General features: G+C 35.7%; 1 protein-coding gene across 1 annotated transcript; it reads left to right on the top strand.

The window, feature by feature from the left end:
* The first annotated feature begins 41959 nt into the window (after window positions 1-41959).
* LOC139039867 (tigger transposable element-derived protein 1-like) lies at window positions 41960-42601 on the top strand. The gene has a single exon (XM_070480958.1). It carries the CDS (start codon window positions 41960-41962, stop codon window positions 42599-42601), a length of 642 nt encoding a protein of 213 aa, XP_070337059.1.
* The last annotated feature ends 101578 nt before the right edge of the window (window positions 42602-144179 follow it).

Raw genomic sequence — 144179 nt, 5'->3', positions numbered from 1 at the left:
TAAATGGAAAAGAAGTAAAAAGACAAAATCTTCAAAACAATCACTTTGTAAAATCTTTTCTATTCTAGATTTTGCAGAGTGTCTGGTAATTTTACTGGTTTTTGTTGAAGGTTCCCCAGAGACACATATATTACCTATTAGTTAACATAAGACAAAGCGTGGCAGGTTCCCATATATCCTCATAGCGATCATGCTTTGCTGGGTCAGCCAAGGTGAGTCTCTTCTCATCCATCACACGCTTCACAAATCTAGGTCATAGTCACTCCACTGCACGCTTGGTGTTCTCTCTTAACTGGTGATCACATATTTCACAATTAATTGGAGGGATATTATCAGCTTAAGTGAAATTTTAGAATTTCTGGTCTGGTGCAACGTCCCAGGAGAATAGAAAGCATGTCATATTGTACAGATAACTTCGTAATTATTTCGATTTACCATGGCACAATCTTTACAGCATGTAGCAATTACTGAGCATGACGACAAAATGATGTCCTCTTTTCCCACTGTTCCTCCAGCATAAATCAGACTAGAAAGCCTAGAGTTATCAAGCTTAGTGTATAAATTAAATAAAGTCTTGTATCAAATTTCCATAAAATTACACAGTATGCATAATATTTTGTATATTCAAAAAACTTTCCAAACCAAGGTCAATCTTCAGGGATTTTTGCTCTTTTCTTTTTAGTACACAACCTGCTTATCATGAAAGAGCAAAAATCACACAGCTCAGCGGCTAATTTAGATTTTACGTCCCAAGAGAAAATACGCCATTGATTTTTTTTACATCTACGAAAACACTGTTTATTTTTCTAATTAGATATTCTGAATGTTTTATTGAAATTTGACTTCTGAGCAAGAAGAAAAAAGAAAGTGACATTGCTAAGCATGAGAAGGATAATTGTGGAAACCTTTGGAAAATATAACCAAATCCCCTTATTATTGGACTTACTTTTACTGAACTGGGAAAAAAATCATTGTAGGTGATTCTGTAAAGGGTCATCATATCTTACCAGCAAAGCAAAGCTGAGAGAGGGAGACAGACCCAATTCTAAAAGACAAGGTTGGTTTTCTGACTTTCAACTTGGACAGCTGATTTGGTTATATCTACAAAGGAAAGTCCTCCTATTAGCCAAAGTTAGAATTATCTACACTGTAGGGAGAGACCACTGTGTGTGCATCAAGCATAGTGCTCTCCCTTATTTCCTCAAAATGTCAGCTACCTGAAAGAAGAATAAAAGTTTGTGGAGCTTCCATCAGCTACTGCGTAGAGACAAAAACGTGCCAGTGAGGCAAAGAAACACCTCAAATGCTACAAATTTGTGTAGGCTAGTTGGCAAACTATTAGATTTGTAATTAATCCAGATCCAGATTCTTTCAATAGCCAAATGTGCTAGCTTAAGCAAATGACTCAACATACAAGGTGAGGCTCAAACGACCGCCTCATTGTTTGTGGTACAGACTAGACGCAATGATGTGTAGAATGTGCTTGCTCATTAGAGGATGGTCAATTTAATGTTGCCCTCCTGTCTACTTCGTTATGGTGGTATTTCTGTCACCGCAGGAAGGAGAGAAACCAGAACATCAAAATCTGGTTTTATTCCACAACATTTATTGAGTACTCTATGTGTCAAGATCCGCACTAAACTCTGAAGACAAAAAAAGATGGGAAGGATAATATTAATGTAGAACATCATTTTTGAAATATACTGAAATGTCACACTCAAGGTAAATTTGGTCTAACACATTTATGATTCTGGCCTTTCTCAATTTGATGGATAAAGCCTTGGTGCCCCTCTAGTTTGGTCTATGTGTTTGTGACCTTTCACCAATCGTATTACATTTTCACTAAGGCATGTGTTTCTTTCATGTGCCAGTCTGTGATTCTAAGTCCAAGGATTCTGGAGTCAGACTGACCTTAAATAAAATGCCATCTCTTAGCTACTGAGGACCTTGGACAATTTAAGCTTTCTCAGCCTCAGTTTCTGCCCCTATAAATGTGGAGTATTTATGTACTCTTTTGTATTAATTGAGATAATGTCCACAAAGTCTTCAGAGCAGTGTGAATGCTTAGTAAGTGCTCAATAAATATTGACTACCATTATTATCATTATTACTGTTCCGACAAGGACATGAAAAAGAGCAGAAAAATGCAAATTTTTTTTGCTAGGATAATCTCTACAGAAGATTTTCAAAATAAGCTTCATTTACTTTTTGCAAGAATTAAAATAAAGATTCTTAGAATTTGCCCCATATACCATTGCATTATTTGTGTGTGGGGGGATCTATTGCAGCAGAAACACAAGGATAATTCTTTGTAAGTATCTCTTCCCCAAAAAAATACGCCCATGGTATTAACAGAATTCCATAAGAGTAGTGCCTACCCAACTAATGAAAGGTATATATCATAGAAAGAGAGGACTAAAAAGAAAATTGTATCCTTCTCAATATGATAGTAGTAACAAAATTCCCTCAAGTTTTTTTTAAATAAGCAGTAATGTTTTACACATTAATGTTCATTTTTATAACCAATAAAATACATTAGATTTGACTGTAGAAGAAAGGCAAAAAATAATAAGTTATTGAATAGTGGAAATTTGTTTCCTTTCCACTTGGAAGAATGCTTGCTAATAGTAATTAAATTTCCATATTTTGTTGTTATTGAAAAGGACTTTCATGACCTGGGCTGGTTTTCACAATATTATGATAAAAATCAAGTTATTGGAAATTGTGTCGCTTAACACAAACAGCTGGGAAATGGTGGAGCTGACGCACAAACTTAAGGCTTCTAGTAATCATTCCATTGTTTTTCCTGTTAATGCTTCCTGCCTGATGCATTTCCTATCTTAGGAAAATCAGATGTAGAATAAAAGTAGATTTTTATGTTTCCTGTTCTAATAACTCTATCTTGAATACACCTTGATATTTCAGATATTATATAAATTTTTAAAATTAATATATAGGTGATTTTCTGCAGAATTTAAGGGAATTTAAAGGAATAGAAGTGAACGATAGGCAGTTTAAATTCATTCATTATATATTAAAATAATTCTATATGTTAGAATAAAAAACGTATATCCTGTTTCAGTGGCAGGCTAATTTAGTGGCAGGGGTAAGTAAGATGAACTTTTTTGATTCTTAATATATAGAAATATTGGTAGTCTGGTTTCTCTAATCTGGTCATGTAGTATTTGCCCTCAGAACACAGTGCAAAATGTGATATTTCTTCCAGAAATTTGTGTGAGTTTCAAAACATGCCAGAATTGTCCCTGATATTCTTTGATTAATAGAGCTTAAACATTCACCCAAAAAGCCCTCTTATCTCTATTTTATCCAGACCAGTGTAAACTCTACTGTTAGAGGACAACAAAGCCCTCTGTGACTGAGCTGTGGGTGAGGTCCTCAGTTTTGCCCTGAGGCCTGGATGATGAGCCTGCTGAACTATTATGGGCCCAACCTTCTCCAGCTATAACCTGTTCTGCCTACACGTAGAGAGAGTTTCCCGCACCGCTAATTGTACCTTATCTCCAAATATATTCTTTTGGAATATTCCACACAGCTGGAAGCAAGATGTAATGTCACAATGTCAGAAAAGTCATAACAGGGCTTAGTCTAAAGTGTATGCCATGTCAGGATTAACGTTAAAGAGACAGGGAGTTTGAAATGGTCTTAATGGAGTGCCATCCCTTTTCAGCTATGTTATTCGCTGTCAGCTTTTCTCATGCAGAAAGAAAAACTGAGCTGTGCTTTACTCACGTTTCAATAATACTGCTTATCTTCGGAATCATATCATTACGTGTATGGAGGAAACACCATTGTTTTCATGGTACTTTGTCTCCCAATTATCCAAGCTCTTTTGCCACATGTGGTTATCTAGGTTTTTAATTTTTTTCTGTTGACTTTTTGGGCTACTTTACATGTCAAAGAGCAAAATCAAAGACTAAGAAATTTATAATATATTTTTTCTTCCAGAGCGTGACAAAAAAGGGCTGATAGATGAGAAGACTGGAACTCTTGGCTGAATAAGGTTGTGTGGTGACCTGTGTTACAAGTTTTCCGGGACTGTAGAGTCCCCTTATGATCAGAGGAACAGAACTTTCCTTCATATAACTAAGGGTCATTTCTATACTAGATATCTGAAAAGTGAAATCTTCCCGCTCTCATGCTTACCGGGGAAGATAATTAAATTTAAATTAGCTTCGTCTTGGGCCATATGCAAGGATGTTTCATTACAGAAATATAAAATATTCTTATTTGGTCATGTTTAAGGCAGAATTATAACATTTAATTTCCTCTTATCTACTTTTAATGTTTAAAAATTGAACACTGAGTTTAAGAGAGTAAGATTAGGTAATAATAAGGTGATGAGATAGCAAGATCATTCATATACAGCCTCGAGGAATCATAACTGAACTAAATTATGTATCTGAATTTCCACCTGCAACAGCAAGCCTCATATTCCATCTGTAAGTCTCTCAGACATTTCAACTCAGCAAACCAGAAATACTCATTCCTGATGATTCTCCTCTTCCTGTATTCTCCATTTCAAACAACAGCACCCTTATCCTTCCTAAAATCCAAACTAGAAGCATGAAACCAGGCTTCGCTCTCCTCTCTCTTATTTTCCACATTTGATTGTTGACTAACCCTGATGAATATACCAAAATTTCTTCAAAAAGTCAATCCATTGTCTCATCCCTTATTGCGTTAACTCCCTGTTTTTCCACTCATCAACTTACCTGCTCTCTCTGCTTGAAATTCTATTCCCCTCAAATAATTTTTCCATGCAGTCCAGACATCCGTCCAAAATATGAGTCTAATCAGTCATTCTCCCTCAAACAGTGCTTAAAGACTACTTATTGCCTAAAAGCAGATTCTTAGTGTCCGTATGCTAGTGCCTCTATAGGATGTCTCCTTCTAGACTCAGACCTCACGATGTATCCTCTGCATAAACCATGCTCTGCATGGAGGGCCTTTTTATTGACAGCCTAGCCACCACTTCTTCTTGATTGCAAACTACTATAGAAATAAAGCTAAACTGCTGGAGCAGATTTAGAGAGACCTACAGTGGTGGATAACGGATGAAGCTAAAAGAGAATGTTGAGGGTTGTCTTTATCCATTTGGGACACTATCACAAAATACTACAGACTGGGTAGCTCATAAACAACAAATATTTATTGCTGACCGTTCTGGAGACTTGAAGTCCAAGATCAGGGTCCTAGAACAGTTAGGTTCTCGCGAGGGCTCTCTTCCTAGTGGCAAAATTCTCTCTGAGTCCTTATGTGACTGATGCAGTGAGGGAGCTCCCTGGAGCCTCCTTTATAAGAGCACTAATCTCATTCATGGGGACTCTACCCTCATGAGCTAATCGCCTCCCAAAGACCCCAACTACTAATAGCAGCACGTTTCAGGGTTAGGATTTCAACATATGAATTTTGGAGGAACAGAAACATTCAGATTTCTGCAGGAATCTATGGGAAAAAAAGTTAGAAGAAGTTAGGGGAAAAAAATACATTAATTTCCCGCCAATGTGGTAAACTAGGAAAAGCTGCCATCTCCCTCCCTAAAACGAATCATAGGGAAACTGTTGAGAAAAGATAGACATGGATATGAAGAGATAATAAAACACTGTGAGGAAATCTATGAAGGGTTATTTGAAATGTTGTTGGGTGAATGAACAAAGCCTAGAAGAGAGGGTGGTAGAGAGAAATGGGTAGATTAGAAAAGGTGATTTTAGTTTGTTACGCATTTCCCTTTACTGCGTTGAGATAAACATTAATTTCTTCTTTATCAAAGAAATTACCTTCCCTAAAGAACTGCTTTTGTTCTGCATTGCTTTAAACAACTTTTACTTATGTACTTTTTACAAAATAAATTAGATATATGTAATATCCTAAATCTGAAGTGCTGGTGAGGGGCCAGCCTGGTGACACAGCGGTTAAGTTCACACACTCTGCTTCAGCAGCCCGGGGTTCACCCCGGTTCGGATCCCAGGTGCAGACATGGCACCACTTGACAAGCCATGCTGTGGTAGGCATCCCATTTATAAAGTAGAGGAATATGGGCACGGATGTTAGCTCAGGGCCAGTCTTCCTCAGCAAAAAGAGGAGGATTGGCAGCAGATGCTAGCTCAGGGCTAATCTTCCTCCAAAAAAAATAAAGATAAAAAAGTAAAAAAAATAAAATGCTGGTGGGGGGAAAGGCAATATCAGATCAGCACAAATTTTTTTTTTTATTAAGATTATGATAGTTTACAACCTTGTGAAATTTCAGTTGTACATTATTGTTAGTCATGTTGTGGGTACACCACTTCACCTTTGTTCCCTCCCCCCACCTCCCCCTTTTCCCTGGTAACCACCAATCAGTTCTCCTTGTCTATATGTTAACTTCCACCTATGAGTGGAGTCATATAGAGTTCATCTTTCTCTGTCTGGCTTATTTCGCTTAGCATAATACCCTCAAGGTCCATCCATGTTGTTGCAAATGGGACGATTTTGTCCTTTTTTACGGCTGAGTAGTATTCCATTGTGTATATATACCATATCTTCTTTATCCAATCATCAGTTGCTGGGCACTTAGGTTGGTTCCATGTCTTGGCTATTGTGAATAATGCTGCAATGAACATCGGGGTGCATGGGACTCCTGGATTGCTGATTTCAGGTTCTTAGGATAGATGCCCAGTAGTGGGATGGCTGGGCCATAAGGTATTTGTATTTTTAACTTTTTGAGAAATCTCCATACTGTCTTCCATAGTGGCTGCACCAGCTTGCATTCCCACCAATAGTGTATGAGGGTTCCTTTTTCTCCACAACCTCTCTAACATTTGTCACTCTTGGTTTTGGATATTTTTGCCAATCTAACAGGTGTAAGGTGATATCTTAGTGTAGTTTTGATTTGCATTTCCCTGATGATTAACGAGGATGAACATCTTTTCATGTGTCTATTGGTCATATTCATATCTTCTTTTGGGAAATGTCTGTTCATGTCCCCTGCCCATTTTTTGATCGAGTTGTTTGATTTTTTGTTGTTGAGCTGTGTGAGTTCTTTATATATTATGGAGATTAACCCTTTGTCAGATAAGTAGCTTGTAAATATTTTTTCCCAATTAGAGGGTTGTTTTTTTGTTTCAATCCTGTTTTCCCTTGCCTTGAAGAGGCTCTTTAGTCTGATGAAATGCCACTTGTTTATTCTTTCTATTGTTTCCCTCATCTGAGGAGTTAACGGTGTCTGAAAAGATTCTTTTGAAACTGATGTCAAAGAGTGTACTGCCTGTATTCTCTTCTAGAAGACTTATTGTTTCAGGCCTAATCTTTAGGTCTTTGATCCATTTTGAGTTTATTTTTGTGAATGCTGAAAAAGAATGGTCAATTTTCAATCTTTTACATGTGACTGTCCAGTTTTCCCAGCACCATTTGTTAAAGAGACTTTCTTTTCTCCACTGTAGGCCCTCAGCTCCCTTGTCGAAGATTAGCTGTCCATAGATGTGTGGTTTTATTTCTGGGCTTTCAGTTCTGTTCCATTGATCTGTGCACCTGTTTTTGTACCAGTACCATGCTGTTTTGATTACTGTATCAGCAAAAAATTTTATTAGCACAAGAAATTCATGAATACAGGTGAGACTTGATTAGTTGCTTCTGAAATTTACCTCTCTACTCATTTCTCTTAAAACCCTCAGTTAAATTTCCATAAATGATTACCTACTAGATGAATTGTTCTCCCACTATAAACATATAAAAAACAAAATATATAATACAATGGCTTTTAGACATTGGGTAACAAGGATCAGGCTAACCCAGGAATTACTTAACTGCATATCAGACCAAAATTTAATGTTCTTTAACAAAGAACATTATCTAGTGCCCAAAAATATAAAATGCACAATTTTTGGCACCTAATTTAAATATTACCAGGCATGCAGAGAAGCAGATAATTAGTACTTATCCAGGAGTAAAACTATTCATATAAAAATATCCAGAAATGTGAAGGATATTGGATTTAGTAGATAAGGATCTTAAACAGGATATTAGGATATATATCTATCTATAAATAGTATGGTCAAGGGTATAAAATACTACTCTTCACCAAAGAACTTGGCTGTATATAATATCTTAGTTGTAAAGTGCTGTTGGGATTAGAGAGGCAATATCCAAGTTGCATATTTACTAAAGGGGGGAGCAAAGATGAGGAAAATACTGGGAGAAATAAAAAAATATCTTAATGGAACTTGTAGAGATAACATAAAAAATATACTAGGTGAGATTAACAGCAGATTAGACTCTGCAGAAGAAAATATTACTGAATTTAAAGGCATTGTAATAAAAGCTATTCAAAATGAAGTACAAAGACTAAAAAAGACAGTAAATATGAACAGAAACTTAGATAAGGGACAATAAGAAGCGATATAACGTATGTGTAATTGGAGTGTCAGAAGGAGGGAGTTGCAGAAAAACACTTTTAGTAATAATGACTAAAAATTTCCCAGTTTAATGAAAAGTCTAAACTCATAGATCCCAGAAATTCAACAAACCAAAGCAGAGAAAACGTAAGACTATAGTACCAAGGCACATCATAATAAAATTGCTTTAAACCAGTGGTAAAGAGAAAAATCTTCAAAGCAGCCAGAAGAAATCAAAAGACTTTATATACAAAGGAACAAATATAAAAATTACGGTATACCTCTTGGTAGAGTTTATGCAAATGGAAGGCAATGGAACAAGATCTTGTAAGTACTGATACTAATAAAAAACATCTATCAAGCTTGAATTCTATATGAGGAGAAAAGGTCTTTTGTGAATGAAGAGGAAAACTCTCAGAGCTCATTGCGTTTTCCAAATGCTGCTTCTTCCAATGTTTGATCGGTGAAATATTGACTGAAGGAGGTGCCTAGGTTGGCAATAAAGAAGCATGATTGGCAGTAGTTTCGTGGTGCTCAAGACTCTCTATCCTGGATTCATGCCACTTCCTTTTCTCAAACCCCTGGGACTAATGGAGACCAGGACCTCACCATGCAACTTTCCACAAGACACATTACTGGGCAGAGTAGATGACAATCCCAGGAGAAACTGAATTTACAGACAAAATAAATTGATATTCAAAGAGTAAAACTACCTCAAAGAGTTGTTCAAAACACAAAAAGAAAATAAACACAATGGAGAACATATATCAAGTGAACCAAAATTAGTGGAAACGACAGACCTAGAATTAGACGTAAATGTCATAAAAATGTCAGGAAATAGAGGGATATGTTATCAATATCAAACAAAAATAAGAAATAAGTTTTTAAAAGGATTGAGATAAAATGATATGGAAAGTTATTTAAAATAACGCACCACAAAGATGAGCTAAATAGTATGTATATATATATAGTAGATCAGTGAGGTAGATGATTAGATTGAGGAATTCAAGAAGGAGGTAGAAAGGGATGAAAAGGTACAACATATATTAAAACAAGAGAGGATATAAAATAGAAATGTCAATTTCTTCGACAAAGATTTCCTAGAAGAAGAAGAGAGAGAAAGGGTGGTTGTGGTGAAGGAGGGGATTTTATTTTCTTCAAAAAGATGTCAAATTCCCAGAATTAACTCTCCCCCCAAAATTTTTTAACGTAACACTAGTCACCCTAAGGAATTGCATGTTTACTTCCTCAATCAGATGGTTAAACTAAGAGATTACATGAGTCATCAAAGAATACGAAAAGACATTATTTTATCTGAAATTTCAAGGACTGTAATAATGTTCTAACAAATATATTATGAATTATCAGTAGACCATACTATTTAAAAGAGTACTCTGCTCTTCTCATATGTTTTTCAAGGTACACTGGTGCATCCAAGTGAGTATATAGGTATTTATTATTTTCTGCCTCGATGAGAGAACTCAAATATTCTGAAGCAGACAGACATTAATTGTAACTCTTAAGAAAACTGGAAACCTGCCTGTCACTTCTAGTGACTTACACTATATTTTTAAGAAAGTAGACAGTTAAATATGTTTGTTCTTATGTAAAATTATAAATCTATTTTTCATATGCCAGAATAGTTATACAAATATTTATAAAATAAATGAACTAAATAGCCAGTGCTCCAAATCATTGCTTATTGAATGTCTGCAGAATAGTCACCAAAATATTGAACACTTATACTAATGGGTTTGGGATTATATTCTAATTATGTCAAAAGCCATAACAGATTGTATTAGTCATTGGGGTTTACTTACAGCCAGCTCTACAATGTATTGTCTCTGATTCAGGACGATATAATATAAAAGCTCATATTCTAGTCCTGTATTTTCAAAACATAGTGTTATTTTTCCATATTCCCTAATTATTAACTTATTTCTCACTGAATATTATAACCTTTTATAGAAAGCCTACAAAATTCATTCGTCCTTTCCTAGAATATAATTCATCCTTGTGGCTCCAGGTATTAATCACATCACAAGATTCTGGAAGATACATCCTTTCTCTTTCTTGCCTTCTCTTCCTTTTCTTCCGTATTATACTAATATTTGTCATACTATGTTAAACTTTATTTTAAAATTATTCTATCACAATTCAAGGGAGATGTATAACTGTTATATGCAGACAGGTGGGAAATAGTGACCTGAGAAGAATTTGTGGAGAACTAGGTGAAAAGACAAGCTTCACTAATGCAAGTAGCCAGTTAGAGTAGCAAATCCAGAAGAATCTGCAGGTCACTCAAAACTGGAGAACAGGACGAAAGAGAAGTTGAGGTGAGAGAGAAAAGACAAGGAGAGAAAATCTTCAGCATTGGGAGATGGGTTACATTCTTTTCCCAGGACAGTGAAGTTATGTAATGGTACAGGGGGATGGGACCAGGTAGGGTTGAATTTTAACTCTATCAAGTGACAGTGGACACGCTCCACTTCTAGTGGTCCAGGTAGAAGGATACAGTCTTATTTTATAGTAATGTCTATAATGAGAAAACCACGTGAAGTTAAATAAACAACAATGAGAGAGCTCCACAGTGGGAGAAGATGTGAGAAAGAATTGAAAACATTAGTGTGCAATGCGGAGAGAGGATGAGATCATGGTGGGGAAACATGTCTCTGAATAAATTTTTAGAAAATGATCTTGTATCTACATGCTTCAGAAAAGAAAGCAGAAAGCTTCAGAGTCCTGATGACCTGCTTCTTACAACACTGACTCTCTTTAGAGTCAACGTTAAGCAGTACACCCTACAATAACAAATAGCTTATTGCATTATCTGCTCCACAGTATGGCTGCTTGAAATGGAATTCAGGCAGTCAGGGAGCAGGAAGGACAGGCAGATGTCCTTATTTGTGGACTCCAGGTAGGAGGGTCAGAGCCATAAATAAACCTGCTCTTTGCCGCTGTCATCTTGGATTTGGCTGCTCCCAGAGATGACGAGAAGAAAAGGATTCAACATATGGCGTATTGGTAGTTAGTGTATATAGTATTCAGAGTTTCTTTATAAAACCTGTTTCTAAAACAATAAAAGAAACTAAAACTATAGATGAGCAAATAAAATATATTATGTTTGCTTGCTTTCTCCCAAAAACATCCCATAAATTCATTAATTTTTACCGATAAAAATAATCTAATTTCCAATAAGGGAACTTTTCCAAACCTCAGGTAAAGAAAAGAAAGTCCTTTATTTTTAAATGATATAATTTGGAGCATGATAGGAAGTGAGAGAATTGGGGATAATCTACTTAACTAAATTATTTTCTTTCAACGAAGGTAAGATTTTATGAGCTGAATCCCAAATGCATCAATCATGAGTAAAAATTCAGTTACAAATGAGGAGCTTATCATATTTTCAACTTATAAACTTAAGGAGCAAAGTAGTTATTGAGGCAATTTAACAGATTTCACTCGGTGAAAGAAGGTAAGCAGTAAGTTTGTATTTTCAGTGTGCACAGCAAATATTATAAAAATGCTTTTTGACATAAGTAGGTGGCGTGGGGAGAAACAAGCGCTCAGTCTTTTGTTTACTAGCTTTCAGTCAGCTCATGTTAGGTAATATCCATTTCAGCTTTGCTTACCGTTTATTAGGAGTCAACGACTAACCTGTGTGTGAAAAATGCTCTCCCATCAAATGAAACCTGAACATTACTTCCATTCTCTGTGAAAAGGTGAATCAATTTTTTAAAAACATATACACGTTTCATTTGGAGAAACTTGACAAATAAAATATTTGTCTTCAGTCAAATATGAGGAATTAACAGAAAACTTTTAACAGTTCCAATACTGTCGTGTATGTTCGTTTTTTGAAAAAAAAGTTTCCCTAAATTGAAGGTGAGATGTGCATGTATGAAATTTCATGAAATTCTAATATTTTATGTCACGAAATCCAAGATCCTTATAAAGTCACTATAAATTATGTTTAAAAATTCTCAGTGAAAACACACACACACAAATACACACATATTTTTAGAATAGATTACTTTTGCATACATTTCCCCTTAGTAACAAGTATATACACTCTTTATAACCTTACTCTGTTGTCCATGGGGAAGTGAGGAGTGGGTTTAGGGAATTCATGAACTTAGAATTTTGAGCTTTAACCTTTGTAAATCCAATTCAATTAAATAACCATTTTCATATGTTACTACTTTCTTCCTCTCACCTCTTAGCTTGTAACATCTTCCAATCTCTCCCAAGTAAAATCTGACGTCATTCTAGTCTATGCACTCTTCAAAATCGACTTACCAACCACTTTGGCTTTACTTCCAAATTTACTGAAATGATATATGTTCATTCTTTCTATTTCTTCATCTTTCAATTGCTTCAGTATCAATATAGTCCTTGCCTCTTTATTGAAACATCACCTTTAATAGTCTGACATACTGTCCTATTTCCTGAATCCAATGGTCCTTTCTTGTTTCCACCCTCCTTAACCGTTAAGCAGCACGTGACAATTCCTTCTGGATCAACAATTCTTTTGCCTCAAAGCCAACACTGTCCTTTCTACTTTTCCTCTCACTTTGCAGAAGATTTAATATCCTTTACTGGTTTATTTTTGGTTGTTCATTTCAAATAATCTAGTTCCTTTTCTGACATACTTTACTCTAAACCACAGGATACTCTGGCCTCATGTTTTATTAATAGATCTCTGAGTACTGCTTTCTGGTGTGGGGAGACACAGGCTTCCACATTTCCACTACCGTCTAAAATCCCCACACCTCTTCTCTCTGCTAGGTCTCAAACAGAACCCAAGGCTTCTTGGCTCAGGAAAGGTTTATAGAGTAGAATTGAGAGAGGAGGAGAAAGGCCTACAGTCTACTCACCATATTCCCAGAATCTCCTTGCTTTACTCCGTGTGAGAGTTCTCCAGCTCACGCACGTCTCTCTTTTACACTAGTCTCCTTAACTCATTTACAGCCTTCACCTGGCTGCCGGGAATCTACTACTTAAAAAGAAGAAGAAGGAATAGGAGGAAGGGGAGGAGAAAAGGATCTTAAAAAACTGCCACCTTCTGTTCCTCATCTCAAAGTCCTGATCAGTTCCTACTGATAAGAAAACAAGAAAAACAAATGGCCATGAAGGTTCAAAGTAGGGAACCTCTCTCTTGAATTCTTGGCAATCTTATAGATATATTTACCCCCTTCTCCCCCAAGTCTTCTCATTCCTTATGCCCCTCCAGTTGCTTCATTACTCTTCTGCCTTTTCCGAGCTATCCCTTTGTCTACTCAACCTGGTCAGTCTCTCATAAACACCCGGCTTGTCTTTTGCTCTCCTCATCCCTGCAAGAAAGCATTAGCCAGAGGTTCCTATGTGCTCTCTGAGAATTCCCTTTTACGCACGTATGCAGCACGTGCTTAGTGAATGAATAAATAAATGAAAGTAAACTTAAAGCAAATGGAAACGATACTTTGAATGGGAAAGTAGTTTGATATAGAAGGGGATTGCCATTATATTTTCTAAGTGGGATATAAACAAAGCTTTTCCAATTCCATTTAACGGTAGTCACCAAACATGACTCACATATAATTCAAATAGGTGTCAAAGTGAAGCACTATTTTAGTTTTATCTTTGACAGGTCAGGTTCTATGAGGTGCTAGGAATTTGACAAGATATTTAAGCACATATGCTCAACTTTCAAACAATTTGTGTGTAGTGTTAGCCAAAATTTGAAATAATCATTCATCCTTATAATAATATAGTACGAACCAGTATTTTGAATAACTGATCTACTTGTAAAATAAAGTAAGAATTTCTCATAGGTATGTAATATTGCGGGTGACGGAAATTTTTCGTCAATATCAAAACGTTGTAAGTAGATTCTAAAACCTTTTAAAAAATGTTGGAGTTATACACAGAAAAATAAGTATATCTGAGTAGAAATCGCAATAAAGGAAGAACCCTCCTCCACTTTCACATGCTGGTAACTTAGGAAAACATTCTGCTATTCTTTCTCTTGACAAGAGATTAGGAAAGACTTCATTAAATATTGGATTTCAGCCTTAGGAGATATCAACAATGAACGATATTTTTGCTGAGTCATCAAAATACACACTGCTAAAAACATTAATTTCCCCTTAAAAGTATTCTTGAAAGCTGTGCTGTTTCAGAAACAGAGCAAAGTCAGGGGAAAACATACAATCAAATGCACCTTTCAGTGGAAATACATTTTTAAAAAAATCAATTTTGAGTAAAGTGTTATTTATTAAAGGACACAATTTAATCCAACCAGGTTTTTGTTAAGGAAATTTAATAGATCGCTTGATCCTAGATGCCTTTCATATTGAAATGTTATCCTATTTCTACTGTTTCAACTGTTGGACCTGAGCCTTTGTCTCAGAGAGTTTAACTAATGTATTACAAAGCCCTGACTTGCAATATGTCATAAGAAATAACTTTAAAAGGACAAGGCAGTCAAACCTGAAGAAGTTGCTCCTTGCTACAAATTTGAAAGCTCTCTTTGCTTGATGTACAAGATAATCAAAACCTGATTTGTACTGGTTGGAATGAATCCCTTCTCATGGATAAATTACAAGACAACCCTTCCCATGTGTTGCAAATTCAAAGGAATTAAGATCAATAATACTTCTTGTCATTCTTGATTTTTTTTTAATTTCAATATCCTTAACAATCCAAACCTAATTAATTTTCATGGCATTCCTCAAAGACTGGCATGTTAAATTGTATAATGGCAACAAGAAGGGGCAAGTTTGAATAAGTTGCTCAGCATCTAAAGGAAACACTAAATCGTTGACATAGGCTCGCAACCACAACCAAAGTCATCAAGGTCATTCCCATGGGCCTTGACGCTAAATGTCTCATTAATATGAAATAACATATACTGATTTCTGAAAATTCAATGTCCATCTTTTCCTGATGATACTCTTGAGAGATTACAGGTAGAGTTTTCCAGGCAAGCCTTTGGTCTGAAGGAGTCACTTCAAACCTGGGAAATCAATATACATATAAGCCTCTACATAAAATATTTTAAGTAAACCTTTTGCCATTTCTCTGCTTTGACCATGGTTACAAAGGTGATTACATGAGTTTTAATACCGACGTGTAATATTTGGTATTTGATGATTTGACTAATATAGGTGAAAGGAGGTATATTTTCAATCTGGTAAAAGGTCTATAGTTTAGAATTTATTTCTACATGCAGCTAAACTGCCTCCCCCCAGCTTTTTTTAAAACAAAGCTAAATATTCCAGAGCTATCTTCCTTTTTGTTAAATGAAGTAAAACCTATCATACTAAAAATATCGAAGGATTTCATTGAAGCTTAAATAACAGATGAGAGCAGTACAAACATTTCAGATAAGGCCTTTACTTGACTTATTTCATGCTCAAGCCCTTTAGTATTTTGAGATATTCTACACTGTACATATTTGTATTAAAAAATAGGTAACTTGTTCCATAAAAAATGCATTCCACAAATGAAAAATAGGACTTTTGAAATATACCTTACCTAACGATTTGGAAAGACATCAAAGAGAAATCACTCTTTTCATTTCCAAAAAATCAAAAAGCTTAGGACTATTGAGGTCTCAAAATTATTTTACATTTTATTTCATAGTTTTCTAATCTGGTTAGAGTTATTAAATTACATTTCATGATAGCCTTTTAATCTCTTGTAAATACTATCAGTGAGAATAAAGAGTCTGAAAATAAAAATATATAAAATTATATTTAACTTTATATAACTGGAAAATATAATTTGGTTAATTCATTTAATCCTTGGAAATTTCTTCAGAGTTGGTGATCAGTATTCTGACTCTAACCAAAACAGATCATTTTATTATTCCTGGCTGCTTGTATAAAGCTACTTTTCTTTGTAGATGTGGTTTTAGCCATGTTATTCTGTAATTACAATTGTGAATAATATTGAATAATGTGTACACATTAGATGTACACTTTTTAAAATTTATTTGTATAAACAAAGTGTACTTGTAATATTGTATTTCAATGTATGTAAATATACTGAAACTATAATGAACACCTCATTCACCCAACAAGTATTTGTAAAGCACGTTCTGTGTGCTCAGAGCTGTGCTTGGCAGCACAGATTTCACGGCATCAGAATGTGGCTTTCAGTCTTGGCTGTGCTTATTTTTCAGGTGGTGAAATTACTACAGTTCCACCTTCAGGCTCCCCCTTCTGGTGTCACCCTCTTCTCTAATTCCTTCAGGTTCTTTGAAACTCTAGCTGTATCATCTCTCCAGAAACACCATACATGTGTTTAGAGTCTGTCTTTATTTTATTACTTGCTTCGAATTTTAAACTTCCCAAGTCCCACTGGCTTCTGCAAAGAATTGTGCACATTGAGATAGCATACAATTTTACTTAATATCCTTTAACATCTTATGAACATATAAACTAAATTAGATCTTAGCTTTGTCTTCACTAAAATTTTCCCTAACTTAATTCGCCTAAAATTATTTTAAATTTCAGAAAATCTGGCGTACATAAATTGAGATTTATGACCTACTTGTATGTCATATTTTATTAACATTAATAATCACTAGATAACAGAACAAGTCATCCTCAGGAAAAGGTAAGATTTACCCTGCAGAATGCATAAGATGTAGTTGCATTTCAAATTCTTACTTCTTCCCGCCCTAATATATCATAATGACTTTTCCTATTCTTCTACATTCTATCAGTGGTTTTCTTTTTTACTTTATTTTCGCAGTTATTTCTTCCAGTGCTGCCTGTTTTTAAGAACATGTGGCCATTGAAGAAACAAATATGTATTAAAAGCTTAGTGGCATTTTGATGGCCACATTATACAGTTCAAACAAGAGAGATTGAGTTAAATAATGACAATAGGCAGGAATTAGAAACAACTAGATCTATTTATTTTCCAACCAGTTATTGCACTGAAATTATAGTGCCCTACTTTGAGAATGACCTCCCTTAATCCTCTTTATAAAATCCAGAGCATTCCTCCGAATAAACAAGTTCAGACACACATACAATAGACCCAGTTGTACAATGAAGGCTCAATTATCTCAAAAACATTTAAAAATATTAGTTTCTTAAAGAAATGACATTAAAAATGTTTAACAGCCAGTATGACACTGGCTTAGCTGGTCATCTATTTAAGGAAACATTTACTGCATCCTTGCATACCAATGTAAAAAATGAAAAGATAATGTATGTCTACTTATAAGAATTTTATTTTCCTTTTTGTAATAAAATTAAATACTTTTTCTGCGATATTTGTCTTAAATCATTACACACCCTTCTGCCTGTGAAACAGCCTCTGGCCAGTACGTTTCATGGTCAAGGTAACTATGAAAATGCTGACAGAAGGGGAAGGAAATGGTAGAACCATTGGTTTATATTCATTGCTTGTTAATAGTGTGTACCCGGATGGTAATTCTATGTTACTGTTCTTTTCAGTTCCTGAGTTAGAGAGAAACACTGGAGTTAAGAGGCTAAAGATGGTTCGTTTGCAGGATTCTACAGCTTCTCCCTCACTTATGCCATGGTATTTTCTAAAGATGGAAGCACGCACATGGATCTTATGCTAATATGATCACACAGAAAATATGCTACAAGTAAGAGTTTTATTTTATCTTATTTAAATATAACTGTTTTGTAAAAAAATTAACTAGTAAATATTCAACCCATATTTATAAGTTTATGTGTGTAGAATACATAAATATATATGTACGTATATATATTTGTGAAATCCAAACAATTAATTACATCATTACAATTATATACCAAACTTCAAATAAAATAAATTTAATAATTATGCATAAAATTAGTAGAAAGCAACTTCAAGAAGAAAATATCTCTGGAATGTTTTGTTTCATTTTATGCAGAAATATTACATATGGACAAGCATTGTTTTTAATTTCAGGAGTATCTGCTACATTTCATTTCTAGTACATGAGTTTCTAGTATTAAAATGATGCAATTTTAATGATAATTAGGCACATATATTAATAAGGATAATTAATTGTGACAGTTACTTTTTTGGGTGCTTTGTCTTAACGTACTGTAAGAAATCTCTTCCTTTTATTCAATCATTGGTCGAATGTTTATTGAAAGTCTACTATGTACAAGATAGTATTCTGTGTACTTGGGACACATCACTGAATAAAGGATCCAGTTGTGGTGGAGTTCACTAGCTGAACAAACAAAGGAGAAAGATAAAGCAAAAGCTGACCACACAATCAGACCATGTGTGGTCAGAGGGTATTGTCTGGACTAAGATGGTTCATTCATTTCATTAAAGATGGTGACTTTTTGCTTTTAACTTTTAATTAGTCTTTGTGGATCTTTGGGAAAGAGCATCTCCACTTCTCTATGACCAGAATTTTATAAACTACTTTTGCTAACAAAAGTAAAAAGTATCCTCACTTAGGTATCAATCAATAGCAACTGTTACATTTCTAATCATTGACATTAACAAATTGAAAATATTTATAAAAAGTAAACACATTTTCTGGATTTTAATTTTTAAAAGCCCATCTTCAATAGTAAACCAGATGGATTCTTTTGATTTAATTAATTTTGCACAATTTTCTGATTTGTACAGAAAACACACTTCGTCAGTATAATTTTTACAGTGTTGGATTTTGTATTCACATATTTATCACATATTTATATTCATATATTCACATATCCAGCCTGAAGTGGAATGCATTATCATGTAGTGAATAGGTCTACATTTGTCTCCAAAATAAACTTTTGTTTCTCATATAGAGATTTTATCCTTCATGGGCAAATGGAACATGCACCTGGCTGGGAGGTGGTGACAGTTTTTACTTCACCTTACAAAGGGCAAAGTACAATCCAAAAAAATTGTCAGTTCCTCCTTTGACTGGCTTATAGAACATGAATAATAAACATAGGAAATACCGCCTAGTGTTGCTGCTGATGAAAAAATGAATGGGGATCTCATATTTCTCTGCATGCTAGCTATCAGTGTTCAGAAAATTTGAAAAGAGACAGAGATAAAGATGAAAGAAATGTAAAATAAGAAAATATCAATTTTATATGAATGACTTTGTTCAACACTTTATCTTTTAATTTCCACTCTTGTAATTAACTTAATATTTTTGGTTTAGGAAATAGATGTTTTTTAAATACAGAAAAGCTTAGTGGACAATTTTTTCTCTCTGATGCCCATGTGTAATAATTTCTCCAAGGTAAACACCTAGAAACAGATTGCTAATCTTTTTTTTATTAACATGTTTAAGACTACTCACTATGCTCTGCTTTTCATGTTTTCAAAAGTTGGTATTAGCATTTAAATAATTTCAAATGTGGCACTGAGAAATGGAAGCTCATCTTTTTTGCATTTCTGATTACTAAAAGTTTGGAATGCCTTTTCATGTCTATCGGTCATGTATTAATTGGATTTTCTATGATAGGCTGTGATAAGAAACCACCCCAAAATCTCAGTGGCTTATAATGATAAAGATTTTTTCTCACTGATGTCAGCTCTTATTTGGCCTGACTCTGTTCCAGGCTGTGACTCCGCCCCAGAATGTGGCTCTGTTCTGTGCTATAAGTTGCCTGAGTTCTGCTCCACATATCTTCTGTATTCCAGGATCTAAGATGAAGGAGCAGCCCATAATTGGAACACACTCTTCTTATGAAAGAGGAAAAATGTAAGAGAACTGGCATAGACACTCAACTCTTAAGCCATCTGCTTGTAAGTGGCATAGGTCATGTCCAGTCACACGTCAATGGCCAATGCAAGTTAAATGGCCAAACCCAAAGCTACTGGCACAGGAATGTATGTCCCATCAGTTCACTTGTGCATGAACTTGGGCATACAATACTATTTCAAAGAAGGGAAAAGTACAAATACTTGGTAACAATGATATAATCAATGACCGCCCATGTATATTCTCTTTTTTGAGAAATGACAGTTCCTAACTTTTGCTTATACACCAGTGGCCTTTTCACTTTTTCTTGTTTTTGCATATTCTGGATACTGATCTTTTGTTGTTGTCTTTTTGTATTGATATGTCTTTTCACATTATTGACAATTTATTTTGATGGACAGAAATTCTTAACATGAGATGATGACATTTCATAATAATTTACTTTACCATTTATATGTCATGTTTTGCTTAATAATCCATTTCCTAATTTTAGTTCATAAATATATGTTCTTATACATTCTTCAAGAAATTATAGATTCATATTTTAAATTAAAGTTTATATACTTGGGATTGAGTTTTGTGTATGTGTAAGGTAAAGATCAAATGCCTCTTTTTTTCATATGCATAATAATTATCTTAGTATCGTTTATTGATAAAGCAATCTTTTCCTCTCTGTCCTGAAAGGAAAAAACTTCCAACCAAGCATACTTTACTCTACAAAGCTGTCTTTCAAAAATGAAGGAGAGATGGACTTTCCCAGATAAATGAAAGCTGAGGGTGTTCACAGGAATGCTGAAGGGAGCTTGCTATTTAAAGTAAAAGGATGCTAATTAGTAACATGAAAACATGTGAAAATATAAAACTCATTGTAAGTATATAGTCAAATTTAGAATACTCTAATACTGTGATGATGATGGGTAAATCATTTTTAATTTTAGTATAGAAGTTAAGACAAATGCATTAAATAAACATAACTATAATAAGTTAATAGATTTACAATATAAGAAATGTAAATTGTGAAATCAATAACACAAAATGTCAGAGGAGAACAGTAAAAGTGTACAGTTTTTAGATGGGATCAAAGTTAAGTTTTTATCAGCTTAAAATAGACTGCAATAATTATAACATGAGTTATGTAAGCTTGATGGTAATCACACAGAATAAATTTGTAGTATATAAAAATCTCTATTATCTGCAGTAGATACACTATATAAAGAGAAAGGAATCAAAATATACCACTGCAAAAAATCATCAAATCACATGGGAAGACAGCAAGAGAGGAAAAATGGAACAAGGAGCTGTAAAACAGTCAGAAAACGTTTGACAAAATGGCAATAGTAGGTTTCTGCCTATCAATAATTGCTTTAAATGTAAATGGGTTAAATTCTCCAATCAAAGACATAGAGTGGCTTAACTGTTATTAAAAAAAAGCCAACTATATGCTGCCTGCCTACCTAAAGAAACTCACTTTAGTTTTAAGGACATGGAGAGGCTGAGAGTGAAGGATTGAAAAAGATATTCCATGTAAAAGGCAACCAAAAGAGAGTAGGCATGGTTATATTTATATCAAACAAAATAGACTTTATCAAACCTATTACAAGGGACAAAGGAGTCAAGAGGATTTCATCAAGAATATATAACAATTGTAATATATATTCACCCCAAATATGAGGACCTAAATATGTAAAAAAAATATTAACAGGACTAAGTGGAGCAGTAGATAATTTTAAGGGACTTTAATACCCCACTTTTAACAATGAATAGATCCTCCGGAGAAAAAAATCAATGAGGAAACTTACAATCAATGAGGAAGACTTAACAACACATAAATTAAATGGAACCGGGCCATGTTGAGGTGGCATCACACACAGCAGAGGCAAAGGACATGCAACTAGGATATACAACTATGTATGGGGAGGATTTGGAGAAAAGAAGAAAAAAAAGAAGATCAGCAACAAATGTTAGCTCAGGTGCCAATCTTTAAAAAAAGAAAAAAATTAAATGGAACTAACAGACATATACAGTACATTCTATCCAACAGCAGTAGAATACACACTGTTCTTAAGTACAAATGAAACATTCTCCATGACAGATCACATGTTAGGCCATAAAACAAATGTTAGAAAATTCAAGAAATTTGAAATCATCTTCCCACCACACTGGTATAACCTAGAAATCAATATGAGAAAAAAATGAAAATTTTACAAATATGTGGAAAATAAAAAACACATGCCTGAATGACCAATGGATCAAAAGAGAAATCAAAATGGAAATTAAAAAATATCTTAAAACAAAAGAAAACGGAAACACAACGTACCAAAACTTACGCAATGCAGCAAAAACAATTCTAAGAAGGAAGTTTTTAGCAATGAAAGCCTACATTAAGAAAAAAGAAAGATCTCAAGTAAACTAAAAAAAGAAGAACAAACTAAGCCCAAAGTTAGCAGAAGGAAGGAAATAAATATTAGAGTAGAAATAAGTGAAATAGAGACTAGAAAGACAATAGAAAAGATCAATGAAACTAAGAGTTGGTTTTTTAAAAAGATAAACAACATTGACCAACCTTTAAATAGACTAAGAGAAACGAGAACTCAAATAAATACAATTATAAATGGAAAAGGAGACAATACAACTGATAACCACCAAAATACAAAGGATCATAAGAGACTTCAATGATGAATTAGATACCAAAAAATTGGATAACTTAGAAGAACTGGATAAATTCCTAGAAATGTGTAAGACTGAATCACAAAGAAATAGAGAATCTGAAAAGAAGAGTAATGGGTAAGGAGATTGATTCAGTAATGAAAAATCTCCCAACAAATAAAATCTCAGGACCAGATGGCTTCACTGGTAAACTCTACCAAATATGTAAAGAAGAAATGAAGCCAATCCTTCTCAGACTTTTCCAAAATATTGGAGAAGAAGGAATAATTCCAAACTCCTTTTACAAAGCTCATACTACCCTAATAACCAAAGCCAGACAAAGATACTACAGGAAAAGAAAATTACAGGCCAATATCACTAATAAACATAGATGCAAATATCTTCAACAAAATCTAGCAAAACAAATTCAACAGCACATTTAAACGAGTATACACCAGGATCAACTGGGATTTATCCCTGGGATGGAAGTTTGGTTCAACATACACAAATTAATAACTGTGATACACTGCATTAACTGAATAAGGATAAAAACAAAATGATCATCTCAATAGATGCAGAAAAAGCATTAGAAAAAATTCAACACCCTTTCAGGATTAAAACTCTCAATAAATGGGTTATAAAAGGAAAGTACCTCAACCTAATAAAGATCACGTGTGTCAAGTTCATAGCTAACATGATACTTAACAGTGAAAAGCTGAAGGCATTTCTTTTAAGATCAGGAACAAGAAAAGAATGCCTACTCTTGCCACTTCTATTCAACAAAATACTGGAAGTCCTAGCTAGAGTAATTAGGCAAGAAAAAGAATAAAAGCATCAAAATTGGAAAGGAAAAAGTAAATTGTCTTTATTTGCAGATGACATGATCCTTTATAGAGAAAACCTCAAGACTCCACCAATGAACTGTTAGAACTAATAAACAAATTCAGAAATATTTCAGGATAAAAATCCAATATACAAAAATCAGTTGCATTTCTATACACTAGTAATGAACTGTTAGAAAAGAAATTAAGACAACAATCCCATTTACTATGGAACCAAAAATAATAAAATACTTAGGAATAAATACCACCAAGGACGTATGGTTGAAACTATAAAAAACTGAAAAAATAAACGGAAGAAGACAAATAAATAAATGGAAAGATGTTCATGAATTGGAAGACTTAATATTTTTATATGTCCATACCGAAGTGATTTACATTTACAGATGCACTGAAATCCCTATCAAAATCCGGTGGCAATTTTCATAATAATTGAAAACACAATAAAAAAAATTCTTATAGAACCACGAAAGACACTGAATAGCCAGAGCAATCTGTAGGAAGAAGAAGAAAAGCTGGCGGCATCCCACTTCCTGATTTCAAATTCTGTTACAAACCAAAACAGTTTAGTACTGGCATAGAAACAGACACAGACAAATGGAATAGAAGAGAGTCTAGAAGTAATCCCATACATATATGTCAACTAATCTTTCAATAAGAACACCAAGAACACGGAACTAAGGAATGATCATCTCTTTAACAAATGATGTTGTGAAAACTGGATACCTACGTGAAAAAGCATGAAATTGGACCCTTATTTCACACCATACAAATAATCAACTCAAAACTGACTAAAGATAAATGCTAAGACCTAAAACTGCAAAACTCCTGGAAGAAAGCATAGGGGAAAAGCTCCTTGTCATTGGTCTTGGCAATACTTTTTAGATATGACACCAAAAGCATAGACAACAAAAGCAAAAATATACAAGTGGGATTACATCAAACTACAAAACTTCTACACAGTAAAGAAAATAATCAACAAAATGAAAAGGAAAGCTATTATATGGGAGAAAATATTTGCAACCCACATATCTGATAACAGATTGATCTGCAAAATATGTAAGAAAATCATGCAACTCAAAACCAAAAGAACAACCCAATTAAAAAGTAGTCAAAGGACCTGAAATAAACATTTCTCCAAAGAAGAAGCCATGTGAAATGCTTTAACACCATTAATCATGAAAGAATTCCAATTAAAAACCACAGTGAAATAACACCTCCCACCTGTTAGGATAGCTATTGTTAAAAAAACAAAAAAAGTGTTGTGTTGCCAGGGATGTGGAGAAAAAGGAATTCTGGTACCCTGTTGGTGGGAATGTAAATGGGTACAGCCATTGTAGAAAAGAGTATGGATGTTCCTTAAAAAATCAAAAATAGAATTACCATATGATCCAACAATGCCACTTCTGGATATTGATTCAAAAGTGCTGAAATCAGGATCTCGAAGAGATGCCTGCACTTCCACGTTCTTCGCCACATTATTCACAATAGCTTAAGATTTGGAAACAACCTAAATATCCATCAATGAATGAATAAAGAGAATGTGGTATATGTATATGCAATGGGCTATTATTCATTCAGTCTTAAAAAAGAAGGAAACCTTGCCATATGTGACAACATGGATGGACCTGGAGGACATCATCCTAAGTGAAATAAGTCAGATACGGAAAGATAAATATTGTGTGATCTCACTTAAATATGGAATCTAAAAAGTCAAACTCATAGAAGCAGAGACTAGAATGGTGGTTGCCAAGGGCAGTGGGAGGGGCATACAGGGAGGTGATAGTCAGAGGGTGCAAATCTTTACTTACACAAGATAAATACCTTCTGGAGATCCACTACACTATATAGTGCTTATAGCTAACAATACTGTATTGTATACTTAAAATTTGCTAAGAGAGTTTAACTTATGTTAACTGTACTTATCACACACACAGAAAAACCAAAATCATAAAAGTGATGGGGAGCAAACTTTGGGAGGTGATAAAAGACTTGGTGGTGGTGGTTTCATGGGTGTATACTTATGCCCAAACTTGTTGAGTCATATCCATTAAAAATGTACTGCTTTTTAGATGTTAATTACACCTCCAAGAGACTTAAAATTTTTCAATATTATATATCACATCAAATAAAAATAAAGAAATAACATGTAATTATCTGAATAGATGCAAAGAAAAGCATTTGACAAAATCCAACACTTACTTATTATTTCTTTTGAAAAAGATATCACAGCAAAACAGAACTGGAAAGGAAATTTCTCAGTATGATGAAGGGCATCTGGAAAAATCTCAGAGCTAATAGTATATACTGGGGTGAATCTAAATACGTCCCCCCATGTCTGAGGAGATATCTGAGTCCCTAATTCTACTCAGCATTGTAATGGAGGTCCATAAAAGTGGGAAAAGGCAACACAGAGCAGAAAATTTTATAAAAATTGGAACCAAATGAGTATCTTTATACAGATATGTTCCACTTGACATTGCTGTCAATGACAGACTAGAAATTCAATGAAAGTCGCATAGATTAGTACCATATAGACTAGGTGTGTAGTAGGCTAAACCATCTAGGTTTACGTCCCCTCTATGATGTTCACACAAGGAAACAATGCCCTACTGACACATTTCTCAGAATGTATCCCGGTAGTTAAGTGATGCATGACTGTACACATCAACATAATTATTACACAGAAAGCCTTTATGAATCAATAAAAAATTAGAATTAGTGAATCAATACAGCAAAGTCCCAGAATAAGAGGTCAGTGAACAAAAGTCACTTGTATATACTAGCAGCAATACTTACAACAAAATTTTTTAAAATATCCTTTAAAACAGTTTCTGAAATTATATACACTTACAGTAAATTTAATGTGAACAACGCAGAGAGAAACTATAAGAATCTTAATACGAGAGAGGAATAACATAGTTTGCATTGGAAGATGCAATATTGTTAAATGAAACCCCTCCAGAAATTAAAATACAGCTTCATAATCAAAATACAATACCGATAAATTTTTTTCATTTTTTGTAGAACTTGACAAAAGTATATGCTAAGTTGAACAGGGAAATGCAAAGAAAAGTCAAAATCATTTTGAAAACAAGAAGACATATGGAGAACACACGATACCTGATTTCAGAAATTACCATATAGCTATGGGAATCAAGAAAAAGGGTCTTGTCAAGAGCATCGGAAATCAATGGAAAGAAACGCAGCATCCAGAAAAATGTTATATATATATATATTTACACACACACCCCCCATATACATCATATATAGAAAGTATATACATATATTCACATATCTACATATATTCAACTGATATGTATGTGTATATGATATATATAATACATGATATATATTATATGTGCATATAAGCATATATATATATACATTCAACTGATTTTCGACAAAGTTATACAAGGTATTCAATGAGAAAAAAAGGTAAAATGTGCTACAACAACTGGATAAACTTATAGAAAAATTGAAGATTTATTCCACATAGCATATGCAGATGTTATCTCAAATGGATCATAGATTGAAAATTAAAGGCTAAACATAAATCTTTTAAAAAATAAATATAGATTATGAAAATGTCATTAGCTTAGGATAGGCGAAAATTTCTTTGAGATGGCATATAAAACAGAGACCATTAAAAAAAAAAAAGATAAATTGTCTTTCTCAAATTTTTTAAAAAGAGAAAAGACAGTAAATCTAAAGAACCATCAATGTAATAAAAAGACAAGCCACAAACTGGAAGAAAAATATTCCCAATGCAAGGATCTGACAGAGGACTTCTATCCAAAGTGTATAAGAACTCTTACAACTCGATCTGAAGATAAATGGGGAGTAGGGGTGGGAACTGGCAAATATCTTGACACTTACCAAAGAAAGAAATGATGCTTCCCAAAAAGTAATATGAAAATGGCAAATAAACACAATAAAAGATTTTCAAAATCTCTGATATAATCACAACTAAAATTGAAACCAAAATGAGTTACCACTTTACATAGACCTGAATGGTAAAAATTTAAAAAGATGGATAGGAAAAACTGATGAGGATTTGGAGCAACTGCATACTCTTGCATATCAATGATACAAATGTTTGGAAAAGTTTGCCAGTTTCTTGTAAAGTTAAACAGGTACCTAATCTCTCGCTCTCTACCATCTCCCTCACTCCCTCTTTCCCTCACTCCTTTTCTCTCTCTCTCAGTTTTGATTCTGTTACTTTAATTCACTAGAGAGCATTTACTACACCTCATCTCTGTTTGGTATATATTCCACCTAGGAAATTTGACTTGAAAGGAATATTACCTTTATTCCTAAAATAGGGCAATGAACTTAGGATCGAATTTGGGACAACCGAGTTCTCCATTTGGATTTTAAAGTACAAAAGAGTTATGCCCTTATCTCATATGTCAGTGATAGTATAGTAAAGATTGGTTGCCATTATCTTAAAAGTTTAAACTAAGCCCGATATTTTTGAGAGCTTTGAATCACTGGAATTGCAAAAAAAAAAAAAAAAAAAAAGACAAATGAAATTAATTACAATTTGAGTGACTGGCTTTTGAAAGCACCTTTTTCATTATAGATTATTGACTCCTTAAATAAGTAGACTCTATTAAACAAGTCTAGACATTTAGGAATTTCAACTATATTCCCAATAGGTTATGTTATGCCATGTCAATATTATAAATAACCTATATTTGAGTTCAATGACCTATGTTTGAGTTCAATATTAATTTACACGTATTTATTCTGTGCTCATTCATATTCTTTACTATTACTTTCAGCAGAGAAGTTTTTGCATCTCAAATAGAAAAAAAATCCATATTCCAAAATTTTTAGTAAAGGAATTTTTAAATTAACTCTTTAAGCAGAAAAAATTGGTGCTTCTAAGTTTCAGGATACAATTTAGATTCCAGTGTACAAATTTACTTTGAAGGTAAAATGAAAATAGCTGTTTTAAGGTTTTTTAAATTTTATTTAACTTACGGAAATAACATATTCTTAAATGACTCATCATGTATCAGATGGTCTGTGCTATGTTTCACTTTATGCTTTAATTATCAAACATTAAAAATGTATTTCCTGATTTCACAAGAAAATAGAACATTTATTATGAAATCAGTCAGCAAGACTTTTAGAATTAAATAAATACAGTTTAAAGAATTAGTGTGAATAATTTGGCTAGGCTATAACAGAGCTCTTATTTAGAGTTAAGACAAATCTGGATAGAAATCCTAGCTTTTTCATTCGAAAACTTGGAGATGTTATTTTCCCTAAGTCTTAGGGCACTCATTTGTAAAATGAGGATACAGCATCATTCTTTAAGTTTGCTTTCAGGTCCATTTTCTTATTTGAAGAAAATAAATGCAAAGTGCCTGGCACCGTTTCTGACATGGCACAGGAGCTGGACAATTAAGAAACATGAGGAGTAGTACACTTGTAATACTAAAGTCATACTATTAATGGTTTAAAAAAACACACTATATTGCTTTGTCTAAGTTTGTAAACATGCAACTAAAGAAAGTACAAAAGTCTTCAATCATACTTAATATTTGTGTTATTATTAATGGTGTTTTTTGAAATTCTTGAAACCTCTTCTCCAATCCCTCCAATATTTCTGTCGTAAAACTTCTGCTCTTCAGTAGAAATCTCAACTTCACCGTAAAACATTTCTCAGTTCAGGCTAAACATTTCCTTTTTCTAAACGTCTACCTCATATTGTTTATAGGTACTTGCATACATGCCTGCCTCACTTGTAAGATTATAAACATTCTCATCAGAATTTAATGTTGAACCCAAACATAAGCCATTGGAATTTTATAATATTGACACAACACATTACAAACTGTTGTAATATAATTGAACTTTCTAAATGTTTAGATTTGTTTGATAGAGTCTGCATATTCAAGGGGTCAATAATTTATATTGAAAAAGGTGTTTTCAAAAGCCAATCATTCAAAACTGTAATTAACTCTTTTGCGTTAATTTTCTTGCAATTCCAAGGATTCAAAGCCCTCAAAAATATCAGGCTTCAGTTGAACCTTCAAGATAATGGCAACCAATCTTTAATATACTGTCACTGACATGAAATAAGGGCATAAGTCTTCTTTCCAGTAGAATCTAATTTGGTCCAGACACTGTCTCTCCTCTTGTAACTGAGAGAAAAGAGATGTCATTGCAGCTTCAGAAAGAGATGCTAATTAGTTTTAGCCAATAAGTCTATGGCATTGCCAGGTGAGTGAGAAGCTCAAAATGGGGAAATGTGACATAAATAGGTCCAGATTAAAGGGAAGATTTATATCATCAGTTTGGGCAAAATGTCTTTCTCTTTCTCTCCTGTCTCTCCTTGTTTGCTGAGAAAAAGGAAGAATTCAGCCCCAACTGCCACTGGTAGCTGTCTTACAATCATGATGAGGGCAAGGTTAGAAACACTCTCTCTGACATGAGGACTGTAGAGCTGGGAGACTTAGTAAATGTGACCCTACTCACATCAACAGGCCGCTGGCCACACAAGGCCAAGATCTAGGTTTACCTTTGGATTTCCAATTTCGTAAAATAAGGAATTCCTTGCTTAGATAAGAAATTTTGTGCATGATTTTGCTATTTAAGCCAAAAGCATTGTTCCAGAGATAGGCCACAATTAATGATAAATTAATAATATCATTTACCAGAAGAGAATAGACTCCTCCTTGTCTTAAATGACATAGAACTGTATTTCTTTTCTCCTTACAAAAATCTGTGGGTAGGCAGTTTAGGGCCTCTCTATGGTAGCTTAAGTGGTCTACTTCTGTCTGTTGGATGCTCCATCTCTGTGTGATTTCTGTCTTCAAGATCGCATGATGATCTGAGCTAGGTGCAGGAACTCTATAGCAAGCACATACACATTCCCGTCCACAGAATAGGGGAAGAAAGTTAGGAAACATGGACACAGCTCATAGTTGAATTAGCTCTCTAGACAGAACTTCCTGAGATCTACTAAAATATGTACTTTATTGGCCAGTAGTTGGTAACCTTGTTATAACTAGCTGTAAAGGATGATAGAAAAAGTGGTCTTTATTCTGGGCATTATTGTCTCAACTGAACAATGTAGTCCTTTCACTAAAGAAGAAAAGGAAAATGGGTATTGGGAGACAATTAATCATTCTGCATGGAGATAAAGGTAACGTAATTTTAGGACAATGGTTCCTGACATTTTGCTTTTGATCAGCAGGAACACTTTTTAATATCAAATAGTTTAATAACCCTCAACATGGCATAAATGGCTACTGACCATGTGGGTAAATTTATTTGTGAATACTTTGGAGTAAATGCTCAATGCCTCAAGCATTTGAAATCAACAGGGTAGTCATTCAATCCACTAAAAAGAAGGTACCAATACTCCACTGTATTGATAATATTAAAAAATAGACAACGTTTTAATTAATGGTGATTAAGCTAAAGAATAATGGAATCAACAAGGAAAGAAAAAACACTTTTTTGATGGTAGGATACCCTTTGTAATAAGGTCACATCATCACACAACTTTGTAGAAAGGCATTCAGGAGTGCAGACTTTGAAGTTCCAATGCTTTAAATTATCTTTATTGGAAAGAATAAAAAAGCATTAAAAAGAAAGTTGGTATCTGGAAATATTTTTAATATGCCTGAGTTATAATCTTCCTAATGCAAGTTCTAAACACTATCAACATTTTCATGAGGCTGTAGCCTTGCTAATATGATTTTAATAATAGCTTGCCTCAGGACTGGTATTGAAAATAAATTCTGATTATGTTACAACTATAACATTTGTTCAGATAGCATTGATTTACATATCTCAAGAATGAAAAGTACTGTATTTCCAGTTTTTACTGCCACTGAATTTTCTAAAGAAATTTATTTCACACTGCTACAGAAATTCAGGCTGCTATTTCATTAGCCAGAATTTAAATGTTATTAAATGAACTGATAATTTAACAATTGTAAAAAGAAAAATGTTTCTTTGAGTAAAGGAAAAGCTGGTAGTCCTGACTACTGTTAGCATTATAAGAAAATTTTTTTGACCACATGGAAAAGATGCTGAAAGTGAGTATTTTCTTTCCCATTTTAGAGATGAAGTTCATGAACTCTGAATGCTCCCCTCAACTGATTCAATGCATTATTTTCTGCTGTAATTTGAGTTACCCCATCCACCTGGAATCTAAAATCAAGATGCCAGTCACAATACATTTCTCTTAAAGCAGTTACAGTAAGACGGGATTTGGAATTTTCAAGTATAGTAGATGCAGGAATATATATTTAAGGATCTTAAGCCTTTTGCTAGATAAGAAAATTATTTTTAAATTTATTTTCTGGGTAAATCAAGAACAATACAATTAAGTTGCATCTCCCAGAACCCATAGTATGTCTGATAATTAGAGAACCACTTTCAGGGTCTGAAACAAAGTCTGTTGTAAAGAAAACAACTTACCAATTTAGTACTTGTCTAGCTATCAAAAAATAGATTCAGCTGACCTTGTTAAGGCCTCTCAAAACCCAACCATGTTTCTGTATCTTCCTGAAAAATACACCAGTTAATGTTACAGTCAACTTTTGCTGGATTTCTGCAGTAACCCTGATCTTGATTTACCTACAGTGCACTTCCTACTTAAAACCCATTCCTGATCTATAACAGAATGAACAGCATAAAGAGTGAACCTGAGCATGCTTTTCTCCTGCATAAAACTTCAATGGTTTCACTGTCCAGAATGAAGTCCAAACTCACGAATGTGTCACCAGATTGTTCCCGACAACACCTTCGATCTCATCCCTACGTTTCACTCTTGCAATATGAAAACATTTTTCATACCTGGACTGCACTGCACTCTCTCAAAATTCTTGGGATTTGCATATGTTGCTTCCTTTGCCTTAGATCCATCACAGTGCTTCTTGAACTAACTTACACGGATTGGGGCCTATAAGGCTATTTGGTATATGAATGAAAGAATGACGTTCTTAATTTGTAATCTTGATTTAAACGGAGGAAACTCTCTCTGGAGGTCAAGATGGCAGCATTGGTGGCCTCTAAACTCACCTCCTTCCATGGACATAATCAATTTATAACTATTCTTCAAATAATTATCCCTGAAAGAGAACTGAAAACTGGATAAAAAGAATCCCTGCAACAAGGGGCAGTCCTGACTGAGATGGTAAAGGCAGAAATTCCTTTCTGGAGAGAAAAAAAGTCACCTTAGTGAGAGACAGAGCTTCACAGATAGCCAGGAGAAAGCTTAAGGCACACAGCCTTCCCTTGAGGAGTGGGGGACCTGAGCAGGGGAAAGTTACTGCTATAAGCATGCTTCAGACTCAGCACAACTGAGACAAGTCTCGTAATACCTGGTTTTCCTGCTTTTAACTACAATGGGGATTACCCCTAGAAAAGCTATCAAACATAAGGAAGAAAAAAGCTGGCATTTAACAGGCCAATGGACAAATTCACCCATTTCAGAAAGCAACCTAAATAACCAGAGAGAAAGGTGCACAGATCTTTGGTGAAGAGAGACTTACTTGATAGACTCTGGGCACATCTCAGTGAGAGGTGAGACCTCTCCAGGGACTGAGACATTGGTGGCAGCCATTGTTGTGACCTAGTACAGGTGAGCTGATACAGATGCTGGCATACACCATTGGAGTTCTTCCCCTGGCCTGTTAGCCCAGAGTCTGCCCCACCCACTAGAATGCAGATTTAATCCAGTTCAGCCAGGGTAGGCAGCCTGCCATATGGAATGGCCCCACCCAACAGCAAGCCCTTGGCAAACTTGTGAGCTTGTATAGTCCAGGTGCCTGGATCCTCTGCAGGCAAACAAGTGTTTCCACCTCTGTGGGGCAGGGCACGAGCAAGGAATGGGTGGAGTGTGTGGGGCATTGGTGGCATGTGTAGGGGCTTCTGCAGTGTGGTGACTGAGTCCACTTCATGGGGTTGGGATGTGTGCACAGGCCAGGATTGTGTTGACCATGAGTGTGGACCTGTGGGCCATAAGGATTATTAGCTGAAGCAGACTTGTGTTTCTCAGACAGCCACATAGAGGATCAGCTCCACCTTCCAAAACCTGAAACAATTGAGTACTCCTGTGCCTGGGGCCAGCCCCACTCAGCTGAAATCATGAGAGGGCTGATAACAGACTCACAGGTTGGAGGCCTGCAGTACCTATAAACCCCTGAGACTAGCAGCCGGTCACACTGGGGGCCTACTCACTTAACAGAAAAACTTCAACAGGAGTGTGCTATCAGACCTTGCAGCCAACTGTGCTGGGATGCCCCACACCTGATAAAGTGAATGAAGGGTCTATAGCAGCCACACAGAGCTGAGCATTACAACCAGCTGGCCACGGGGACAGCCTAGCCTCCTCATGCACCTGTAGCAAGAACAACCCTGCCACAACAGAAGGACACATGTAGCCCACACAGGGGTCACTCCTGGAACATTTGGAACTGTGATGAGAGGGAAGCACACTGCTGGGCCTCATAATGCATGTCTTACATAAGGCCACCTTCCAAGATCAGAAGACATAGCTGACCCACCTAATACATAGATATAAGCACAGAGAAAAGGAAAATGTTGAGGCAAAGGAATACGTTCCAAGCAAGGGAGCAGGATAAAACACCAGAAAAAGAACTAAATGAAACAGAGATAAACAACCTACATGACAGAGAGTTCAAAAAGAAAGTCATAAGGCTGCTCACTGATTTTGGGAGAAGAATGAATGAACTCAGTCAGAAAATCAACAAAGAATTGGAAAATATAAAAAGGAACCAATCAGAAATGAAGAATACAATACTGGAAATGAAAAACTCACTAGAGGGACTCAATAGCAGAGTAGATGATACAGAACAACGGATCAGTATGCTGGATGAAAGACTAGAGGAAATCACCCAAGCTGAGCAGATAAAAGAAAAAAGAATTAAAAAGAACAAGAACAGTCTAAGGAAACTCTGGGACAACATCAAGCACACTAACATTCATGTTATAGGTGTCCCAGAAGGAGAAGAGAAGGACAAAGGGGCAGAAAATCTATTTGAAGAAATGATAGCTGAAAATTTCCCAACCTAAGCAAGGAAACAGATATCCAGGTACAGGAAACACAGAGATCCCCAAACAAGATAAACCCAAAAAGGCACACAAAGACATAATTAAAATGTCCAAAATTAAAGATAAACAGATAATCCTAAAAGCTGCAAGAGAAAGGCAACAAGTGACATACAAAGGAAACCCCTTAAGGTTATCAGCTGGCTTCTCAGCAGAAACCTTGTGGGCTTGAAGGGAGTGGCAGGATATCTTTAAAGTGCTGAAAGGAAAAAACCTACAGCCAAAAATACTCTACTTGGCAAGGTTATCATTCAGAATGGGAGGAGAGATAAAGAGTCTCCCAGAGAAGCCAAAATTAAAGGAGTTTATCACCAAGAAACCAGTTTTACAAGAGATGCTTAAGGGACTTATTTAAGCGGTAAAGAGAAGACCACAAATAGGAATAAAAAATAACCAATAAAATCACTGGTAAAGGCAAAAATACACTAAACTTGGCAGATCAACAACCTATGAATATGAAGCTCAAAGACAAAAGTACTAAAATTACCTATCTCAATGATAAGAGGATAATGAATACACACATACACAAGGAGGTTAGATATAATATCAAAAACATAAACTGTGGGAGGAGGGGAGTAAGAGAGTAGAGCGTTTAGAAAGAGGTCAAACTAAAGAGACCATCAATTGATATAGATTGCTATATATGTAGGTTATTATATACAATCCTCACAGTAATCACAAACCAGAAACCTATAATAAATACACAAATAATTAAGAGAAAGTAACCCAAACATATTACTTAAAAAAGCCATCAAACCACAAGGGAAGAGAGCAAGAAAAGAAAGGAGGAGAGAAGAACTACTAAAACACCCAGAAAAAAAGGAAGCAAATGGCAATAATTATGTTCTTATCAATCTACTTTAAAATTCAATGAACTAAGTGCTCCAATCAAAAGGCATAGAGTGGTCAATTGGGTAGAAAAACAAGATCCATATTTATGCTGCATACAAGGGACACACTTCAGAACTAAATACCCTCACAAACTGAAATGAAGGGATGGAAAAAGATGCCCCATGCAAATGGAAGAGAAAAAGAAGCTGGGGTAGCAACAGTTATATTGGATAAAACAGACTTTAAAACAAAAACTGTTAACGAGAGACAAAGAAGGGCATGACATAATGATAAAGGGAACAATTCAACAAGAGGATATAACATTTGTAAATATCTATGCACCCAAGATAGGAGCACCTAAATACATAAAGCAATTATTAACAGACATAAAAGGATAAATAGACAGTAACACAATAATAGTAGAGAACTTTAAATTCAACTTATATCAATGGATATATCATCCAAACAGAAGAGCAATAAGGAATTATTAGCCTTAAAAGACACATTAGACCAGACAGACTTAGTAGATATATATAGAACATTCCATCCCAAAACTGAAGAATACAAATTCTCTTCAAATGCACATGCAACATTCTCCCCAATTGATCACATATTAGTCCTCAAAATAAGTCACAATAAATTTAAGGAGACTGAAAGAATACCATCTTTCTCACTACAAAGGTATGAAACTAGAAATTATCTACAGGAAGAAAATCAGAAAAGCCACAAATATGCAGAGATTGAAAAAAATTCTACTGAACAATAATTGGGTCAATGAAGAAATCAAAGAAGAAATAAAAAAACACCTGGAGACAAGTGAAAATGAAAATACAACATGCCAAAATCTATGGCATACAGCAAAAACAGTTCTAAAAGAGAAGTTTATGGCAATTCAGGCCTACCTCAACAAACAAGAAAAATCCCAAATAAAGAATCTAACAATGCATCTAAAGGAACTGGAAAAAGAACAAACAAAGCCCCAAGTCAGTAGAAGGAAGGAAATAATAAAAATCAGAGCAGAAATAAATGAAATAGTAAAATACAATAGAAAAAAATCAATGAAAGCAAGAGCTGGTTCTTTGAAAAGATAAAGGAAATTGACAAACCCTTAGCTAGTCTCACCAAGAAAAAAGGAGAGAAGGCTCAAATAAATAAAGTCAGAAATGAAAGAGGAGAAATTACAATGGACACCTGAGAAACACAAAAGATAATAAGAGAATACTATGAAAAGTAATATGCCAACAAAGTGGATAATCTTGAAGAAATGGATAAATTCTTAGAATCATACAGCATACCAAAATTAAATCCAGAAGAAATAGGGATCTGAATAGACCCATCACCAGTAAGGAGATCAAAACAGTAATCAAAAATCTCCCCAAAAATAAAAGTCCAGGGCCAGATGGATTCCCTGTTGAATTCTACCAAACATTCCAAGAAGACTTAGTACCTTTCCTTTTCAAACTCTTCCAAAAAATTGAAGAGGAGGAGAAGCTTCCTAACTCATTCTATGAAGCCAACATTATCCTGATACCAAAACAAGAGAAGGACAACACAAAAAAAAAAAATTACAGGCCAATGTCACTAATGAATATCTATGCAAAAATCCTCAACAAAATAATATCAAATAGAATACAACAACACATTAAAAAGATGTGTGTGATCAAGTGGGATTTATTCCAGGGATGCAGGGATGGTTCAGTATCTTCAAATCAATCAACATGACATACCACACTAACAAAATGAAGAATAAAAATCACCTGATCATCTCAATAAATACAGAGAAAGAATTTGACAAGACACAGCATCCATTTGTGATAAAAACTCTGAATAAAGTGGTTACAGAAGGAAAGTACCTCAACATAATAAAGGCTATGTGTGAAAAACTCACAGTTAATATCATTCTCAATGGAGAAAAACTGAAAGATATCGCTCTAAGAACAGGTACCCGACAAGTATGCCCACTTTCACCACTCTGATATAACATAGTTTTGGAAGTCCTAGCCAGAGAAATCAGACAAGAAAAAGAAATAAAAGAGATCCAAACTGGAAACGAAGAAGTGAAACTTTTGCTATTTGCAGATGACATGATTCTCTATATAGAAAACCCTAGAGAATCCACCAAAAAACTTTTAAAAATAACAAATGAATACAGTCAAGTTGCAGGATACAAAATCAACATATAAAAGTCAGGTGCATTTCTGTACACTAATAATGAAGTAGCAGAAAGAGAAATTAAAAATACAATCCCATTTAAAACTGCAATAAAAAGAATAAAATACCTAGGAATAAACTTAACCAAAGAGGTGAAAGACCTGTGTGCTGAAAACTATAAAACATTTTTGAAAGAAATTGAAAAAAACACAAAGAAATAGGAAGATATTCCATGCTTTTGGATTGGAAGAATTAACATGGGATAAAAGTTTGTACTTCTTAAAGAAATATACAGATTCCATGCAATCCTTATCAAAATTCCAACAACACTTTTGACAGAAATAGAACAAAGAATCCTAAAATTTGTATGGAACAACAAAAGAACCTGAATATCCAAAGGAGTTCTGAGAACAAAGAACAAACCTGGAGGCATCACACTCCCTGATTTCAAAATATACTACAAAGCCATAGTAACCAAAACAGCATGGTACTGGCACAAAAAAAGACACACAGATGAATGGAACAGAGTTGAGAGCCCAGAAATAAACCCACACATCTGTGGACAGTTAGTTTTCAACATGGGTGCCAAGAACATAGAATGGAGAAAGGAAAGTCTCTTCAATAAATGTTGTCGGGAAAACTGGACAGCCACACGCAAAAGAATGAAAGTAGACCATTATCTTACATGATACACAAAATTTACTCAAAATGGATTAAAGACTCGAATGTAAGAGCTGGCACCATTAAACTTCTAGAAGAAAACATAAGCAGTACACTCTCTGACATTGGTCTTATCAGCATATTTTCAAGTACCACGTCTGATTAGGCAAAGGAAACAAAAGAAAAAATGAACAAATGGGACTACATCAAACTAAAAAGCTTCTGCAGAGAAAAGGAAACCATCAACAAAACAAAAGACAACCTAATAATTGGGAGAAGATATTTGCACACTGTATATCTGATAAGGGGTTGATATTCAAAATATGTAAAGAACTCATACATGTCAACAACACAAAAACTACCAACCCAATCAGAACATGGGCGAAAGATCTGAACACACATTTCTCCAAAAAAGATATACAGATGACCAACAGGCACCTGAAAAGATTTGCAACATCATTAACTAACAGGGAAATGCAAATCCAAACTGCAATGAGATATCACCTTAGTCCCATCAGAATGGAATAATTAACAAGATAGGAAAGGATAAGTGTTGGGGAGCATGTGGAGAGAAGGGAACCCTCGTACAGTGCTGATGCGAGTGTAAACTGATGCGGCCACTATGGAAAACAGTATGGGGATTCCTCAAAATAGAATAGAACTACCATATGATCCAGGTATTCCACTGCTCGGTATTTATAGAAAGAACGTGAAAACATGAATGCATAAAGATGCATGCACCCCTATGTTCATAATAGAATAAGAATAGAACTACCATATGATCCAGGTATTCCACTGCTCGGTATTTATAGAAAGAACATGAAAACATGAATGCATAAAGATGCATGCACCCCTATGTTCATTGCAGCATTATTCACAATAGCCAAGACTTGGAAGCAACCTAGGTGCCCATCAAGGGACGAATGGATAAAGAAGATGTGGTATATATACACAATGGAATTCTACTCAGCCATAAGAAATGATGAAATCCGGCCATTTGTGACAACATGGATGGACCTTGAGGGTTTTATGCTAAGTGAAATATGCCAGAAGAAGAAATCAAATACCATATGATCTCACTCATAAGTAGAAGATAAAAACAACAACAAACAAACACAGAGAAACAGAGATCGGATTGGTGGTTACTAGAGGGGAAGGAGGGAGGGAGAATGGCAAAAGGGGTGATTAGGCACATGTGTGTGCTGATGGATTGTAATTAGTCTTTGGGTGGTGAACATGATGTAATCTAAACAGAAATCAAAGTATAATGGTGTATACCTGAAATTTATATAATGTTATAAACCAACGTGAGCGAAATAAAAAAAAAAAGAAAAAAGAAAAGGAGGAAACATCTGTAAATTTGCATCCATAGTCTATTTGAGAGGCTAGGCCTTGAGATACCCTCTTTTTCTCCCTGTATATTTCAAGAATAATCCAAAAGTGAAAACCTCAAAGCACAAAAGGATTAAAATAGTTACAAGTATTTAATTACCTAAAGTTGTCTGCTACATTTAGCCTAAGCCTTAGATATTCTGTGTTGAAAGGAAAATCCGCTTATTCCACTAGTGAGTTAGGTTTAATTGACTTCATCTGCTGCCAATAGTATCTCAGTTTTTTTTGTGTGACCATGACGTCCTAGTGACCTAGAGAATGGGAGTCAGCAGGTCAGAAACCCGGGAGACGTATGACATTAGTGGATTTGCTCCCAGCTTTACAGAAATGCTGTTCTCACAGAAGCCATATTGAAGGTTACCAGCATCTTAGCAGTGACCCCGTTTTGGAGCTTGAATTTGATGATCACATGTAAAACTGTGGTCCTTTAGACGGAAGCCTCAGCTCCAGGGGGCCCACACAGTAACCAAAGGAAGAGAGTTGCCATTTGTAGTAAATGACCATTCTTGGAAATGTTACCAATAATACAAGCCTTTTTAGTGTCTCCTCTGTTCTCCATTCAGTTCTGGCTTGAAGTCAGGGGAATTCATGGCCATCGTGCATCTTTCCACAGAATGTCAGTAGCAGGTTTTCGTTTACTTACTTACACACTCACACACACATACACACTTTTTTTCTCTTTCTTACATAATTTGAAAACCTTAATTTCCCCCAAATATTTTACTGCAGAACAATGATGTCTTCCTTAGATTTCAGATTTTGGAAATTACCAACTAGACTAATGTTGACAGCAAAGCAAGACAAAACACACTGAAACACAAAAGCAAAAACTTAGACAATTCACTTTGTATAGCACTTTTTTCCTCAAGTAATGTTATGTTTAAATTGCATATAGCCCCGTTATCTCACATTCATTTGCCAGCTAAAGTTTGAATTGAGTGTACAATATATATGGACAAGGATATTGATTGAGATATTATACAAATTATTTTAAAAATTTAAACAATCTCCATGTGCATTAATATATGTACCATTCTATGCATATAAATATACTAATATAGTAATATTAATATTTATGTTGAGTGCATGGAAAGGAACGAGGCATAGTTTTGGAAGATTTTAGAGGTTATTGTTAGGAAAAAACAAGTCATAGAAGAGTATGTATAACACTTTGTATTTCCTTTAATAAAGGGAATAAATATCATGCATAGGAGAACACGTGCATTTAGATATGTGTAGAAAAAGAACTAGAGAGAGACTCATACACCCTAGACAGGTGACAAATGCTGTGATATTGAAAGGGAGAGTAAAATATGACGTTTATATTTCATTCTTTATAGTTCTTTATTATGGTAATTTTAGCCATGGCAATGTATTTATAGTTTACTTGGGCAATTAGAAAAAAAATATGTTAGTGTACATCACCATACATCATATTTCCCAAACTAAAGTTCCAAATAAAGCTGCTTTCAAATTACACTTAAGCTTGAACTTTGAGAAGTATCACGTAAGAGTTCTGGGTAGGGGGCTGGCCTGGTGTTGCAGTGGTTAAGTGCCCACGTTCCGCTTTGGTGGCCCGGGGTTCACCGGTTCAGATCCCCACTGCAAACATGGCACCGCTTGGCAAGCCATGCTGTGGTAGGCGTCCCACGTATAAAGTAGAGGAAGATGGGCACGATGTTAGCTCAGGGCCAGTCTTCCTCAGCAAAAAGAGGAGGATTGGCAGCAGTTAGCTCAGGGCTAATCTTCCTCAAAAAAACATAAAAAAGTGTTCTGGGTAGGTTATGCAAGTTCCGCAGCAGGACTTCTCATTTGCATTTTGTCTTTAATGAAAGAAAGACAGAGATTTAGCCTCAGGAGAGTAAAGGCATAACTCATTTTGTTGCACTGCGCAGACAATTGTGTTTTTTACAGATTGAAGTTTGTGTCATCCCTGCATTGAGCAAGTCTGTTGGCGCCATTTTTCCAATAGCATTTGCTCACTTCATGTCTCTGTGTCACATTTTGGTCACATAGTATTTCAAGTGTTTTCATTATTATCATATGTGTTATGTTGATCTGTGATCAGTGACCTTTGATGTTACTATTGTAATTGTTTTGGGGCACCACAAATCCTGCCTTTATAAAATGACAAACTTAATCCATAAATGTTGTGTATGTTCTGACTGCTCCACCAACTGGCCGTTCCCCCATGTCTCTCTCTCCTCGGGCCTCTCTTTTCCCTGAGACACAACAATATTGAAATTGGGCCAGTTCATAACCCTACAATGGCCTCTAAGTGTTCAAGTGAAAGGAAGAGTCGCACGTCTCTCACTTTAAATCAAAAGCTGGAAATGCTTAAGCTTAGTGAGGAAGGCGTGTCAAAAGCCGAGATAGGACGAAAACTAGGCCTCTTGTACCAAACAGTCAGCCAAGTTGTGAATGAAAAGGGAGAGTTTTTGAAGGAAATTAAAAATGCTACTCCAGTGAACACACAAATGATAAGGAAGAAAAACGGCCTTAATGCTGATATGAAGAAAGTTCTAGTGGTCCTTACAGAAGGTCAAACCAGCCACCACATTCCCTTCAGCTACAGCCTCATCCAAAGCAAGATCTTAACTCTCTCCAATTCTCTGAAGGCTGAGAGAGGTGAGGAAGCTGCAGAAGAAAAGTTTGAAGCTAGCAGTGGTTGGTTTATGAGGTTTAAGGAAAGAAGCCATCTCTATAATATAAAAGTGCAAGGGGAAGCAGCAAGTACGAATTTAGAAGCTGCGGCAAGTTATCCGGAAGATCTAGCTAAGATCATTAATGAAGATGGCCACACGAAACAACAGATTTTCAATGTAGACAAAACAGCCTTCTATTGGAAGAAGATGCCGTCTAGGACTTTCATAGGTAGAGAGGTCAATGCCTGGCTACAAAGCTTCTAATGAAGGCCTTAAAAATGTAGCTTTGGACAGCAAATCCCCGGTTCAATTATGCAAGATGAATGAGTTCTAGAGACCTGTTGCACTGTATTGTACACTTAAAAATTTGTTAAGAGGGTAGATCTCAGGTGTATTCTTACCATAATAAAAAAAGCTTTTTATTTTTTCAAGCAGGTCTCCATTGTTTAGGTTATGTTAAATAAATATATATTTTTTTTAAGGAAGATTGTCCCTGAGCTAACATCTGTGCCAATCTTCCTCCATTTTGCATGTGGGATGTTGCCACAGCATGGCTTGATGAGCGGTGTGCAGGTCAGCTTCCGGAATCCAAACCCATGAAGCCTGGGTCACCAAAGCAGAGCACACAAACTTAACCACTACACAACCAGGCCAAACCCTAATTTAGTTTTTAAGAAAGTATAAATAAAAGAGTAGCTTTAGAAAGGACTCACAATGGAGTAAAGAATGAAGAAAGAGACACCACATAGTCTCTTTCTCTGGCGATCTACCTGTTATTATTGATATCATCTTTATATGCATTGGGATTTGAATCATAACATTGAGAATTGAGGTTCCACGTCTTTGGTAATTAAGACAAGGCACCTCACTGTCTCTAGTATGGGACTGATAATGCAAACCAGAACTTTGAGATATGAGTGTCTTGTAAATTTTAAAGCATTTGCCTCTGTAACTTTACATTACTTTAATCATGGAAAGAGTATCGATATTGATCTATGTAAACAATGCCTTTTAAGGAAAGACATGACAAGTGTACACTGTATCAAATGGCCCATTTTATTCACAGGAAAGTTAAAATAAAATGATGTTTATATGAATGATTTTTACCTTTTCAACATATTGTTCTCTACTGAAGACTCAGTCTGCTGATCCTGTGAATAGTCCAGAATGGATTGGACTTTGGGGGGATTGTTAATCAGCACTTAGAACAGAACCTATCTCATCATAAGCGGTCCATACAAGTTTGCTGACATTTCAATTAGCATGATACGCTCAAGGTCCATCCAGGTTGTTGCAAATGACAGGATGAGTTCCTTCTCATGTCTGAATAATATTCCATGGTATAAATATACCACATCTTCTGTATCCATTCTTCTGTTGATGGGCACTTAGATTGTTTCCATATTTCAGCTATTTTGAGTAATGCTGCTATTTTTGACAACATTGATGGACTTGACTATCGTATGCTAATGAGGTAAGTCAGACAGAGAAAGACAAGGACTGTATGATCTTATATTTGGAATCTAAAAAAGCCAAACTCCTGAAACCAGAAAGTAAAATGGTGGTTGCCAGGGGTTGGGGGGTAGGAGGAGATAGGACTGATGTTGCTTAAGTGTGAAAAGTTGCAACAAGGGGCTCGCCCCGTAGTCGAGTGGTTAAGTTTGCGCGCTCCGCTTCAGCGGCCCAGGGTTTTGCAGGTTTGTATCCTGGGCGTGGACATGACACCACTCGTCAGGCCATGCTGAGGTGACATCCCACATGCCACAATTAGAAGGACCTACAAATAACATATGCAACTATGTACTGGGGGGACTTGGTAAGAAAAAGCAGAAGAAAAAAAAAGATTGGCAACAGTTGTTAGCTCAGGTGCCAATCTTTTAAAAAAAAAAAACAATTGCAACAAGTAGTAAATAAGCCCTAGAGATCTAATGCACAATATAGTGAATATAGACAACAACGTTGTATTCTAATCATCAAACTTGCTAAGAGCCTATAATTTAATGATTACCATAATTAAAAAGAAAAGGTCATTATGTAACCTGATAAAGGTGCTAATTATTGCTACAATGCCACTCATGTTACAATATATAAATGTATCAAATTAGCCCACTGTACATCTTAAATTTGCAAGATGTTACATGTCAAACATATTTCAATGAAAAAAACAAAAATAAATTAAAAAGAATTTGTTGAATGAATGACAGGTGACAGCAAATCTCAATGATGACAGATGAGTAAAACAAATTACCAAAATACAGTTTTTCTAGTATGAGAAATCTTGTTGAAGCAGAATCAGAACATAGAGAAAGCTTAACAATTTGAATAACTAAGAACACCAAGATGTAACAGCTAGATGTTTCTCTCTTTCTCTCATACTCTCTCCCTTTCTCTCTCTCTCTCCATCTATGTGTGTGTGTGTGTGTATATATATTTTGTTCATATATCAAAGATCAGATTTGCTGTATCATAGGATATAAGTATGTTACTTGATACTGCCAATTTAAATTCCCAATGGTGGTTATAATTGCTCAATACCCTTGTTAATTTTCTCATTTTAATTTTAGCCATTTTTGTGACTGTGTGGTGGTATTTCTGTAGGGATGTGGCGTGTATTTTCCTGAGTGACTAATGATGTTGACAACATGTTCATGGTTTATTGGAAATCTTGATATCTTATTTTTAAGTTTTTCCTCCTAATTGCTTACACTTTTTAAAAATTAATTTAACACATCTTTCTATATTCAAAATATAATTCATTTCTCAGACAGATATGAGTTTGATTTTTCATCTCTTACTGGTATTGTTAGTGAAGTTCTTAAATCTAATGTTATCTAATTTATCATATTTTTTTCTTTAAAGTTAGTGCTTCTTGTATCCTTATTATGACACCTTTGCTATTTCAAAGCTTATAATCTTTTTTAGCTAATTTGTTGTTTCACTTTTCACATTTAGAGCTACAATATATCTGGAATTGATTAATTTTTATATGTAAAAACACCCTTATTTTTAAAATTGGGGTAAAATTTTCATCAGTGAGATGCGTAGTGAAGCATACAATTACACGAGTTTTGAAAATATTGTATAACAAATAGCTTATCAAGCTTTGGAACATTTCCATCACTCCAGAGCGTTTACTGATTTCCCCTGTCCAATCCTTCTCTCCAGGAGCGAACACCGCTCCGATTTACAGATGCATGGACTAATTTTTTCTGTGCTTGAACTTCATATAAATGGACTCTTACCGTATCTACTCCTTGACATCTGAGTTTTCTTGCTCAACATAGGGTTTTTGAAATTCATTCATGTAATTATATGTTTCAGCAGTTCTTTTTATTGCTGAATAGTATTTTACTGTATGGGTGTACCAAAATTTTCTTCATTCTCCTATTCATGAACAAATGGATTGTTTCTAGTTTTTAATTATTATGTAAAACCTACCATGAGCATCCGTGTTCAAGTATTTCTATGGAAATATGGTTCCATTTCATCGGATTAATACCTAGTTTTGCATTTGGTAGGTCGTAGGGTAGGTGCGGGTTCACTTTATCAGAAACTTCTGAATAGTTTCCAAAATGGCTGCACAATTTTACTCTGTCGTGAGCAATATGTGAAAGTTCCAGCCACCAAGACATACTATTTAATTTTTATAAAAGCCATTCTTGTGGGTCTGAAGCCTCATCGTGATGGTACTTTACATTTCCCTTATGTCTAAAAATTTTGAACATCTTTCAATGCGTTTTTTGGCAGTTTGTGTATCTCCTTTTGGGAAGCGTGTGTTCAAGTCTTCTGTGTGTTTTCACTTGTGTTGTTTTCCTCTTATTATTAGTTTGTTAAAGTTCTTTATCATTCTGAATACATAATAGATCTGATCAGTGTATTTCAATTAATTTCTCCCAATCTACGACTGAACTTTTGTTTAATAGCGTATTTTGATGAACAAAAATTTTTATTTCTGATAAATCTTATTTTTCATTTTCTCCTTTATGATTAGGAACAATTGTGTCATCTCTAAGAAACATTCGCCTGCCCAAGGCAATGAAGATCCTCTTCTATTTCTTGTAGATATTCTACATGTTTAATTTTTACTTTTAGGTTTATGATACAATTCCAATTGTTTTGTGCATGATATGAAGTAATAGCCGATCTAAATTAGACTAACTTTGTGTTAGCTTGACATGGGGATCTATATTCACTATTTTCCACATGGATAAATAATTAGCTTAACATCATTTATTGAAATACTTATTTTTCTCCTTAATTACCTTGGTACAATATTTAAATGAATTAATTATACAATTATGTGTATTTCTTGACTCATTTTTTTGTTCAATTCCTTTATAAATTTATCTTTAGGACACTGCCACATTGTCGGCTTTTTAGCAAATATTGGAATTAAGTGGTTTTAGTTCTCCAATTTGTTTTTCCAATACCTTTTGGCAATTCTCAATGCATGTATGCAGGCTGGCCCAGTGACATAGTGGTTAAGTTTGCACGCTCTGCTTCCACCACTAGGGGTTCACAGGTTTGGATTCCAGGCACAGACCTACACCTCGCTCATCAAGCCACACTGTGGAGGCATTCCATATACAAAAAATAGACCAAGATTGCCACAGATGTTAGCTCAGCAACAATCTTCCTCAAGGAAAAAGAGGAAGACTGGCAACAGATGTTAGCTCAGGACCAATCTTCCTCAACAAAATAAATAAATTAATTAATAAATGCATATACAAATTTTAGAAAAAGCTTGTCAATTTGTACCAAAAAATTTGTTACAGTATTGATTGAAATGCATTGAATACATAGATCAATTTGAAAAGGTTTGGTGTCCTAATAATATCAATTATTTCAATCTGAAAACCTAAAATAGCCCTCCATTTATTGATTACTTCTCCAGTTTCTATCAGCAATATTTTATAGTTTTCAAAGTAGAGGTTTTGCATATCTTGTGCTGCATTTGTTTATAATTATTTTTGTTCTGTTCCTATTTTAAATGAAATATATTTTGCTTTTAATTTTCCTATTATTGGGATATACAATTGATTTTTGAACACTGACCTTGCAGTTCTTTTTCAAATCCAGATGTTTATTCTTAGAGAGTTTCACAGATTCCTCAGTATTTTGTATTTAAATGTGGAATTAATGTATCTGTCTGTTGTTAAAGGGATCAAGATACACTTTTTTGTATGTCCCTGTATGGATATGCAATTGACCCAGCATCATTTGTTGAAATGTTTGTCCTTTTCTCCCTGCGTGGCAGTTTCAATTCTTCATAAATTATGTGACTATCTTTGCATAGCTCTGTTTGTAAACTCTCTGTTCTGTTTCATGTATATAACTACATATCTTTGCATCTATACTACTGTCTAATTTAGTATAAATTTAAAAGGGATACTGAAACACCATACATCCTTCTTTTTTGTTTCATTCAAAATTGTTTTGGTGAATCTTGGACTTTTGCATTTTATAAACCAATTTTCGACTCGACTTGTGAATTTCCACACTAAAACAGCTGTGATTTTGGCTGAAATTGCACTGAATCTACTTGCAGATAACTGCCATCATTATAATAATGGTTTTCCCATTCCATCAATATGGTTTATTACTTCCTTAATTTAGATAACCTTTATTGTTTCAGTAATGGTCATAGTTCACCAGGTAGAGAATTTGCATAAGTTTTGTTAGATTTTTTAAGATAGTGATTGTTATGCTCTTTAAAATGGCACTATTTTAAAATTCATCTTTCTATTTATTGCTGTCCATAGAAATGTGACATATTTCTGGAAATCAACCTTTTTTTTTCATCGTTTGCTAAATTTCCTTATAAACTATAAGTTTTTCTATAGATTACTTTGGTACATAGTTGCATTACCTAAAAGTAATGTTTTATTATTTTTTCTATGTTTCTGCATTTATTGACTTCTTGCATGACCTAAAACCTCAAATGAAATGTTAAAAAAAATGATAGCAGACACCCTTATCTCTTTGTGATCTAATTGAGAAAGCTTTCACTGTTTCCCCATGGAGATTAATGCTGGTTCCGTTTTTTAAAAACATGTTCCATTGTACATGTGTGCATTCTAACTGAAAATACTTTTTCTCATCATTTCCTTTCCTTTCCTTTGGGTCTGATTTGTTGTTCTTTCCTTATCGCATCTTCATTGATTCTTCACCTTTCCTTTTTTATTTTGATAATATTAACTCAAGAGCTTTACTGCATCCCACAGGTTTTGATAATCCACATATTTATTATCATTTAGGTAAAATATTTTATTAATTTCTTTGTGATTTTTTTAAAAATCGTGGGTTATTCAGAAGTGTGTTGCTTAATTTCCAAATTGTTCAGAAATTTCTAATTATTTGTTTTTATTGTTATCTAAATTAATCCCACTCTGGTAAGACCTATACTTTGAATGATTTAAATTGCTTATAGCTCAGCTTATGATCACATTTGGAAATGTTTCCTGCGTAATTGAAAACAATATAATTTTATTTATTTGGTAATTGTGGATTGCATAGTTCTTCTGATATATCAGATAGGCAAATTTTGTTAATTGGGTTGTTCTGTTCTATTATAAACGCTGATTTTTGTTGATTTGTTCTATTAACTTTTGACAACTATGCACTAAGGGCTCCCTGACTTTGGGTTTATCTTTTTTTTTTCAGTCATGCCAATTTTTCCTTTGCATATTTTAAATAATTTTATTTTTGGTATCATACAAGTCTAGAATTATATCTCCATGGTTTATTGACACTTTAACATTAGAAAATAACCCATTTATCTCTAGCAATTCCTTTTGCTTTAAAGTCTACTTAAAAGCTGCACTGTTTTCTTTTGTTTAACGTTTGTATTAACTTTTTCCATTGTTTCTTTGAACCTTTCTATAGCCTTATATATTTAAGCTGTGTAATAAGATTTAACAGAGATAGATTTAATAACAATCTAAAGAAACTAACTATGTTATAATATCTCATACTAGCCACTCGATATGGATTAGATGATTAAATTCCATTAAAAATCAATAAAAAGTTACATAAAAATTTTTCAAAATTATACGTATTGAAGTCTGACAAAAGTTGATGTTCTTAGAAAGTAGGATTACAGGTAATACTTCATTTTTGTTTTACTTTCTCATATTCATTAAAAGTCCCTAAAAAAATACTGATTAAATAGCTGATATCAGTGGTTGAGAAGTCATGTCATGTGTCAACTAAATATAATGCTAAACACAAGTCTGTTTCTCATAACATAAAGTGTTTTCTCATTTCCTAGGAACAAGCCATCCTTTTCCAAGCTTTTCGATTTTTTGCTCATCTCTCATTTTTTTATTAGTGACATTTGTTTTGCGTTCCTTCAGGCCTCCGCTGCTGCTCTAGCATCACCACCTTATACCTCTACAAACCACCAAAACTGTCGCCTCCAGGCCACCCTATATATGAAGTACCCCACTGGTTTTTTACCTATGCTTACTTTTTTTAATCTCTTTCTTCTGCTGCATACAATTTTCTCCCTTACCACTATCCCCTTCATCCCGCCCCCTCCACCTTCTTCACCTAATCCTTATAGTATCCTTGAGCAATTTCATTCACTTTCATTTCAGTGATGCCTCTCTCTGTCTTGTTCTGAGCTCATCTGCAACATCCTTTAACCAGGAGGCTATGATGTATCGCTTCATGTGTAAAGTTTGCCCTGAATCTTATTAGAACTGATATACACTCTTTTGTATCCAATCTCCATCCTTTCTATATCTCTATTTAAAATCCATCACAGAGTATTTATAATTCTTTGTTTCTTTGAGACATTGGATGTTGTCCATGTGTCTCTCTAAATTGGCTCTTCAACCTCCTCCACTCTGTTCTACACCCAGGGGAGCTCTCCTCTGTAAGCTGCATTACTAGAGCTCCCTTGTTCTCTGTCTTCTGATTTGGTTCAGCTAATGGAGGTACATGGGAAATCAGAGATTTGAAAGGGAGACATATTATGATATTTTCCCCCAGGCTCCTTACCTAGTGGTTAACAATTTGCAGTTTCTATGTTTCTCTGCTGAGGGGCATGCTTCTATCCAACAGTTAGAGTTCTCTCTAGATTTCAGTAACTGTTCAGTCCATTTAACCCTCCAGAGCTAGGATTGGCAGACGCCCCACTATTGCATTTCATTCATTCTTGCTTTCCTTTAAACCTGCACACATCTTTTTGAAGAAAAGATTCATTAGTCTTTCCTCCATTACCCTGTTTGAATGGTGCTATCCTTTTTCCTCCTGACACCATAACTGACACACTCAACTGTGTGATCTGTGTGATTATAAAAATCTTTCAGTCAAGTACCATGATTTTGGTCCTTGTATCCCAGAACTAATCAGAGTTTGGTGAAATAGTATGAGTTCAATCAATGTTTATTCCATTATCTAATTCCTAATCAATGGTTCCATGATAGAGAGATAGATACATACATAGATACATAGATAATCTTACTTAAATATTAAGAGGAAAAAGGCCTATAGAACTTTGTTTATGCTTGTCATTTAAAATTATGCTTCTTGACCTACAAATATATCCCCAAAATTTGGGATCCTTTAAGGAGCTATGTGAGAAAGTTAGATTAAAAAAGTAAATCTGGAGGCCAGCCCTGTGGTATAGTGGTTAAGTTCAGCACATTCTGCTTCAGCAGCCCAGGTTCACAGGTTTGGATTCTGGGTGCAAACCTACACCACTCGTCAGCCATGCTATGGCACTGACCCGCATGTAAAGTGGAAGAAGATTGGCACAGATGTTAGCCCAGGGCTAATCTTCCCCAGCAAGAAAAAAAGTCTGTAAGAATAGAACATGGGAGGCAGGAGAAGACATAAGGAATTAATAATCAAAATTGGGTTGGCTATTATTTTTCTAAGGCCATGTACCCTACGCTATACCTATTTTTTATTTTCAAGTCAGGTAAACCAAAGCACAGAAACAATATAATGAAAGAATTTACAAAAAACCCTAGTGATCATTTACTCTAACTTCTCAGTTTCAAGTAGCACTTACCTGTTCTGGTACAGACTTTGACACTGTTCTTAGAACTAGTCAAAACGTCATTCAGAGAGCTAACAATTAAATTATCCCATGGGTTCTACTGGAATCCGATTTTCAGTAAGACCTAAAGGGAGAATATATATATATATATATACACATACATAGGTTACATTTTACAAGGCTTTTTCCCCGCTAGTTAAACTCAAAGTCTGTCCTTTAAGTTCTATATAGTTAGAACTTTTGGTACTGATTTTGACTACTGTACAATATGAATATAAATTAGTATGAGTGAAACTTAATATATCAGTGCTATTTTGTGTAGTTCATCTTTTAATGTTATGGAATTTAATTGTTTCCAGTTATTTTCAGTATTTCCATAAGTGTTCGCTGAATTCTTTAAGTAAAATATATCTTCAAATAATTTTTGTAAAATATTTACCTTTTGAATATATTCCCGGGTCTATGTTTAGTCCTATTTAGCTTGATCAGCTCCACGAAATAAGTGTAGGTGATTTTAATAATATTTATTGTAATATATACATAATACATACACATGCATATAAATTCATATGTGTGAGTATATATAGATTTAGATTTTTAACACTCACAAAGTACTTTTACATACATTATTCCAAGTCATATTCATTATTCCAAGTAATGAGTCTGTGAGATAGGTCGTCTCCCTTTTGCAGATTAGAAAAAAAATCACCTAAGCCTTGAAGGAATTATGCAAAGTTCATACCCCCAGGAAGTCAAAGACTCAATAATTAAACTCAAATTTTCAGACATTAAATCTTAGAAGCGAAATATGATTCCCAGCTATCCAAGTCTTCATGTCCTCACATGATCCTTTGAATCCCAAGCTCCATAGCTGGAGGCTTAACAGAAGAAGCTGGAAATAATCTTTTTCTAATATTGCTGCAAAGATGCTGTCAGGTATCTCCACAGAGTGGAGAGATCACAGGACGTTAGCCTAGCCATTCATTGCAGCCACTGGAGGGAGAGACACTGAGGTGCCGCTGAAGCCTGTAGGATTCAGGGCCCAGCAGAAATGACTTTGAAGCTTTCACCTCTCACTTTGCACTGATCCCTCAGGAAAGGCAATCAACCTGTCTGAGCCTCTTGGTTTTATCAAGACAGGAAGATGATGGCATTCAAGATGCCTTGCATCTTGCAAGATACCTTGCAAGATGATTGCAAGGATTCTAGTGAATAGACATACATTCAGAAATCGGATGAGGCTCAAACCCCTGTTTCCTGTAACTCTCTTGATCTCAGACTTCCATTGTCACCAATGGCAGGAATGTTTGTTCTTTCCGATTAAGTATATTGGTGGTTTAAAACAAAGTCTTCTTTGGGGGCTGCCTCGTTTCTCGAGGACTGCCCTGCTCCTCTTTCTTTGATGGTGATGCATGGGAAAAGCTTTAGTTTCCACTTGGGTATTGGCTGAGTGGTATTGGTTCTCCCTGAGCTCTGGTTAAAGTGTTTAATTCTGCTTGGCTTACATTCTTTGACCTTTGTATTTTGTTTGTTTTGCTGATAGAGCTTGGCCCAGAGCATCATTGGGGATCCTGCACTTTACATGCTGTTTTGTGCCAGGTCCTACCAAGTCGTTTATATTTGGGGCCAGACACTGTTGCTAATTACTGTGGACCTGTCTTTGACTCCATTTGGGAGATGCCCATACTCTGCCACCAGCTTCTTCCGAATCTAAGGATCTTCTGATAGACTATTACTCTTCCCTTGAGATCCCTGGGACAACGTTCTGTTGCATTCTCCACACTGAGAATGTGTAACCCACTAAGGTTTTACCCAGGCCCATCTACTTAGTACCTTCCATAGCCATTGAAACTCTTTCTTAAGCAGGCCATGTTAAATTTAGGACAAAACTGCCTATGAGCATTTTCTGGAAATCTTGAGAGCTTTCAAGGCATTGAAATTCACTACCTAACTCCACAGATCTATCTGGATATTTCTACTATTACCCTTAACCTTTAACCTGAGGAGTGGCAAAACCCATGAGTGTAACTTCTTGTTATTCTGTTTCTTATTCCCTTAGATTTTTGTGCCAGAACTGTTCCATTGAGGTAGAAATGTCATTTGGATCATATTTTTTTAGCTCTTTTATGTTATGGCTTACACACTGATCCTTCTTTTATCTTCTGGTTTACGATATTTAAAATTTGAATTTGAAGAATTCCAAGAAAACGTTATTCTCTCTCTTTCTTAATCTCTCTCTCTACCTCTGAAATTTCAAGACTATTATTTTACTAATGTAAAAAAAAAAATTATATGTCAAAACCAAAACTAAAGAAAGACATTTTAATTCCAAATATCATTTCTCTTTCCAGTTCCCATGAGAACAAGCCTCAGCCTGATGACCTTTTTTCACCAACAAAAGGTACTGAAATGGAGGAAAACATTACCCAGAGTGAAAAATAATTTAGATGCTATTTAAAAATACTTCCTTGCTATACTTTCAAAGCCCACAGCATGTCTGGCGTGTTGTACATGCCTAATAAATTCAGGTTAAAATTATTATTAGCTATAATTATGATATATACATACACACACATACATACATACATATACACCATACACGCTTGACTCATACACAATTTCACATCAATATAGTTTGTATATAATGGTTTTTGTTGTCTTCACCAAAAATAGTCATTACTATCTTTGTTAATACTATAGATTTTGTTCTTCTGAAAAAGCAGAGTTCATTTTCAAGGTTTCCCTTTATCAAAACTAAGAACATATAATGCACATTGGACTGGCATTCATACGTGTGAGACAATAGAGAAATAATGACCCTTCACTCTGCAACAGGAACAAACCAGAGGCAAATGCTGACCCTTGGACTTAACAAGATTTCATCTTGGGTCTAAGGATAGACAAATTCAGATACAACAAATAATTACTATTACTCTATCAACAGTCGACTTTATTTTTTAAGATCATTTTTAAAACAATTTATTAAACTGCTATATCTTGTTGTTATAGAGGTTCTAGGATATTTCACAAGAGACTAAAAGAGTGTTATACACTTTCCTTCAAATATATATATATATTCATTCATATATATATATATATATATACATTCACAATTAAGTAGACTAAAAAATTATTTCAATGTAACAAATTTTTGAAATGAGATTTTCACAATTCTTTATTGTAGGTACTTGACCCCACATGCAAAACTAGTGTGACTCCTTCTATGAGTAACATGTATGTGTTCTCTAATACTCCTCTGGAATTTCAGTCATTTCAATACCACATTATACGCCATCAGAGATTTTCTTCTCTGAATTATTTATTCTCTAAAATGTTACTTGACTGTTTATTACCAGGAAACTTTCTAGACATAGAAAAGTGGATGAAATATTTTTCTTTCTTTAAAGGACAACCTAATGGGGGCCAGTAAACATTTTTTTAAAGACTAGAGCAAATATAAACACTCTAACAGACTATATGTGTGGTACGACAAGAGTATACAAAATAGGAGATGGGCTAGTGAGGAATGCTACATAAAAGAAGTAATTTTTAAAATAAAAACACCATTATTGAGGAATATTTACATAAAATTAAATTCATCAATTCTAAGTTAACGAGTTTATGACTTTTGACAAATGTACACAGTCATGTAAGCACTAATGCAATCATGATACAGAAGATTCATATCATCCTACAAAAAAGGGATTGACTTTTCCCTTCACCCCTCACAAATGCTAATCTGCTTTTTGTGTTAATTTCTCCCCTTCTAGAATTTCACATAAACGGCATCATACAGTATCCCATCTTTTGTGGTTGGCTTCTTTTACATACTACAATGTTTTTGAGATTCGTCTATGTTGTTACATGTACAAGTTCGAGTATTTTACTCCTGAGTTGTATTTCATTCTATGGATATGTTACAATATGTTTATACTTTCAAAAGCTGATAGGCATTCAGGTTATTTCCAATTTGAGGCTATTATGGAAGAAACTTTTAGTCATTGATATTATTCTGATTAGTATTGATAGTACGATCGCTGAATTACTTTTGTTCACAATTGTCTAATGAATTTTATCTATATTTTAACCTTTCTTCTTTCATTACATGTAAGTTATACAACACTTTCTGGAACAGTTAATCACTGAAGAAATCCTTACAAAATTATGTTAAATTGAGAAGACAGGTTATAAATACTAGATATTCATACATATGTATATAAAATATTTGTAGTTTTGAATATTTTATTATTTAAATGTGTCTGTGGGTGTTATTTTGAGTGTGTATAATGACAAGAACAAAAAAGTTTATTGGCTTCTTCTGAGTAGTATGATATGGAAGCATTTCTTACAAGTAATACTTTTCCATATTTTTACAACATATGAACTTGGTGCATAAAAATATAAGTAAAATTAGGGAGCATTTAAAATTAGAAATAACAGCCTTATATTTATCACACTGCACTCAAAATTCTATCATTTCTTCAATTCATTCACACAACAAAATTCAGTGAGATGTCTTTTGCCAAATAAATTTTATGATACATTGAATGCTTTTTAATTTTTTGGTATTTGCGATGTAAATTAGCATATTAAATATTCTGAGGACTTCTATAGGGTTGGAAGCCAGCCTCTCAAAACTTATTTTACAAGTGAGCCCTCTTCCGATCACATCTAACTACACGACCGGGAGACCATGCTTTGTACCGTGGGATGCATGTATCAGTAAAATATATAAAGTAGGAGAAAGGGCTCTTGCGCTTATAATCAGAGAATGAAAATTATCTGAAAAGTGAACTTGAAAAACGAATATATTAATAATGACTACAGTGATAATAAATTTCTATTGAGAATTATCACTTGGGGGTCAGGCCCCATTGCTGAGTGGTTAAGTTTGCGTGCTCCACTTGTCCGGCCCAAGGTTTCACCAGCTCGGATCCTGGGTGCGGACATGGCACCACTCATCAGGCCAAGTTGAGGCGGCATCCCACGTGCCACAACTAGAAGGATCTACAACTAGAATATACAACTATGTACTGGAGGGATTTAGGGAGAAAAAGCAGAAAAAAAAGGAATTTATTACTTGGGTTTTCAGTTATTTCAACATTATCAGAAGAGGAAGGTTTATCTCCATAATATTCTTTTCCTTTCACCTTCCTTTGTGATGTAACAGTAAACTTCCAGGGTTTGAAATATATTCACCAATGTAATTTGATGTATGTGTTCCTACAATTCAGGAAAAAGGAAATAAAAATAGACTAATATATCAAATGCTAAGTCTAGACTTCGAAGTGTAGATCTGCAAAGCCATTTCTTGAAAGCAGTAAGCGCGGAGAAATTAAATTTTAATAGAGTAATAAAGATAATTAAACGGGAAGACAAAGTGTGTCTATAATATGCTGTTTATCTTCTAATCAATTCTAATTTGCCTCAACATTTATCAGATGGAATTGGACACTTCTCATACTTGTTTTGATGCAAACTCTATCAATCCATTCTATGAGTCCCTCAGCGAGAAGAGGATTTACTTTGGTTTATCAAAACTCTCAGATATGTTGCTCATTGATCTAATCAGTTGTTTATGACTCAACAATTTTTAAGATGGATTAAACTATATTTTAGGAGTGAAATATTCACTGAATAAAATGCAAAATGGCCCTTACTGCACTCTGTGGTTTGACCCAGCATCATCCTTCAAATTATAAGTGCAATTTCAGCAAATTCCTGTCTACTCAGATGCTTTTAAAGACTGAATAAAACATCCCTAAATTGTCGTTAGCGCCATTCATCACCATTACCAACCACATATCACTGATGAGGAAACTTACCTATTGATTTAAGATCTGAGTAGGGGCATGAGGAAACAACTGGTCCTTGCAGCAAATGAATGTCATTCAGTTCAATGATTAAGCAGAAGGAGTCTATGCACACAGACTCCTAGATATATGGACTTCACACTGTAATGTTCCTCCTATTCCCTTACCATTAGTGTGGTTCATTACTCAAAAAGAAGATATTTTAGATGTATACAAACATATATAAAAAGATGTTTTATAAAACTTCAAAAACTAAAATGACAATAAAAGTGTTTTGTTATTGTATTAAAAATAATAAGTTTATGAGAGTTTGCCATGGTGTGCTTTTTTTAATAAGTGGAAGAAGGTGGGGAGAAATTAAAAGAGGAATATACAGATATTGATAATGACAAAAACAATAGAGCAATATATTGTCTATTTTAATCCAGTAGGAGAAGCTTGATAATGACAGCAAGGGGGGAAATGTCTGCTACATGTTTAATACTTTTTAGGTTCGACTGCATCAAAAATAGATTTTCTCAAGAGCTTGAGATCCATGTCAAATGTCAAATATCTACTTATTGAGTTGCCTTTGTTTTATTCTGGATGGAAGTGTGAGGAAGAGTGAGACTGGAGATGGCTAACTACTACCCACCGCAGACACTCATGTAATGGTACCCATGCCTTTATTTCATTCCTTTAAGTGAAGAATTTGAAGTATGCGCACTAGAAAAATATCAGCACTGCGTCTTGTGCAAAAACATACATTTCCTATTCTTCACCTATAAAAGAGAAACTTAGAAAGGACATCACTAAAATTCTTAGTGAATGGGGGCCAGCCCCGTGGGGTAGTGGATAAGTTCAGCATGCTCCACTTCAGTGGCCTAGCTCAGATCCCAGGCACGGACCTACACCACTCATCAGCCATGCTGAGGCAGTGATCCACATATAAAGTGGAGGAAGATTGGCACAGATGTTAGCTCAGGGCTAATCCTCTTCAAGCAAAAAAACGGGAAGATTTGCAACAGATGTTAATTCAGGGCTAATCTTCTTCAAGCAAAAAAAAGGGGAAGATTTGCAAGAGATGTTAGCTCAGGGTTAATCTTCCTCAGCAAAAAAAAATCAATAAATAAATAAATAAAGTCAATGATATGAATTGATAATTTACAGACATGAAAAATTATTTTAGTCATGAAAATTGCCAACAATACATAATATTCTAACGCTTAGGCTCATTAATTTACTCTGCTTTGCCTCAGCTCCAGCCTGAAGTCTTACCTCATCCATCTGTTTTTCAAAACCTTACTGCATACCCTCTTTAAAACCATTTTTACCAATTTTTTTTGGTTTGAATAATTTTTTAAATAAAAAAAAAACACTGCATGACTTCCAAGTTGCATAATTACATACTGTTTTAATTTGCAAAATACATTTTATCAAATATCCTGATATTTCTTCTTTTTTGCTTTAGAGTGACTATTTAAATATGTTACTGTAGCAACAAAACCATCCCATTTTTTAATTCTCTACTACAAATTTTGAACTTAGTTTGCATCAAGTAAATGGTAAATCTTAGAGTACAAGATATAGGAATATTTGTTTTAATAAACCCAATAATATAAATTTGATTTATAAAATTTTGTTTGATTATAAATTTGAACTGGTAATCGTTTCACCATTTTAGCCTGTGGCTTTCTTTCTCTCGTTTGCATGTTTTTGCTTTTACTTCTATGCCACACTGGCTTGCTGTGCAGCAACTGCACGTGCAGTGTTACAATAAAGACTGAGAAAATGTTTGCTGGTGTAATGTCTATTATGGTGTGCGATAGTATTTCTCTCTAGTTCTTAATGATTTAAATGTGACAGAGTCTTTTGGACTTTGTAAGAAAAAGTGGCTTTTCCAGGTGATTATTTTGGTTGGTGTCAAAATAAGAATTTATAGTGTATTATTGTTGATTCTCTTTTAATTAAAATATATATATTACAGAAAAAAAGACATATTGCATAATCTGAGGCTTGGATTGTGTTGCTCTTATAAAAACCCTTTATATAATGTAGAGATGGAGGGCATTATTCTCAAATTGAGGGAATCTGTATCTCTTGGAGTACTAGTACTTTATCTCTATCCGTAACTATTTTTCTCAGAATCAGCTACATGTAGTAATACGCCTGGTTCCCTCCTCCCAATTTCTCACAGCTCAGTCCACTTCCCTCTTCCTGTTGACTCAGCCCATCAGAAGTTTGTGAAATCAATACAGGCTTTTTGTAAAAGTGTCCGACAGAGCTCTAGTTCTGAATTCGCATGACTCAGCAGTCAATCAAACTTACCGCTCAGACCTAGATTTTCTACATCCTTTCTGTACATAAACTGCTGCATTATATTTTGTGACTTATATTTGTGTCCTCTCTCTATGGGACCCTACTTTGTGTTTGCTATTCCCTTCAAAACTGAGCTGCAGTTTCATGGATGCATCTCCACACTTTGCTTCAAACCTCCTTGATGCCACTTCTTATTAAATTGAAAGAATATATACTGAGAATATACTATGTGCCAGATCCTATGCTAGGTAACGGGAACAGCATTGCCCTAATCATCAGCTACAGTTAGTTGAAAGATTAACGTGTCCACCAATATTGCCAGTAATAAAATAGACAGAAAATACAAGTTAGAGCAAAAGTGAAAATAAGGAAGTGGTTAAAAACATTTACAGAAGGAAAGGAAGATTTCACACAGAAAAGATCATTCTTCAGAGTGAGTAAAACTTCAAGAAAGTGGCATAGGAATGAGATTAAAAAGCAAGTTGGGATGCAAAGAATGCTTTTACAAATTTCTATTTTTCCTTCTGAATGAAGTGATTCAAGCAGCCTCAGGAAACAAGTGGCTTAGCCTCTCTCAAGAGGTTGTAGTCATGATGTCATGCAGGACTGCGGAGTCATCTGAAAGCCTGACTGGGGCTGGAAAATCCACTTCCAACCTTACCTGCAAGGCTGTTGACAGGAAGCTTCAGTTCCTCATGACTCTCTTCATTGGGCTACTCACATCATGGCAGCTGGCTACCCTCAGTATAAGTAGAGAGAGAGAAAGATTGACAGAGAGAGTGGAGGGAGAGGAGGGAAAAGAGGGCTGGGGAGATGAGATGAGGGAAAAGAAGAAAGACAGGAGAGAGTGAAGAGGAGAGAGGAAAAAGAATGACCAAGATTAAAGCTGAAGTATCTTTCATAATCTAATCTCAAAAATGATAGCACATCATATCTGCCCTATTCTATTTATCACACAAACCAACATGGTACAATGTGAAAGGGAACTAAGTGTCTTATTATACTTTTAATACTTGCTGGCATTTTTATTAATATTTTCTTTAGAATTTTGACTTAACAGTGATAAGTAAAATCGGCCTCTAGATTTCTTTTTGCACTTATACATTTGGGGATGAAAGTGAAACCAGCTTCAATATAATTGAAAGAACATTCCATACTTTGTTATTATGTGGCATAATATACATGATATTTGCAAGTTTCTTTTTTAAAGATTAGACACAATTTATGTATAAAATTTCTAATCCTATGGTCTTATTTAGTGATAGCTCTTTTACTTTTCAACTCTTCTATAGCAATTTGTCTTTCTCAAGTTTCTGTATTCTTCTAGGGTCGATTTACATGATGCATATTTTGCTAAAATTTATCCATTGTATTCAGGTTTAAAAATTAATTTCCATAAATTTACATGGAGTAATTTTCTTACAATTTTTTAATATTTTTGTATCTATGGTTTGATTTCCTTTCTTAATCCTAAACTTACATTCTTTTACCCTGGGTAAGGTCTATAAAGGAAGTTTGTATTAGTAGTCTTTTCAAAGAACCAGTTTTTGGATACATTAACTGGTAGTATACATTCTATTATCATTCATTCAATTTTATTAATTTATTTTTATTATTTATTTACATGTTTATATTTAGTTTTATTCTGTCATTTTTCTCCCTAAATTTATGTGAATTAATAGCCTCTCATCTAATTAAAAAAAATTCATCTCTCTTCTTTAAAAATGAAGGCATTTAAAGTCATACATTTTTACAATTTTTAATGTTTTGATATGAAGTGTTCTTTTATTTGTTAATGTAACTTATGTTTCTTTATGATCAAGTATTATCTAAGATTGCATTCTCAATTTCTAAGTCATTAAAACAAGATTTTTATCTTATTAATCCTCTTGCTGTTTCTTGTTTTATAGTTAAAATATATATATAAGCTATTCCTGAATTTTGTTTTCAAGTTGCTTTACCAGTTTTTGCTTTGCCATTTGCTGGCTGCCTTTAGCTTGTTTTTCAGTCTGCTTGTTTTTTCACAAACCTTTTCTGTAACTCATTTCTTCAGGAAAGACCACAGACGCAATTACTTCTTCAATTCAGGGGATTTTTGTTCCATTGTGTTTTTGATTAATTCTTTCACATTCTTCTCTTCCATTTTCTTCTATCTTCAAGGCTGGCTGGCTTTTTATACTATGTCTCTTGAAATTTTCTTCCAAGTCTATTATAATTCTCTTAGGATTGTCAATTACATAAGTTCCAAATAGTTTCTGCTGTATAACAGTTTCTTGTATAAAATAAAAGGTATTTCTCTCTCACATAAAAGAAGATAGAGGGGAGGCAGCTCAGTTCAGAAGCAGAGACTCTGAGTTCTTCCGGAACCCAGGGTCCTTCTCTGCCATGCTAATGCCAGTCTCCATCATTACTGGTCAGAGTGTCTTCCGAGGCTCCGGTCATCGTGTTTCTAGCCCAGCCATCATCCCACAAAACAATTCTGCCTGCATTCCACTGGTCTGCTTTGAATCACACGGCCACACCTAACTGCATGGATGGCTGGGGAACATAGTCTTTAACTTGGATATTTTATCACTTTAAATAAAATGAGATTTCCATTACGAAGGAGAAAGGAAATACTGGATATTTGGTGGCAACAAGCACATATGTTAAACCATGTCTTTGCATTTCTTTTAGTGCTTTGAGATATGAGTTCCATTGGATGTTCCAAGGATTTAAAATCAAATATTGATAGTGTGACCATCTCCTTCAGTTAATCTTCTGATTTTTAAATCTAGAGTAGGCGCTGGCCCAGTGGTGTAGCAGTTAAGGTTGTGCACTCCGCTTCGGCCTGGGGTTTGCTGGTTCAGATATCTGGGGGCAGACCTATGCACTGCTTATCAAGCCATGCTGTGGCAGGCATCCCACATATAAAATAGAGGAAGATGAGCATAGATGTTAGCTCAGGGCCAGTCTTCCTCAGCAAAAAGAGGAGAATTGGCAGCAGATGTTAGCTCAGGGCTAATCTTCCTCAAAATTTAGTTGCAGACAATATTTTTGTGCTAGACTTGCATGTCTGTTGATGTGCTAGCTATTTTTTCTCCTGGACTTTATCTGCTCTGGTCATTAGTGACATTTTCCAAGTACTCCACTTGGTCTTTCCTGACCATTTACATACACTACTTCTCTTTGGGGTTTGGGTAGAGTAGCTCTAGTACCTAGAGTTTCAAAAGTCTTGCAAATAGTTTGAGGTACAGTGATCTCTCCATCAATGGCTTAATCCTTAGATTAACAGTCAACCTTTAATCAAGTCCCCAGATGCCAAGAGGAACATCTAACATCTCTTCCCTCAGGCTCCATTCCTCAATAGCAAGGGCACTTTCAGGCTGTCAGTTTGGCTTCTTCTCAGCTTCTTGTGAGCCAGGGACCAAGTTCCCTCAAGAGGGAAAATCTCACTCTTCTCCAGTGAAGTCCAGGGGCTTCTGAACCAAGCTCTTCTCAGAAGACCTTCATTCAGATACTCATTCTGTGTCCTTACTCTGGCTCCCAAGTCCTCATACAATCCAGGGATGAGAAGCACTTGCAAAAAATCTCCTAGTCAGGACCTCACTGAGCCAATGACCCATTGTGACACTGCAAGGCCTAATTGCCTTGAGATAACTGGAAGTTCCTTTGCTCAAGAGAGGACTATAGTTGGAGTTGAGAGTAGATTCAAGTCAGGAGACATTCCACTCACTATCTTCCAAGAATTTGGAAGGCGACTTCAAGCTATTTAACTTTTTTTATTAGTAGATTTTTTTCATCAGTTTTATCTTAAATGGAATTCTACACCACTACACAACTTAAATGGAACTTCACAACAAAGGAAAGAGCAAGACTTGAAACACAACCCACCCACTTTGCCCTCATGCTAATCACATGTTGCACCAACGCTGTCCCTAACTTCCACCTTAGCTACCCACGAACATAGTTTTAAAAAGAGTGATCTAGTGCCTATTTGACACCCACTGAAAAAGATTCAGAACTCCTATTTTAAGTAAATCTTTGTATTCAGTGGGTATTTATTCTACTCTTCCTGTTCATATATGGAATTCCATCTATTGTAGAATAAATGTTGGGTTTTATTTACAAGATGAAGCAAAAAATTCCTTCATCTATGATAAATGTTAAAGAAAAGGAGTCTGTCTTTAGTATAATACACAGAAAGAAAACATTGAGACCCCTTTTCAGTAATAGTGGACAGTGTTAGTGGGACCAACACTCGTACTGAAAATAATTTATAAATTTGCGTAAACATATTTAAAAATTATCAAGCTAAAAATAATTGAAGAATTGACAAAATGTTCAACTACTGACCCAAATCCATCTTTCAAGATAATAGTAACCAAGAGTTTTTGGATTTTCACTATTATCAAAACTGTAGTTGTAAGAACAAAATAACGTGTTTTATAATTACAGTCTTATTTCCCTTTGGCAATCTTTGATGCCAGATGCCTGATTTTATATCCCAACTGATAGCGTGCTATCTGGGCGATATTGGGCAAACTGCGTACATTCTCTAGATCTTAGTTTTTAGATCTGTAAAGTGTTCCTAATAAAATCACTTGCCTCATAGAGTTTTGGGACAATTAAATGAATTAATTCACATAAAGAAGGATGCCTAGAATTTGGTAACTACTCCATAATTTTTTTAGCTATTAAACAGTTTTGGGATGATGCCTATAACATGCAATATTTGAAGTGACTTCAAATTGCTTTGGAATGAGACCGAGTACAGATACATTCCAATATCCATGTCTGCATGCACAGTCACGAAAATGAAATCTTTTTTCTGAAAAGTTACAACATGTCTGCAATTCTACAGGGTCCCGCCTGGGCCCCCCTCACCTGCAAAGTCTGTTGTCTAGAATTCGTCTTCTTGGAAAGAACTCAGTGTCCCAAGTCCCAGTGCCACTCTGTGTGTGTAACTTTGTCCCAGGCTTGAATCTCTGCCAGTCAAGACACACTACCTTTAACCTAGGAAAAGGCACTTGTTTCTATGCTACCACTGCCAAACACTTCATAGTTCATCAAAATCAGTGACCATCATATAACAGAAACAATAAATAGAGAAACATTTGATGTACCATTTTTCAGTTGAAAAGCAAAAAGAACAAGAAATTCAAGTAATCATAAAAAACCTGATAAAATTATTTAAAAAACACCTCTGGTTTATAGAGCTATCTTGTTGCAGCCACACAGCTGTGTGTTCGGTGGTTTTTGAAACATATTTGGAGTATATGATAAACTAGAATAAGAAAATAATATCATAAATTTCTATCCGCTCTTTGATTTGATACAAATGTTGCAGCACCAGTTGACATCATTTCTAGAATAAGAAACACATGAAAGCAAGACAGCTCTGCATTTCAACTGGCTGGCTTTGATTTAGTGTTACATTACTATCTTGTTTTATGAGTTTTGTAATATCAGCCTATTTGGTTCATAATGAATAAATGATGAATAATTCATAACATATAAAAATTAATCAGGGAAATCTGATTTTAGAGACCCTTTTCTGGAAAATGACAAAGCCTCCATATATATCATGAGGCACATTTTTAAAATAACATCAAAATCTTTGTTAATATTATGTCAAAATACAATATATTCTATAAGATGAAAAGCAACCTCTTTAAGTAAAAACATTTATCTGAATGGGCACGTTATAAAGATGTGCAGATTTATGCACAAAATTCAATATAATCATGGACAGGCAAACAATCTTGTCCTGCTTTTTTTTCCATCTAATTTTAAATCACACTGAATAACAAATCAGTTGAATTGATGAATTGTATAAGGTACTGAGTTCTTTGGAGAAATAACACTACTTCTTGTAAATTCTGTAATGTTGGAAATATGCAATTGTGATTTGTAATGTGGGTAAGTATTTATGAATATATTGTGACAGTACTCAAAACCCCCTAATCTTAAGGATAGAGGAAAGCACCTTCCTCAAGGGTTATCTAAATGTCACAAGCTTACCAAAATTTTATCCACACAAATAACCCAACTAGACATGTGGAAATCTAGCATTTTTTTCTGTTCTCTCTTTCCTCTTACACTATTTCATTCTACCCTTCTGGCCTTGAGAGGCCCAGGTCCTTTAATTTGATGTGAAAGAGGCTGAATTAGTGTACTTTCAGCAGAGATGGGTCCCATTCATGCGGAATTTGTAAATCTTTCAGATTGAGGTGATAATCGTCAAAGCTTTTCATTTATTACTGGAAATGTCCCCTTAGAACAGGATATAAACAGAATTCACTGACTGTGTCAGTCCTCCATCTATCTTGGGTGGGATAAAAAAAGGAAAATGAAGTGGCAAAGAGCTGGAGATGTCTACCTGGTAACTGACCCTGAATAGGGGCACGGCATGTGATGGAGCTGGAGAGAGAGAAGAATCCCCAGGAAACTGTGCAGGAACATGACAGATCCCTTGGCTCTGATGATGAAAATTTTTATAGACTGTCCCTTGTGCCTTTTTGTTCACTAATAGTGCTTTCCACAATTCCATATCTAGAGCTTTTGAATCAGAATTATTCTTGTTTTCTAAATAGCATGTGAAAAGACTAAAATTCAGTACATTCCAAATAAATGATGTAGGAAACATCACTCAGCCCCCAGATTCAGTTGTGTAACAAAGGTGGCATTTCTTAACTGTGTTTAAATAATTTATGTCAAGTCAGAGACCGTGTTATGCTGAACTGACAGGGAAATCCAGCTCAGGCACTAATAGATCCTGTTTGTGCTCTCTAGGGACCCATAAACATCTAGGAGGGTTGCATCTCTGCTGGAAAATGGAGGAAGGGTCTCTAATGTCTGATGTAACATAGTCATTGGGAATCTTCTTCTTGTCTAAGTTCCCCTGGTCTCTTATCCTGTGGTTTCTGTCTGCTTCTGCACCACCAATGGAAAACGGAAATTACTGCCAAGAATGGAACTCTGAAGCTTGAAGTCTAGCCTCCCTAGCACCACAATGCAGCCACATCCTTGCAGTCTACCTCATCCAGCCATTCCCAGAGCACTGCCCAAGAATGAGAATGTTCAATGAAAGCGCAGTCATGAATCCACTTCGCATGTTGGGAGATGAACCTCCTCTGTCACCTTTCTGCCCTTAAATATCAAACTCAAGCACTATCATTATTTTAACAGTCACAAACATTAGTTGTCAAGCAATGGACAATTAGAATCACCACTGGTTGCAACAAGTAGATGGAGTTATCGGTAAACTGACTATCGTCAACCATCAGTCAACCAGTAAAAGTCATATCTATTCACCCCAAGAGACAGACTCAAACACAGCACAAATCTTAAGGGTAATCAATGGCAAATGATTACACTTTGTATTATCTAGCATTAATAACTATGGTGGTGACAGCTAAATTATAATAATCTGTCCTCTGACCATGCTATCTAGAGGTTAAACCACACATCTCAGGATAACACCAAGCAAAACTAGACTAAAGGTGTTATTTTAATGTGATTCATCCAGTGGAAAAATGTCTCCTCACCTCTAATCTATTGGCCAAAGGACACACAAAGGTCAGAGTGACGGGTAAAGCCAGGTCATTCAAAAAAAAGTCTCATGAGTTACTGCATAAGGCAGGTTTTTTAAAATTACTCTGTTCCTATGCTATTTGCTCTTTTTGGACCAGACATCAATTCCCTACACATTACTGAAAAGTCATTTAAGACATGTAACCAGAACCAGCACTCTGGAATAAATCTTTAAGTCATTTCTTTCCCTCATACTACTATATAAATTTATTCCCAAATTCAAGGATCTTCTATGATGTACATCATTTATATGAAGCACATTGGCATTTAACTATTTTAGGCCATATGAATGTCATTTAGAAGAATAAAATGGTTCCTTGCCCTTCAATAGCTTTTGGGTCCGCAGGTTAACAATCATTTTTAGTACATTAGAAAAACATCCAGATTGTGGCAACTTTAAACAATCTTCTATGGTGATTTTGCTTTCAGTGAAACAGGCCACCAACTTCCTAGTGACATCTGCCTTTTGTTTGTGTGTGGGTTTCTCTTAACCATCCCTGAGAAGTTTTGAGGCAGCCTGACTTTAAACACCAAAAGATCCATTAACAATTGACAGAAAGGAGCATCCCACTGAGAAGAGCTCTGGGGTCAAAATTGGCTTCTACTGTTTTCTTAGTTCATTAAATACTATATTGAAAATCAGGAAAGTCACATTAAGGATTTCAATTTTACTATTTACTTGTAGTAAATAATAATAATAGCTTAAGTGAAAAATGAAGTATTGAAATTATAAAAGATTTTTTTTTTTGAGGAAGATTAGCCCTGAGCTAACTACTGCCAGTCTTCCTCTTTTTTATGCTGAGGAAGCCTGGCCCTGAGCTAACATCCGTGCCCATCTTCCCCTACTTTATATGTGGGACACTTACTACAGCATGGCTTGACAAGCATGCCATGTTCAAACCCGGGATCCGAACCCGCGAACCCCAGGCCGCCAAGAAGCAGAACTTGCACCACCGGGCTGGCCCTAAAAGAATTTTTACTCTCTTAAAATGAAACATGAAATAATAGGTCCCATGCATCTAATTTCAGAACACAATTTATTAAGACTGTTTATATTTCATGTGGAAGATGAGCTACCATCATCCTTTAGAAGAGGTCTATTGAGATAAACTTTAATAAATATGTCTTATTGAAGGAAAGATGACACGATTTCTCTGAAACATACCAGACCTATTAAACTATAAACCATTAGAGTTCTTTGAAGGGGAAATGTATTAGGAACAAGAAGGAGAAAAATGTAGAAAGGAAAGGTGAATTTGAATATGTTTGTAACTAAAAAACAAAAGTCACCATATTCTACACTAAAGATTATAAAAACAATGAATGGAACTGTGAAGCATGGTTTTATCATGGGTAGGGACAAGGTTTAAAGACAAGGATCAAGGAGGAATAAATGGATAATTAATTTCATTTCCTAAAGAAGCACAGCTTAACTAGCAAGGGAGGATGTGAGCAAGTCAAAATCACTCAGGCTGTAAAATAAGAGCTAAGATTTATTAGAGCACTTCATAGATATATGAATATAAACACAGACACACTCACACATCTATGCTTTTATAAAGACATTAGGGAATGTGTTCAAATATTAGTGTTTGAGGTTTAAATGGCATTTTGAGTTCTTTGTTGCACCATCTATTAATATTCCACTCAATTCCATGTGGAGATACAGATCATGACAAAAACCCATATTACAAGCAATAGCTAAGGCTGGTAGACTACCCAAAAGAAGCATCGCTTCAAAACTTTTCAATTAACTCTAAGTTATATGAAGCTAGACTCATAAAACCTTGCCATGGCTTCAACCTAAGGAAGAGAGACCATTTTGAAAATATGCAAGGAAGATAAAATTGTTTTGTGCACTTGATAACATTCATCTAAATATATAAAGGAGAACTTAAATATCTAAGAAAATATAAGCATCACAAAACAGCAGAAGAGAATATTAAGATATTTTTCAGTACTTGGCAGAAAAACAATGCTTGAATATCAATCATATAAATATTATAATTATTAAATATTACTATAAATAAATGCAGAATTGAATAGTTTAGCGTAAATTTTCAAATGATTATAATTCTAATAAATAAAGTTAATGAAATTGAATTCAGCAATTTATTTAGATGGCAGGAAAATAATATAATTATGAAATACAATATGTAATAATTTTAAACAACTATCAATTCAAATTCTTGCAAAGCTAATCAAGAAAACAAGGTAAAATAAAATAAATGGCATGTGAGATGAGAATGCAACAAATCAATGAACTAACAAGAGTGACTTAAAGTGAGAGGAAATACGCAAGTCTAAATAATGTGGCAGCTTGGATTGTTGTTTGCCACTCTTCATTTGCTCCTTATAACACAATCATACATCCATTCCTTTTGCCATTTTACTCAGCAGTACTTACTGCTACAGAAGTTTGGGTTTATATTTCTCCATCCCAGTGATGTTGAGCTTAGGTATGTCACTTGCTTTGGTTGAAGAAGTATTAGCTGAAACACAATGAACACATACAATAAATATTCTTGCATGACTTGACTAGGTCCCTTGCACTTGTGAATTCACCACAAGAAGAACAGGTCCCAAGTAGTCACTGGTTCCCAAAAAAAATGAGAAAGCTTGTGGAGCAGAACCGACGCCACAGCTGGAGCTAAACTCAGCTAATTCCAGAGTAGCCGAGCAGAGTGAAAGTCTACTCACAAAAAAGACCCAATAAGAAAAACATGCTTTTTCTTGTAAGCCACTAGGTTTGGAGCTAGTTTATAGCACAATATTGTTGCAGATATAACTATATATCTAATAATTTAGGAAAATATGCATTGGATAACTGATTGTCAATGATTTTTCAAAGTTACAAATCATGGCTTATTGGACGGATCACTGGGAAGAACTCTTGGTGACCCAGGAGAGCCAAGATCAGAGCAACACGTTCTCTCTCTTATTACTGGTCTTCAAATCTCAAGTTCTGTTTGATCCTTAATTTACCGTCAATTTTATCCTTTAAATAATAAAAGTATATATCCATATCTATCTATATCTATAGACATAGATAAATAAGGATATATAAAGAAGAATGAATTTTAGAGTGAATCATCATAACACAGCCCCTACAGTGAAGACCATTATCGTCTTTTACATCTTTTATTTTCTGCTGAATTCTTTTTTATATTTGATAGCAAACGTGTGATATAATGATATCTGTCCCTAAATAGTCCTATAATTTTTACAAAATGGTTACATTTTGATTTGTAAAGTGATTTGTATAAACAATGATGACATTGTTTTTAGAAAAAGAATTCCTTTACGTTATCTAACACCTATTTATATTAAAATGTATGGTTGACCTCAAAACGGCTTTTTGATAAATTGTTTATTTCAGGAAATTTTTAGTTATCGAAATTCACTCAAAAAGCAAATGAATGCCATAACATGTATGAAGTAAGGAAACAAATTTTTTCAAGTTATTGCCGCCACAGAAAGTATTGCATCTAGACATTTTAAGAGGTGAGTCCTTGCAAAATTTATTGAACATCATCACCATGGTATTCATACATTTTCAGAATGCAGAAAATATATAACTTATTTCTTGATGCTAGCTATATTTTAGTATTAAAGTCTGACAACACATATCTTACCTTCCATACACACATTAACATAACTCATAGATAATTCCAATTATGGAGATTCTTGAAAAGTGATAAATAAAATATGAAGACACTTTACGAAGGAATATAGACCACCACCTGTAAATGTTTATTCTAAGACTCCAATAATAAATGAATATGAGGCAATCTAGCAAATCTGTTAGGATGTATCATAAGTGAATAAATAAAATTAAGAAAGTCCTATAGGCTTTTATTAGGATACGCATTTAGCTTATTGTAAAAGATGCTCCCCCCAAAACAGTCAAAAATGTATTTCTCTCTCAAGTAACAGTCAAGATGCAAGCATCTCAGGGCTGTAGTCATAGCTCTGTTCAAAAGGAGTTTCATTGCTATGCGCTGCTCTGCCATTCTAAGATGGGACTGCTGGTGAAGATGGGGACCTATTATTTCCTGATTCCATGCAGTTAGAGGAAAGACTGGGGAAATATCTTTCACCTCCTATTTCTATGACTTACGCTTAGTCATATGGTCACACACGCTCAGAGCAGTGCTAAAATATATAATTCTTATTGTGAAAGCTACGTCCTCAAAGAATCAAGGATCTTATTACTGCGAGGGAGAAATGATATTAGGGTCAACTGTAGTCTCTGAAAAGCTACTTTATAAAAGCCAATAGTTGTTTCCAATAAAACATCTTCAATACTGAGAACTGGAGCATACTTCCATAAAATGATGGTCAATGTCATCTTAAACTAACCACTACTGGGAAACTTAAAAAAAGAAACACTAGAGGCAATCATGCTAAAGCTAGAAATAGAACAAGTGTTATGCCACTAAAAATATTATGAAACATTATACTGAAAATGTAAATAAATACAGTTATAAAAGACACAAAGATGAATAATGAAGAGGCAGAGACAAAAATATCATCATTTTCTTGGGGCATGTTAGCCTACTCTGAAAATTCAAAATATTCAACACAACGAGATGTCAATTCAGCAATTTAATTATAATACACATATATATATATTATTTAATTACATATATATTAAATTACAACCATAAATGTAAATATATAATTAAATCAACACAACGAGATGTCAATTCAGCAATTTAATTATAATACACATATATATATATTATTTAATTACATATATATTAAATTACAACCATAAATGTAAATATATAATTAAATATATATGTAATTACATATATATGTATATATATACATCCAATTTCAGTGTAATAACAGAAGCACTTGAAAAATAGCAACAAAAATAAAAATGACCTAAAACTGAAATTCTCAAGAAACATATGTAAGGATACATATGTAAAGAAAGCATATTACTGAAAGATATTTTAAAGATTTAAATATCTTACAAAAATAGTATATTCCTGGATAGAAAGACTTACTAATATAAGTATGTCAAACTTTCCCTTTTTAAGCACCTGAATTTCAGATATAAACAGAGATTATATGAAATGTTTTAGAATAGGATAATATGCTTCTAAAATATCTGGAAAAGTAAAAGATCCAAATAACAACAAAAAGAAAACTAAGTAAAAATAATCTATACATTTTATGAATTAGATTTTAGAATTCACTTTTCAACTATTGTAATTAAAACATATTGATAAAGATAAATGATTGTGAAAACAAATTAGACTGGCGAGCCAGAAACCTGAGAAACTGAAATTTAGGAATAAATTTAAGAATATCTTGTTTTGCAAATAATAGGATATTTGAAATGTCATGCTGCAGTAGAAGGATGATTATATTACAATTTTTATAGTATTATTTGGTAATTTGCATCAAATGCCCTAAAATTATTGACTAGTTTTGATTTGGTAAAGCCACTACTAAAAAATTAAAGAAATAAACAGAAATATTCAGGACTATTATATAAATATTAAAAACATCATTAAATAATAATGAATATTGCAGTCATTTGACCAGCCACCAATAAAGAATGTATTACATAAATTGTGACACATTTGTGCAAAGATGTTCTATTGGGTCATTAAAAATCATGCTACAAATCAATGTACAATGTCTTGCTTGCAATATATTTTTAAATTATGTTTTCAAAGAAGTGTATAAATATGATCCCAATTTTCAGATTAAGTACTATATATGAGTAGATAATTTAGATAACATTTTAAATTATGATGGTTAATCTCTAGATGTTGGGATTCTAAGAAATTTTCTTTGCTCTTTTTTTAAAATAAACAAATACCTTTTATATATAGGACAATTATTTAAAATAATTTAAGTGTTTTAAAAGTTTAACTAGGCATGTAATAATTATAAGGGATAAAATATCACATGACAAAAATCTTTGAAATAGGAGGACCCATTAAACAGTATTAATTTCTGTAACCACTAGGTTAAAAAACAGCATTTAATATACCGAAGAAACTGGAGTGTTGGATTCAAAAACCTCAGGAATTTCCTGGGTGAAATCTGAAACTGGGCTCTGTACCTGGAGGACAAAGAGAGACTGAAGAAAACCATGTACCACTCCAGATTGGTGAGTGGCGGTTTTAATAAGCAAGGAAACGTACACAATGAGGCTTGTTTTGGGCAGCCGCAAGCCTAGTAGATTTTTGTCCCTGCCCACCAGAATCTTCAAAGTTTATACAGAGGCCTTAACTGGGTTCAGCCACACATGAGACTGACTTAGCATGAGAGACTCCATGTCTAAACCCTCCCTCCCCATCTTATTCTCACAGTGTACTTTGGAGAAACACTTAGAACTGTACATAGGCAAATTAATTAGTAACCAGTCAGTAATCAGTAGAGAGAACAACTTGTTAACAGAAGATTTAAGTCCTCTGCCCAATCTGCTCCTTCTCTCCCTAAATATAACTAATGTGATCTTAGGTTCTCCAGGAATGTCACATGCAGCAGATCTGAAACTTTTGTCTATGAAGAGACATCCAATGGTCTGTGGTCATCCTGTACCTGACACTCCTGAGCCCCTTCCCAACCCCATTTGCCTTATATAAGTCATTCCCAAATCAGCTCCCATTTTAATATAGTTTTTTTAGGACGATAGTCTACCATCTTCTGATTAGCTAGCTCATTGCTTAATAAAATTTCTCGCTCTCCACCACCTTGCTTTTGTCTCGTGGTGAGTGGATTGAGCCCCCACTCCGTATCAGGTATATCAACAAGATGATCTCAACTACATATTTCCTCAAGGCTGCATCCTTGAGTATGGCTCCCACCATAGGAATGATGGGCAGCATGTACATTCCAAGGACAGGGGAGGAGGGTTGGAGCCTCAGATTGCCCAGGTCCAGCTCATGGATCAACTGGAGATCCTGTCCTCTCAATGAGCTCCTCCAACACTCCACCCGCTGTGACCGGCTCTTACAGTCTTATACACCGCTTATTCTTCCACAATGTGCCCTGAATAGTCAGCAAGGGGTTTCATCAGCATGGAGGTAGCTGGTTTGGTGGCTATCTGGCTGCACTGGAAGCAGATACTGTGGTTACAATATAGGTACGTGTAAGAGAAAACACCAATTAAGATAATGATTCCCAGAATAAGTAGCAATTTTTTTCCACCAAGTGCCCTATGATCCAAAACACTGATTTATTTGGTCCCCTAGGCTGGGGGTCAGATCACTGAAGGCATTCACTTGGGTCCGTATGTGATTTAATAAGGATGATACATTAGCAGACCCATCAGGATGAACCCAAAACATCTGTTTGGATAATGGCACAGTTGCCTCCTTGCAAGGCAGTAATAACACCCAAGGCCATCCTATTTTGGGAGACACTGTTCTCAGTAGAGACTTTTCAGTGTTCAATAAAGACAGGCTTTGTTGGCTATCACTGAAGACTTGCTGGGTGAATTTAGTCAGGGCTTCTATGTGTGCGATGCTGTCCTCCAGGCCAGTGGAGGGAACAAAGATGGTAGCCAAATGATTGTACTAGTGAAAAAAAGAACATCCCCAGCTGGCCTTGAGGCTACGGAGGTTCGCAGCTTTCAGAACATGATCTGGTTGTGTACACCATATGTGTTGGCCAGGGAGGCAGCACTTGCAGGCATGAGGAGATGGACTGGTAGCAGGATATGCCAGACCACAACCCTCACCTTCTCCCCTCTTTCAATGGTGCATGTTCCATTCCAGATATAGTGCATTTCCACAGGTACAGCTTGCAACAAGACAACAGGATCCCAGTAGAGACTGAGTGGTTCCCTCTCACTCAGGGATGTGAAGCAACTCACCCATCCCGGTAGCACCTTCCATCACAAATTCCTGTAGATAACACCTTTCCCAGGCATGATGGGAGTTGGTGTTCTCAGCAGCATAGCACATTCATCCACAGTGAGAGTCAGGGCAATGGCTGTCTCCCCTGATTTCCATGGTGTCTGGACAGCAGTTCCCAGTCTGGCATATGGGATAACAGGTCCTACTGGTTGATCATTCAAATGTATTAAAGCTGGGACAGTTCTTCAGCCCACTTGACCAAGTGGTTTTACCTATTAGTAATTTAATTTGCTGCTTTAATATTCCATTTTTCCTTTCCACCAACCCTGTTACTTGCAGGTTATAAGGGAGATGGAACCTCCATCCAATCTCATGTTTTTCTGCCTATTCTTGCACAGCATGACCATTGAAGTGTGATCCTCTATTACTGTCTATTCAGTGAGGGTATCTGTACGTGGTACTCAGCTTCTCTAATCCCCTAATGGTGGCAGCCTGGTTTGTGTGGCAACAAGGGAAAGCTTGGCTTAGGCCAGACACAGTGTCCACACAAAGCAAGGCACATTTAGAACTCTCACCCAGAGAGAGGGGCCAACAAAATCAATTGGCCAACCCCTCACTGGTTGGGAACTCTGGTGGATAGCCCCTTTGACAGCTGCCTCAGGTACTGTTTAGAACACATTGGGCATGCTGTTACTGCATTAACTAGAGTATCTTGACTTAATTCCTGCAGTGAATGTGGCCCAATCAGGGCCTTCGGTGACAGGGATGTACATGGTCTATCTCATTCCCAACTCCCTAAGAATTTGTCATACTTCCTCTATAGATTTGCAGGGTCCCATGTGCCCAGGGAGATCCCCCCTTATTGGGCCAAGCCTCCTTGCAGGCTAGAATAATCCAATCTACAAGGGAGCAAGTACCTGAACCTTGAACCCCTCAGCACCAGCCAGATGCTGCTGGAGAGCAGGGTGTGTGGTGCTGTTGTTCCTTTTCTCCGCCTCCTCCCGGGTTAGAGAAATACCATTGTCTTCTGTAACCCAGAGCCACACTAACCATGCCTGAATACCTTCCCTGGCCTTCGCTGGAAGTTGGCTGCTATATCAGTAAGCTCAGTGGGAGGATATTCTCTCATCATAGGTGTTTTGTGAATTGGGGGCTGGCCAGCTAGCCCGGGCTGTTGTTGCTATGCTTTTGCTTTCCTTTGAATTAGGGGTCAGACTGCACAGGGCATTTTGTCTGTTTCACTGCCAATCACCACAACATCCTCCTCTTCACTCTCCTCTCTTTCCCAGGGATTCCACCACTTAGCATCTCAATCAGGCTTTGTCACAAGCTCTTGGACCTTAATTCAAGGCAGTTTGCGCCCTCTTAGCTTTGCACAATGGCACACTCAGGTTGCCAACTTATTATCCTGCTCTCCCACCTTATCTGCCAGTTTTGAAGCTAGCAGAGCAGTAAACAACTGCATATCCTTCTCTAACCTCAGCTCTTCTTCCAAACTTCTAACTCGAGCTTCAGCCTCTTCAGTGGCCAGCTGAACTGCCAGAGGCCAGCCCACTGCAGCAGCCGTTCATTTCCCTTCTTTGCTGCAGCGTGTCATGCATGGCTCCTCAAATAAGCACATTAGACCAGTCAGGGTTTTCAGGGCATTCCTGTACTCACATAGTGGTCCACAAGCATCTAACACGTGGGCCACCCCTCCCTACATAGAGGTTGACAGTCAACTCTGGATTTCTCCAATGGATGCCTCTTTCTCAAGACCCATTTCTCCTGGCTGGTTTGCCAGTTGTTGGTTTGAAAGCTTGGGAAGCTTTCAGGATGAAATCTGAAACTGGCCCCCATACACGGACGGCCAGGAGAGACTCAAGAAAGAGGCAGACGCTCCTGATTAGTAGGTGGCAGGTATAATCAGCGAGGAAACTTATGTAAAAGGCTTGCCTTGGGTGGCCACAAGAGAAATGGACTTCTGTACGCGACCGTCAGAATCTTAAAAGTTTATACAGAGGCCTTAACTGTGTTCAGTTTCATATAGCATCCAGATGCTCTCAAGAACACTTACTCTCTCAAGGCAGCATCCTTGAAAATGGCTTCCACTGAGAGAACAGTAGGCGGCACGTCCATTCCAAGGACAGGGGAGGGGATGAGGAGCCTCTGAATGCCAGGGGCCAGCTCTGGAGCCAACTGAACTTGATTTATCAAACACATGGCATTATTAATTAGCCAAAGCAATTGTCAGGTGCTATCTAATATAATATTTTAATGGTGCTATATTACTTCATTTTAACCTGATTTTAAAAAGGAAAATAAGTGATGTATACGTAAATAAGGAAACCGAGGGTCAGAGAATTAAGACACTTATCCGAAATTACCCTAATTATTGCTTCTGCATTCATTGCTAACTCAACATTTTCAAATTACCCTCTTTAAAAGGAAATATTTTCCTATTCTTGTATTTTCCTATAATTTATAAATATTTTTTCCTCCAAACATGATTTATTGTATTTATCCACACTCTTTCCCCTCCATTTCCACCAAAATGTCTTCACTCTTGACTTGGTTAGTCTAAGTTGCTGGTGATTGCATTTTCTTTGTTCATGTTTACTATAAAAAGTCAATTTCTTTTCATGACATAATTCAGTGTCTTAACAAATTAAAACTACTTAATACAGAACATGACTGCAGGTCGCCTCTGACTGAGATAATGTACAAGAGAGGAGAGTCAAGCTTGAGAGAGTTTCTTCGGGAGGGCCTCATTCAAGCATGGCTCAGAGGCACAACTCCGACTTCACAGCATGTTATGAATTCATTGCATCCCCATGGTGAGAGGGGGAGGATAAAAACATTTAGAATTATTTTGTTATTGTTGCTGGAGTTGCATGAAAATGCAGTCAACAGCAAAATGTAAGATGTTAAAAGATACAAAAGATTATATTACAGTGTATATTGGCTTAACTCTGGTTTAATTTAATTTGGAAAATGTCATATGTAAATATAGTTCTAGAGCTTCCACATAAGGTAGAGAAAGAACCTGTATAAAAAGACATGGGAATCAAATAACATTAAAGCCAAACTAGAGTATAATTTTTCCTCACTAACTTAATTAGGATTAAAAAGAGTCAGCACATAATTACATTTATTATTTTAGTGCATTGACCAAAATTTCCAAGGGTTATACTGTTTTCAGGGAATAGATTTTATTTCAGGGTTTTAAAATATTTTAGAGTCACCATAAACATTTTAAATATTTCATGCAACATTTTATTTGAAATTGTAATTGTTTCATAAAAGCTCAATAATGATCTGAAAGCAGCACACTAAATTTTCTTTCCTGTGCTTTAAATGTTCACAAGTCTTCTCATTTCTAGAGACCACATTACTGATCATTTGTCTTTACAGAACATTTTTTAAAACCAGCCAGTCCTCTCTGGGAGCAATTTATACACAGATGTGTTCTGCTTTGTCCACGTCTTCCTTATTAACACAAAGAAAGAGAAAGTGATAAATAAATTCAGAGAACATGTTTTGCAATTAATATTCCTGTAAGTTCTATTTGACAAATAACAAAATTACTGATGATTTGGCATATGAAATATCGTATGTCCAGTTTAGTATGAAATGACATCACAGCAATATCATAGCCTTTTATTAACACTGGCAATGAGTTAATAAGCAGGAATCGTGTTGGCTGCTGGAGGCCAGCTGAGGCAAATGGAATATGACTAGCATAGGCTTTGTAAGGTTTGGGAGAATGTTTAGTGCAGAAGATCAGAGAAGGAGATGGAACGATGGAAATAGTGGTCGCAGAGATGTGGCCACGAGTCAAAGAAAGTGGGCAGATCTAGAAGCTGGGAAAAAAAGAAAGGAAATACATTGAGTCTCCAGAGGAGCACAGCCCTGCTCACCCACTTTATACTTCTGACCTTCAGAACTTCAGATAATAAATTTGTGCTGTTTTAAGCTACTGAGTTTGTAGTAATTTGTTACATCCAGGATGAATAGAAAATTAATACACAGCTATTCAGTCATAACCTGAAGAGGAAGTTGTTGTACACTTCCTCATATTTCTCACTGTCTGGCACTTAGGGATTGTCTATTACAGATTCTCAAAAAAAGATTTTTGTTTAAATAAATTGAATTTAAGTTTTTGATGACCAACTGAAAACACTAATGTAGATGGAGAAGAGACTATAATATATTCTTCATGAAGTTTTTACTAAAAATAACAGGTTAAATAGAATTTTATTGTTTTAATAAGAAGCACTTTTTGGATGAAATTCTAATAAGAAGAATTTACTGACCTACTTTAAAAAGTAGAACTCGGATCTATTTCCACTATAAAATTTCATTGACAGAGTTATTCTTAAGTATCTCAAAATGTCTTCTGAATTGCTTCACTTTAAGAAATGTGTTTAAGCAATTTAAGTATAATACAGAATAGTGATTTTGTGCAGATTTTGGATGGAAAATAATGACCTTAACCATAAGCTTTGATAATCCCAATGATGTGCATTGCAGACTTCAAGGCGAGGCATATGCACAGCTGTTTCCTCCATCTCACTGGGCATAGCCTGGAGATCCAGTATTCAGTTTTACTGGGTTAGAATTTAGAGTTTATCTAGATTACTGCCTTCGGAAGAATAAGTTATAAAGCTTATTTTAGGCAATTTCTTTATAAAAGTTGAAGACATTGTCCTGCTCTAAACTTTTGAATGTAAAATCATCTACCTGTATATGAATTTACTTAATGTCAAAAGGTAGAATGAAGGAATTCAGCTATTTGTGATTGGTAAATCGTGTCACAAAATATTTCTTACACCTAAAATTAAAACATCAGAGAATTTCTTTAATCAGCGTGGAAGTAGAAGTTAAAAGATGGATATGTATGCATGAAAATTTACCAGTTGGAACTCTGGTTGAAAATGTATATATATCATAGTTCTTGATAGCAATGTCACCTTTCAAAGTGCCTGTCATGGGTAAAATCATCTTATTCTGAATCAAAGTAAATCAATATGCACAGAGAAGAATACTATATGTTAAATTTTAAAAAGAGACTGAGAGCGGGTCGGCCTGGTGGCACAGCAGTTAAATTTGCACGTTCTGCTTCGGTGGCTCAGGGTCTGCCAGTTCAGATCCCGGGTGTGGACCTACCCACTGCTGTCAAGCCATGCTGTGGCAGGCGCACCATATATAAAACAGAGGAAGAAAGGCACAGATGTTAGGCACAGATGTTAGCTCAGGGCCAATATTCCTTAGCAAGAAGAGGAGGATTGGTGGCAGATGTTAGCTCAGGGTTAATATTCTTCTTCTTCAAAAAAATCCTCTCTATAAATATTAATTGATTGATTGCAATATATAATACAATTGGTCAAACCCTCAGAAATCTTTTCACGCCATCAAGTTAACTGTGATTACATTAGAAATCTTACCCTTTCTCTTGCTAAAAGTTTCATACTGGCCAATTTACCTGTTGCTGAAGCTTTTCAACGCTATCCTCCTAATGGTTAAATTGAAGGTCATCATCTTCAACTCCTATGGAAAATCTAAATATGTCTCTCTTGATCGCCTTGGTTAACTTCAATTCCTACCCTTCATCAATCTTCTGATTTCTCCTTTTCCTAATTCTTAGTGCATGTTATCAATCAAGGAGGAAAGATGGCCAATCCTCTATTGCACAAAGTGCAGCTCATATAAGTGGATATGAACTGATTAACAGCAATGGCATAGCCAGGAAATCTATGGTTTCAACCTCTGCTTCCTTTGGTAAAAGGGCCTGCAGAGAAACTATTATGACTCAGGGAGTGAATTTGGAGAAAAATAAGACAGTCCCACTGGAAAAGAACAAAATGTTAGATCTGATGGTTAATTTTATGTATCAACTTGACTAAGCCATGGTACCCTGATATTGGTCGAACATTATTCTAGATGTTTCTGTGAAGGTATTTTTTTAGATGAGATTAACATTGAAATCAGCCAACACTGAGTAAAGCAGATTACCCTCCATAATGTGTGTAGACCTCATCCACTCAGTTGAAGTCCTTAGGAGAAGAAAGACTGATGTCCCCCAAAGAAGAAGGATTTCTGTTCCAGACTGCCTTCAGTCTTGTGCTGCAACATCAAATCTTCCTTGGGTCTCCAGCCAGCCTCCACAAATAATTCTTTAAAATAAATCTCTTTCTCCATATATATAGATATTATTTTTTCCCAACTCTACAGAATGCCAACTAATATACTAAATATTCATAAAAACAGGGAAAAAAAGGAGTTCGATGAAAATGGATATTGTCTTTCCATGTTCCCTCTCCCATCTCAATTAAGAACTTTGAAAATTCAAAGAATTTCTGGAAATTGTCCAGAAATTAACACCAAACTCGCTTGCTAATTACACATAGGGGCTTATCAGAAATATTCGCTAGAATCACAAAATCTTCTATTCTCTTCTGTTATCAAAATTGTAAGTTCAAAAATATGCGCAAAACTTACATAAGAAGAGGAATTACGTGAGACCTTCATATTTGATATGAGGAGGGCAGAGTCTGCCTTATACAGCTATAGCATGTTCAAGTTATGCAGGAAAAGAACATTTTTCTGATTGTTTTCTGTGCAGTAATAGTTGATACGAGGTTTATATTTATGTTGCCTCTATTTTGTTTGGATAAAATGAGATGCTTATTATTTTCCTGTTTTCTGGAATTGGTGACTAAACTCCACAGTTGAGAACAAGTGACACAATATATCCCACTCTAGTTTCAGATAATCCCTAGCTGTTTGTGCCAGCATCTCCCATGATACCCCTGCCTCTTTCTGCCACACTCCCACCATCCCATAAGTAAATGAGCAAGGCCAATAGTTTTATGAAAACCTATTTTACATATAGCTTTCTTCTCAAATTACATGATGCTAAGATGCATAAACAAGTATGCTTGCATTTCGAAGGTAGTAATTTACCTGGGAAGACAGAACATATACATACAAATTCCAATAACAGTAGGGCATTAGTTAAGAATAAGGAAAGTACATAAATAAAACCTCAGACTTCTGGAGCATTCAAGTTCTGAGAAAAAAAACTTTGGTTGCTAAGTTTACTAAAATTTTAAGAAAAGCAGTTATCGTGGATAAAGGTGTTTAATTTTGTTTCGACCAACCAAAGCTAACCGAGAGAAAAAATAATCAGAAATATAAATTTTTTAAAATGTAGGCACTAAAGGAGAATTAAATTTGTCTTTATTAAACACAAAGCTATGATTGTTACAATTAGAATTACATAATTTTGAAGATATTTATTAAAATGTTTAAGAACAAGAGAAATATTTTTAAAATATTATTTATTTGAATGAATAAAGCTTAAAAATTAAACAAATGGATTTTCTGGAAAATTTCCCAGATTCTATCCTTGTATAGCAAATCCTATCTCTAAGAAGTTATTGCTTAGTCAATAAATTGATATATATAGTGTTAGCCAGGGTCCTCCTGAGAAACAGAACCAATAGGATATATGTTAATACACAGAAAGATTTCTCATGAGGTACTGGGTCTCACAGTTATGGAGGCTGAGAAGTCCCACAGTCTGCCATCTGCAAGGTGGGGGCCCAGTGAAGCCAGTGGTGCAGTTCCAGTCCACACCCAAAGACCTGAGACCCAGGGGAGCGGATGTAGCAAGTCCCAGTGTGGGTGCAAAGACCCAAGAACCAAGGGGCTGATGGTGAGAGTCCCGAGCCGAGTGGATTCCAAAGGAGAACCAGGAGCGCAGATGTCCAGGGCAGGAGAAGATGCATGCCCCAGTTCAGGTGGAGAGTAAATTTGCCTTTTCTGCACCTTTTTGGTCTACTCAGGCCTTCAATGAACTGGAGGATGCCACCTGCATTGGTGAGGGCAGTCTCCTTTACTCAGTCTACTAATTCCAATGTCTTCTGGAAACACCTTCATAGACACACCTAGACAAATGTTTACCAGCTATCTGGGCATCCCTTTGCCCAGTCAAGTTGACATACAAAATTAACCATCACATAAATGTATATGTAATATAGTACATAATATATATACACATGTAAAATCAAGATTGATGCTATGAATTGATATCAGAAATGAGTTTCTAGCGAGAACTTAATATCAAGAGGTTTCCTGTTTATTTATGAGCCAAACCATAGATAAGGTGTATACATTTACCTATATATACATACATCTTTACAAACTACATATGATTTTAACAAAATATATATATACATGTATTTAACAAAAATTCTTAGGACTTGTTAAGCCTTTACCATAAAATAGTTTTTTGTTTTTTTTCTTAAAGATTGGCACCTAGGCTAACAACTGTTGCCAATCTTTTTTTTCTGCTTTATTTCCCAATTTACCCTCCCCTGCACATAGTTGTATATCTTAGTTGCAGGTCCTTCTAGTTGTGGGATATGGGATGCCGCCTCAACGTGGCCTGACGAGCGGTGCCATGTCCACGCCCAGGATTTGAACCCTGGGCCACCGCAGCAGAGCGCGTGAACTTAACCACTAGGCCACGGAGCCGGCCCCACCATAAACTAGTTTTGAAGATAAATATCTCAGCACAATATCCGGTTCCAGTGACGTTAATTCTATGGTGAGCCTTATGGAAGGCTCATTGGTCGTCTTGCTAAATTTTACACTGATTTAATGTCAACACACTAAAATAGCTATAAACTTCCTCTCAGCCTGAGGGTCCTCACTGATACAATAAAAATATTAAATCATGCTATCAATGTGGAAATTGATATTGATAAGGTAATGCACTGCCGAAAGCTGTCTTCATAATTTTAAGGCAGTAGGATCAAAACATAGTATGCTAATTCACTATTAAATTGATGATAAACAGAGAAATGAGCCTTATACATCAGGGAATATTCATATGAATAATTAGTACAATGTAAAATATCACTTAAAAAATGATAGTATAAAATGATAATGTCCAAAAGCTTTCTAATGCAGTATTTCATAAATACTGGTGCATTGTTAAGTTTCAAAATTTTTATTCTAATGGACAGTAGTGAAGTAGACAACAACAAAGAATTTATGTTACAGGGAAAAGAGGGAGAAAATATGAAGTGAAGTTGGGGAAGTGATAAAATTGGGGAAAAAAAGGAAAGAGTAACCCAAGAAAGTGAAAAAGGACTAATAAATTGCTTTGATAGTTACAATTTTAAATTTAAATCTGGGACTACTAGAGAAAAGATTTTACCTTTAAGGAGGAAAAAGAAGATGTAAATAGATTTTATGGAAGGAAAAAACTATTGTTTCTTCTTGGCTAATTTCAACTCAAAATATTAGCAGTATTTGGTGAGAAGATTAACAATATATGCTTAGAAAATTTACCTGATTATAAACAATTATATTCTTCTCATACCATGAAATTAATCCTTTATCAGAAAAAATGAGAACAATAATAATATCTAGAAATTAAATCATAGCTATTTCAAACTGCTCAACTTTCTTTCAAAACCTAATTATTTACTCACTGGGACTTCTGAAAATATCAAATATTTAGCAATGAAAATGATCACTGTGAAATCAGAGTTACATTTTTCTTTATGCTTACCTCCTATGTTTACTGATAAGTTTCAAAAGCGTGTACTCGGAGCTGCTTCACACTTGGCACTCCGGGAGGTCACATGAAGTGAAGCAGAGATATGAGACCCAGCTGTGATTTAAGCAGCAGCCTCTTTCCTGCGGAGGAGCGGGCAAGGCAACACGCAGGGCTCTTCCCACCCTCAGCGGTATCTGTTCCCCAAGTCGGTACTCAGCGTACAACCAGCACACAAGCACAAACAAACTACAGCAAGCACATGGAGCTTCAAGGAAAGGACTGTGCAGACAGACGCTGGCCAAGGACAGATGTGGCAGCCCTGAGTCTCTCTCTCAGTGTTACGAGTAGAAAGGTCATGAACTGATTAGTTTAATGATCTAACCAAGCATCAGCTGTGAATGAATGCCTACGCTCTTAGACCAGCTGTTTGACTTTGGGAGTCCACGTTACTTCTCTCAGCGTAGGCTTCTTCTCGCTAAAATAGAAATGTTAATATCCACCTAATCTGGTTTTCTTAAAGATTAAATAACATGGCACATTTTAAGCAGTTAGCACAATGTCTGACAAGTATTGAGAGCTCCAATAAACTGCCTTTCCCTTACCTTTTTTATACCAGCTGAAGAAGCTCGTACTTTCTCTTCTTAACTCAAATCCAATCTTACTCCAGAAGTAAACCAGTATAGCTTCTTCTGTCTCCTACCCACCTTGCCATTCTGCATCTTCCTTCACCACTACCGTTAACAAGGACCGCAAAATTGTATAGTATCCTTTGGGAGGCAATGTAATCTCCATCAATGATTAAGCATAATTCCAAGGTCCATGGAACCAGACCACCTTGGTTTAAACCCCAATATAATATTTATGGCTATGTGCTCTTATGAAGTATCATATAACTTTTGTGTAGTATAACCATTTTACTGAGCTCCATTTCCTCATCCTCAAAAAAGGGCTTAATAGAATATTTTTCACGGTTTTTTATTTAATAAGATAAAATCAGTTAGTGAAGGAGAAGCATTTAGCAGAGTGCCTGGCATAACTTAAATATGCAATAAATAGTCTTTATATTTTTACAAATTCAGCAAGAGAAGATGGAGTCATGATGTCACATCTCACATTTCACAGAGAGGCATGTTCACTCCCAAACTAAGGTGTTCTGGATTTAGAGTGATAGTCATGAAATATTTCAAATAATATGTTTAGATGCCTAGCTAAGGATTTCTGGAGCCTATGGAAGGGAATGTCTATCACTTTGTCTCAAACTCTGAGAATTTTTGTTTATTTTATCACATTTTATACATATAGTTTTATACCAGGAAAGCATTATGTGCAAATAACTTAAAGAAATGAGCCTCAAATTAATCATGTCAGATACTTACAAACACTTCTCAGTCTTGTTATGGGACAAGGATGTTGAGAAATCTACAGCTATAGTGACTGTTCCCAGAAAACTAAGTTGACCCCGTGACACCTTGTCAAATAGGATTTCTATTAATTGCTCTGCATTGGTGTTGTTCTATTTTACTTGTCATATTCATCTACATACAGGTAGCCTAGTCACCTTTTTATAAAATTTTTTAAAGATAAACTTTTTTTTATGAATCATGAAAATAAATATATATTTCACTTCTTGAAAACAGAGCTACCTTCTGTAATTTAGGATAACCAGAAGTTGAGAATAGGCTGATCCATAAATAATATTTGATTGTTAATGTTTGCAAATATGAAAGCGTATACCTAAAATAACTCGGGATTTTAGTGTGATTTCACATGTATTTAGATAAAACTGACATTGTGTTAAACTATTCTTTGTTTACTACTGAAAATTAACTGAACTTTTGTTCAGATAACTTATGTCACCAAAATCAGCATGTTAATCTCAAAAAGAAATGGGTTGTTACCAAGTATATATGTTTGGTGTGATGGATGTAATTCACATTCACTAAAAGAAGAGACTGCTGGTTAAAAATACAAAATGTTATTTGTCAGAAAGCTAAATTTTTCACTCCAAAACAAGGCACACTCCACCTTCAAAATTTGCTAAAGAACTCTTTATGTAACAATTCTCCCTCACTCCTGGTCTTCTAATTCTAATCTCATAATTTTCTTGTGCCAGACTTTTACTCGCTGAAAATATTGATAACTTTTGTCATCTATTAAATGTTCCTGGTTTTGTTGTAGTCTATATTTTGAAAAAGCCACTTTTCTCTCTCTCTCCAATAAATTGGTAAGCTCCTGGAAATTAATTCCCTCTGCCTGGAGATGGCAGTGTTAATATTAAGGAAGCTGATCGGATTGCCAGATCCCCCAGGGGCAGGAGTGAGCAGCATGGGGGGCGGAGGGAGGCAGGAAAATTAAGTAAAACGCTCTTCACTTAACTAGGAGACTCCAGGTGCCCACTGCCAACTCGGGAATATCAGGATCTGGGCTGCTAATCCACAGGCAACCAGACGGGATTATCCTATAATTCTTACTTTACTAGGAAGTAAATGAACATCTCAGAGAAAAAGCCTAAACACTCTCCAGTGAAAAATCTGACAACACTTTCATCCCGCACTAGCTCACCAGTGGGCAGCCCCATCCACCCACAGAGAGCTTCTCACTGCCTCATCTTCAACATGAGTGAGCAAAGATTTCCAGCTTCAAGATATAGACATGAGATATAGAACTGAAATAAAAACAGTAAAAAGGGGAACATTGAGGGATACAGATAGAGATATATAATCTGACTAAAAGAAGTTTCAGAAAGAGAACAAGATTTTTTGGATTGGGAGAAAATAACTTTTTAAAAGTTTCTTTCCTAAAACAAAAGTATGTAAATCTTGGAGGGAGAGGTTGCGGTGATGACAAACAATTTTTTTTAATTTTAGAACATTAGAGATAAAATAACATTTTCCAGAGAGGAAAAAGTATACAAAAGTTTAAGAAAGAAAAGGACATCTGGGTCCATAATAACAACACTATAAGGCAGAAGAAATGGGAAAAAAGTGTTCTTCTAAGTCATAAGTCAAAACAGTTTGCAAACTAGAACTCTAATCCAGTAAACCAGCACTCAAGCATGCAGGTAGAAGAGATACATTATTAACACGCCAAGTTTGCACAATAAATGGAGTCCCCATTACCCCTTTCTCAGGGAGCTACTGTAGTGTTTAAAAAAAACAAGCAAATAAATGAAAAAAAGTAAAATCAGATATCTAGGAAAGAAGATATCCAACATCTGAAAGACGCAAAGGGAATTCCAAGAATGACAACTGTGCAGCGCATCTAGAAAGCAAGCTGAGAGAGCTCCAGAATTCCAGGAAATCCTGGGGAAAAAAGAAGAGGGAACTAATCGGTTATTTGACCAATTTGATCTTGTGGAACATTATATTACCCAAATTTTTCACAGAGCTTATAAATTGTGGGACACTTAAGTCAAAGATTCTAAGAAAAGCAAGTAAATTTATAAAAGAGTCAATTATTAACCCCAGGAAAATGCAAAATATATACAAAAAAGGGGATGGTATGGCACTTAGAAAAGCAGTTTATGATATTTTAAAAGTCAGAAAAATCAAAACACTGAATATGTATTTATTCAAATTTGCAATGCAGCTATTTTGGGCACATGGGCTGCATGTAGTGGTGGAAGAGTGCTGAGATAATAACTAAAATGCTGAATCAAGAGATAGAAAATGCCAATATTAGTGAGAAAAACCGGGAAAAACACACCGGGTATAGTTCAAAGTCTTTAAAGCAGTTTGCTCTGGACTGAAAAATGGGTTAGAGTGGGAGAGTGGTGGGCAGGAGTTGGTGGGTTCATACTGCCATATTTTTATAAGCTCTTATCATTTGTCTTTTTTTCTAGTAATTACATAAAAATGATATTTTGATTATTAACAGCAAAATATTGACCAAATATCAAAAATAATATTTATCAATTTAAGTTAATTGATTTTATTGAAGTTAATTGAAGTTAATTGTAATCACAGCTCACTGAAATGACATATCTGCTCTCCTCTTTCTTCCTATTATTAAAATACAAATGAAATCAAAGAAAAAAAAGAGATTCAGGAAAAACAGCCTGGAAATTAAGGGTTCATAATTTGTGAATTTTTGAAATGAATTTCCCCTAACATAAATATGGGAGGAGCCAAATTTTAAAATGTCTAATGGCCCATTCACAGACCATAGAAATGAAGAAAGAAAGGAAATACATTAACGAGTAGAGCTGTGTTAAATAGGAATTCCAACGTTAGAGTCAGTGTCTGAGGTGAAGCCATGGTTTCCTTTACACACCTCAGTATTCCTCTGCCACATACATATTCAGCATTACATCCTGGAATGTAATGTCAAGGGCAGTGGACATAGGAAGAACACTGGCAAGAGTACATTTGCTACAAAGATTATTGGAGATTGTGTTTTTTAATAAATGTTTCAGGGCAAAAGAAAAGCTCTGAATATTCCCAAGTACTAATAAATAGATTCACCTTCTCATAGACCAGAAAATTTAAAGTGAATTTTCTACCTCAGCCTATCAGAATCGCAAAAGATCATCACTTGGAATTTTTACTAGCATATGGCACATTTTCTTGTACTCTAGCCTAAGATCTGAAAGGAGAATGCTGAAAATAGCTATAGTGAAGCATGGATTGTTGGAGAGGAGGAGGAGATAAATACAAATAATAATCAAGCACAAAGGCAGACTCTTATTTATCTTGGATAAGAAGAGTGACAGGAATCAGCAACAAACAACGACAAAGATATAGCAGCCTGAACATACCAAAGGATTCTGGAACATATAAGGATTACTCCTAAGGTGCATGGAAAATGAACTCCTGAGAAAAAGATAACTACAGCAGAACTTTACAGTAGATATGTTTATATTCTCACTTATTTATACTTCAAACCATTATCGAGTACCTATCATGTGCTGGGCATGGTTCTTGGAGATGAGAATATAGTAGTGACCAAGACAGACAAGCCACACTTCATGGAAAATGCATCCAAGTGTTGTAGATGGACAATAACCAAGATGCACAGTAAAAGTATATAGTATGGTAGATGCTGATAAATGCTAAGGAGGTGATAGAAAGAGTAGAAGAATATTAAACATCAGAAAGGGGTAGTTGGGGAATTTTAAACAGGGTGTCCAGGAAAGACTCCACTGGGCAGGTGACTTAAGCAAATACCAGTCTTGCAGAAGTCCTAGAGTCAAACTTTCCAGGCAGAGAAACTGCTAAGTGCAAAGGCCTTGAGAAAGGAAGTGTTGCCCGGCCTGTTTGAAGAACGGCATGGAGACTGGGGTGGCAGGGCAGGGTGAGGAGGGAGACAGATCTGAGAGCCGTCTGGGAGACTGATCGCTCAGAGCCTTGTGAGACTGAGTAAGTACCAGGCCTTTATTTTCAGTATCATGAGGATCTATGGGGGAGCTTGAGCTCAGATTCCTATTTTAACAGGATTATTCCAGCATCTGTGTAGAGACTAAATTTCACTGAGGCAAGAGAAGAAAATAAAGGCCCAGTTCCGGTGCTATTGCAATATTCCAGACGATAGTATCTTGGACCAAAGTCAAGGCAGTGGGTAGTAGATGTGGTCAACTTCTGGATATGTTTTGAAGATTGAGCTGAAAAAAGTTTGTTGATAGATCGAATGTGAGGTAACAGACAAAAATGGAGAATTGAAGGGTGTGGCTTAAGCAACTGAAAGAACAGAGTTGCCATTAATTGAGATGCACAGGATTTGGCAGGAGCTGGTTTGGGGAATATCAGTAGTTAAGATTTAGACATTTTAAGTTCAAGCTGCCTATTGAATATAGACTCAAGTGGAGATGTCAATAGGTGACTAAGTATATGAATGGAATTCAGGGGAGGGTCCTGGGGCTGGCTGTAGAGTAAATGAAAATTCTAGAGTATACAAGTTCTGTGAAACTAGATAAAAACTTATATAGACAATTTTCTGGCTAACACGCACTAAAATAATATGAGTTACAAGACAAGCAATTGAGAAAAGGATGCAGACAGCTTGATTTTTTTTTAAATGGGCAAGATTTTTGAATGAGCACTTCACAAAAAAAGATGTTCGAAAGGGCAAACGTGAAAATTTACACAGCATCGTTAGTTACCAAAGAAATTAAAATTGCAATGTTATAGCAATCACCATACGCCAAAACTACTAAAATTAAAGACTCACAATACCACGCATCGTGAGAAACTCTCATACATTGATGGTGAGAGTGAAAAATGATACAGCCACACCCAACCTTCTGGAAAAGTGTTTGGCATCATGCAACAGACTGAATATTTAATAGCCAAGCAATTTCACTCTTGAGTATATACCCAACTGCATTGAGTACATGTGTGGACAAAAGACATACGCAAGAATGATTATAGCAGCATTGTTTGTCTTGAAGAAGCCAGTTATCCTTTTATAGTAAAACAGATAGATAATTTACAAGATGTTCATACAATGAAATACCACATAACAGTGGAGCTATTCACACTAGTGCTACATATAATAAATAATATTGATAAATCTCACAAACATAATTCTGAGTGAAATAATCCAGACACCAAAGAACCTATAACATATGATTCCATTTATATAGGGTCCAAAAACAAGAAAAATTGATATGTAGCCTTAGAAATCAGTAGAGTATTTATGTTTGGGGAAAAGAAAGGTGGCAATTAGGAGTGGCTATGATAATGGGGGACTGCTGGGGTGCTGATAACGTTCTATTTTTTGGCCAGGGTCATTGCCACATGAGCATGTTTATGTTGTGACAATTCATTGAACTTTACCCCTTACGTATGTGCTTTCTTTCTCTGTGTATAGCACACTTCTGTAAAAATGTTTATGCCGAAACACATCAAGGACACTTGAAAAGAAACCAAACTAGATTTAAAAAAATGTGATTCTTGGGATTGGAAACTGAAAACTTCTTAAAAGCTGACTAACCCGACCTAACAAGAGAATCTGAGAACTGGAGAATGGAAAAGAGAGTGCAGCACATTCAGTCAAACAGATGGAAAAAGTCAAAGTTTGGCAAAAAAGACATATGTGTTAAAGAAAAAATATCTAGCTTATCTTTGTAGGATTGCACAGGGAGAAAATAGAGACTGGGGGAGAAAAAAAAAATCAGAGATAATAGCTGAGAGTTTTCTGGAATGGGTGAAAAGACAATCCTCAGATTCAGGCAGCACAACAAATCTCAAGGATGATAAACCAAAAGACATCCTTATCCCTAGATAGAGTCACAGTGCAGAACTCCGCAAATGGAAGATCTTACAAGCTGCCAGAGCGGAGAGAAAAATTACCCATGGAGCAGGGACATCAAACTGACAGTGCAATAGAAGCCAGACAAGAGTTGAATAATATCTTCAAAAGAAGAAAGAAAATAGCCATCTGATGAGAATTCTTTACCAAATGAAAACTGCCTTTCAAGAATTAGTTTAAGAAAAAATATAACTGCACAGCAGAGGGGAGGCTGGTAGCATCCTAATCTGTGATCAATCTTAGCACTTGCATGGGGCTGGCTATTTGATGTTATGTGTCTGCTGAAATACAGAATCATAAATTACACAGTGATGTATTCTGACTGGAATTTATCAATCCTTTACTATCTACCAGTGTATATGAATACAGGGGAGCCAGAAACCAACCAAGTAAGACCCCAGGAGGCAACCAGAAAAACCAGAACTAGCACACTGTCTTCAACAAGTCATTGGCATGAAAAATAGAACTATTTCAAATCAAATGAGAGAGTACACAACCACTAGTACATTGATTGAGCCTAGGTTTGTGCTGGTTTGGACAAACCAGCCATAAATGGCATACTTTGGACAACTTAAAATATTTGAATATGAAATAGTAATTAGCTGATACCAGGAATTATTTTTACTTTTGTTAATTGTAAAAATATCATTTGGCTGTGTGGAAAGATATACTCATTTTTTAAAGATGTATCCAGAAGTTACAAATACGTTTGTTTTTTTAAGTTTCAGACAAATAATAAGAGAATATAAGATCGAGGAAATTTCACAGGAAATCTTACTGATGTACTTTAGTCTAACAGAAAAATTCCATCTCAGTTATCTTGATTTGGATGAGGAAGGATTTTCTGTAAGCACATCTGGCTGTGTGCCCCACTCCTTGACCCGCCTCCTACAGGTGGAGTGAATAATCTGGAGGCAAGGCGACAGGCAACAATTTGCATTTCTTGATTGGATTGGATGAGGCTAATATATGGTAAGAGGGGTGCAAGCATTTGGGAATTTAATTTATGTCCCTTCCTTTTACATCTAGGCCAATGGGAATCAAAAATCCAGGAATAGTGTCTATTCAGCAGATCTAAACATTAGGTAGACTGTTCACAGGCCTATGCTTATGATAGAAAATTACCGAGCCCATTTTTGTCTCTTGCACTAAGCTACACTACCCAACCAAGCTTATCAAATAATAAAGTTGGTCATTTGTTTCTCCATATACAGACACTTTAATTGGATCTCTATGTTATTTTATTTCTCAGTTGGAGAAGAGTATTCCTTTTTTCCTTGATTCCACAAAATCATAAACAGATTCACTTGGCAGAAAAACCTGAGAAATAAAGAATAAAAAAAAAGCAAACAACTTCCAGTAGGACTCCCTTTGTACACGGCTGAAGTGAGTTGCTGTTATCACAGAGGCGAGTGTTGTAGAGAGCTGGGATGTCAAGCTCATGCCGTAAGCAAATGTGTGATCCTAAGCAAACTCCCGTGCCTGGAGAAGGTGCAGGATGTGTCAGAGTTGGAGACACAGAGACATGGGTATTTTCTGTGTCTTGAAGGAGAAGGCCTGCGAAATGTACGTAATTAGAAGTGGAAGAAAATATGCACCGGGATGTAATAAAGGGGAGCAAGGCAAGACAATGACTGACTGAATCCAAGTCTGGGTTAGAGGACAGTCTGACATGACATACCTCCTGGCAAGACCATCCAATTACGCAGGTAAAGGTGGGCATAGTTTGATTGAACCATGGATGTTTTGGGTAGACCCAGTACTTCCTGATGCTGTATTTCAAACTGCAGAAGACTCTTCCAGACAAAATGTAGAGGAGCATGTTAGAAAACCAAATATCTGGTCCAGAAGACAAGGGAAAGATAAACAAGGCACTTAAATAGAGCAAAAAGTACCAGCCCCCATGTAGAAAAAAGGAGAAGTACCAATTTGATAATTGTATTATCTTATTAGGAATGCAACTGAGCCCTCTGAAATGATGTTCAAGGACAGCAGAGGTAAATGAAACAACAGAAAAAGATGCATCCAGCGCTCCGCGGCTCAGGGTACAGCAGAGTACATTGAAAAAAGGGTCGATGCTCACCACGCACGTCTGGGCCCAACCTTCATAATCATCACAGCAGCTTTGCACAGGGTGACTACTCAACTGAAGCAGAAAGGGAACGAGGGAGACAAGTCAGGAGGAAAATTTCAGAGGTTCGGAAAATTCTATGGCAAGGTCAGGAGAAACCGTTTCTGTCATAGGACTCCAAACGCCTGCTTACAAGATACAGTGAGAGCTTCGTCCCCAGTCAGCAGCCCACACCTGTGCAACCTGAGGGTACCAGAAATACAGGGCACTAAGAGGAAGCCGCAATGAAGAGGCTTTGAATACTAGTTGGGAGATAAAAGATCTGCATGTTAGACTAGAGCTGATGTCACTGCGAGTTTCTTAAAGGGGCAATGAAGTCTCTTTAAGCTGCATTTCCTAAATACCATTCTCTGTAAGAGGAGAGAAAGTGAGTGCATGTCTTTGCTCCCTCTGTTTGGTAAATGTATACTGTCAAAAATAACCTTTTGCTGAATGATTTCTCCAAGTTTATTTTAGTTTTATATATTGTAGAGTCTATACAATCAAAATTAGCTGACTGGCAACTTCATTATCCACAACTTCAATATGCACTTGAGGTCCTTCCAAAACCTTGGTACCTTAATTCTTCATATTCTTCTCCTCCCATAATCTAGAACTCCATCCTATTTCAGCCTGTCACTCTTAGAGTCATTGCACACACCTCAACATCACTAATAACTGCAACTCTTCTCTGTTACCAAATCCATCAATTCCCTTTTCTGACCACTGTTTTCTCCCTACATCACCTGGCTTACTTTTAGATCCTCATCATTACTCCTTTGCCTACACCCTCAACTCCCTTGCCATTCTTTTGCTTAACTGCACTTCCTTGGCAAAACCATAAGCCTGGTAAATCTAAATCTCTCCTTAATTTGCTACTACATGCTAGCTCAACCCGACAGCAGATAAGATACAGTCATCTTGACTGACCGCCATTAATTTCATGACCTTTGGAATGTAAAATAAATGATATTCATAATTAATACCAGGGCAACCATATAAATCAAGACCCTCCCTGGGAAAACAAGCCATATGGTCACTCCTACTAGTGTCGGTGCAAAATAACCAATAACCATTCTATAGAGTAGAGAGAGAATCAGTTTTACTTGAGCCAGAGGATAATAACCCAGAAAGGCCTTTTCTGGAAAGGAAGAAAACTTTCCAGAAAACTGTGGTTTTCAGTACAATCTTCTATCTTTTTAGAACAAATATACGTTAAACACACTGAGAATACATATTCATCAAAGGTTCAAAGAGGTATTCACTTGCAAATTAGCAGGTCAACATGACCCTAATGTCAGAAAAGGGAACTTATTTTAGGAGTACTGATACTACTAATTGGAGTGTTATCCATAGGACATTACCAATAGGGCATCGTTAGCTTTGCAGAAGGGAAGTATGTTTTTAGTTTAATCATCAAAGCAGATGTACGATGTACATTTGATTAGCCATAAATTGGACTTTTAAAAATTCAAGCTGAATCAGTTTTGAATCAGAACAGTTACCCCACATACCCCAACATGTGAAAATCTCTTGGTACTATAAACAAGCAAAAAAATACAAATTAATAACATGCACAAAATCTAGAATGTTGGTAGTCTCCTGAAGGTACAAAAAGAACCAACACTAAAGATAAATATAGATAAATTTAAGATATCTCTTCATCCAAATAACCAATAAGATAACTAAAATGCAAATTGTGGAGTGGAAGAAGATGACTGCAACATTTTGAAACAATAAATTATTTCTATCTAGAATATATTAAGAACTCCTCCAGATTAACTAGAACAAAAGACAGGAATTCCAGATAAAAATGGGCAAGAAACTTGAAGATGATTCACAAAAGAAATGAATATATTAATAGAAAAAAATGTAAAATTTTGTTTAACTTCACTAGAAAAAACAGAGATTTCAATTAAGCCTACAATAAAATATCTCTCCCAGCCACAAGAAGAGCTGAGAAAATAAAAAGCAGACAACATCAGCTGTTGGTAAAGATGTGGAGCATGAGAACTCTCAAACATGGAGGGAGTGTAAATTGATGCAACCACTTTAGAAAACCATTTGCTATTGTCTACTGAATTGTGATATCTTGGTTACTGAGCAAGGGCTGTCTCCACTCAATGCACACAGAAGCCAGTACTCTGCACACCGGTCTTTGAGGAAAGAAGCAGTTTACTATGCAATCCATCGGTAAGGAGACAGAAGGAAGGCTCTCAACTCTGTCTCCCCAATCCAGGGTATAGGGTAAGATTCTGTGGGATCAGGGAGGGCTGCCTGGTATTCAGACGCACTGGCAGGATGAGTTCCAAGGGCAGATGAAAATTTTCTCTTCAGCACATGCTCACCACCCCTGAAAGATAGCCATAAAGTCCTGTTGTTAAGATGAGGTTACAAATTAAAAAGTTGAAAAATTCTAATAATGCAAAATGTCAACCCAAAATGGGGAACAAGCGAATATTTCCAAAGGAGTGCCAAAGAATTTCATTCCTCAAGCCATTGTTAGGCCTATGCCCCTTACCTGGAGGAAGCAGCTAGAACGGTTGTCACGCCATATCACTCAAGACTGAGGAATGAACAACAAAAAGGGGCATTTGTAACCACAGGACCAGGAACAGAATTTGCCACCCAAAAATATGTCTCTTTGGTATAAGAATTATTCTGGGCTCATTATTTTTAAGAAACAGCAGACACAGGGAAAGCTCTGAAAACTCAGTAGAAGTTACCGATTTGTAAGGGAAATTTACATTTAAAACAAAAATCTCCATTTGTAAAGATGCCTTCCTCTCTGTGCCAGGAAGAAGATGACTACATCTCCAGAAACTCTTATCAGCAGAGAAAGCAATGCCTTACATCTACATAACAACTTTACCCTCCTTCACTGTGCTGACCTCATCTTAACAACAGAACTTTATGGCTATCTTTCAAGGGTGGTGAGCGTGAGCGTGTGCCGAAGAGAAAATTTTCATCTGCCCTTGGATCTCATCCTGCCAGTGCTTCTGAATACCAGCCAGCCCTCCCTGATCCCTTAGAAACTTACCCCACCACCTGGATCGAGGAGACAGAGTTGAGAGCCTTCCTTCTGTCTCCTTACCAATGGATTGTATAATACACTGCTTCTTCCCTCAAGACTGGTGTACAGAGTATTAGCTTCTGTGCCCATCAGGTGGAGAGAGCCCTTACTCAGTAATATCTTCAACTTAGCAAGAGTTACATGTTCTATGATCTAACAATTCTTCTATAAATATATACCTAACAGAAGTGAACACACATGTATAGCAGGAGAAATGGACTGAAATGTTATAGCTACATTATTTGTAATAATTCCAAACCAGCCTGACTAACCATTAACAGTAGAATGAACAAGTAAAATATGCAATATTTTAAAATGTATGAAATACGACTACATGCAATAATGTGGATTAATCTTGTAAGCATAATATTGAAGAGAAAAAGTCAGAAAGAGGAGAACACATAGTCTATGATTCCATTGGCTAATGGGAGAAATATACCATAGTGTTACATAATAACAGGATAAAGGAAAGCAAGAAAGTGATTAGTGAAAACATCTGGATTATAGAAAGAGAGGAAAGAAGAGCTATAGAAAGAAAGGAAGGAAGAGTTGGTGATTATGAAGGGTTTGATAGCAGGTGCAGGATGCTAGCGCTATTCTATCTTTTGATGTGGACCATGGTTACACTAGAGTTCTTTTCATAATTTTTGGTAACTCACTAAGTCATACATTTATAGTTCATATGCTCTTATGGATCTATGTTATATGTCAAAATAAAAAAAAATTTTAAAGTTCATATTATAGAAGGATGTCTTATGTACTAATCAAGTTCCATTATAACATCCAAATGAAATTCTTTAAGGAACTACAAAGTCACAATTAGGCTACTCATCTCTAATCTAGAAAACATAAGTCAAGTTGTTACAATGTGGAGCTTAACCTCTTTCAAGACTTTTTGGCAGTAATGAGATTTTCCCTCACATCAAAGAAAGAGATTTGCTGTTGGCCCACTTATTTACTTTTACTTTTGTTGCCTGCATTTTTGGTGTCATATCCAAAAAATCATTGCCAAGACCAATGTCAAGGAGTTTTCCTCTGTTTTATTCTAGGTGTTTTATGATTTCAGGTCTTATATTTAAGTATTTAAAGAATTTGAAGCTAATTTTTGTGTACAGTATAAAATAAAGGTCAAAGAAAAGGAGATTCGCCTGTTTGGAATTATAGAGGGAAAATTCGGAAGGAGTGGGAAGCAACACACCTAGACCAACTGCAAGATGTTCTAGCTTTTCCCTTTCTTGTTCTCTCAGTTCTTTAAATAGTAGGGATCGTGGGGAACTCAAGATCTTCAACTAAAAATCTTTTCAAAATTTCATTAAAATCTATTTTTTATAACGCAGGCCCCTCCCATATGTTTTTTGACAAGCAATGACAGACTCTAATTGGGGATTATTGGGTGGTGAGAAAGTACCAACCTGCAAATAATTAGGAAAATGTGAGATCAATTCTCCATTTCCAACTAGAGGTGATGAGAAAGCAAATAAGAAGGCAACCAGCACAATGCTAATAGGTATTTGTGGTTTCTCAAGAATTTTGTTTACTAAGTTATAGGAATCCATAGATAATAAGGTTGTTCACTTATTTGTGCTGTTATGAATATTTGCTCTTATTTTGGTCATGAATTATAATATTATAGCTCTGGTAATTACTCTGTCATGGGTTTTTGGAGTGGAATGACTCTCAGAAAGTGTAGTAAATATGACTTTAAATAAAGATGTTTTCAAGTTTAAAAAAAAGTAAAAAACTGGACCTGAGTGTTTATTTTTATCAAAAAGTAATAGGTATTAAATTTCAGTGCATGAGTGGTCAAAATCAAAATGGTATAGGTTGTAAACACTTCTGGAAAGCTTTCTATTATGTCTTTTTTAATTGGAAAACACTGATTTTCACAATACCAAATTAGTCCCAAAGCTCCTTGGTAGTTTTGCATGTTGTACATTGTTTGTCCCAATTTGCAATTGGCGAAAATGCTTACACAAAAGGGTGTAGGCTTATGTAACAGAAATAAAATCAGAGACAGAAATAGGAGTGCATTCCAGTTAGCATGAATATTTATTATGAGACCTCTGGGGTGCAGTGGGTCTCACTTGAACCTGGTGAATCTTGAGTGTCCTTTTGAGTCTAGAATTAACAGGGAGGGAGTGTGTGTATTTGCTACTGTGATTTAGAGATATAGTTTGGCTTTATTTATTTAAGCCAAAATATGATACTGATGATATGGAGTAAGGATTCTCTATATACAGAGGACATATTGAACATTTTTTTACTGTAACTCCCAAATATTTGCTACAATCCTTTCTTTCCGGGAATGCTCTCTCTAATTGGGAAGGGGAGTTCTAGATGTCATGTTTACTCACTGTAACTGGTAAGTCGCCACAGTCTGCCAACGTCAATGACAATTAACGCCAGTCGTCGCACTCACGAGGGGTGTGGGAAACTGGTAGGAATCAGATGGCAGTTGGTGCAATATGAAATGCCAGACTCTAGTCAGGCAGCTTGTCCGATGATTTTCACAAAGTTCTATTTGTTCTGCAATCTAACAAAATATGCCGGAGATTTTATAGGAAAGAATGAAGTCAAGTTAACATTACAAAAATAAACAGTATATATGGAAACAGCTGAGGTGTCACTAAAAGTCATATACAGACAAACGATAAAGCATCAATTACCCACAGCTCTTTCACCAAAACACTTCAATATTTATTCACCTGGGCCATAAATACACCTGTGCATGTGCATATACACAAAACACAATTTGGCAAAATTAACATACACATACAATGAAAATTTTGCCTTACCTATTCTGAGTTTCTCCCTTTCTTACCCTGATTCCATAATACCAATTTTCTAGAATGAAGAGAATTAGACTCTGATAGTCAGAGTGGAAACAACGGATGATCCTAGTCCATAGAAGCAAACCTGAGTGATCAAAAAGAGAAGAATGCAGGTTCTTTTTCTTAGTGGAAAAGTAAATAAATCCACTAACAAGTTGATTGAGATAAAATGGCTCCAACTCTGAAAGAAATCTCAAGACTATTCAACTTCATAGCTAGATGAAAATTTGGAATTGAAGAAAGATCACCTTAAATTTACCAAAAAAGATTGTTTTGTTAAAGGTTGGTTTCAGTCAAACTCCTATCAGAAAATAAAAATTCAAACTGGAGTAGTTAAGCAATGATTAACAGAAGTGATTTGGGCTAAAAAAAAGAAAAAGAAAAAAACCACTGTGTTTACTACCTGAGCAACTAATAGCTGTGAGATGAACCTGGGAAGATTAATTATCTTATTTACCCCTCAGTTAATATTCTAATTTGTAGAATGAAGATAATGTTATTATGCCATAATAAATAATGTTGGGATGGAGATTAAGATATTGAATATAAGCCATCTAGCAGAGCGTATTACCAAGAAAACCCAGCATTAACCAGCAGCATCTTCATCTTCATCATCACTCTCACCAATATTAATTTTTTAATTTATTTTAACATTGTCATCATCATTATCATCATCAATATTTTGAGCATAATCTCAAGTGAAGGCCTACATACTTCCTGGTTTCCATGTAAAATGGCCAATTAAGGTTAGATTGCTTTAATTTCTTTGGTTTATGAACTTTACCTGCACAAAACTACAATTGTCTCTCCTTTTTTATAATGAAGCCTAAATTAAATACACCAAATTTCTGTTCATTTTAATATCATTTGGTACATGAATTCATGCATTTATCTCCGTGTGTTTATTGAGAACCAACTATACGTCAATCTTTGAACAAGTGTGACTAGAAACCAGGCAAGGAACGGGTTACTGAAAATCTGATCCATAACTAAACATAGTCAAATGTTTCCTAGACAAGGAGAAAACTAAATGTGCTATTTTTCAGAGGTTCATGCCCTCATTTTTGTAGATGTTTCCATCCTACAGTGAAACTTACACAGTTGCAGCAGAATCCCTAAAATTGTTCCAGCTCTAAGCGCCAAAAGTTACCAGGGACCTGTCAAGTAATGCCATATTGCATTGAACCCATTGGGTAATGATAATTTGACCTTGTTATGTAATGGCATGTTACATTGAACTCATTATGCAATGGCCTGCACAGGCCCAGTTGTTACACAGCTGTAACATATTCTCTGCACTGGCGTATAAAGTTTCCCCCAGCACTAAGCAGGGGAGTGGCGGGCATCGCTTTGGGAGCTATCCCCAGTGTTCTCCATTGATTGTGTAAGCAATAAACCCTTTCCCTTCACTCACCTCAGCCTTGGTTGTGAAAAAGGTCTGTCTCTTGGTAAGCATGGAGCCAAAAAGCATAACCAAGATTTTGGGAAAGCAAAGGTAGCCATGAAACAATTCCTGACCTTGAGGAGTATATTGTTTAAGATAATTTAAACTATAACAAAATACCAGCTAAAGGTAGCTTAAATTAAAACATGACTGATTACTTTACAAAACCACAATAATCAGTTGACCTGCATCCACATCTACAGTCCCTACTCTCTTGCCCATTACAGCGGATAAACTATTATCGTTTATAATATCTATCCTTCCAGCAAGATACTAAATACATCCTCTCTTGCCTACTCGACAATTTCATTCCTAAAATTAGCCCTTCTCTTGAATCTTTAATGATTCCTTCTCTATTTGAAAAGATCACTCTCAACAGTGTTCAAACATACTGTATTATTTATCAACTCAAACAAAAAATTTTATTGTTCCCACATCACCCTATGGCTTCTTCCTCATTCATTATCATGCTACAGTAGCAAAATCGTTCTAGGCTGTTGTCGGTATCTCTGTCCTGTTTCCCTATCCTCTGATTATCTCTTAAGAACACACACCAGTCACGTTTTTCTCCTCAGCACTCAACTGAATCTCAGCTGGTGAAGGTCACTAAAAATCTTCAAATCAACAAAGCAGTGGTTCTCAGACCTCAATTTGCTCAAAACACCAGCAGTATTTTACACAACTAATTACTCCATCATTCTTTAAATATGTTTTTTATTTTAGCTTCTAAGTCATCATTCTTTCTCTTGAAGTGCTTTGTAACTCACTGGCCACTCCCTCCAAACCTCCTTTGCTGGTTCTTGCCCATCTTCCTCAACATTGGAAACAATACTGTCCCCAAGATCAACCCTTACATGTTTTTTCCTTTTGTCCTGTTTTCTATAATCACTCCTTCAGTGATATTATTTTATTCCATGAAAATGAATACCACCATGAACTGGCTACTCCCAAATTTACATCTCCAACCCTAATATCGTCTTTGTACTTCAGACTCAAATAAGTAACCTCCTACTTGAAACCCCCCCTGGGAGTTTTACTTAACATCCTCAAATTTAACACACCTAAATTGCTAAAAGCTACTCCTCCCCAAGTCTTCCCCAGTAAGTGACACTTTCAGTCCAGATATTCAAGACAAAAATTTCTTTCTCTGAAATTGACATCCAATCTATCAACAAATCTCATCCACTTTTCATAGAAATATGTTCAGAAATCACATGCTTCTTAGTTCCTCCACTGCTCCCACCCAAGTCCATTTCAATATTTTAATATGTAAGCCACGATCGGCTCTCACCTGAACTGGTGCCAGAGCTTTCCAGCTAGTCTCCAGTCTCGTGCCCTTGTTCTCCCAATATCTGTCACAATGACCCCTATAACCTAAGGTAGTCCATGTCACTCCTCTTGCTTGTCATGAATGCAATGGCTTTTTATGTAACTGAGGGTACAATGTAAAGTTCTTACCATGTACTAAAAAGACTTTAAGTAATCCAGCCTTCTGCTAGCACCCTGGGCTTCTCTTTTATTACCGTCCCAGCCCTCAATATCTTTAATCCTCACTTTCTTGCTGTTTTTATCATACTATTCTTCATAATATCATATTAGTATGTATTTTCATGTGTGTTCATTCTCTTCATTCCTTCACAAGACTTAGTATATTCTTTTCAGTCCTCTTTGCCTAGTATCTAGCATACAGCCAGATGAATGATTGGATGAACAAACAAGGTACCAGAAGATAAGGCAGTTGCAGGATTTGTTGTCAGTGACTCAACAATTCCATAAATACTAAGGTATTTTCTGTCTCTTTACCATTCACAGCATGTTAATTTAGCTCCTCGTTTGTCCCTCCATGATCAAAAGATTTCTACCATCATTCCAACCATCCAACATGTAAGCAACATAATACACTTAAAGGAGAGGGCCATTGTTCCTGTGCATCTCCTACAATTAGAAAGGCAACTCCTTACCTCACCATCCTCAGAAGACTTCCCTTAGATCTAATTTTCCAGTACTGGGGTCAAAATTTATGCCAACCTACAAGTGCTTGCACTTGAAGTCCCTACTGTGGGTAATGGGATCTAACAGAAAGAAGGAGAGGAGGAGAATGGCTGTTATGTAGACTACTCCACAACAAATAACTCACAATCTGGGGCACAGATAGGCCAGCGCATTAAAGTAAACTTTTGAGCAAATGATTATGTCCTTTTATGAAATAGAATATTTTGATACAAATATTAAGACTGAGCCATTTTTAAGTTATTGATTTTATGCACTTATGTCAAAATAGCACCATCATAATATATTTTTAAAACTTTTTAAATCGTTGAGCAATGTATGCAACTGACATCAATGACCTTATTTCACCTCTAAACCTTCTCTGATTTAGGGTAACTAGCACTTTCTCTTTTATTCTTTCCTGTGTTGCTTGATTTTATCTTTGTACAAATGTTTAGACTAGTGAAACAGGTTGAATGAGGAATCACAGATCCTAAAATATATACATGATATAGTTTTATTTTTCCCAAGAACAGCTATCATATCTCTATGTCCAATTCATCTTTCTCACTGCCTAGTAGGCTTCTTTGATGATATATCAATCCTATTCCATAACATTTTTGTCATTCTCTCATTTTTATTTGTTAACTAGTTTTGTTCAGGTCCTTAATATTTGGTACTGATCATTTTAAAACTTCATGTCATATTTCATTCTTTTCTCTACTTCCAGGGGAGGGTGGGCTTGACATTGTAGTGACCTGTGGTAGAGTCAGCAAGATCACTGTCATGCTTTCCTGCATTTACCACACTGGTGTCAGAGTGGGAAGACAGATGTTTCCTTGTGAGATACCCCATGGCCAGGTAGCTATCCCTCATTTGCTTGGTAGTAATTGCTCCTATCTTATTTGAGCAATCCTGCATCAGCAGTAGGGGGACAGTGTTCTGCTCTTTGGGTGATTACAATTAATCTGTCAAACACTGACTTGCATTATTTATCCTGTGGTAGGGGATCCAAATGCTGGCTCTCCCAAGGGAGACATTATTGATTCTTCATGAGGCCCTAAGGGGACCTCCTCCTGTTCCACCCCCAAGTAAGGAAGATCTGACTGAGTCTTCCACCTCTTTCCCGCCTTAGGTTTCACCATGGGTGGAGCCACCAGCAACCTTTTAGCTCTGGGATTTCTACGTCCAAGAGGAAGCCCTCTTTAAAATACCTATGATGCTTTAAGCCTCTAAAATTTTCCTGTGTTTCATATCATCCCATGGGAAGCAGGTATCCATGCCATATCAAAGGACTGAAATGTAAACTATTCATGCTTCACACCGAAACCTGGCTTTTCCACTCTCCCTTGGCCCTTCCTTTATATCTCAACAGCATCAATCACTCTGCTGGCTCAGTGGCTCAAACCACAAATGAGTATCCTCTCTGATTTTGTAGTCATGACAGGGGAAGGTTCAACAGAGCCCAGTGATATAGAAATGGGCAAGGTGGGGTTGGGGAGAAAACAAGTTGACTAATCCTCCTCCTGGATGGATAGAGTAGAACAACAACAATCCTCTCCTGTTTCCCAGTCCTCCACTATGTTAGCTTTCCCTTTATTCTGTATGTCATACTGGGAAAAATGGCAAAACCATTTTTTTTTTACTCAGAGACAAAAATCTCAGTCCAATAAATGGTCAGTCTAAATTCAAATTTGCTTTGAAGAATTTACTAATTTTCTCTTTAAAAGTTTTTACTTTTGTAGTAACATATACTATTTGATAACCTCCTTGTCCAGGAAGAGGTCTTTAACAGAACCTCACATTATTCATCTACACTCGCAAAAACAGCAAGGAAGGAAAAAATGAAATATATTTGTAAAGTCTTTTATAACTGAGGTAGCTTCCATCATACTTAATCTCTAAAACTATCATTAAAGAAATATCTAGATAGTATATATCTCCATAAAACTGAGTATCATGTTAAGTCTTAGAAAACATATTAGGATTTAGTCTACGGTATGGAAAAGGGAATAGGGAATCCTATTATAACTGAAATGTCTGCCCCATCTTTCCTTGTCTCTATTTTATTGACCCAATTGGTAAGATTAACACAATTAGACTGTTTACAACAAAAGGAGACATTCAACCTCTAGATTTGTTAACAGAAAATAGAACATATACAATTATTTAGCAGAGAACTATATTTAGCAATTTAAAATATGACTTTAAGGAAGAAATCTGAGAATTTGAAGAATAAACTATTCAAAATTCAAGTGACTCAGAAAATTGAGCAGACAGTATGCTAAGAAAATCGATGCCCTTTTCTTAAAAAGCTAGGTGTTATATACACTGTAGTCCTGAATATTTGTCTTTCAGATATGTTGAATTTATATTTCATTCTGCACTCAAAATGTCACTTCAACACCGTCTTTACACTAAGGCTGATCCTCATCTCAGAGTTTGGGATGATGTTTAACAAATTTAATGGAAATGGAAATAGGTAACATTTTAATATTTTATATTTTCAGCTGTGATAAATGTCTTCTCATTCAAATGAGTATTAAGATGTTCTCATGAAAGAGCTGCATTAATGTGACCACTTCAAATATTAGAACCTGCCCCCAGCTATCTACATGTCAAAGTGTCTATAATTTTCATTAGCTGCATGTTTTCCTTCTGCTAGCCACTAACTTTTGTATTTTGAACGCAAAAGTTAATGTCTAGCTGAAAGAGTAACTTATAGAAGATTAAAATGTAACAAATGACTGCCCAAAACATGTGGTTTTTAAAAGCCAGATATTGTTAGCTAGAAACACTTATTTCTGTTTCACACGTTCTTTCTTTTTCACATCCCATTACCAATTTATGCAACTGGAAAACAAATAAGGACAAATCACCTGAACTGAAAATCCATATTGAAAGATGCTTCCTTTTACAGGTTACAACTCTGGAACAAAGCATCATTAACAACAAGAACTCTCAATGGTGACTTCTAGCTGGTGATTTGCCCAGAGCCAATTTAAATAACCTGTCTTGGGAACCAATAGTGTTGTAGTTACAATAAGATACCTTAGGCATCTTTGAAAATACTACCTGTGACAATAATGTGTAGGATTAAAAGAGAGCATAATTTTAAACAACAATAGAGAGGGCTATGCAAATGTATTTTTCAACAAAACTCTGCATTTTCACTATGCAATGTTCAATTTTTGCCCTTATTAAAAATATAGAGATCATATTATGATACATATGTATGTATGTGCATATATACACATATATATATTATTTGCATGAAGCTAGAGGAATGCACAACTCTGGATACTATATTTTTTAAATATAAATGTAAATGTTTTTGAAGGATAAAATAAAAATATCTATATGCTGTATAAAAGTCAAAGAGGGAAATTTTGACAGCGTATTGTTATTGTTTGTACTTTCATATAATAGAACTTGCACTTTCAAGTTTAAGGAAAAGAGGATTGTTAAAGTATGTGTTATATATTACACATTAAAATATATAATGCAACTTAAAAATACATAAGAAGGCCGAAGAACTGGGCTTGGATACCACACAATCAGAAGTAGTGCGAGAAAATACCCAGTAGTGACAGGTCAGGTTACTCAGGACAAGATGGAGATTAGCAGGCAGTAAATTAATTGGGGACGGCTTCTAGGATGGACACCAATGTGAAGTTTAAGAAACATGGTTTGAGCAGAGAAAGAAGATGGGTGGTAATACATCACAACAACCTCAGCCAATTCCATCAGGACGATGAAGCTGAGATGGCCATTTACAAGTAGCACGACTCTTCACAACCAGGCATTGATGAGCCATATAATGGCTATGTAATAGCAGGTCACCCCTGGGAAGGGCTATCATGTTGCACAGGAGGCTTTCCTCAGCAGAGGGAAGTCACTTCTTGGAGAGGGCTGCCTGTAGCGATGTCTGCTGACAGCACCCAATACCTGGAAGCCCTACAGGAGTTTCTTGGTAGCACTGCATAGAGTATATTATGCCATCCATTATAAAGGAATACCATAATCAAATAGCACTGCCAGCACTGTCCAACACCTGGCCCTGTAATAGTAGGGGCCAAATGCTAAAAACTCCACTGCTGCTCCCTCAGAAGTTCCTAATGTCTCTGCCACGATGCCAGACAGGATCGCCAATGACTCCATCTCCGTGAACTACTATCCCTTCACATCTCTCCCTTCCACCTCCAAGTTTCTCACAAGATAGTCAACCTCCCAAAAATTAAGTCGTATGCAAATCTTAAATTGTAGTTCCTGAATATTCAGAAACTGCGGTAGAAGAAATCAATCTAGGATAGCATTGCAATAAGTACTAAGTTTGAATAAGTACACATTTGGCCTTTTGACTATTCAAAAGTTCACATAGTAGGTTTAATAATATGGTTTTTCCTAACACAACACAACTATTCCTCATACAAATAAAAATTCAATCACAGTCCACTCTTCCCAAAAAATGTTATCCAATGCTCATTAGTATCACAACTATTTCTAACTGACATTCATTTCTCTTCTAGTGTAGTCAAAATCTCATTTATATTTTCCGGAAATTTTTGACTAAGGTGTAAAATCAACCACCTCTGTAGTAGAGTAAAAAAAAGTCTATCCCACATTTTCTAGAAAATGTAAATGTGCATGTATATATATATATAAAACAGATGGGCATCCAGCAGTGGCAATAACAAGGTCAGATTGATGAGTGATAATCCGGGTTAAATCTATGCAACCCCTGCTCTTTCTGTCAGAACCACTCAGTTTATGAAGCAAGAGTTTTGTTGATAGCCACAGACCATGATGCTCTGTCTACCTGACTTTGAACGTCTTCTTTGCAAAGTACTTTTTGCTTAGTAAAACATCCTCATATTTTTTTTTAAAGAATGGCACCTGAGCTAACATCTGCTGCCAATCATCTTTTCTTCTTCTTCTTCTCCCTTTTCTCCTTCTCCTTCTTTCTTCTTCTTCTTCTTTATTCCCAAAGCCCCCCAGTACATAGTTGTATATTCTAGTTGCAGGTCCTTCTGGATCTACACATCCTCATATTCTATGTTCCTTTTGAGAGGGGTCCGTATACCTTTTGACCACATCTCCTTATTACTCATCCTCCAAGTCTTTTCTTTCCAAATCCCTGATAATCTGTCAAAATCATTAGCCACTGGACTGAGCCAGTATATATCCCTACCTTAGACCTCCTCTCCTTGCAGTTAGTATTGAAATTTGGCATACTGATACAAGTTTCGTTCACAGGAAAGACTTACCTCCTCCACTATTTTGAGGGCCCCTTGTGTGTGTCAGTCATTATAGAACTACAGTATTGGGGTCAGCTCCGTGGCCCAGTGGTTAAGTTAGTGGGCTCTGCTGCGGTGGCCCAGGGTTTGGATCCTGGGCGCGGACATGGCACTGCTCATCAGGCCACATTGAGGCAGCGTCCCACATCCCACAACTAAAAGGACGTGCAACTAAGATATACAACTGTGTACAGGGGGTGTTTGGGGAGATAAAGCAGACAAAAAAAACAACTACAGTATTTACCCTCCTACTCTTGCTAACATATCAAGCAGCATCAATAGTAAATTATGTTCATTTAAACCTCTTTCAGGAGCTTATAAGGAATTTTCCAAGAAAATTCAGCATAAATATGAGTTGTGTGAGAGGAAGCAGTGAAATTGACATAGCAGTTCAGCTCTCAATGAGTTTTCAAATCCAGTCTTGAGACCTAATTCCATGTGATCATGAAGAACTGCCTAACACACCTGATTTTACGGTTTGATGGACTAGAGACACTTGGGCCATATGGTTGTTGGGTGACATGGGGTCAAGTTAGATTTTCTACATGGGCACAATAGCAAACCAGGAATTGCCTCTAGATAGAAAAACGGTTATTTACTCAACAAAACATGACTTTGTTAAAATGAAAACAAATACTAGCAATATCAACAACAACCTAGATTCTTCCTCTGTGATTAAGCTAAGTTTTCCTCAGAGTGCATATGTCGCAATTTTCACACCCACTAAGTTTTAACAATGGATCCTCAGGAGAAGGTACTATTGCCGCCTGTACTTCAGCTTTGATCAGCTTGAAATTGCCACAGCTTACAATGTACGGTTCACACAGAAAATGCGACAGACCAAGTTTGGTGTATGTTGGCTCTAAAACAAAGAAAAAAAATCACGAAACATTTACCTTCTTTCAAGTTAAAGAAGATGCAAGATACAGAATGTACTGTACAGGGATGCTCAGAAAGTAACTGAGACAGCAGGTGCCTGAATTTCCTTTTGGCTTATCTCCCTTTGCTAAGCACAAAAGTAACTTAACAAGGAATCTAAAGTACTGTGACTTCCTGTCCACCCGAACATAGCATTTTAAATAATCGACACAGCAAACTGGCGAGATGCCCCATGGGAGGTTCAAGTGATCAGTCTCTATGAACAAAATGATTGTGGCTCTAGATGGCTGATATAAACCTGAGCCATTACCGTAAAGGATATTGCTAAATCGGTCAATTAAAAAATAAACAAATAAATAAAAGTGCTGCTAGCATTCCCTCTTTAAGGGCTAGGAAAACAAACAGTCATCAGGTCAATGTCTATATACCAAGCCAGGGCTGGATTGGTTCACTTGGTCTAAGAGGATTCATGCTGCTGAAGTTATTGTCCTGCAGATAAGTAAGACCTTATTAGTTTTCACAGATCATTGAAGGACCCATAGTCCTTAGTCAGCCATAGATGCCCATGGTTCAAATGTTGTGAGTATTTGTCTCACCCTGTTCCCTATTGTAGTAACCATACCCATGGGGTGTCTAGAGGATACATGCTCCTCTTAAGGCTGATACTCTGGGATCCCATACTCTCCACTGAAGGCAGGGATCTCATTCAGGAGTAGCATTTCAGGAAGACCATGGTCTAAAGCAAACAGTCACTACAGTGGGTTTTCCTGGCATTGCATTACCTCCTTCCTAGTGTATTATCAATGACATGACCAAGGGAGTGTCTTTTGGCCTTTTCATGTAACATAGACAGAGGATGGGTTAACATGTCAGACGTGATAAATCTACTCTACCACTCCTATCTCCCTAAGACACTGGATTCTTTCTTCAACAATATACCAGGAAATATTTGGGATCTCAACTTCTTTCAGCAAAGGCCACTGATGAGTTCAAGAATTAAACAGTCAAATATTTGAAACTCTCTAGAGTTCTAATGGTAGATCAATTCCAAATTCTAGTTAGAGTGCTGGTTGTGGGCATTCCAATCTTTAGAAATTCAGGAAAAGTGGTAAATGTGGTGGGAGAAGTATGTGGAAATCCTTTTCTCATTGTTTCCCTTTTCTCAGTGAAATAGTAATCAAGAACATCAGCTGAGAGTGACAAGTGGAGGACATATGCAAGGTTTCAAAAATGGAGAGGTTGGGGCCAGCCAGGTGGCCCAGCAGTTAGGTTCACACATTCCGCTTTGGTGGCCGGGATTTGACAGTTTGGATCCCAGGTGCAGACATGGCATTGCTTGTCAAGCCATGCTGTGGCAGGCATCCCACATATAAAGTAGAGGAAGATGGGCGTGGCTGTTAGCTCAGGGCCAGTCTTTCTCAGCAAAAAGAGGAGAATTGGCAGCAGATGTTAGCTCAGAGCTAATCTTCCTCAAAAAGACAAAAACAAAAACAAAAAATTGAGAGGTATGACTTGGGCCCCTCAGAATGTGGAGGATGAAAAGGTAACAGAAATGTAGTAGGAAAGATTTCACTGAGAGCCCAATTGCAGTCAATGTAAATGATTTTTTTTTTCTTTTTGAGGAAGATTAGCCCTGAGCTAACATCTGCCGCTAATCCTCCTCTTTTTGCTGAGGAAGACTGGCCCGAGCTAACATCCGTGCCCTTCTTCCTCTACTTTATATGTGGGACGCCTGCCACAGCTCGGCTTGACAAGCAGTGCCATGTCCGCACCGGGGATCCAAACTGCCACGCCCCAGGCTGTGGAAGGGAAACGTGTGAACTTAACTGCTGTACCACCAGGCCAGCGCCCCAGTGTAAATTAATTTTAAGTAAATCAGTCATCGTAATTGGTTGCTTTTCTTCAGTTGTGTGGATTAGAAGCTGAATAAGGAGAAAACCAATTTAATGCAGGTAGATAATTCGTTCTGTCAGCTTCTCCTCTGTAGAATATAAAGTTTATAAAATCAAAGAGGTCATTCTCTTGTTTATTTTAGTGTCCCCATCATATATAATAGACCCTGGCTTGTAAAATTGCTTAATAAATATTTGTTGAATAGATAATTAATTAATAAATCCATGGGTAAACAAACACACTGATTTCCATTCTAGTCAAAACTATGTACCAGCCCTCAATCCAAAATTTTCAAGACGTTTTTTCCAAAGTTACTTATTTTTCCTGTTCATTATATTTCTTCATCTGTCATTGTAAGATGTTATGAGGAAAAATGTCCTTTGCAGTGGTATTCATCAAAGAATTAGAATTAGTGGTACAGGCTGAATTGAAACTTGTTCTACAGAAAAGCACTTTCACTGTTTTGGTGACATGAAAATGAAATATGTTACTCAAACTCTTAGAACTTGCCACTAATACTCTAGGAAGGCAGACACCTGCAGCCCCTGGTGGGTACTGGTTCTCTGTGCGTAGTCACAAGAGCAACCTTATCTCTGTTAGTCACCGTGTGCCTAGGCCACAGGAAATTCTGAATATTCTTGAACCTGACTTATCAACAAAATTTCTTTTACGTGATTCTTTCCAGACAAAGACAAATCAGAGTATGTGGATATAAATATGTCAACAAATAAGAGGCATAAACTGCAAAAGAATCAAAAAGTTTATCTGGCATCTCAAGAATCACAATTTTGGAGACATAGATTTGCACAGAAACTCAAATGTGCTCCAACTACAGGAGAGGAGTTCAGGGGGCTTTTTTGGGAAAAAGGGAGGAAGATGGAATAAGTTATGTTAAGGCAGAGTTCATCGGTGCTAGATGAGGCGAGCCTAGGTTTGTACTTCATTGATTGACTTGAGATTCAATCATCAGGCAAAAGGCTAGACTTGTATTCCATTGATTGGTTAGTGATTCTGTCATCAGCAAAGGTCACTTTTACTAGTCCTTACAAACGGGATATACTTGTCCTCGCTGACTCTTAGGAATGTTAGAGGTTTGGTCCAGTTTGGAAGATAAGGAAAGCAAGATGCACGAAGCAATTCCTCTGAAATGGCCGCTCCAGCTCTATTTTAATGTGGCTTCACTCATGCCACCTTTCACAGCTATTTGAGTCAGTAAACCTTCTAAGAAGTTAATGATATGTTTCTTTCTATCCAGGTAACTTGAAGAACCTCTGAAAGGAAATGGTGATGTGGTAGGTGTCATTGTTGCCTAACTTCATACTTTTGCATGCCTGCCTCAACTTCAGTCCAGCATAGGCAACTTGATTCATTTTTAAGAGACATGGTAGTCATTCAATAATTGTCTGCTGAAGAAAGGACAATTCTCTTATGACAATAACAATAGTAGTAGCTAAAGTTTATAACACTACTTGCAGAGAACTGTTTCAAGCGCTTTCCATACGACTCCCCTAATCCTCTTGAAAACAATGTCAAGTGATTGTCTGAAAAGTATACATTTTTCATCCACGTTTTTTGCTTTTTATTTGGATCTCCATTCTAGTCTCGGACATTTACCACTTTGTGAGTTTTCGAGGAAAGTAGATTCTACATCCTACTAGAAAGATGAAAATCTCAGATAATGGCTTTCCCAGCTTCCCTTGCAGCTTTGGATTAAACAGGTACTCCATGCAGACACATATACCTTAGACATTAAATTGTAAGCTAGTGACGAAAAATAAATAGTGCCATAAAGAATCATCCCAGTTTGGGTGGCAGCTACAACCACCTCAATTGTCCAAGAGCATCGCTGTCTTATAGCAAACTGCAAGGCCTGGTTCTCTGCCATGGTAGCATGGGCATCCTAAACAGGAATCCTAAACAGATTTTTTTATTTCCATTTGTTCCACCCTAATTGTATGAAACTGGTTCTCTGAGTTCTCAGTGATTTCTCTGCTACATAATACTATTTAACTAATTATCTTTAAATTAGTCATAATATATTTCTATTTCTTGCAACTAATATCTTTAATTGATACACTCCATGTTGCCTTGGATCAACAAAGACATTTAAAATCAATATGTCCCTAATAAACTTAATTAATTTGGTAATCTATTGATTACTGGTTGTACTGAGGCTTCAGGGAGTACAATGATAAATAACAAGTTCATTGTGACCTTATTGCACTGTGGATGAGTTAACACATGTTAATAATTGACTGATAAACAATTAATAAGTACCACAAGGAGAAATAAAATATCCCATGAATCCACTGGAGGAAAGATTCTGTTCAGCAGGAGGTTTCCTGGAAGGTTGACGTGAAGTCGGAAACTGGTCTGTCCCTTAAAGTTTGGGAATTCAGAGTGAGGGAGGGAGTCCCGTGAGCTGAGCCAGCCTGTTGAGATGGTTCAGGGCCTTTCTTTTAGTTTTAGAGGAGCAGACTGAGGAAGACTTAGACGAGACCACAAACATCAGTGATTGTCGGGGCCAAGTATGTCACGTGAGGGTGTAAATAAGCCTGTGTATGATAATAGTAGTGGCACAGCCGGTGGTGACAGTGCTTCACTCTCTTAAAACACTTAGTTTTGTGTTTCTCAGACAAAGTGCTGATGAAATTTCAAAAAACCTTCAGCTACTAGTTTGGGACTCTTGGCCTCAGGTATCTGGTCTGTTTATATAGACCAGGGGTACGCTGAAAATTTAAAAGCAGAGGAGTGACGGAATCAGATAAGTAGTTCAGGAAGTTCAATCTGACAGTGGTCTTTAAATAAATTTGGGAAGAAGATTCCTCAAGTTCCTCCTTTTAAGCAACATTTAGAATTACATGTGAAAAAGGAGTCTTTACTAGGTTTGAGCCCTAATGGAAATTCTACCCTCTCCCCTCTCCAGACTCGCTCTTTTGGATCAGTCATGTTGTGGTATTTTTCTGCTGTTTCATTCATCTTCCTAAATTACTTATAGTTAATCCTGAGCCACCTAGCAAAGAAAAATACTTAGACTCAAACAGGACAGAAGTTTATTTCTCACTCACGGAACAGACCCAAGCGGGTGGTTGGAATCTGCTCCAGGATTCATTTCAGGAACCTTCACCAGTTGGGCACCTCTATCATCTACAACACGTGACTTTCAAGTTCACGCCAGCCATCGCTATTCCACTCAGCAGGAAGGAAAACAAAGGGTATGTCTTCAGCCAGCTTGTTCTTTTAATAAAATATGGTGCAAGTTGCCCACACACTCATGCTCATATTCCATGAGTAAGAACTGAGTCATGTTACCTCAGGTAGGACAGACTAATGTAGTTTTGAAATCAAGCACCCAGGAAGGAGAAAGACTGAGGAAGTGAGATCTGGGGAAATTCTTGTTCCCATTTGTCTGCTTGTCCTTCACACAAACTGAAGTGTAACCTGTTGGAACCCACTTTACTTCCATGTTCCTCGTGAAGGCATAGTGATAGAGATGTAAAATTAGCATGCTCTGGGGGCCAGCTCGGTGGCATAGTGGTTAATTTTGCACACTCTGCTTTGGCGGCCCAGGGTTCGCTGGTTTGGATCCCAGGCATGGACCTAGCACTGCTCTTCAAGCCATGCTGTAGCAGGTGTCTCACATATAAAATAGAGGAAGATGGGCACAGATGTTAGTTTAATAGAGAGATGCAGTATATGAGAATATTGAATGTCTTGGATTCTTCTATTGCATTTTCAATTTTACTTTGGTTTTCTGGGTAGAATATAATGCTGAATATTTGATTTTTTTAATTGAGATATAATTGACATATAACATATTAGTTTCAGGTATACAACATAATGATTTAATATTTGTATATATTGTGAAATGATAACAACAATAAACCTAGTTAACATCCATCACCATACACAGATTTTTTTCCTTGTGATAAAAACATTTAAGATTTGCTCTCATAGTAACTTTGATTTTTAACTTTTAATGATGCTCTGAATCTCAATAGTTTCTAGCAAAATGTCAATATTTTTATTGATACCTGAGTCTATCGTATTTTCTGTGTGCCATAACTAACAGAAGTTGAGAGGGGAAAATGGCTTTATATGCTTTTTCCTTGTCACTTTAAATTTATTTGAAAGTTTTAGGTGGGTGGGTTGGTTGGTTGGTTGATTGGTTGGTTAAGGGAATAAGGAATGGAAAGTTTCAGCAATAAAACTCAAGTCACAATGCTTTCTTTTCTTCAAATGGAATAGGATATTTTCAAATGCATTTCTGTGGTAGCTAGCCTTTGAAAGGTCCCAGATGATTTCCTACCTCCTGGTATTAATAGCCATCAGTAGTCCCTCTCACGTCAAATAGGAGCAACTTGTGTAACAAATAGGATCTTGCAGAAATGATGACGTGTGAATTTTGAGGCTACATCATAAAAGGCACATAGGTTCCGTCTTTCTGAGTGAAGACAAGAATATGTAATGAGATACATTAGGTGGGAATTAACCAGTCCCACACAAGTGAGCCATCATGGAGGCAAATCTTCCAAACAATGTCAAACTTTCTGATAATTTCAGTCCTGGTTGCGTCTTAACTATACAGCATGAGATACCCCAAGCCAGAACCACCCAGCTCAGCTGCCCCTGCATTCCTAATCCACAGAAACTATGAAATAAATAATAAATACTTACTGTTCTGTCTTTGAGTTTTTAAATTAATTACTCAGCAATAGATGACTCATGCAATTCTCAATATATTAATAGCATTGTTTCTTTATAAATCTACCTATTTTTTATCCTTTGTTCAACATAACCTTTCGAGTTGCATAGTTTTTCCACTGAATGATGTTATGTTTTTTGTATTCATTCTCCTGTGTAGGAATTAGCCAGTGAGCTTTACCTATACACCAGATTTGGGCCACCTGTGACAGAAAATTGATTGAAGCTTATTTTGTTTCTTTCCAAGGAGCCTACCTGGGAAAGCAAAGGGAATCACCAGGTTGCAGAACCTGAGGAAGAAACTGTAACCAATGAGTTGAAGGAAAGGGCATCATCTGGAGCTAGATGAGATATTACCGAAAATGTGCATAGGTTAGCCAAGGACTTTATGAAACACCTAAGAAAGAATAAGCTTTAACCATCTGCCAAGCTCTAAGAGTGCAATACTAGCTCGGAACATGACCAATCACAAAACTTTTCCTGCTCGTCTTTCCCTCATCCCCCCATTCCAAACCTGGTGATGGGTATGGCTTTGAAACCACTGTTAGCAGGTGACAAGGAGGAGAAGCCAACATTTCTCTTCCTTTATTGCAGACTTCTCCACTGCAGTGTGTTTAAACCGAGGGGTGGGAGTGGAGAGGAATTTTGACTTTGAATCAAGTTCAAAGTTTGATTTTGACATGGCATTGGGGATTCTAATAACTAAGTGAATGCAATTTGTACTACAAAAATGTGATAATAGAAGTCATAAGAATAGGTCATAACAGTCTCTATATTTTATCCAGTAGCAGCATAAAATTAGCTCCACTGTATTTATGTAAAGGAAGAATGAGAAACCAAAATAAAATTGCTTTATGATTAAATTCCTGAAGTCATATATTTCAGCATAATAGTTTGATGGGAAATGTGCAGAATTACAGAGACCAAAAATAGACAACAATTGGATGGATGGAACTCTCTCCCTAAAATATGCATGCTAAAACAATCACTTTCACTTTAAATATAACTAAATGGAAGTAACATATTTTATAAAACTAAATAGCTGTTTCCCTTCTCTATTTTGTTTTGTGAAGCTATACACAATTCGAGGCAGGAGTGTTTTTACTTCTCGTCTCAATGTAATTAGTTGGTGGAGTTTGAAAACTGGACGTAAAAAGATCCATAAAAAATTTCCAGCCACATTCCACTCTGCCGTATTTCTTTACAGTTTTCAGTCACATTCCGAGGGGCGTAAATAAATGTATTACCTTATTTACATAATGGAGCCATGAAGTCAACACAGCTATTGCGTAGGCTCTCATGGCAGCGAGAGCTTCTGAGACCCACATCAGGTTTAAGAAGAGATTCCAATATGCATTCAAATCAGTATGAGGTCAATTTTTTAATATATATTTTTTAATTTCAAAAAAGAACCTAGAAATTCTTGAACTAAATTGATTTCTAGCCCAAGCAAACTTGTTTAAATTGATAGAATAACAAAAACATACATCATAAGATATTTTATTTTAGTTTTTTCTCTGTTTTGAAAGACAGTATGATAAAGATTTTGATATTAATCTGGTATGGTGCAAAATCCCTTACTACATTAAAAGTTTCCATTTTCAATTTCTCTATTCTTACCAGAAAATGCCACAATTTCGTGGCTAAGTAAAAAGTGCATTGGTTAGGAAAAAGAGAATTCATAAATGATCAATTTTAAATATATGCATTTTAACAGCTTTTTCATGTAGTCCTACATTAGAAAAAAAAGTAATTCTATTTATAGTCCAAGCAGCTTAGTTTTACAGAATCATATTTTAATAGTAAAACAGTTAATTTCTTCGATCTATTAGAGCATTTTTTATAGGCCTAACATCCTAACACTAATGTAAAAAATGAGACCTAGCATTAGCAAATAGCTGTGTTCTCATGTTTATTTCCAAAAAGACCAGAATAACTTTCAATACTACAAATACACTGTGGTTTATGATTATTTGCCATTTACTCACGAGCTATTCTGGAAAAAATTTCAGACGAACGCAGAATCACAGAATGATAGAGGTGGAAGACCCTCTAAACCTCATTAAACCCAGCCCCTCACTTCAGGAGAAAGGACATAAGATCCAAAGAGCATACAGATTCTTTAACGGCGGATAACTGATTCGGCTGACAGCATTGATTAAACAAGGACAAAATTCTCATAACCATGGATTATGAATCCTATCTGGCTTAATTCACGCAATCTCTACTTGACCTTCCAGTTGGTGACTATGCTTCATGATCCAGTGAAAGCAAATAATCCTTTTGTGTGTTTCTATCTTCTTATTTCTCTTTAAAAGAAAATTAAGAGAAAATGACATGTTGTCGGCCTAGGATTCCTGTCTTGATAATCTTTTTTTCTCCCCTCTTAAATTGGAACAATGTTCATGTCTACCCTTATAGTAACTAGCTACAAGCTGCTTCCAGCAAATTCGCATTATCCTTCCTTAATGCACAGGAGGACCTATTAAATTTACAATTGACTCTCCGCCTCCAACTTCTGCTAATTTTAGCATAATCCTTTCTTAACATAACACAACTCTTTAATTTTAAGGTTAAATTTATTTCAAACAACATAAACCTTGACCTATAACATAAAATGCAAACAAGGAAAGGCAATAACAAGTTTCTTGATCATAATGGAATTTAAAAAAATGTATCTAAACTCTACCTTTATATCTGGTTAGAAAAGCAATGGAAAGTCATTTTATTCTGTGCTTTAAAATGAAGCAAAGTTGAATTAGCCCAGATTCTGATTCGTGTTTCTGAGGAGTTGAAGATATGGAGATGTTACTGGGCTAGAGAGGAAATACCACTGCATCACTGACTTCAAGCCACACAAACTCTTCAGGTCTCACTTCAAAATGTAACGCGAGGCTAGATAATAATTCTCACCTTGTGAAGTTGTTTGAAGGAGTAAGAGAACTTATCTAAATCTATCCATCACAGTTTCTGACAATTTTGTATCCTTCAATAATTTTTTTTTCTAATTCTTTCTCCATCAGTAACTGGATTTTTCCTCTTCATAATTTTTATTAACTTTTTAATTGGTGTTTTATAAGTGTGTTTATATGTGTGTGTACTTTTATTTTTGAAAATAATTTCTTAAAGAACTCTATCAATTACTTTTTACACTAGCGCTTTTCATGAAATAGATGTTTTAATAAGATTTCTCAATATATGTATTGCCATGTATAATGGAATGATTTTTAAGAAAGCAAATATTGTAAATTATAGAATTCAATTATTTATATAATTACTTATATGTTTGATAAATTCACATCTAAGCATAATCTAAGGATTGGTAAGTTGAAGCAAATTATATTACATTAAACTAGATGCATCAGTACTCAATATATTTTATACAAAATAATTTATATTAATATAAATATTCATAATATCACCATAAATAATAGAGTTAAGAATCTCAAACACATGACTTTAAAATGACTTTGTCCCAGATTTTATAGTTTCTCTTGCACGTTGTAAAATATTTCATATTTACAAAAATAGGTCCATTGCATAACAATGTAGTAGGATATATATTCTTACAGTCTTTAGAACACACAGAAATAAAGTTTTGTGGGTTTTAGTGATTCCTGGCTCTTGTTTCAAGAACAAAGAGTAACTCCAAAAACAAAGTAACTTTACTTGATAGCCTAAAAGCTTTGGACGAAATTTATTCATCTTTCTGAGCTCAACATCCCTAAGAGAAACAGTCAGTGCATGCTGAGGAAAGCCACATTCTTAACACACAGGGTCATTGGTTAGCTTATCCCACAATTTCTTTGTTTTTTTAAAACCATTTTATTTAGGTATGACTAACATACAAAAAGCTGTATATATTTAATGTATGCAACTTGATGAGTTAGAGATAATCATCTGTGAAACCATCACCACAATCAATGCCATAAACATATCCATCAGTTCCAGTGGTTTTTATTATTTTTGGTGATAAGAACACTTAGAAGAACGATCTTCTTAGCCAACTTTTAAGTACAGAATACAATATTGTTAATTACGGGCACTATCATGTACAGTACATCTCCAGGACTTAGTCACCTTGCATAACTGAAACTTTGTACCCTTTGATGAACAATTTCCCTTTTCCCTCTTGCTGTAACCCCTAGAAACCACCATTCTACTTCTCTGCTTCTGTGTTAGTTTCCTCATATAAGTGGGATCATGTAGTAATTGTTCTTCTGTGTCTGACCTATTCCATCTAGCATAATGTCCTCCGGTTCATCCAAGTTGTCACAAATGGCAGGATTTTCTCCTTTTTTAAAGCTGAATAATATTCCATTGTATGTAAATACCACATTTTCTTTATCCACTCATCAGTGGGTGGGAGATTATGTTGCTTCCTGTCTTGGGTACTGTGAGTAATTCTGCAACGAACATTGGAGTTCAGATATCCCTCCAAGATCTTGATTTCAGTCCCTTTGGAAATACATCCAGAAGTGGGATTCCTGAATCCTATGGTAGTTCTATTTTTGATTTTTTGAAGAATATCCATACTGTTTTCCATTTTATGTTTCCAATTTACATTCCTACTGACACTGTATCACAGTTCCCCTTTTTCCACATCCTCACTAACACTTCTCATCTTTGGGGATTTTTGCTAATATCCATTCTAACAGCTGTGAGGAGATACCTCACTGTGGCTTTAATTTACATTTCCCTAATGATTAGTGATGTTGAACATCTTTTCATATACTTGTTGGTCATAGGTGTGTCTTCTTTGGAGAAATGTATAGATTTAGGTTCTTTGTGCATTTTTTTCTCTTTTTTTGCTATTGAGTTGTAAGAGTTCTTTATGTTTTAGACATGAACCTTTTATCAGATATATGGTTTACAAATTTTTTTTCCCATTTCATAAGTTACCTTTTCAGTTTGTTGATTGCTTCCTTTGATGTACAAAGCTTTTTAGTTTGATGTAATCCCATTTGTCCATTTATGCTTTTGTTGCCTGTGCTTGTGGTGTCATATCCAAGAAATCATCACCAAGGTCAATATCAAGAAACTTTTCCCTGAGCCAGTTCTGATGGTATAGTGGTTAAAGGTTGGGACAATCTGCATCAATGGTCCAGGTTCAGTTCCCAGACACAGAACCACATCACTTGTCTATCAGTAGCCATGTTGTGGCAGTGGCTCACAGAGAAGAACCAGAAGAACTTACACCTATACCCGACTATATACTGTGGCTTTGTCAGGGGGAGGAGAAGGAGGAAAAAAGGAGGAAGGTTGGCTATGGATGCTAGCTTAGGGCAAAATCTTCTCTAGTGAAAAAAAACAGAATGTGCCTGTATCAGTGAGGCAAGGATGGTAAAGATGATTCAAAAAAAAAAAAGAAAAAGCTTTTCCCCTATGTTTTCATCTATGATTTTTTACTTCCAGGTCTTACTCTTTTAAGTCTTTAATCCATTTTGAGTTGATTTTTGAGTATGGTGCAAGATAGAAATTTATAGCCTACCAAGACTGAATTAAGAAAAATTGAAAGCTTGAACAGACCAATAGCAAATAAGCAGATTGAATCATTTGTCAAAAACTTCCAAAAAAGAAAAACCCAGCATTAGATGGCTTCACAGGTGAATTCTACCAGACATTTAACATGACTTAATACCAATCCTAGCTGAACTCTTCCAACACATAGAAAAAGAAGGAATATTTCTGAACTCATTTTATGAGCCCAGCATCACCCTGATACCAAGGCCAGACAAAGACATACAAGAAAAGAAAACCACAAGCCAATATCCCTGATGAGCATAGATGCAAAAATCCTCAACCAAATATTAGCATACTAAATTCCATAGCACACTAAAAGGATCATACACTATGAATGGGTAGATTTATTTCTGGCATGCAAGGATGGTTCAACATACACAAATCAATCAATGTGATACCTGACATTAATAGAATGAAGAATAAAAACTATCTCATTAGGCAAAAGCATTTAAGAAAATTCAACACCATTTTATAATAATAACTCTCAACAAATTAAGTAAAGAAGGAGCTTACCTCAACACAACAAAGGCCATATATGAAATGCCCACAGCTAACAAAATGATCAATGTAGAAAAATTGAGAGCTTTTCCTTTAAGATCCAGGAAAAAACAAGGATGCCCTCTCTTCCCACATCTGTTCAATATAATATTAGAAGTCTTAGCCAGAGCAACTAGGCAAGAAAAAGAAATAAAAGGCATCCAAGTCAAAAAGAAAGAAGTAAAATTATCTCTGTTTGCAATGACATGATCTTATTTGTGGAAAACTGTAAAGATTGCCCAAAAAACCTGTTAGAACCAATACACAAATTTATTAAAGTTGTAGGATACAAAATCAACATAAAAATCATTTATGTTTTTATATACTAACAACAAAGTCTCTGAAAAAATAAATCAAGAAAATAATACCATTACAACAGCATCAAAAAGAACAAAATATTTAGGAATAAACTTAGCCAAAGAGGTGAAAGATTTGTACACTGAAAACTATAAAACATGGATGAAAGAAATTTAGAAAGACACATATAAGTGCAAAGACATCCTGTGTTCATTGATTGGAAGAATTAATATCATAAAAATGTCCACACTATCCAAAGTGATCTATATATTCAATGCAATTCCTATGTAATTTCCAATGGTATCTTTCATAGAAATAGAAAAAACAGTCCTGAAATTCCTATGGAATCACAAAAGACCCCAAATAGTCAAAGCAATTTTGAAGAAGAGAACAAATCTGAAGGCATCACTCTTCCTGATTTCAAACTATATTACAAGTCTACAGAAATCAAAACACTAGGGTACTGGAATAAAATAGACACACAGACCGATGGAACAGAATAGAGAGCCCAGAATTAAACCCACACATATATGGTCAACTGATCTTCAACAAGGGTCCTAAGAATACATAATTGAGAAAAGATAGGCTCTTCAAGAAATGGTATTGGGAAAACTGGATATCTACATGCAAAAAATGAAAATAGTCCCATGATTTCTTTATAATCTCATGCCAAAGCATGACAGAACATAGAAAGAAAATGACTGATTCTTTGATCCAAATGAGGAACTCTGCATTCCTCTTGCACAAGCTTCAATTCATTCTTACTTATAAGATGTAGGAGTATGATTCCTAGTCCACTAGGTTAGTTGGTTTCGTATTTCTTAATCTCTTCCATATTTTAATTACAAAACAGGTATTCCTGACCTGCCATTCTTACTATGTTTTCCCTTTCAAAACTGTCTTCTGCTATCCTAATATTTTTACAAACCAACAAGCTTATTATAATAGTAGATTGAATCAACTAAAGATTTATTTTTAATTTAAGTGTGCATACATACCCATGATATAGAGACCATTGGCACCAAAATCTAATAGGAAGAGGTTAAAAAAGATCAGGGGATGAATTTCATAATGATGTGAGGTGCTCCTGGCATTTAGCACCTGGAAGTCACGGATGCTAAGTGCCATGTAAGGGGAGACCAAAGGCACTTCTGATTCCTCCTCAGAGATTAAGAACTTTTAGATTCTTTTCCTATACCTCACAGTAGTGCACACTCTTCTGGGAGGTTGACCTAAGCCCCATCTCCCTGGATACCTCCCTCAGTCTTCACTACTCTTCTGCTAATGTGTCGTGCTTGAATAATTAAATGGCCTGGCTCACACTAAAAAGTGAGGCATGAGTCTATAATTTCTTGTCATCTCCTAAACCATTCTAGAATTTCAGCTATTAAAGCACCTCCCCCAACCTTCCCTCAGAATTCCCTAATGAGGCAAAAGGTCAGGAGGCAGTGCTCCCTCCCAAACTAACAGCTCACTTCTCACGCTCCTCTCTTTCAACTCTCTTTAGTTTTCATCCCTCGCTCAGTGATTTTCCACACTTTGTTTCCTGCACAAAAGGAAGCCTCTCTTGCATCATCTTGTGTTTCTCTATACTTCGTGCTTTAGGCAACAAAGTTTGCTAAACTATAATTTGGTAGTCAAGGCCAAACTTATTGGAAATAAATGTGTTAAGAGTCATTGCTAATGTATAACTCTTGCAATCAAAATCCAAATTGCATTTCAAGACAGTTTTGGAACTCAAAGCCAGCAATTTCACCCATTTTTATAATTGGGTTCCTTTGGAATTCTCTGTTCGGTAGGGCAATAAGGCTTCAATCATGATCAATTATTAATGTCTAAAGGACTGCATGAAGGAATGCATTTGCTGAGAAAGAAAAATATGTTGTGTCTTAATTCAGAATATTCCATGGCTGTAGTAAAAATCAAACATATTTTAGAAAACAAACAAAAACAGTATCAAACATGCTCATTCTTCTCTCCCACAATGAAGAAAATTTCTCCCATGTCAACCAAAAGAGAAGGGATAAAGATAAAGCCGATGAAGGAAACAAACAGCATTGTAAATATCTCTCTTTTAATAAATAATAGCCTCAAAGGTATAAGCACTCGAATGGTGTGCCTACCTACGGCATTGTCAATGAAGGGCTCAGTCAATTAGAGAATTTTTCTCTTCTTCACTGTCCATGAGGTGACAGCTTCCGTTATCAATGGATTATGAGTGCTGAGCTAAAACTTCTAAGTGCTCTTTCCAAAGCCAGCACAGGAGGAGACCCCTAGGTAGATAGCACTGACGGTATGCATGTTTAAATACATACATACATTCATACATGCATAATAACAAAGCTAAAGGGTAATTCATTTTTTGACCTTTCCTGTGACAGCACAACTCAAAAAATAATATTCTTGCTCAAGGTCCAATTGTCTAATGTTCTCCTGATTTTTGCATAATTCCATGAGTGATTTTGTTATAAAGCAATTTCTGTTCATGGAAATGTGGTTCAAATAAACAGGACTCCAGTTATGCTTTGCTAATAACTACTGAAATCTAAGCCAATAAATTAACCTTTTGACCTTACTTTTCTGCATTGAAAATCTCTTCTACAAATACAATTAGTAAAGTCAATTTCATAATTTCACAGTAGTTTAAACCTAATGTAGTCACTATGGATGAGCAAAACCAATTTTAAAACAAGCGTTTGTAAACACAGCACATTTTACTCTCATACCTGTTTTAGAAAGAAGAGTTCTTCATGTATTTTGAAGCCATCCAACTAGTGGATCTATTTTACTGGTTGTGGATCATATAATCTGTTGACACATTTAAAACTGTTTTTCTGCAGTGAATTTTAAATTAATGTTTCAATCGAGATGATCTGCAGCTTTCAGCTATTCAAAAGAAAATATGGCTTGACCTCTTTAAGATTTGAAAGATCGTATGGAAAATATTTTTAAAATATGATTTCACAGTTACCTTAAAGTATAGATTTGTGTCAAGTGAACTGTCTGACCTTAGAAAACTGATAACCTGTTAACAGTAAAATGGCAAAAATATCTTTCACCTATCTGGCTTTAAGAGTTTATGTGGATAAAATAAGATTATACCTATTAAAGCACTTTAGAAATAAATATCCTTCGTACCTCTCAGGTACAAATTATTAGATAAAGAAATCTTGATGTAATCTTCTCATAAAGTAGCATAGACCACACTATCCTCTGTTCAAAAGGCCTTCAGAGGCTCCTAAGACCTTCCAAATTCAGTTCGGATTCCTCAACCTGGCATTCACCCTCCAGGAAATGCTCACAACCTGCTTTTCAAGACATATATGTACTATTACCCACATAGACGCTGAATTGCAACCATCATCATTATTGCAGGTACATGTCTCATGATTTGGCATCTCAGAAGCTTTTTTCATTATCAAAGCTTTATCCTGGGAGGTACCTTCCATCTCTACCCACAGGAGCTACCTTATTCTCAATTCTGTCCTCAGTATCTAGTAAAAGGGCAGGCAAATAGGATTTCAGCAAATAGCAATTGAATCAAACTTATATTACTGACAGTAGCCAGAATTACAGTACATCTGGCTCTTGATTTCACTCAATGTCTAGGTTCTACAAAATCAAAATTGCTCCAATCAAAGTTATTTTCTTTTCTCAAGTCAAGTCACACTCCCAAGGTTATAGAGTCATGAAAGGAAGAACAGTAAACTAAACACAGGTCTTTCACCATCAGGCTCACTTCTAAAATATTTTCCTGAATATATACATATCTCTCTCTCCAAGTGAGAGTCTTCACCATGCCCTGATCACAATATCTTTTCTAATTCTTTAACATCTTTAAATTTGGGGCTATTTTATTATAACAACCTTGAAAGCAACAGAAACATAATCAGTTTCCCTGCTTTGTTCCTTGTTTTGAAAAATTCTATAAAATTGAAAACTCTGGTTGGGAATATGAGTTCCTCACACACTTGCAAAGGAACAACAGGCTTCTTCCTCTGTGTAAGATCAACCTCACTGAGTACGTGGCCAGCAAGTCTCAAATGGAATGACTAGAGAAAGCAGAGATGGAAACGACAACCCTAAACTTTTTGATAATCTGCTTTATATGTTGATATTGAGTCTCCCACAGTATAAATCCTGGTATAAAATTTAAATTGAAAATATATTCTGTTTTTCAGCTCTTTTGCTCCTTCAGTACAGAAATATGAATAAGCACCTGGCAAACCAATGCACTTGAACAAGACTTTGTTTCAGGACTGAGTGAACTAAAAAGAAAAAGCAAAGTATAGGACGTATATTTTTCTTCTGGTGCAGACTGTGACACAGGCCAAGTGATTCTGGAACTGGCAGATTTCTGGAGTTTTCTGAGTTGGCAGAATCTCGATCACAGAAGAGGTAGTAGCTCCGTTGGGTAAGCAGCTTTGTGTATTGAGGATCTGGGTGACATTCTGAAAAGCTCGGGTTGGAGACCATTTTTTATGTATGCCCACAATTCTCTATATATCTTAAATCCGTTTCTGCTCAAACTATGCCAGATGTTCTTCACTGCAACTAGGAAATCTGATCAATACACTGGACACCAGAAGTGATTGCATGCAAAAAAATCCTCCATGAAATTATAATGTGGGATTGAATAGCCTACATAGTGGGTTTAAAGGCAGTGGGATATAGTACATTTAAAGAGTGGATTGTTAGAGGTCCACGTAACATAATTGTGAACAGTTACTTAAATTATTACTCTGGAATGAAATGCCAATTGATAATTATATTTTGGTAGAATAATAGATCACTAATATAGAGCCTTATGAAGGGCATGAAGAGCAATGATCATAGTAGGGTTTGACAATTTCTAAATGAACCAGAGAGCTTAAATAAAGAAATATTTAAAATATAAAGGTTTTAATTCTCAGGTGACAGCATGGTCAAAAATTCAGCAAGTATCTATGATTATTCCCAAAGACCATCTCATCTCTGTAGCTGTAAAGTTGACTCAGCTTTGAAAAGATGCATCCGACCCTGCTGTCATAATGTGGCTTTAAAACCTCATCAACTTTCTTACAAGAAAGTGGGGGCAATGGCTGGTAAAAAGACTTGCCACTAAAATTGGAAATAAGCAATTTGGAGAGTTTTAAGCCCCCTGTCTCCCCGAACCTCCCTTCTCCCTGAGTGTCCATTCTACCAGTTTTGTGAGAATGGTCTTGACTTCTTTGAAAACCCTACAAAGGACATATCTGAGGTATTATATTTACCTTAAAAGATTTAGCTAATTCTCATACTTAATTAGACCTATAACTAGACTCCAAATCCAATATGCACAAGAGAAAAAACATGAAGTCAACCTAATGAGGAGAAGGTTTATGTATCAAAAATATTGGAAGAATGTGTGTGGGGAGGAGTCTTAAATGTTCTGTACCAAGGAAGAAGGAGTGTAATTTTATGTCAAGCTGAATTACTGTCATGGGACCCTTTTCTGGAGAATTTATATTCAACAACCTCCCAAGTACCTAGAATTGGTTGCTTGGTTGTTGAACTGAAAGCTAAACTCAGTGGGCACTAATTTTAAATAAAATTAATTCCAAAATGATTTGACTGTCGGGATGTTGGAATGGATTTATCACGTGTCACCTACTCATTCAACCCTTCGGTACATCTTCCAGCAGACACTAAGGACACTCCCTTAACCGTGTGTACTAGTTTCCCAGGGCTATCATAACAAAGTACCGCAAACTGGCTCGCTTAAAACAACAGAAATGTATTCACTCACAGATCTGGAGGCTAGAAGTCCGAAATCAAGAAGGTGGCAGGGCCATGCTCCCTCTGAAGCCTCTGCAGAATAACCTTCCTTGCCTCTTCCAGATTCTGGTAGCCCCAGGCATTCCCCGGCTTGTGGCAGCATCACTGCAATCTGTGCCTCTGTTTTTGCATGGCTGTCTTTCCATTGCGCCTACATCCCAACTTCCGCCTACTTACAAGGACAACAGATACATCTCATTAGGGCCTGCTCTAATGACCTCATCTCAACTTAATTACATCTGCAAAGAATGTGTGTTCCAATAAGATCACATTCACAGCTGCTGGGGGTTAGAACTTCAACATACCTTTCAGGTGACACGATTCTACACGTAAGAATCTGCCCTGCAGCCGTCCAAAATTCATATCCTTTCCATATGTAAACTATATTAACACCATCCCAACACCCGGAAAAGTCTGGAACCAGTCCAGCATCAACTCTAAGTTCAAAATCTCAACTACACGCAATCATCTCAAAAATTCTCAAATCTCATCTTCTAAATCATCTAAATGAGGTCTGGGTGAGACTCTGTATGGTCTATCCAGGGGCAAAATTCCTTTCCATCTGGGAATCTGTGAAATCAGACAAGTTATCTGTTTTCAAAGTTCAACAGTGGGGCAGGCGTAAGATAGACATTCCCAGATTCATTTATGTGCTGTTTTCACAAAACGTATATAATGTTTAAGGTCAAAGATTAAAATTAAAATCCAAGGTATTAAAAGCATTATACATGAATATTTCATAAATGCCACATGTTTGAGAATATCTATTATTTAATTGTTGAGCACAGAGTTCTACAGACGTTCATTACATCAAGCTTTTAAAGTGTTGTTAAATTTAAATGCGATTTTTGGGGGGTGCATTTATATCAGTATTTGAGAGAATACTTTGAAATCTATTAGGTTTGTTGATTTCTCCCTGTAACTTTATCAGTTTTGGTGTATGCATTTTCAGAATATTTTATGAGATGTATAGACATTTAAAATCCTAATATTGTCCAGGTATATTTACACTTTTCTCAACATTTAGTTATCCTCTATCTCTAAACATAACTTGTCTTCAGGCCTCCTTGGCGTGATATCACTACAGGATGTCAGCTTTCTTTTCTGTCTGCTTATACATATTTTACATAATTTTATTTCCAATAATTTTTATCATTTTAGTTTTAACAATTGATCATAAACATTATATCTATGTAAATAGTACATATTGAATATTCAGTTTGAGAAAGTCTCTCTTTTAACTAAGTGTAAACTTTTATTGCTAATTGTGATTACTGATATATTTAATCTTTTTCTACTATATAACTTTTTAATATTCTGTGTTCTACTTTTATATGTTCTACTTTTTTTTTATAAAGTTCTTGCACTTTTCATGGATTAACTTTTATTGTTTATTTACTTTATGTTTTCCTCTATTGATGCTTGGAATTCATGCATTTTATTTTTAATATTTTACTGCTTACCTTTATGTAAAGTTTAAACATGAGAAGAATTTTAATATTTTTTTTGAACAATACAGATATTTGAACACTTTAATTCAATCATTATTTATCCTAATTTCTATCCTATTTTTAAATCAAATACATGATGGTTGTTTTGATTTATTTACATACATGTTTTATTTACACACATATTTACTTTTTTACTTGCTCACTGTTCCTTCTGTATAAAATCTGAGATGGCTTCCTGCTTCTAATAATAAATTATTGCTTAGTGCAGATCACTCAGCTGATAAACTTTCTCAATATTTTTTATCTATAAATGTTTTTATTTCACATTGAACTTTAGAAATAATTAATTGGGACCCAAATTTCTAGGCAATTATTGTATTTCTATTTTTCTGATTTATATTGCTGCAATCTTAAATGTCCACAGTCATTAAAATCTGCGAAAATTAAAATTAAAATTTCATTTTAAACTATGTGTCCTTTCTTTCTGTCTGCTTTTAAAATAAACATTTTAGTTAGGGTTCTGCAGCTCAATAGGATGTGTCTGAGTTTGAATTCATTTGTATGTGTCCTGGAGTTATTCTTTATTTCGTGAATCTGTAAATTCAAGTTTTCATTGTCTTGGAAAAATTTTATCAATTATTATCTAAGTCCATTCTGTCTCTTCTTTCCTAATGTTTTAGTTAAAATTATGTTAGACTTTCTCATCCAATCCTGAATATCTTCTAACTATTATTCTATATTTTTCATCTGGTTGTCTTTGTTGGAGTTCCCAGGGAATTTCTTCAGTTTACAAATTATTTTCCAGTTCACTAATTCACTCTTGAGCTGTTTCTATTTTGAAGTTTAAACCATCATTAACTTTTCAACAATGATAATTTTTATTGCTAGAAATGTGTGTATGTACATATGTGTGTGTATGTATACACATAGGGACGTAGATATATGTATTCATTTGTAATAGGCTTTCATTGATTACTATTTGAGATTGAGCCCTCTATTTCTTTAATCATTTTATACATATATTATATATTATATACCTAGTAGTTCCAGGATCTACAGTAATAAGGATTTTACATTTATTATTTGTTTTTTCTATTGAATCTCAGACGTGTTCATTTGCTTTCTCACATGTTTAATGATCTTTACTTGCAAACTCTATGTCTGACTTTCACTGAGGAAGTCTATGAACTTAAATTGGGGTTTGGAGATGCTTCTCTCCACAGAGTATTAGTCTCTGTTTCTCATGATTATGTCCAACCTGACATGATCCCCCTTAGAACCTCCACGTAGGTCTGAGTTTAATGTGGAGGTTGGGCTGCCTCTCACCACTTGGAGGCTGGCCCCAGGATCGGTTTCCCTATAGTAGCTGTCAGTACACGTCCTGGGACAACGTCTCCCCTCTTTAAAACTTGTTCCTTCTCCTAGCCCAGGCCCCACTCAACTTCTATTCCCTTTGATCTCATTTCATAATGTGTGTGTGTGTGTGTGTGTGTGCATGTGCACGCGTGTGCATAAGAGAGAGAGAGAGAGAGACAAGGATGTGTCACGGAAGGATAAACCCACTCTCAACTTGTACAAGATAAATAATGTCTCAAAGAGTGTTCCTTTGCAGGGTCTAGTTTTCTGCAGTGGTAGAGTCCCTTGCAACCCCTAGTTTACCATAATGCTGAAAGCAGTGTTTGTTGCTCTTTGTAGTCCATATATTTTTAATCCCTTAGCAATCTCATCCAATTTATTTCATAGATATAAGTAATTAGCTGATGAATTTCAATTTTATGTCTATATCCCTACCTGTTCCCCTTAATTCCAGGCTTGTATATTCAGCAGTCTACCAACAGTTCTATATGAATAAATATAAAATTTTAATTTTATATATTTGTATATAAAGATAACACTAAAGGTAAGTCCTTGATCTTCTATCCTATCCCTCCCAAATAGCTTGCTAAACCAGAAATCTTCCCCATCAGTGATTGCATCCTCATTGTCCTCTGTTCAGGCCATATGCCTCATTGATTAGTTCTTTTCTCTCATACTCCACATTCAAGCCATCAGTCAATCCTGTTTATTCTATTTATCTCAAATCACTTCTTAGAACTTACCTAAAAACATCATCTCTCTCCTGGCTTATTAATAGTTTGCTATTTGGTCCCCCTGTTTCATCTCTCCCCTCTTTTCAATCTATTCCATAGCTTCCCTTTCTGTACACAGTGAAAATTAGTCGTTAAAATAATCTCCACGATCTTGACCCCATTGGCCTTTCATGTACAACAATTCTCCACTTCATTTCCATTCCTGTAGCTCCTTGGTATTTTTGTAAATTCTCAGATACGTCCGGCACTCTCCATCTACTCACTAAACTTCCTTCCTGGAGCAAACTTCGCCACACATTTGCATAGCTGATTCTCTCATTTTCTTCATGTTTTGGCTTACATATCATTGTTCTGTTGAAGGCTTAACTGGTTATCATATTTTAATTAATAGCCCAAGAGCATTTTCCGTTCTCTTTTCCTGCTTTATACGTTTTCTCAGCACTGAACACTATATATTCATTGCATACAATGTCTATGTGACCTATGCATTTCTCATAACAATACTATTTTGCTTAAATTAGAAAAACTTGTACTCTGTTACCTACCTCCCCCTGCCCCAGAGTACTGTCCATCGTATAGAGGCATCACATATGGCCTTCAAGTCAGAGAAATGGATGATTGCAACCAAAGTGTGACAGTTGCAACCTACATTCAGTACAAAATAGATTTAGCAGTGGAGTATTGTCACACTTAAAATGTTATTATATTTTACAACAGAAGGCAAAAGGAAGTTCTCAAATTATTCCAAACTAAACATTTCAATAAATCTTTAAAGATGACAACACTATTATAAATATATTGTACCCTATAATAATCACTCAGGAGAAAACACTTGCTTGGACTTAAAAAATTCTGATCTACTTGTCTAAAATCTTTGACATTGACTATTCTTGGTCATACACCATACAATTATCTCAAGCAAGAGGCAAAAAATATGTCTTATCAAGAACATTTTTAGGGGCCGGCCCAGTGGCGTAGCAGTTAAGTTCACACGTTCTGCTTCTCGGTGCCCCAGGGTTCTCCAGTTCAGATCCGGGGTGCAGACATGGCACCGCTTGGCAAAAGGCATGCTGTGGTAGGCCTCCCATGTATAAAGTAGAGGAAGATGGGCATGGATGTTAGCTCAGGGCCAGCCTTCCTCAGCAAAAGGAGGAGGATTGGCAGCAGATGTTAGCTCAGGACTAATCTTCCTCAAAAAAAAAAAAAATTTAAATTCTACACTTAAGAACTATAGAAATAGTAGACTTTTTGCTATATTATGTTAGTGACTCAAAAATTATGACTACAGAATATTTGTCTTCAAAGATTTATACAACTGACAATGGTATTATAAAATCTAAATTAGTTCATCAGAAATTCACAGCCCCTTTCTGTTAATAAATATAAATTTTCATTTAACCTAAAAGAGTTTATCATTTTTATATGTTTTATGCCCAAAAGGAACATGATTACTGTTCAGCATGAATAGCTAATATGCTGAGATCTGAAGTCACAAAAGTGGCTGTTTTGCCCATTTATTTTTCTTTGGATGCCAAGATTAGTTCCCAACTGAGGGACAGAAAAATTGCTTTAAAAATCAAAGAATGGGCTTTTAATTGATTCTCAAAAGGAAATCAGTGGTCTTGGAAAAGACGTATGAAAATATGGCGGATGGTGATATCTGTTCACGCTGACTAATGGTACCAGCAAGTCCATCATACTTTTCGTCTTTGTGTATGTTTGGAAATAGTTGTAATATAAAGTTAAGTTTAAGATACCGCATACAACACTGGCAAGAGGAGCAGAGAAGCCTTAGTATTATCATCTTCATGTTTTTACAAGTCGCTGCTTTGTCCACTCAGTACACTCATTCTGGGAAACCTTTATTGCAAAGTACATGACTAGTGAGAATACGCATGCTCACACTCCAGCTCAAGGCTGTTGTTGAATCTCCAAAAACCACACACACGCCTGCATACAGCGTGATAGCTTGGTATTTCTTTTTAACAAATTTAAATTATTGCCTAGAATAATGCAGTTGCATAACCCATCAGTGGCACTAGAAAAGAGAAAGTACATATGTGAAACCTGCATTTACTGTTATATATGAGCCAGATTTCTGCATTTTTCCTTCACAAGCTTGTACACATTTTGTCATTTAAAGAGAACACCGTGAACACTTTGACGATTCTAGAGGTACGTGAATATACTAATACAAACTTACGGGTGTGAATGAAAAGGAGTCTGTTGTTGAGAAGCATTTTAATAGCAATTATATTGCATGATTACACATGGAAATTGGACTACATTCCTGCAAATCAGGAGTAAACTGTCCTAGAATGTAAGCTTCTAAGACTCCCAAGGCAAGACTCCCTGGTTTACCCATTTAGTCTCTTCTACTAGAGATTTAACACCTTTGCCTGAAAGAAAAACAGATTGTCTGAAATCTAAGATTAACAGGCTTAACCTCTACTAGAAAAAAATCAGATCTTGAAATTCTTTATAAGTTATCTTGCTACATTTTCATGAGCCTGCACAGTGACAATAAGTTATCAAATCTGGCCAGTATTTCTTAACAGATGGCCACCTACTGACTAACCTCTAAAAATAATTACTATTAAATAATTACTCTAGTTATAAAGAAGTATAAAATTAAGAATAAAGCATGAAAATATATAAAATAATAATAAAACACAATTATTCATTATATCCTTTACAACAGTTGTACAAAGTTATTGTTTATTAGGATCAGCAAAACATACCATCTCTATGGAGAACATGGGAATAGCATGCGTGGCTTTAATGAAATTGGTAAGAGTGGAGGAAGGAAGAGCTTCCAGCATTCCTGGAGCATCTGCTGTGTGGTAGGATACATCACAAACGTTCTCCCATTAAATGCTCACAGCAAGCCTGAGAAATAAGTGATACTATTCCATTTTACAAGTTATATATATATATAATGAGACTCTGGTCAAATACATCTTCAAATGTTTTTGAACTCTTCAACCTTCTGCGAAACAACACTACTTACTGAAGTGTAGCTTTTCAGTTTTGATGGCTCTTCCCCAAGGAGAGCAGAGTATTGATAATTCTACTTGCTAAATAAGTCATTAGTAATTTCTCACTCTACATTGTAATCATTTCTACAACTAGATTATTACTTTGTTTTAAGATAGAAAATTTCCACTGTAGCGTACCGTGGACTTTGGAATATATTTCTGCTTGATCTAATTTTTTCTCATTATGTTTGACTGTTACTATAAACAGAACTTTTACTTTGAGTATTAAGCCAATGAAATAAGAAAAATAAAATAAAATGTGTATACTGAATACTAAGTCCTTTAATGTTTCACTACACTTTAGAAAATCCTATTGTTTATTCAGTGGTAATTTGCTTTGAAGCTTATAGAACATTGAACGAAACCAAGTCTCTTCAGGTTGTTTGTTTTCCAGTAATTAAATATTGGTATTTTAGCTCTGCTACAGTTACATACATCCGCTCACCTTTAAAATGGAAGTATTTCGGGGCTGGCCCAGTGGGGCAGTAGTTAAGTTCGCCCATTTGCTTCAGAGGCCCAGGGTTTCACCAATTTGGTGGCTGGGTGAGGACCTACGCACCGCTTGTCAAGCCATGCTGTGGCAGGCATCCCACATATACAGTAGAGGAAGACAGGCACACATGTTAGCTCAGGGGCAGTCTTCCTCAGCAAAAAAGCAAAAAGAGGAGGATTGGCAGCACGTTAGCCCAGGGCTAATCTTCCTCAAAAACAAATAAATAAATAAAATAAAATAAGATGGAATTATTTCTTCACACAAGTTTCCAAAGAATAAAAACCACGTATAAGGATTAAATCTTATATACAAATCATTGCATAAGGATTAACTGCCTTACATCAAACTCTATTTTTTCTGCAGAAACGCCTACCCCACAATTCTGCTACCTTAGCTCTCTGAGTAGACTTTTATTTTAATACTGGCCTCATTCCCTTAAAAACATCTATTTACTTATATTTATCTGTCTCCTGCTGTAGAAGCAAAGTTCCTTTGGAGTGAAGACTGTCTTACATATCTTTGAGTCACTAACATTTACTCAAACACCTTCTTAGTCACATTGCAGACACTTGAAAAATAGGCGGTACAAGAAGGTACATGAAGGAAGGAATGAGTGTTTTTAATGCTGTGAATCAGCACAGTTGACTATGTGCTATGAGTATAACCTAGAAAAGTGCAGTCGTCTACAGTAAGCGGAAGGGCACACTGAAACACAACTATGAGACCAGTGACGTGGATTAACTGTGATTTCGGTTTCACTGCTACTTTCCTTCTCCAACTCTGTCTTCTTGTGCCCCTGAGCTGCCTTCATTCTATTTGTAAAATAACACCAGGAAGACCATGCTCAGGAAATTTTATCCTCCCTCACTTACTTCTTATTAAAACTAATGGTCTGAGATCCACTCCCCTGGCTGCTTGCTGTGAAGGAGAACCCATTTTTTTTCTGCCCTGTCTTAGAGAGTAATATTCTGTCCTGAACTAATCTGAAATTGATGGGTATTAAGGAAAATTCTACTCACTCCACTCCTCAGTTACAAAGTAGGATGCTAAGGGTTTAAGAAGATCCTGAAGAGTTACAGTAGAGCATCTGCACAGAGTTGCTAAATATTTGATGTGCAATGACTCAAAATCCAGGCAGGGCCAGATCTTGCTCCCAAAATTTGTTAAACACCTGTCAGGTAAGTCCTTCATGCAAAGGTAGATTAAGTAATACATCATGTAAATAATAGGTCAAATTAATATATTCCTTCCAGTCTTGGCTTATATTAAGTTTTATTCCAATCGAACGTGCTTTCTCTCTTTTGGCGTAGACAATACTTCTGCTCTATTGCTCTATTACTCAATCTCAAATTGATCCTTATTACCTCTTCACCTTCTTAAGGGTTTCAGTAGTTAGCAACTTACTACAATTTGAGTAAAATTACAATATAAACCTTAGAAAACAATTTTTTTCGTATTTTATGTTTCTTCCATATACCAAGACACAAGATAGAAAGTTTAAGAAAGTGGCATCCCAGGGTGAAGACACAGTTCAAATCAATAAGCTCAGCAATACTTCTACGTCTTGAAATTGAGTTTCCTGCAGAGTAGTTTTCTGTCAGATTTGTGCATCAAAATCAAGTTCCTTGAAATTTTCGGTAATTTTTTAAACTCTGGTAAAAGAAGTTTCATCATTTTGGGAATTGAGTCATTTATTGATCATATTTGGACAAGGATTCAAGCCACAAACAGAAGGCCAAGAAATTACCAGTTGATTTACTGAAATTTACCGAAGGTTGAGAATGTACTTAAATTCATACCCAAAACAATTTATATCATTCTAATAATGCCCCATACTTCAAATATTTTTATACTGTATATATAACATTTATTGACTATTTTTTAATAAAAAGCTTATAGTTTAAGGTTAAAACATGTGCAAGGCACTGCAGTGACTGCTTTATATAGTTGGTAGGGTATTTTGTGTGTGTGTGTTGCATGCATGTGTGACGTTTACCATCAACAGCCCAATCCAACTCCCAGGGAAAGGACAGGAATGTTGAATATGTTTTAGCATTTCACGGTGAGGAGATAGTCTTAGTATGAAAGTATAGGAGATGTGATAAGAAGAGATGATAATAAGGGAATTTTAAGGGAAGTTCTCCCTCCTACTCAACAGAACAAAGAAAAACATGGGCAAGTGGACATGTGGTAGTGACCAACAGAAAAAGCAAACAAGTAATAAGATTCTCACAGATGTTATAGAGGAAACGGAATCCAAAGAGCCTGTCATGAAGGATCTACATCCACTGAGAAGCCAGAGATGGGAGTATGAGGTCAAAAACAAGATAACCTCCTGCTGTTAATGAATTCTCTCCACACTGACCCTCTTGTTGATGCGCACAATGTGGAAGAAACAATTTAAAGCTAATGTAACCTAAAATTTCATACATTCTTTATTACACCACGTGTGTGCTTATTAGTCAGGTTGTTAAAGAATGGACAATGTCACCCTCTCTCTTGAGATTATGAGTACAAGAGTGCTCCAAATATCACCTGATTCACCAGTCATGGCAACCTCAAGAACTACGTTGTTCATTTTACAGATGAGAAAATTGAAGCACAGGCAGATTTGTAAGGAAGCAGTTAATTAGAAGAACAGGAACTCAAGCTCAAGTGTCTCAGGTTCAAAGATGGTGCTTCCAAAAATGGCCTCATGGTAGTAGTTTTCATCTAATTGTTTGCATCTCTGTGCCTGAGTCCTTCACTACTCTCAGCTTTTTGAGCGCAGGAATTGTACCTATATTCGTTTTCTAGATCTGCTGTAAGAAATTAACATAGACTCATGGCTTAAATCAACAGAAAATTATTCCATAGCAATTCTGGAGGCCAAAGCTACAAGATCAAGGTGTCAGCAGGCCATGCTCCCTCTAAAGGCTCTGGGGAAGAATCCTTCTTTGGCTTTTCCAGCTTCTGGTGCCTCCAGATGATTCTTGGCTGATGGCTGCATAACTCCAGTTTCTGCTTCCTTCTTCATATTGCCTCCTTCTCTGTTTGTGTGTTCCCTCTTCTGTCTCTGTCAAATCTCCTTCTGTATTTTTCTTATAAGGTCACATGTCATTGGATTTGGGTCCTAGCTGGATAATCCATGATGATCTCATCTGCACAGCCTTAATTTAATTACCTCTGCAAAGACCCTTTTTCCAATTATGGTTACCTGGATAAATTCTGGAAGATAGAACATGGTGATATTTTTCTGGGGTGCAACCATTCAACCAACTACACATGGGTAGACCGGGAATTGTGCCTTACTCACCTTCATAGGAGCACAAATGGAAGAGACAAGCACATAATAAACTCTCAATAAATTTTCATTGAAATTATAACAAATGATGAATTACTGCTAAATAAAACTGGTGTCAGATTATTGGCTTACTATACCTTTAACTCCAATGCACAGGGTATATTTACACCAATATAAAGGAACCATAGTGACCTGAGCTAAATTTTAGCACAGTTGTTTTGTCAAAATGTATAAAAATGGCTACCTCAAGATGCAGGAAAACCGTGGATTAGGAGAATCATTTTTCACTTAATTTAATAATGAACATTCTAGAGTCATTTGGTTTATAGAAAGAAGACGAAAATTTTAAATAATAACAAAAATGATTATCATTATCATTATCATCATTATTCTTAGTAGTAGTTCTTTAATCTTGAGATAGAGAGAAACTTTGCAGACATAGCACCAAAACACCACCATGATGATGGAGACGGGTCCTCACCATACTTTTCTCGGCCTCCCTTGAAATGAAGTTGGGGATTGTGTGACTCACTTCTGGCCAATGACATGTGAAATGTAAGTTTCTTTCAAACACGGCCTGAAAAACAGCCTTGCAATACTCCAGTCCTCTCTTCCTCTTCCTCAGCAGCCTCACAACTGTGAGTTCCAGATGGTATCGCTATATTATGGAAAGAATGTGGAGGTTAGAGACACCCTTCTTAGATTTGTAGAAGGGCGAAGGGATGCTGCCGTGTATTCATCCACTTGTGACATGAACAAGAGAAACATTTTTCTCGTTTGAAGCTACTGAGATATTGGGATTTTTTTATGACGACATATAACCTCACCTATCCTGATTAAAGGAAACACTTCAATACAAAAGTTCTTTAAAGTACATACAGGTAACTCACAACTAAACAGGTAAAAAGTCAAAGTCAATAAAGTGACAATCAAGCTCACTCAAAAAAATTGCAACTTTAAAGAGTACATGGTTCACTTGCTATACTGGCAAAAAAAAAAAAAAGAAAAATGCAGCCGTATGCTCTTTTGGTTAGAAGTTAAGTGTGCAAAAAACATCTTTCCAAAGGGTAATTTGCAATAGATATAAACATAATATGCAGATGTTTTGAATAGAAATATCATATCCAGGAATTTATTAGAAGGAACAATTAGATTGTACAAAGATAATATATATGACAAGAATATCGAGTGCTACCTAGTTTAAAAAATTTAAAAACCTAAATGCCCATTCACAGGGAAATAAATATGCTATTATACATACCCACCGTGCAATGTTGCATAGTTTGACATGGAAGTTGGACTACCATATTTTTTAAAAAAAGAGTAGTGGGTACAAAAAAATCATCATTCACATTTTATAAAGATATAAATATGTAAGATTATACACTAAAGTACTAACAGTATTGACTCTGGATTATGTTTGTAAAAGATTTTTTCACTTCTTTATACTTCATTTTATATTCTTTTTATAGCCAGGAATAATAACAGAAAATATTTTAATTTTATAGAAAGTATAAACTTTTAATGGTTTAAGGATTTTTGTTTTTAAAAAAACATATCACCTTGTCAAATTGACCACCAAGTGGTAACTTTAGACTGCTGTGTCATCTAGACTCTTTTAACTTCCAGAGCTAAGTTACTCATTGCAAAGGTAAAGGTTTATTTTACTTCCTTAGCTTGAAATCATAAGCATACTTTTCTGAACCTTAGGTTAATAGTTGACTGTTACTAGTCAACTATAATCGGTAAACGTACTTTTCCTCTTAGGTTAATAGTTCACATAAACTATACATGCATGAATTATAAATTTTTTGATAAGTCTATATACATTCTAACTTCTAAAGTGATCATTTTAGGGCTAGCCCCGGTGGCCTAGTGGGTAAGTTTGTCACACTTTGATCCAGCGGCTGGGTTAGGTTTCGAGGTGCAGACCTATACCACTTATCGGGGGCCATGTTGTGGTGGCGGCTTGCATAGAAAAAGAGGAAGATTGGCAAGGGATGATAGCCCAGGGGGAAATCTTCCTCAGGAAAAAAAAAAAAAAAAAGATCATTTTAGACATAGTCATTAAGACCAAAGGTAACTTATTTACTTATTTTAGTTTGTTTTTCTTTTAATTTTACCGAAGTCTTTCATTTTCCTATGAAAAATTTCACCTGAGTTGATTTTATGAGTTCATGGCTGGCTCCTTTTATCCTGAATAGCTTAGATTAAATATCTTTTCCTTAAAGCAAACTTCTCTGACCACTTATCCAAAGTAGTTCTAGCCAATATTAATCTCTATCATATCTGTTTAGAAGCATTTATAATCTGTATTGTTAATTGCTTGCACGTTTCCTCTTCCTTGTTCACTAGAATGTAAAATCCGTGAGGACAGATACATTCCCACCTAGTTGACCTTTGTATTCCCAACACCTACCTCAGTGTTTAGCACACAGTAGGTGCCTAATAATTGTTTGAGGGACAGCTACATTGGAGTAGATCATATCTCTAACACAACAGTTCATAACAAAAGCTCAGGTAATTTTTCATTTGCTTACTAATTATAAGAAGAGTCCTCTGCAGCAATTTCTTGAATGAAAACGCATCTGAATGCATTACATTTGGTCAACCTTAGTCAAGGTGTATAGCATTGTTCTAGCTTGAGGCTAATTACTACAGGTGACCATTGGCTAATCTTTATCATTATGACTTATCTCTAGATCTGCCCATCGCATTTCCAGGAAATTGGACAGTTATCACTTACCTTTACACAGATTGTCTGGGTTATCTTTCCTGTTCTTCTGATTTAAGAGCAAGTTTTATTTCAAATGCAAGAGATGGACATGTGAGAGAAGCTGTCTGGCTTCTTCTGAATTTTTACTAAAAAAGAAATGTCTACAAAGATTTTTTTGCTCTTACAACAAAGGCAAATTGATTTTATTCTAGAGACTTTGAGATTTTACCTCATGGTCCATTTTCATTTCTAATATAATTGACATTATAACAACATGGATATATTAATACATTATGTAAAATAATCGTAGGAATCTAGATCTATACAAATGGATTTTTTCTGACTCTTGTTATTGGAATGAAATAATATGTAAGTAATGAAATAGTTATAGAAAAAAGTGTTTCATTGTTCATTGGAAAGATTAACACACTTTTAAAAATCCATTTCTTAAAACCACCAAATGTCTTCACAGTTTAAGAAAAGTGATTTGACTACCATTTTGTAGTAGTACTAAAAAGACTTCGGGGGAGAATTGTAGATTAACAACATCGAATTTTAAAATGAAGATGGGCTGCAAAATGTTGAATCTTTAATCAAAATATGCTTGTTGCAAAGGTTTGTTCTTACTAACACCAATGGGGAAATAAAGTATTACCTCATGTCAGAAAAGTGAATTATTGTGATCACAATTCAAAAGAAATGAAAATCAGGCAATACCAGTCACACAAGCATGGGAAAAATTATGCAAGTGAATTCCAAGAATATCTAGAGATAAACAGGCATTTGAGTCTATAAAAGAAATGCATAAGGCAAACATTAAATATTAGGACCTGCTGCGTATCCAGTTCTTTTTTAAATAAGCCAGACCATTATGGGCTAACGTTTTCATCTGTGAATTAGTTCTATTGGATATGTTCCATACAGATTAATATAAAGTCTTCTCTTTTCTCCTCTGATAATGAACTTTCAGAAGCCCATCGTAGCCTATTCTTTACACAGCCCTCCAATTAACGCTCATTATTTATTTTTTCATTGCTCAAGCACGTTAGTTTCTTTTTTAACTATAAAATAAAGTGTCACATAAAATTACAAAAATCTTAGCAATTATTTAGGTTGATAATGCTTCACTATTTTACATTTATCCTTAATTCTCAACATAACGGGTTCTGATATGCTTTTTAAAAGCTATTTAAGACCTAAATTCAATATATATAACAAACAAGATACAAAAACTGGGGCTACAATATACCTTCAAATGCCCTTCAAAAAGAAAGATATCCAGTGTCCATTAAGGTCTGCCCCGGGTCGAAAACAAAAGTTTCACTAGTTATCAAGATATTAACACTTATAGGAAAGGTATAATACCTATAATAAGGTACACATCAAATTTATTTTTGTTGGATTTAAGCTATGTAATTTAAATCTTTATCAGTCTTGTTCTATAATGTCTCCGCTGCGCATTCAGTTGCTCAGAATAAAAACTACGGTCTTTCTTTATCACTTTCTTTTCTTTATCCACACATGTTTATTTACCAATAATTTGGGTTGACTTTATCCACAAAAAATAACCCAAACCTGACCACTTCTCACTGTCTACACCTTTTCCCCACCATTCCAGACCAACACTATTTTTTATTGGGACCACCGAAAAACCCCCCTAACTGGTCTCTCCATTTCCACACTTATCACATCACAATTCACTGTCCACATAGTAGGCAGCATGATCTTAGAAAATAAAAATTGTAAAAGTGTATAAGATCATTTTACTCTTATGATTAAAATTTTTCAATAATTTGTTTTGAAAGGTATAATAACATTCAATTTCTTTATAATTACCCTACAGGATTCAACATAATCTAGGGCCTACTTACCTCTGCAGCATCATTTCTTATTATTTTCTCCTTTGCAGTCAACATTCTCCAGCCGTGTGTGTTTTCCTTCTATTTCAAGAACACCACTGCCTTTGTATCTTGTATTCGTTTCACCATAAATACCATTCTCTGGTGCTTTGCGCAGTTAACCTCATTATTTACATCTGATCTCAAAGGTCACCTCTTCACAAAAGATTTTTCTGACCATCCTAACTGATAACTCTAATGGCACCCACCATGTACACCCATTTTGCAAAGCCATATTGCAATCTGAAATGATGATATTTTTGTTGTCATTTTTATGTATCTTTTCTCCTCCATGAGGATAGGAATCTTGCATAGTTTATCACTACATTCCTAGAGTTTAAAACATAGTCTGTTGTGTTGTAAGCATTCACAGCTGTCTATTGAAGGAAAGAATTTGCTAATGGAATTATCTTATGTGCTAATGAGAATTACTCTACGATTAGTAAAACACGTAATTTGAAACTACTATTGTGGAAATTTACTCACATGTGTAGGCATATTTCTTGTCAATCTGGGCATATCTAGACACAGCCTTCCTCAGTATTCAGGAGTCAGACTAAATATATAACCAGTATGTGTAGAATTGCCCTTATCTTGACTTTAGTTTCAGCATACACATCGTTTTTGTAATGTACTTTATTGTGTTTCATTACCTTATTTATATATTCTCCACCAGTCAAAACAATGTCAAATTCAATGATGGCATGTTACTAATAACCAGAGACCCTACTTGAGTATGATATTTTTATTTTAATAAACAGACTCGCTTGTTTTTAACAGCAATCAGGAGGAAACAATTGATAAAAATAGGTCATATCTTAAAGGCTGAAAGGAAAGGGTATTAATATTTCATTGAGGCACACTCATTTCCTGAATGGAAGATTAAGGGAGCAGTAGCTTACAATCTATGCTGATGCACATTTCTGGGCATCAATAAAGAAACTTATTAAAGTGAATGCAAAGAGTAGGTTGATCCCCATGATGACTTATCTTCATAATAACAGAACAATAAAAGCTCCACACTGATACTCTCAGAAAATCCCAGCACCATCATTTGCATCTCTAGCTTCTACTCATATGGATGAGCATTAATATCTGACCTTGAGCTACTGAGTATGCAATTTTAATTTCCTCCTTTGCAAAATCCACTCACTGTTCCATTAGAAATGACAAT

The sequence above is a fragment of the Equus asinus genome, chromosome 12 (genome assembly GCF_041296235.1).
Source record: "Equus asinus isolate D_3611 breed Donkey chromosome 12, EquAss-T2T_v2, whole genome shotgun sequence".
Lineage (NCBI taxonomy): Eukaryota > Metazoa > Chordata > Mammalia > Perissodactyla > Equidae > Equus > Equus asinus.
Note: the sequence above shows the minus strand (reverse complement) of the source record. Positions and strands in the feature narration are given on the sequence as shown.

Excerpts from the sequence above, each read along its gene's own strand:
- LOC139039867 (XM_070480958.1), top strand. The coding sequence starts at position 41,960 with ATGGCCTCTAAGTGTTCAAGTGAAAGGAAGAGTCGCACGTCTCTCACT.